This window comes from Myotis myotis, unplaced genomic scaffold, assembly GCF_014108235.1.
Source record: "Myotis myotis isolate mMyoMyo1 unplaced genomic scaffold, mMyoMyo1.p scaffold_m19_p_7, whole genome shotgun sequence".
Lineage (NCBI taxonomy): Eukaryota > Metazoa > Chordata > Mammalia > Chiroptera > Vespertilionidae > Myotis > Myotis myotis.
Window position 1 is genome coordinate 63,838,717 of NW_023416379.1, and position 144,179 is coordinate 63,982,895.

Here is a 144,179-nt window from a genome sequence, read left to right on the forward strand (position 1 = left end):
TCAATAACTCAAATTATAAAAAGTAAGGCTGTTACAAATAACTCCAGGTTACATACCAACAGGCTATTAAGATGGCTTCTTTTTTAAATGGCCCAAAGAAATCATAGCTCCAATTATTTAAAAAATGTCATAGGACAGCCAGAAATGTTTAATGAAATAAATGAATTATATAAAAATAAAGATAATTGATGTTATATTGCCAGACTATTTATAACTATATTTAACATAAACAGAAATTAGGGCTAAACATAACTTTAAAAAAATAACTATACCCAGGTATAAAAGAATGGGAGCAGGGAGAATTATGCTATCTACAATTCTGAAAATTTCCACATGTAGGATATGGTATTGCATATAGAAGTAACAAACTGTTAGGTAATAGATACATATCTGGATTTTATATTAGCACAATACTCCTTGAATTTTACTATAATCAACATACTAAAACGAAGATATTATTGTTATAACATATGGAAAACATAAAGTACAATAGGTAGTAAGATGGTAAAAACAAATATAAAAGCATTGTTCTGTTCTTGAATTGTTTTGCTACTAGTTTTCCCAACATTCAGTCTCTGGAACCATTGTTCACTCCAAACTGGAAGTGAGGAATGCTGGTGTTAATAAGGCTCCCAGTTGATGGAAAAAGAGGGGAGGGGGCGGCTTTAAATTAGTTCCTATCGGTAAATGAAATTGATGGCATCCTCAATGCAATTTAAGTCAGCATAAGCAAACTTACAGGTAAAGTGAGTTTTTACTATTACTCATAGCATGTGAAGAAAACAGTCTATACCATTAATGTTCACTACTACGTATCCTCCTTTCTCCTTATTTCTGTGGCTTTTTAATCACTTTTCATCTAAACCCATGGCCTGTAGCAGGCAAGTCTTCTGAGACATGAAGGAGGAAGTCCTAATTTTTAAATGAGGAAATATGGTCTAAAAAATATTCAAAGCCCGGCCCCATGGCTAAGTTGGTTGGAGCATCATCCCATGCACCAAAAAGTTGCAGGTTATGGAAGGCAATGGATCAATGTTTCTCTCACACATCAATGTCTGTCTGTCTCTCTATCTCCCCGCCCCCCCATTTTCCTCCCCCTCCTTTCTTCCCTCCTTTCCTTTCTCCCTTCCTCTCTAGAATTAATAAAAAATATCCTCGGGTGAGGATAAAATAAAAAAAGATTCAAACTATCTTCCACTGGCCTGTCCATTCTAGGGTTTTCTAATATATTACACTCAAAGTTCAGTATAAATTATTCACCAAAGAATATAAGGTATTGGTGGTCAGCAGGGCAGGGTAGGAGGTACCTTTGTTCCCCCCTACCCCTCATCGCCAGCTTTATTACACCATACAGGAGGCCCACACATGTGATATCCAATTACATAAAACAATGCTTATTCTAGATCAGAGTGTTCAACAATGTGACAGAACTTTTCCCCACTTGGAAACAAACACAGGAAAATTATTTGTTTGATATTTAACTGCTCTGTCTCCATAGACCTCTCCAACTTGGAAGCACTGAATGCTGGTGATTTCTACTTTGGTATCCAACATATCCATAAACAATAATACATGAACATCCACTCGACTACACTTTCTTAAAGTTAACAAAAAATAAAATTGTCTTTAAAATTCATTTTAAAAGATATATTTGCATACTTTATTTTTGACAGCTTTATTTGTAAACAGTTGAAAATATTGTAATGCAGACGCTCTGGAGCCCATGGCAATTATTTTTCCCAGGTCCGCTTGAGAGGTATGCCATGGACGTAAGGAGTAATATTAAAACATTTCTTAGATTTAGTAAAAGTTCTTTCATTTATTTTTTATATAGCTAATATATTTTAATATATTTAGAAGGGGAAATAGGAAAAAAGAAGGAAAGGGAAGACAGAGGGAGGAGAGAAAAGAGAAAGAATAGGAAAGGGATTCTTCTTTAAAGATTTCACCCAGATAAATGAATATTATGACCCAGGTGCTCACAATTCAGGAAACTTTTTAAGCATTCGCAGCAAGTATCAGATGGCCCCAGATGGCCCACAGTGTGGTACTCAGACGCTGGAGCCTAGAAGCACTTCGGCAGGTCCCCGGCAATGCCCTACATACTTCACTTCAGCCATCACGTCATGACTCTGGTCCCTGGCAAACCTCAGCTGCTTTTGCAGACCAGAGAAGTCACTCTGCCATGACTTATTGAAGATTTTGTCATAGCCCTGGCTTATCACCCCCTATTTCTAACAAAACGTGCGCCTCCTGGCCTAGGGCCTTCTAATCTAAATCATGTAAGGCAAGTATTGCAACGCGCTCCAACCCTCCCCCTGAAACAGAGCCAGCGTGTGGGCTGAGGACATGAGAAGAACAGCATACCCAGGACCTTTTCGGGTAGTTTTCTGTAAACACCTCAACCGCTGCCCCCACCAGCGAAGCACAGGAAAACACATTCCCTTTCCCATTCTTCTCTCCAGAAGAAAAATAGAGGAAGAGTAAAGGTATGTGGTATATGATTACATTTGGAGTGGAAAAACCACATTTTGATTTTAAAAAATTCACCGTCGACATTGGAAAAAGGGGGATGTGATATGCAATGGGAAAGGAGGTACAGAGACCATGGCGGTGTGCTGGGCTGGGCTGGGGAGCAGTGTTAAGGCGGATGTGGGAAGGGGACAGAACACGCTCCTCCTTCTGGCTGTTTTCTCCCAGTTCTCAGGGAATTCGTCTTTAACACTAAAAACTAATATGACCGAAGCTACTTTAAAATGGAGTCAGAGCTGTGCGAGCCTGATGCCTCACACCTTCGGGAGGTTAACACAGGGCCAAATAACCTACAGCGGCACTGTGTCTGCAAGGACAGCCAGGAAGCAGCTGTTGTGACTACCACACTGATGGCTACGGGGCTGAAAATGAAACACAGCGCTCAGAATGAAACATCGCTAGGTTAGCTTATCTGCACCAATAGGAGCACCTGCCTTCTAATGATGTCATTGCTTTCCTTCCCTTTCTCATAATTCCCCCTTGTCTTTGTCTCCTAACCCGAACACGATCTGGGCTTCTGCCTGAATCAGTGCTTTCCAAGTAACGATTCCTTTTTATCTCAAATAAATCCTGATGCCTCTAGCCTTGGCCTTTTATTTTTAGGTTATCAATACTAAAGGAAAGACTGCTGTTTAACAAGTCTAAAGAACCTCATTTCCTCTGGAAAATGAAAAGAAGAATGGATCTAAAATAACACATTTATTCTGGAGAAAACAACACCTCCTCCAAAATCCTGAAATATTTTAAAGAGGGGAAAAATAAAGATATACAGCTGCAATAATTCGCCATTTTGTTGCACACGGAAGTCAGGTGAAGAAATCTATGCAGCCATACATACTAGGACCTGTGGTACAGCATCCCCCTCAACCCCACAAAAAGAAGGGAAAAAAATTGTTTTTCAAAATAGTCAGAAGCAACATTGGATTATGAAAATAAGACAATCACGTGTGACTCTGGACATGGGTCCCACCGAGCCCTTAAAAAGTAAGTCACAGCCAACGCTGCAAAGGGGACAGAAGCATGAAACAGAAAACGAAAACAACTGGAGAGTGACGGAGGGCGGCCGGCGCGCCGCTCGCGCTCTCGTGGGGGCAGCTAGAGAGGTCACAGGAGGACAGCTTCACTTTGGAGTTGTAACTTCTCACCGCGCGTCTCCCTGTTCAAAGAGGAGGACATCAGTTTACACGTCTCCCTTGCTTAGAAACGTTTCCTTTGCCAAAGCTTAAAAGCATTTCAATGCACTTTCCTGAGTTTTCCATTCTCCATACAATTTTGTTTTTCTTTACAAGAAACAAGTGAAATGGTCCAGAGGGGCCCACACTGCTAACCAAATCCAAGTGGGGAACAGCGCTTTCGGGCCAGTCTGTGCACCACCCACAGCTGCCGGCATGGACAGAGAAAACGGGCTGCGGCTGCCTGCTTGGGGCAAGCCCAGCCCGGGGCCTCATGGAGCGGGACAGACTTTCAGTGAAGGGTTGTTTCACTGCCTCCAGCGTTTCTTTTAGAGCGATATCGTCTGTGCACTCGAGAAAAAGTTCTGGCCATGAGAACTACTGAAAAGAGATACTTACATTGTATGTTAACTATAATTGAAAAATAAATTATTTTTTTTAAAAAAACAGAAAGAAGGTATTTACAAAGGGCTTTATTTAAAAGTACAAAAATATGAAGAAAATGCACTGCCTTGTTTCAATGCTTTAAAACGGTGATTTTCCAACCGGTGTGTCGCAAGAATTTTTACAACATGCAATACCTCTCGATTGAGTCAGGGGCACTGCCCTCCTCTCCCTTAGATTGCCAAGTAAAAGAAGGACAACAGTCAATACAACCATAGCTGTCCAATGCGAATGAATCAAAATTATACCTATTTTTTTGTCAGGTCAGCAAAAATTATATTTTTGGGGGGGTAGAGCAGAATTTTAGTAATTAGTTTATGTGTGCCATGAGATGAAAAGGATTAAAAATTGCTGCTTTAAAACACTGAGAACATAATCTTCTAAAAAGTACTCAGCTTTGGTAAATTTTATAGGATAAGCTAATATGAAACAAACTATATAAAGCACTTATAACACTCTAATGAACTCATTATAAAACAAATTACTTTAATTTTTACAATTATCAAAAATATTCTATCTTCAGATTTCTTCCTATTTAATTTTTTTTAATGTTATAAATATGTTTTCTACCTTTAGGATTTTCAAAAATGAGATGGTAGGCTTTTAAAACGCTGATCTTTCCCACGTGTTCATTTAAAAATGTGCCTTTCATAAATAAGTTGTTTTCCACACACAAAAGTAAATTTACATTGACTGAACCTCTTTGGTTTCTTAAAGGTTGAAAATGTTCTCCGTAACACCTAAGGAACATCACTTGGGAAATTCTGCAGCGAGGTCAAATAACAAAGTTGGATAACTAGGTACTATCCTCGCGTCTCCACAGCATATCCGGCCCTTCTGACAGAAACACGGTTCAACATCAGTGGTTCCCCAACATGTCCCACAAGGACCTTGTAAATGATCAGTTGTCTTCATTTAAATGAAAAGCTTACCTCCTGCTCCCCTACCTCCTACACTTCCCCTAACAATACCCCCCACCACAAAACCAATCCAGCTGGTGACCACTTTGAATAAATGAATTAGTGAGTGAGTGAATGAATGAAGGGATGGATGGGTGGATGCCTAGCTTAACTCCTACAGTAACAGGAAGTCAGAACTCACTTACTTGGTTCATAGTAATCCACTATGGACACAGAAGCATCTTGTGCATTTGAAACTTTAAAGTTTCTCACAGCAGGGATATCAACACAGAACTGGGTTTCATTGACCTTGAAAAATACAAAAGACTTTTAAGAAAATGGCAGACTATGTGTTCATAAAAAAGTAAAAGATATTTCTTTTTCTTATTTTAGGAGACATACAGAAACTAACATTTAGGGAGCACTTCTACATGCCCGATACTGTGGTAAGCACTTTATATAAATTATCTCATTTAACCATAAACTACCCTTACAGGACAGGTATTGTTCTTACTTCCATTTTACTGAGAGGGAGAGATACTGAGTGGTCAAGCAGCAATCCCAAGGACAAATGCTCTGAGGCCCTGCTGCCTCACCCAGACCCCCTGCCTCAGGTAGTGCACCCACAGCAGTTCCTGCTAATAGCTCTCAGCAGCCCCTTATCTGGAGAAAGGCCCTGAGCTCACAGGAGCCACTTCTCCCAGTGAGTGAGGTAACCCTGGGGTGGACGGGTACACCGGGGAGGCGGGAGCACCCCACAGCCAGTGACTGATAGGAAGTACAAAAGGCCAGCCTCCTGGCTTCTAAGAGGGGCAGCTTATGCCAAGCTGGCAAACAAAACTGGTTAAGGAATCCAAAATTGACAAATGCCTTCAAACATTCCATCATATACCAATTAGCAGTAAATAAAAATTCAAATTAATCTGTCAAAATATAATGGACACTCAAATTAAAATAACTCTATTAACAAGAACATTTCGAGTATAGGACAACCTTCAAAACCAATTATGTTATTAAATAAAAACTCTAAATTTGTTCTTCAAGTTCTAAATCAGGCCTGTGGCTTTCAAGCAGTTATTTAGTATAAGAAAATTCCTGAACAGCAAAAGAATCCTAGAGACCCTGAATTAATTTTAACAGGTTTTTAACCACTGTGACTTTTGAAGTCTTAAAACAATGAGAACATTCAAGAACTAGCTTTTTAAAAGTAGATATATTGCTAAAGCAATATATTTCTGATTCATATTTGGCAAAACTGGAATAAAAAAAAATACATATTCCCCTCATGTAACATGAAATCCTAAAACACTTAGAACTCAATTTCAATTCAACCTATGAATTTCATATAGATGTTAGAAGAAAAGAATAAACTTACAGACCAGCAGTTTTGAGACATAAGTAGAGTCTTGAATTCTTCACTTACATTATTCTCACATATTTTATGCACCTTATTCTTGAACCAACAATTTTCATACAGCAATGGGAAGTATGTATGAAAATTATGTAATAATTACATATAAAGACCAAACTTCTGAAAATATTCTGCTATGATGTAAGCACCTGACATCAATGAAGGAATATTAACCCACTTTGGGATTTATTTAAAGCTTCATAAAAGCATTTTAAAACATGTAAATAAAGCTTCCATCATCAGCATTTAAACGAATATGTTTAGCAATTCCCTGAGGTGAGGGAGGGGTTCTCAAAGTGAGATCTGGACTTGATTTTTAAAATTCTAATGTGGCAGTTTCTATATATTTATTTTACATCTGGCATGAAATAACGATTTGGTTATCAAGACTTTCACCGGGGTCATCATTAATAGCAATGTTCTTTAATAAAACTAATTCTATAATGATGTCTTTTTAATGAGAACAAATATAAGGTTGCTGTGTTAAAGTCACTCAGGGACACAAAATGCTGAAATAACAACTTAAAGAAAACATGTGTAAAGTAAGGGAGACTTTGAACACAAGACATGGAGGCTCTGTCAATGGTCACCATGATGAAACGGGTTTCACTACTTACAGAATCCAAGTATAGGTTGAGTTTCCCCTGATCGCTCTCCACTTTCTTCACTGTCTCGCTCAGAGGAATTGCATCTGACGGCACAGTGAAACCGCTGAGCAGGTTCACCTCCATGAGGGCCATGCCACTTCTTTCTGGGCCCAGAAACCTACATCGAAAGGAAAGGATGGAAGAAAAACCAAAAGCTGCTGGCAAACTATCTTCATAGAAAAGTTAAAACTGCCAAGTGTCATTTCAAATATTACTATATCGTTCCAATAAAAATCACTGCAGAAAACTGTAAAAGAGGTCATCCTTTCCTTCCAGGTGTGAACGCCTCATCACTTCCAACCACAGGAGGAATAATGGTAGAAAATGTGTGCACTTCGCAGACAGTGCGAAACGCCTGCCATGCAACAGGCCTGGGTAGGCTGTGACAGGTACAACCTCGGTGCCCGTTCAGCAGGCAACTCTGTTTTTGAGTGGTGACTCCAAACTGAATTGCATTTTCTCAAAAGCTGACAGCCCGAAAGGTTCCCGCAGGAAGCCAGGACGGACACAGAGTCATCGTTTACCACCACTTTGCAGCAGAGCTAGGCCAAGTCTTTAGCAACCTTGCCTTCATCTGGTTTTACGTCCTTCCCTTTGTTCTCCCGCAGACTTGGAGCACATTTTGTGTTTTCTTTGGCCACCTGGAGACAGGGACCAGCCTCGGAAAGTTTTATCACACCTCCTCGTTCCCTCACACTGCTGTACACAATGTCAGCATCAAAGCACCTGGGCACCAACCACATTTTGTCTCCTTTAAAGTAAATATTTTTCTAAAATGAAGAGCTGGCAAGAGCTGTCTGTTTGGAGCAGAAGGAGCCCAGTGTGGTTACGGGAAGAAGTGTGTCTCCAACATGAAAGGATCATAGCATTGTTAAGTGAATTCCTGGTGTCCTTTCCCGCAGCAAACCCCAGCAGGGCTGGCAGAAAATCTTGCTTTTTAGAACAACGAACCGATGACCGATGGAAAAGCCATACAGTACAACTGCTGACTGCAGTTGGCTCAGCAATCCCAACTGTAAAGTCTCTTGATTCAAGAACTTTCTGTCTGGCCGGTGTGGCTCAGTGGTTGAGCAGTGGCCAATAAATTAGGAGGTTACTGGTTCGATTCTTGGTCAAGGCACATGCCCAGGTCATGGGCTTGATCCCCACTAGGGGGCAGGCAGGAGGCAGCCAGTCGATGATTCTCTCTCATCATTGGTGTTTCTTTCTCTCTCTCTCTCTCTCTCTCTCTCTCTCTCTCTCTCTCTCTCTCTCTCTCTCCCTCTCCCTTCCTCTCTGAAATCCATAAACAATGCTTTTTTAAAAAAGAACTTTCTAAAGGAGCTGCTCTCAAACTTGTGTGTCTTGTGTGTGTGTTAGAATGAGCAGAAAGCTGAGGACCACAACTTCACAGACTCGCTCCACTATACCTTTGAGTGGAGCCTTTTTTCCTTATGATTTAACAAGATCCTCAGATGCACTGGATACAAACCAAATTTACAAACACCTTACACGTACTCCCAGAAGCTATACGTGCCTAATTATCCACGGTGAGACCTTCTAAATTGGAATATTTTCACTATCTAAAAAAAGAAAATGAAACTATTCTCGTCATTGAACTTGCCTGCTCTTATGAAATTTTGAGTTAAAAATATAACATTCACCCTAACTGGTTTGGTTCAGTGAAAAGAGTGTCGGCCTTTGGACCAAAGGGTCTTGGGTTTCATTCCGGTCAAGGACACGTACCTTGGTTGCAGGCTCCTCCCCGACCCATTCCCTGGTCAGGGCTTGTGCAGGAGGCAACCGATCGATACGTTTTCTCTCACATCAATGTTTCTCTCTGTCTTTCCCTCTCTCTTCCACTCTCTCTAAAAATCAATGGAAAAATATCCTCAGGTGAGGATTAACAAATAAAATTTTTTTAAAAAATAACACTGAATACTAAATATGAACCTGGAATAATTGCTTAACATAAAAATGACAAAAAAAAAAACAACCAGTAATAACCAATTTGGATGTATTAAGTGTGATTGGTTATTTTCCAGTTTTCATCAATTAGACCTGAGTTTTAGTAAATTTTTCCATGCAAAGGTTTTATAAGTACGAAGAAAACTTGTAAATAATGTTGGACACATTGAGAAATGCTTAAATATTATTAGCAGTTCACACATGTCTAGTTGAAGTCTAAAGTATAATGCATAACAAATCTCTGTTCAATGTAACTCCTTCTGTATTGATATAGTTAGATATATATAAATAATTAAATCTTCAAATCTTTTCTTTTGTAAAGGGGAATGAGGAGAGTTAAACAGATACCAACCTTGTGCATACATTCAAATTCAAATGATTGATATCATCTTCATTATCTTTTACAGCAACAGCTAAGTCAAAGACTTCTTGACTTTGGATTGATTTTTGGTTTTTGTAAGACTCTGAATCTTTCACATTATAAAAAACATTTAGCTGCAAAAATAACAAATTAGCATTAATAACAAATTAGCAATAAATTGTTAGCAATAAATTACCATCATTATGTTTTCTAAATGTTAGGTAATGATTATCAACTACATTCACAAACTCCAACCTAGAAAAAAATTAGTTTTACTAGCTAACAAAGTATCATTAGTAACGAACATTGTTATGAAAGTTTATAAGTAATGATTTTTAAAACTGAGAAAAGTTTGCTAACATTCCAAAACAAGTGTCATAGATTATCATGAATGATAGTCATGGGTATTGTTTTCTTCCAAAGAATGTAAAACATTCCCTATTGGGAAAAAGTGAAACTACTGCCAACTTTCTTTCTTTATTATTATTTCTTCTTAATCCTCACTTTAGGGTATTTTTCCCCTTGAGTTTCAGAGAGTGAAAAGGGTTGGGGGAGGAGAGAGAGAAACATCTATTGCCAACTTTCTTAAGAGTGTCCACTAATTTCTAAACTCTGCTGCCCAACTGAAGTCATCTTTCACACACTGGAACCTTAGAAACTCTAAGATAAAACAAAGCTAAAACATCTAAGAGTCTTGGTGGGACAGAAACCTATTCAACTGCTCAGGATTCTTTTTTTATCATATATCTTTCAGAGATGATAAAGTAAATAACGGTTTTCAAGTCAACTGGGTCTTTTCCAGCATTTCCATACTCTGTGTCCACCAATAATGTGAAGTCCTGTGTGGACACTGGGGAGTGTGAAAACCAGTGTTTTACTCAAATGAATCCTAAGATCAGAAGCTTGGGAAAATTTTCTAGGCCTGCCTCATGCCACGTTGAACTGGGATCTAAATTTTTTACCTCTTCCACATTTTTTGATCCAAGGTTCATAAGCCTTCCTATTGCTATGTAAGTTGTATATTTTTTCTGCTTTATACTTAAATCACACACACAGAGAACTAAACCTCTAATACCCATTGTGGATTTACATACTATTAAAAATCCTTTCTCTGAGCCTTCATCTTTTAAACCCAAGATTTCCAACTTTTCATTCTGCCACTCCTAGCTCAAATCCTTCATCCCCTTGATCATTCTTGTTTTCTCACCCTGGAAATTCTCCAACTCTTTCTTTAACTACAACTAAAATTATATAGAGTATTTTTGGAGCAGTTGAAGGAATGGTTTCATAAATTTGGAGAGATGATCGCTATTACTTTCATCATCCCTCTTCCAGTGGCATGCAGTTGTCCTTTAAGAACCAATACCATCAGGACACAAACAAGGACTATTAAATTTGTCCTCTGGGACATAAGTAATGTCATCTATAACTAAGTATTAGGGTTTATGTTTGGCCCACAATAAAGTTCAACTGCTCACTCAGAGAACTTCAAAAGATCTTGCAGCTTATTTCCAACAGCTTAGCATTTTATTGCTCAAAAGAAATTAACAATTACTGTAAAACTGAGTTTTCTTTGCCATTCTTTTTCCAGGGCCCTTAGAAAAATATCAACTAGAGGAAATCTCAAAATTTATTCCAGCGTGACCTTCTTTCTGCAATGTTTGTCTCCATCATGCGCAGGGCCTTTTAGTCCCTACCTTTTGTTTTCTGCACGTTGATAAACACATAGGACTGATGAACACTCTGACCAGTAGGTGCCATATTTACCACTCTGCCCTTCAAACCTCAAGTAAAAATCATTTGGCTTAAGGAATTTGTGTACATTTGGTTTATCGAGAATGAGTGCCAACCAATTTGGTGAATAAAGTATACTTACATAATTTTCCAATTGTATCTAAAATATCCTGTGTATTTACTTTCAGATTTACTGTTTGCATTGAAAGATGGTTTAGGGATGAGAATTTTCACCCGGTCTTTGTTAGTAAAGACCAATACAAACTCTTCGCTCTTTTTTCTTTCAATCTTTTTCATTGAATACCATTCCTTTTAACTGTGATCACTTTTCCTTGATTTTTAAAAAACATTCACTTGTTCTGAGTATCAGAAAAATTAATCTGAGAATTATTTGGAAGTTCCCAAATTATACCTAAGCTTCTGCCTTACTTAGCAAGTGTTTCTGCTCTCTTGTCTAGAACAACTGTCCTGGTGTTTTAAAAAAGTCCATTTTCTGTATAATAGCCTTTTTTTTTTTTTTTACTTTCTCAGTAAATCTTTCAGGGTTTGTTTGGTTTGTTTTTTCTAACCAAGCACATAATCATTGTTGGTCCTATCACATATTATATTGGGTTTCTAATGAAATGATTTTTAGTTCCTATGATTTTCATGTATTATTTAGTATAATAATTATTTCATCCTATATTTCATCCTGTATTTTTCATGCTACTTTCATTTTATTCTAATCCCTATTGCATGATAAAAGGTAGATTTCTTTGGATTTTCTTCCTGTACCAGAACATTAAGCATATCATGCTCTAGTACAGGACACATTTCCTATCTTTAGGTCAATTACTTGTAATGCCATGTTGACCTTTATATTGTTTGATGAATATTAAGTTGTAAGTAAAACGCATATTTATTTATCAAGTCATAGCATTAAAATTCAGAGCTCTATTTCCATAAAATAATGTGGGAGCTCCCAACAATTCACAGGAATAGTGTTGGAGGATTTTCGTTCTCACTTCAAGCTGTATATAATAACCAAGAAATATTTATCCAATAGATTATCAATCCATAGAGTTGCTGTCTATTCTCCAGCTAATAACGTCTCTAATAGTGATTTATCTTGCCTAACTCATATAAATAAATCATTAAGGATCTATACATTGTCTAACTTAAAGATTTAGCAGTGCCCCAAACCAAAGAATTGTTATAACAAGTCATATTTAACCAAATATTATTACATACCTGACAAACAGCAAATCCATAACCATCTGCGGAAATATTAACTTCAATTGGCACTGCCACAGCAAGCTGAATAAAGGTGGGGGAAAGTGAATAAGGCGAATTTTCCATATCTAGGTCCTTCCAAGTAGCACAAGAGGTCAGTGTGATTCCTCATTAGGGATACAGTGTGAGCAATCTGTGGAAAGCTCTAAGAACTTTACAGGGCCTCACATATCAAAAGCTCTGGGTCAACCATGACAGAAGTGAAGTTAGAGAAAGTAGCGCCCACTCTTCACACGCCCTCACCTCTGCCCTTTAGAAAAGCACATTAGCGCTAGGGGTAGGCCTGCCCTTCTTTAGGGGCTGATGCATGAAAGACAAGAAACACGCCAGCTCTCTCCATTGACCTCCCTTAGTCAGTGCCTAATCCTTTGGTCATGCTGGGCACCCAGTGACACATCATCATTGCCTATGACTAAGGTTATTCCTTCTTTTCCTTTGCCATAGCCCCTCTTCCTCAGTTTCCAGCCTTGAAATTATTACTTTCATCCATTACGCTCAAGTTCCCACAAGGTTACCCAGGGAGATAAGGTTAGGGTCTAGCATAGGCCTTTATTCCATATCAAAGTAAGAATTCTAATACTGGTTTTATCAATTCTCTAATGAGGACAGGTGGGGCAGCTGAAAAGAACATGGTCTTTGAAAACCATGGGTTCAAGTCGTAGCTCTACTGTTGTTAGTAGCATGATCTTGAGCAAGTTTTTAACCTCGCTCGGCCTCAGTTTTATCATGTGTACAACAGGGATAAAAGTAAGAAAATATCTGCTGGATGGAACTTACTTCTTAGTGCTGGTTTGAGAAATAAGTGCAGTAGCACATGTAAAGAAATTGAGCACGATTCCTGCAAAGAACAGTATCTCAATGGGTGTTCATTCTGGTCCCAATATGTCAGGGCCCATGTTTTCTCCTTTTCAAAATTCCCATCCCCTCCTCCCTTCCCCAGCTCAGCAAATTCAACCAAAGGAGTGTGCTCCTTCCTCCCAGTCGCTACAGGGCTCTGGGAACAAGTCTTTGTTGAAATCAATAGAACAGAGTTAAAACCATTTTCTACCCTACAGAGTCATCCGCACAGAATTTTAAATAGCCACCCCTTGTCCACACCTCTGCCGACTGGAGCATAAAGTAGTTCTGTGCGTCAATCAGAAACGTTACAGGACTTGGTGCCACAGACCCCGTTATGGTCACTTGCATATGTGTCCCTTCTGTGTTCATCAGGACTGCAAATTCAGACAGGGCCTTCAAGGCCACAATGGTGTCCTGTTGAGAAAAGAAAACCATGTGTGTATACAAGTATACATCAAGGTCAAATACAGTAATGTTTAGGAACCCCGCTATACGGTCATCCCCCTTCCCTGAGGGTGGAAGTCTCCTTTATTCATCTTTGAATCTCCTTGAGAGGCTCAGAAAATATCGGCTGGACAGAACTCCCCATCTACAATATCAGTTACCACGGATGGGAAAATGGCTAATACAGATGGGGAACTAATTTATTCCCTATAAATATCAGAGGCGATATTTATATCCATGATGAGAAAAAGTTAAAATGAGTAATTTAAACCTTTGGCTTAAGTTACTTAACTTTTAAACTGCTAAGTAATTTGATGAAGTCATGAAAAAAAAGCAACTACATACTTCCTAAAGCTATGGGTGGATGGGTGGATGGATGGATGGATGGATAATAAATTTAAAACTGTCATGACTGCCCTAGCTGGTTTTGCTCAATGGATAGCGCATCGGCTGCAGACTGAAGGGTCCCAGGTTTGACTCCGGCCAAGGGCACATGCCTGGGTTGCAGGCTCGATCCCCAGTAGGGGGCGTGCAGGAGGCAGCCTATCAATGATTCTCTCATCATTGATGTTTCTATCTCTCTCTCCCTCTCCCTTCCTCTCTAAAATCAATAAAATATATTGAAAAAAATAAATTAAAAAAAACTGTCATGACTCACCTGGGTAGATACAAAACCTCCCAAGCTGTTTCTTTGCCTGCTCAGCCACCTCATAATTGCGATTCCATCAGAAACCCGATTCTGCAGGAAGTGTGAGTGCAGCGCATAGGCTGCGACTTCGATATCCAGGGATCTGGGCTGCCAGGACTCAGAAAGTCCGGACGCTGATGACACCCAGAATAGCATGTCTCCTGCAAGAGAAAAGTAATGCCAGAATGACCAATGACAGAAAACCTACATTTTATACCATTAAATATCCTTACACTGATCCAAGTTCTAGTTGGCTAACATAAAATGATTTCTATTGCTTTATATGTATATATGTATGCCAAATAAAACATGTATATTTAAACACACACATGCATGCACAGATATAAACATGTACTTATACATCACTTTTTAAACTATTGAAATATAAATTTTCATTCTTTCCCTATTGGTTATATGTGAGGATGTTTTCATGAAAATATTTTCCCAAAAGATATCCATATGTTTGGCTCTAGACTCAATAGCTATAAATAAAAGAAAAAAAAACATACTATATTCCAGAAAATAATGTACATAACTTTTCTGAACAGGCCATCACAAAAATATTTTAGAATACATTGGAAAGAACCCTGCTCTGGGAATCAGCCATTAACCAGCTCTAATGTTCTGGGAAACCTCTCCTTCATTATCTGAAAGTTGGTGTTATAAGTTCCAAATCCAAGCCCCCAAGAAAAAAATGAGGGGCCCTGGCCAACTCAACAATCTTCCTAGAGATATTCCTACGAGCCGCTGGAGGAGCATCCTATTTGGTGCCCCCCCCCTCAAATATTACTGTTTAGATGATGATTACACTTGGGTGGAATGTATAATAACTGCCAAGCGGAGGAGAAGATACGTCAAGGACTGCTTCAGCCTCTGTGCAATAATCTTTATCCCCAGCACAACAATAGGTGATAAGGATTCAATCTGTTACAGCCTCAGAAGTCTCAAAATACTTTCTACAGTTATCCCTTCTTGAATTAACAGAGCTTTGAAACAGCTGTTTCAGCCCACTCATCCCCATATCTATCTATCTAACTACACATTCACAAGCACACACACACACACACACACACACACACACACACACACACCCTGAATCCCTGACTGTAGAGGCCATTTGGGAAGTGACAACATCTGTAGGTTTTGCCCTGCTGTAGGCCCTAAATCAGTGGTTCTCAACCTGTGGGTCGCAGCCCCTTTGGGGGTCGAATGACCCTTTCACAGGGGTAGCCTAAGACCATCGGGAAAACACATATATAATTACATATTGGTTTTGTGATTAATCACCATGCTTTAATTATGTTCAATTTGTAACAATGAAAGTACATCCTGCATATCAGATATTTACATTATGACTCATAACAGTAGCAAAATTATAGTTATGAAGTAGCAACGAAAATAATTTTATGGTTGGGGGTCACCACAACATGAGGAACTGTATTAAAGGGTCGTGGCATTAGGAAGGTTGAGAACCACTGCCCTAAATAGTCCCCATTCAAAAATATATATATCCTACCCATAATTCACTAACAGCATTTGTCTGGCATTTGTGTTTCTATTAATTACCTTTGTGGTTCCCATTTTTAAACATGGACCATGCAGCAAGCACTGTGCATTATCTCATTTAATCTTCACAGCAACCCTTAAGTTGGTGTCACTCCAATTTTACAGTTCAGAAAACTGCAGCTCACAAAGGGGATTAGCAGAAATGGTATCAGAAAACTACAAGGGTAACTGACATCTGGTAGAATGTATCCAAAAGAAGAAACTATCTATGCCCTGAAATTCTCTGAAAAACTCTTGGGGGGAGTAGAAGCAACATGGCCATGTCATAATCCTCTGTGCTTCATGCTTCATCCCATTTAGAAGATGTAAATTAATCAACTTCACATCTGGCTTACAAAACTCTCTCACATAATTTATGTATCTCCTAGTGCCCAACAGTCTAACAACCTCCAATAGGACCTGCGTGTTACCCCCTTTTTTTAAATATATTTTTATTGTTGATAGTATTATAGATATCTCCCATCCCACCCCCTCCTGTACTCCCCTCCACCTCCAGGGGTGGGCAAACTTTTTGACTCGAGGGCCACAATGGGTTCTTAAACTGGACCGGAGGGCCGGAACAAAAGCATGGATGGAGTGTTTGTGTGAACTAATACATGTTAACACTGCTGCTGGTGAAGGAGCGGAGGGGAGAGCAAGAGAACCCTCCGCTCTTTCGGCTCCGCGGGCCGGATAGAACAGCCGAACGGGCCGGATCGGCCCGCGGGCCGTAGTTTGCCCACGGCTGAAGCTCCTGCTCACCCCACTCCCAGGGTCTTCACTACCCCACTGCTCGTGTCCATGGGCTACGCATATACCTTCCATTTCTGCTCTCTGAATCAGGATATCCAAAGCTTCCGCGGCTTTCGGGCTCCCCAGGAAGGACAGCGCGTACGTCGTAAGAGCCAGGGTATAATTGTCTGAGATTCCTCTGAGGAACTCAGACTCCAAAAACTTGATAGAGTTTTTCACATCAAGATGAGGCTTGAAAGGAAAAAAATATATATATTTTACCATTCGAAAGAACCCCAAAACTACTTTCAAGCATTTATTCAAAAAATAATTTCAGCGTCCAGGAAGCACCTGACTTTTGACCTAGGCAATGGGAATCAACAATGAGTGTGGACATTCATGGATTTGCCATGTGTTTAAACCATAACACTACTTTTCCCGTTTTTGAAAGTAAATAGGCACCGTGCCTTACAGGAAATAAAAAGTAGAACTTTTTGCCAGGGTTTCTCCCGTTGGATATCATGAATTCAGATTCAAGCATACAATGTAATTAAGGAAAGATACTTCTCATATGTGATCTCAGGTGTTGAAGCTCTGAATTCAGGGGAAAGTTTCTCTCCTGCACACCTAGACCTGGGCTAGGAAAATAGTAGGAGCTTAATCTAGAGAATGGCTGGTTTTGATCATGCGAAATGCAGTCGGCATGAAGCAGTAAAGGCATCAATCACTGAGACAGTTCTGGAGCGAAATTAAGCTCATTAGCATAACTTTCCACGTACACTCATTCTCAACCAGACATCCATGCCCATTTAACACGCTTTTTAGAGTGTGGGTGTGCTTTGTACTAAATGAGCAGACACTGTAATTGCTCCATAATATTTTAGAAATAAAAAAAACCCTTCACAACCTAGATTTAATAAAATGCACTCCCAAATTCTGAAGAATTGTCTGTCCCCTAAGAAATTAACCTTTCCAACAACAAAATAGGAATTGACTTAGCTTACCAACAGCAAGTACAACAACACTTATACTGGAAAGCATTTTTAGAATTCTCCTCGTTACTCTGAGAAAGTGGGTCAATATTTTTATTTTCAGATCTTGGAATGTGGTCACAAATGCAAAGCAAAAGGATGCCCAAATTCATACTTCAAATGTGGTATGAAATACAAAATTCCCTAAGTTTCCAGACACATACTGGACCCATCCAAACCTACCTCTCCTGTGATTCCCCACCCATCATTTATGAAATCAAAGATGAAATACCTGATACTTTCTGTAACTCAGGAGAGAAGTCACAATATAAGCTGTAAGCGTTACTGGACTTTTATTGCCACCTTGAAGCTCACTGTGGATCACTCTTCCTGGTTCCCAAAATTCACCATTGGATTTCTGACGGCCTTTGAGCCATGTATATATTCTGTGTAGCACATTCTGATCAATATCTATGTAATGATCAGCTTCAAGGAAACATCGTAAAACAAAGGCTGACAACCTTGGGGGAAGGGAGTGGAGGGAAGTGACATAAAATACAATGAATAAAGTCCTCCAAATAACGCTGAGCAAGAAAACACCAACAATAGCAACACTTCTTTCCCCATCAGAAGCGTCACCCAAGGGAGACTCCCCGAAGAAGAAACAAAGGGAAGGACACAATAAGGAGGTAACACAAACAACTCCGCGTACCTGGTAGACCTAGTTCCCACTTGAGTGTGGTCAAGAAATTTCAGGTCCACTCACATCATCTCAGGCTTAGAAAGGAATTTAGAAATCATCTAATAAGGACTCATTATTTGATAGATTGAGAATTTGACATTCCAAGAGAGTTAAATAAATTGTCCAAGATTACTCATCTTTGGACTGTTCTGGGTATTTACCAAGGATGAACTTATTACATACTTCTCTCAGCCCTAAAGACATGAATAAAGTATATATAGGTCACAAACTGCCATACTTTTCAGTAGAGAAAATGGATATTTTCTTTCCCATAGGACAGGAGGCAGCAAATTAAAGTCTATGGGCTAAATCTGTTGGGCTAGGTCTGGCCCTTGGGCCAAATACAGCAGTCTGTTTTGGGTGTTGTTGGGTTTTTTTTACCTCTCCCCACTCCATCCTCCACCTAAAAATTTGTTTAAAAGGAAAAAGGGAGGAATGAGAGGAGAGGGAAGAACATGCTGCAGAGACACCATGTGGCCTATATGCCTAACATACTTACTCTCTGAACCTTTACAGAAAAAGCTGGCTGATCCCCGCTACAGAACACTAAGTATTGAGGTGAAAAGAATGTCAAGCAATAAAACACTGAAACCTTTCTATTTTTGGATCTATATCCTGACTCATGCCAAAAGAAAATTTGAACCAGATCTGTTTCATCCTATAAAAGATTTAGTGTGGTAAATATTATTAATATTCAATAATATCCAGTTCCCTTTTACTTTCAGGATACAGAGGAATTCACTTTCTTGCCTCCCTGAAGTGAAACATGACCATGTGACCAGCTTTGATAATGACAAAGTGAAAAGAAATGGTACACCCAGGCTGACGCATCCAATTGCCAGAGCTGCATATTAAAGCCTGAAGCTTCCCGGTGAGGTGAGATGGTGGCAGCTGAAGCATAGACTGCAGTGCCCCCTGCTGGCCCATAATGGAAATGCAGCATGTGAAAGAAAACCTCTGTTGTAAATACTGTAAGCTACTGAGATTTAAGGGGTGGTTACCATAACATGCCCTGCCCAACCTGACTGATACAGTCAGTCTTTTTCTGAGTGAAATACAGAATTGAAGATAGTAAGGAAAAAGCAAGGAGAGAGAGCAATCATCCAAAATCAGCCATGCAGAGATTCCATTCTGGAAGAAACTCCAGATACTCATTACTTAATCCCACACTCATAAAAATAACGTTAAACAAACCACACTGACTGCCTTTACAAAAAATTCATGTTGATCATATAAATTAAAGAAAAAATTATGTCACAATCACCCGGTATTTCTAACTGAATTTTCTTGTCAGCCCTACCATCATCGTGTGGTATTTTTATTTTTTGCTTTTTCCAAAAGAGGACTTATGTCCTATCTTTTCTACACAAAAACACTTGCTTTGTTAGTGTTTTAAAATCACATTTAAAAAGGAGAATCTCTTTTAAAGCCAGGCTATGGGGAAAACAGCCTCAGAGCCTATATATACAACACATCTACCAATTTCATGGCCATCGTGACCTAGTGAGGGCCCATTCCATGACAAGGATTTGCTCTGTTAGCAAGAACACTTACCAAGTGCTCCCAGAAGGGTCATCGTTCCCAAAGGCACTGAAAGAGCCATCTTCCCTTTGATAGAGAAGTTCTCTCTGGTAACCTGAAGACACCAAAATAGATCGTCAATGTAATCAACTTGCAATGACTGGCAGTTTCTAATCATGTTTTCATACCGAGGAAACACGGGTAGAGAATAGGAAAGAAGACGAATTCAAACCAGCAACTAATATAAAATATTTTCCATGGTAAGTCCTGTGGAAAATGTAAAATACCAGCATTTTTTCAGCAGAATGCAAAAAAATAACAACTGTGATATCCCCAAATTAAAGTAAATTCAGAAGAATACTATAACATAGACAATAATTCTAGCCATTCAAAAGCAAGCTAACTGAAGGCAGAGTTTTCTTTAACTCTGCAGTTTCCAGTCCAATGCTTTCAATACTTAGTCACCAAAAATTGCTGGGTAGCTAAGAAAAAAATCTAGAATTTCAAATTACATTTTAAAGCTAAAACAGAAAATAAAAATGCTTTCTAGTTTTAGGCCAGCAACAGAGGGATTTGGAGAAAGGGAGAATTATTAAATAATCAAAGACAATGCCTCTAAAATTTTTTTGCCATGGCCAACTGAGGTAAATCAAAGACCAATTGGTCTGCTCAATTCTAAGTTCTCACTTAAGAAAAAACAACTTGATGGTGGTAATGAAGTCTCACTATAGAAGTAAATTGGGGAGGGGGTTAAGGTTCATGTGTCTGTTTTAATTAAAACAGATGTTTCATATTTGCAAATAAATGGTTGCAAAAAAGAGGCGCATGTTTCATAGCTACCGAGCGAAATCATAGGCCCAAAACTAAAGACCCACCAAACAACCACAACAGACTAACTTGCTAAACATGAAATTAAAATAGCAATAATTTATCATTAAATATCAAGCATGAGCAACAGCCAAAAACATTTCCAACTCCAGGCATTATCAATAATTCTCTAATAACCAAGAATTCTTCCTGGAAATGGCAGGATTCCACCACAGGCAGGGGAGGGCACACACTATGACCTTGCAGCGTCCATGTAGAGCCCAGCAACCATGAACATTTGTAATAAGTTGATCTTAATCCCTAGTGAAGTCCAGTAATAAAAATTTTTACTTTATTAACACCACATTTTAGAAACATCAATAATTATAGTTATTCATATCTGATTAACAAAACATAAGCATTAATATTTTTAAAGTACAGTTAACCTGCTCTTGCCATGTCCCAAATTTTTCTCCATGAGTCTTTCCACAAGAAACCCTAGATCTGAGTAGCTGATTTAAACTACCGTAAGACAAAGCATTCGGAAAACAAGACACTGTCTCATGGTGATCTTTAAGACTTATGGTAAAAGAAATAGAGATACCATGTAAATGATGGCAGAATTTTGCTTGATTTGAAGAAGGGGATATTGGGTTATAATTTATATGTTTAAAACTAAAATATTGTGGCACAGTAATTAAATAGCCAACCTTTATCCAACACTGATTATGTGTCAGGAACTGCTCAAAGCCCTTTCAGGACCCAGCTAATCCTCAGGACAACCCTATGATGTAGATGCCATTAGTATCCCTTTTCAAAGATGATAAAACTGGAACGTGGATACACCATGTGCAAGGTCACACAGCTGGTGGGTATTGAAGATAGGCCTTAGCCAAGATCTCTTTGTGTGCAATTGCTGTTTCCTATTAATTCAGAGACCTCTTTCAATGACTTATGTATGAAAAGTCCTTAGCACAGCACTTTTTCCAGGGCAGGCTCTCAATAAGCAACAGCTATCATTTCAACCGCCCAGTTATTTTTCAAAATTGGTCAATTTGACTACAAAACACTTTATTTTAAATTTTTCATGGCAAACACACTATTAGCAAAGTTAAAAGACAGGTGATGAATTAGAAGAAAATATTTGCAGCCTGTAAGAGAAACAAATGGCTAATATCCCTAATAACAAATTTTATGTATATGTTTATATATAATTACTATATATATATAACACTTTTAAATTTAAAAAGGAAAATTTTTAGATCCCTTATAGGGAAAAAATGAATAAAAGACAAGAACAGACATTTTATTAAAAAAAAACAAAGAAAGATGGACCTTAATATGTGAAAAATATTCATCTTCATAATAAGCAAAATGCAAATTAAAGCTACCCTGAGATACCATTTCTCATCCATCACATTAGCAAAGATTCAAAAGCTTGACCATTCATTCTGTCCGGGAGGCTGTAAGGAGACCAGGGTCCTCATCATTGCTAGAGGGAATTCAAAATGGTACAGCTCCTGTGTAGGAAAACGTCTATACCTTGTAACCCAATAATCCTACTTCTAAGAATCCATCCTAAAGATACACCTCCAACAATATAGACATATTCATACAAAAGTTTATTCGTTGAAGCGTTATTTGTAATTGCAAAAATATTGGAAATGACCTAAATACCCCCAAATTAGACTCTGGTTGAACACAATGTAGTGCATACTCACAATGCAGCTGTGAAAAAAGAACGAGAGCTATTTCTCTGAACTTATGTGTAGTAATTTGCCGGATATATTATGAAGTGAAAAAGGCGAAGTCTAAAATAGCATATATAGCATATAACTTTCTGTGTAAGAAAAAGAGCCAAGAAAACATATGTGCAGATGTTCATTTCTGCAGAGAGAGAGAGAAAGAAACTAGAAACTAATGAAGCAAGTTACCTACAAGGATAGGGAGAAGGGATACAAGAGTTACATATACCTTTGCACATACCTTTTAGAAAAGGTTTGACTTTTGGAAGAATTGTTCTGCATATTCAAAAAATCAAATAAGAATGAAAAAAAGTTAAACTTTTGGGGGGGAAAAAAACACAGCAAAAAACCTCTTCCTTTTTCAGAGCTAGTCAGGGATCACAGAGAAGCAGAATAATGGTCTAATATTCACAAAAGAAATTAGCAAAAGAGTCCAAGACATTCTCCCTCGATTTCCAATTCAAGACTAAATCTACCAGACTGTGAACTCAGACTGGCAGAGGAGAAGGGAGGGGAGGGGAGGAGAGAGAGGAGAGGAGAGGAGAAAGAAGAGGAAAAGAGAAGAGGACAAAGAAAAAGAAAGGTACAGGGCCCTCCATCACTACCGGAGCTGCTCCTGTGAAAGGAAGGACCCACGTGGAGAAGAAGACCATGTGACTCCAAGCCCCAAATCACATCAACAACGGCAGTTCCAAGTCTGAGTTATTGTAAAACCAGTCAGAGAGATGAGCTCATGGAGATGAGATCAGTGCTTATGGAAATTACCCCTCAGGTGGCTGACCTCCAGCAGTCCCCATTAATATCAACAACTAGCACCATTCTTCCACCAGGGGCAGCCAGCCCAGAGGAGGGGGGAGGGGGTGAAGACTGGCGGACAATCTCCTGTTGGGGAGTGCATTTCTGGAGCTGGTTTAGATAAAACAGAAAAGCTAAACCACCAGCCCTGCTCCCAATGGTAAAATAAAGCAGAGAATCAGGACCTAAAGAGAGGAGCTCACATGGCTCTTCTGGTGGGAGTCTCCTGTGATGTGCCCTTCCTCTTCCTAACCCATCTGTGCATCCTTAAAGAGCCCTCGGCTCCTCGTCCTCCAAATCGCCCATCCCAGATGCAGAAATGACATTGTTGGCTCAGCTGTAATGTCTATCAATATGATTCAATGTTTGGTGTAGTCACCTAAGCTGGAGACGTTTCATCATGATAGGTGAGAATGGCAAAAGCATGGTGTTCTCCAGAAGTTTATGAGGAAATAAGAGTACAGCCTTTAAGTTCATAGTTTCATGACTAGTTCTTGAGTTAGAAAGTAATAATACCGTATAACCAGAATTACCAGACACTCTGACAATTAAAATACAGAAGAAGTCCAGAGGTCCACGTGAACTGTTCCTTATTAAGACCAGAAAAGATACATATTGGGCCATGACTTTTCTTTGAAATAGCCACAAATGTAAAATATTTACAATTTTTCATGATAAATATGAAAGCACTGTGCATAGAAACACACAGAAAAGTAACGTTCTAACCATAATTTAATGTGGTTTACCTCAAGTGTCAAAATTGCATACAAAAAATAAAAGGGGTAAAATCAGCTCCCTGTGACTATATCAATCACTTCCTGTGGTTTTAAAAAAAAAAAAAAAAAAAAAAAAAAAAAGCTGGTGAAAATATCCTCTGTACTAAAAGATAAGTAGTCATTATCCACTCCCTTCCTCTCTGCGACATGAAATGGAAGATGAGAACTTCACCAGGTTTTTCAGTAACATCTCCACCATTGCCCCTGGCCATTCTTGTGATGACCAATTGCAGCATCAGACTTCTGAAACCTACTTTTCCCCTGTTTTTATTTCAACAGAGAAAACATAATGTGTTTTCAACTAAGCCCAGTCTGAGTCTCACTTGAAAATCGAGCTTCAGGCACCAGGATTTAAATATTTGAGGAAAACAAGTGTCTTCAATCTCTAATTAACAGATTCGGGTCCTTATCAAAAACAGCTTTCATTTTACGGTTCTATTTTTCTTTTGACAGCAAAAGACACTTCATCCAATGATGCAGCCGTTGTTTTGGATAAAAAACAATGGGTCAGGTTACAGGGCTCTTGGGCCAAGCATGATTTAAGTAAAACAATGCGCTGTTCATAAATGACATTTAAGTAATATAATCATGACTCACGCCAAAGCCACTTTAATTTCGTAAAAAATAAAAACAAGAACGGTATATTTAAAGAACTTTGGCAAATGTGATGGCAAAAGAAAAAACAGAGTCTCTGAAATGAGACGCTGATTTCATAATGAAAATCATTATACCAAGAAGTTTCTGTCCTCCACTTGGAAATGTGATTCAGTTCAGCGTGTGAAATGGTGCATGTAGGGGCGCTCCACTGTACCGACTTCCATCAGCCACTTCACCAGCTCAAAAGGCGAAACACTGAAACCACTGGTCCCGATTCCTAGCTGACGGGAACCTGCCTGCAGTGTTGACACATAACTACTGCATTGTGGGAGAACTTGAGAGATCTTCTAGATCCAGTCTCCACATTAGGATGGTGAACCTAAGGCCCAAAAAAGTCAATATTGATAGTAATGTGTTCATCCATCCTGCATTTAATGAAGTGCCAAGATAGGGCTACAATGGTCCCCACTGCCAGGGAGCTTACCTTCTAGTGCAGGAAACAATTGGATTATAAAAAGAATAAAAATTGCAGGGAGAGGAACTGCGAAAGCATTTCCCCATGTTTGGAGGGTCCACCCATGTCCCTTTCAAACCCTGGTGCTTTCGGACATAAAAAGAATAAAAACTAAAAATAAAAAGGGGGGAATGGGAGATATCTGCAATACTATCAACAATAAAAAATATATTAAAAATAAAAATAAATAAAGCCAGCCGACGTAGCTCAGTGGCTGAGCATTGATGCACGAACCAGGAGGTCACGGTCAGGGCACATGCCCGGGTTGCAGGCTCAATCTCCAGTAGGGGGCAGGCAGGAGGCAGCCGAGCAATGATTCTCATCATTGATGTTTATCTCTCTCTCCCTCTTCCTTCTTCTCTGAAATCAATAAAAATGTATTTAAAATATGTTTTAAAATAAGCAAGATAATTTTAAATAGTGTTATGCAGTGAATAAAATGAAATGGGATAATGTAAGTGAGAATTAATAAATGGTCAGGAAAGGCCACGCGGAGGAAAACACTACATGAGTGAGGCGAAGCAGCCGGCCACAGGAGGATCGGGGGGAAGAGCCTCCCAGAAGGAGAACAAGTTTGAAGGCTCTGAAGCTCCAGGCGGGAGCCAGACGGGGCAGCATCAGACAAGGTGGAAGGTGGAGGCCAGGCCGTTCAATCGGGGCCTTGTAGGATGAGGCCAGGAACCCACTGGAGAATTTTAAGCAAGTCAGTGACATGATTTTAACAATTTCAAAAGGTCCCTTTTATAATATGTGGAGACGGTGAGCACGGAAGCAGAGAATCTATGAGCCCCTGGAGTGGTCCATGGTGGCATATGAATGGGAGAACTAGCCATGGGATGGACAGAGGCGAAGAAGCTCCCATTTGTTTTTAGAGGGAGAATGGACCAGATTTACTTGCGGACTTTAGACCCTAACTCCCTAGCTAGATGCAACTGACTGCTGCTACAATATATCATGTCGTCTTCACGACAGTCTAGTTCCCACATACTTTCCTCTCAGAACCAACAAATTAAATTTTGAATACAAGTCGGAATCTTGTTTTCTCAAGGTTAAATTATGACCATCTCAAATATATTTTACTCGTCTCCTTAAATACAACCATTACTGCAATGTGCATAAGATCTCCTTTGTTTTTAGCCTGGCACACACTATTATACCACGGAAAGCACTTGGAGTTCAAATCCCAGCTCTGCCACTCACTTGCTATAGGACCCTGGGCAAGTTAGCTTTTCTGTGCCTCAGTTTCCTCATCTGTAAAAACAGGAGGATACTACTAATTATGAGCATTAACTGAGATATTAGATGTAAAGTGTTTAGAACACTGCCTGCCACATAGTAAGCACTCAACTAATGGTCGCGGTTGGTATTAGCAAGTGCCAGACACAAAGTATCTGGTGTCTACAAACAGTATGAGCCTCTCAAGGAGTCAGGGTAGAGTCACCACTGGTGTGCCCTTTGTTGAAGGTCAAGCAGGGCCTCCCCAGACAAACATTTCTCTCCTCATCATTTGCTCGACATTTTACTTGCACTGAGAAGGTCCCCACCTGGGACATCACCTGTGTGTATGTCAGACTCTTCACTGAACAGGGAATTCCATGCGCGGAAAGGCCATGACTTCCTCTGTCCCCAGCACTAGAAAGGACTAAATGTTTAATGAATAAGTGAACACTCATTCCTTTATGCAGCTTTAAATTTCATGTCCCTTATTAAAATAAAAACCCCTCCCAAAACCAAACCCTTAACAAACACCTGAGCAGCAATCAGAAAAACAATGAGCTGAAGACTCGCACTCCCAGCACATTTCAGCACCATCTAGTCCAGTGATGGCGAACCTATGACACGCGTGTCAGAGGTGACACGCGAACTCATTTTTTTGGTTGATTTTTCTTTGTTAAATGGCATTTAAATATATAAAATAAATATCAAAAAGATAAGTCTTTGTTTTACTATGGTTGCAAATATCAAAAAATTTCTATATGTGACACGGCACCAGAGTTAAGTTAGAGTTTTTCAAAATGCGGACACGCCGAGCTCAAAAGGTTCGCCATCACTGATCTAGTCCCACGATCACATAGCAAAGACACAATCGGTCTGTTTTGAAAAATGGTCTAGAGTGAACTCTGCCTTAAAAAAATAATAAAAATAAAAGTATGGCCCTAGCTCGTTTGGCTCAGTGGATAGAGCATCAGCCTGCGGACCGAAGGGTCTCAGGTTCAATTCCAGTCAAGGGCACATGCCTGGGTTGCAGGCTTGATCCCTGGTGGGGGACATGCAGGAGGCAGCCAATCAATGATTCTCTCTCATCATTGATGTTTCTATCTCTCTTTCCCTCTCCCTTTCTCTCTGAAATCAATAAAGATATATTTTTAAATAAATAAATAAAATAAAAGTATATTTCGAAAATGCTTACCTTGAAAAGGGACATATGTAATACTTTCAACAATAAAGATTTAAAAATAAAATGAAATGCTTACCTTGTCTCATAAATGAAAGGGCTTTTTCTTTTAAACTCTCCGTCAGTTGTTTCTTTTTAGTCAGGTAATCCAAAACATAAATATTTGGAGCAAAATTTATCATGTTCTGTTCACCACAGCCATAAGGCATCTGAATCAATGAGGCTAAGCCACTGATGGAAGAGCCAAGAATATCTCCTGAAAGCACAAGATGGAAACACATTCAGCAAATACTCCATACCTGCACCTGTTGGCGGCGAACAGACGTCCACATCCAGTGCTCAGAACAGAGTAGAAAATTTACATCAAGTGTTTAGGATGACTGCTCAAATACGTGATAATACAGTGATACTGAACTTGCAGATTACATGACAGATTAGGACACCTTTATCTCAGCTAAAGATATAGGCATACATTAGGCAACAAAATGAGTTTAAAAATAACTGTTGAACAAAAATGTCAAGAATTAACCATAGCCGAAACCGGTTTGGCTCAGTGGATAGAGCGTCGGCCTGCGGACTGAAGGGTCCCGAGTTCGATTCCGGTCAAGGGCATGTGCCTGGATTGCGGGCACATCCCCAGTGGGAGATGTGCAGGAGGCAGCTGATTGATGTTTCTCTCTCATCGATGTTTCTAACTCTCTATCCCTCTCCCTTCCTCTCTGTAAAAAATCAATAATATATATTAAAAAACAAAAAAGAATTAACCATAGCAAACCATCATTCTTCTATAGGAAAGAAATTATTTTTTAAATTAATATTCTTTACATAAATAGAACTTCATTCTGATTTCTTACTAATACACTACAAATACTAGAGAAATAATTTTTTAAAAGATAGAAATTGTAGTATTTTTCAATGTGCTTTATTTGAGTAACAACAAAGTGGAACTAACAAATAGAAGCATTTCCATGACTTTCAGGATCAAAAAGGTTAGAACTACTATTCAAAGATAGTTATAGAAAATTAAACAAAATGTAATTAAAAGACTTCTCTACCCACATTCTAGCACCATGACTCAGGAAAATAAGTAGAAATTCAGAAATACAGAGGTTGAGTTCTAATTCTGCCCCCACTGAGGATGAGCTATATGGAGAAGAATATTCTTCTGTGAAGTTTAGAAACTTATACCATTTCAAGTCCAAATACTTAGTGAAATCCGATCCTTTAAAAAAATGAATCCTAAAAGAGAGGAAGAACTCTTTCATACGAGTAGGCTACAGTCACACTACCATATGATGTCAAACTTCATATGTTAACTCAAATATCTAAATAAAGGTTATATTATTACCACTGCAGGTTCTGTTTCTAATATTCAGAGTGAACATAAACTTAGACTCTCAAAATTCAAAGAGCAAGCTGATATTCAAACATTCTGGGCTACCAAAGTCTTTTTAAAATAAAAACCATATAAAAATAAAACTTGAGCCCTGATCAGTTTTGCTCAGTGGATAGAGCATTGGCCTGCAGACTGGAGGGTCCCAGGTTTGATTCCAGTCAAGGGCATGTACCTTGGTTGCGGGCACATCCCCAGTAGGGGGTGTTCAGGGGTCAGCTGATCGATGTTTCTCTCTCATCGATGTTTCTAACTCTCTATCCCCCTCCCTTCCTCTCTGTAAAAAATCAATAAAATATATTTTAAAAATAAATAAATAAAATAAAACTTGAAAGACCATTCTTTACCTCAAGCTTAAAAAGTAAACTTCAGAGCACTTCAATGACCCTAGATAGATTCATTCCAATGTAAGGGGTGATGATATACATTTAAAATTCAAGGCTCTTGCCCTAGCTGGTTTGGCTCAGTGGATAGAGCATCTGCCTGTGGACAGAAGGGTCCCAAGTTTGATTCTTGGTCAAGGGCACATGCAGGAGGCAGCCAATCAATGATTCTCTGCCATCATTGATGTTTCTCTCTCTCTCTCTCCTTCTCCCTTCCTCTCTGGAATCAATGCAAATATATTTTAAAAATAAAAATAGATAAAATAAATAAAATTCAAAGCTCTTCTCTTTGTGTGCATATGTGGACTGCATCCTCCCAGCATCCCCACACTGCAGGAGATGCCTATGCAGAACTTATTCCCCTAAACAAAGAGTTTATTTAATTCTTTTTAAAGAGTTATATCTGCCCTTGCCAGTTTGGCTCAGTGGATAGAGTGTCAGCCTGGTGACTAAAGGGTCCCAAGTTCAATTCCAGGCAAGGGCATAAGCCTGGGTTGCGGGCTCAATCCCCAGTAGGGGGTATGCAGGAGGCAGCCGATCAATGGTTCTCTCTCATCATTGATATTTCTATCTCTCTCTCCCTCTCTCTTCCTCTCTGAAATCAATAAAAATATTTTTTTAAAAAAGAGTTATATCTAAGGCTCCAAAGAAAGTCCTCTATAAAGGAATTGGTTTCTTGGGGTTATAAAAAAAAAAAGCATTACACCTGCAGATGAGATGTAAAAGAACCTCTGAGAAAGTGCCTAAGGTCCTAACACCTTGAAAACCGAACCATTTTGATGTCATTAATCTAAACGTTTCCTTCAACTTGTTAGAAAGCACAACTATATAAACGAAGTGTTTGTGTGGAAGATCTGCTTAATAGTCAGTACAAAAGTACTTTTCGGGCACCAGCAGGAGATGAGGAGAGGAGGCCTACAGTCAGTGGATAGCTTCTTCCTATAAAGGTGGCTTGTGTCCTGCACAAACAGCTCCCCTAAGCAGTAGCCCTCAAGCTCTGGTGATCAGAATATACCTACCCTAGCCTTAGCCCAAGAGATTCTGACTGAGGAGGCTGGGAGTAGAGCCCAGAGATTTGTGTTTTTACAAAGCGCCATAGAAGATTCTGCTATTTGTCGGGACTGGGAGCCACAGAAGCCAGAAGTTCTGTTCGTAGAAATAGCCTCCCCCTGCAGCCACATTATAATGGGGACTTACTGCTCAAAAGTTATCTGCACATCAGATGTATCAGCATCAGCTGGGAGCTTGTCAGAAATGTGGAATCCCAGGTCCAGCCCAAGCCCACTAAGCCAGAATCTGCCTTTAAGCGAGAACCCCCGGGTGATTCCTATGCACATTGAACACTGAGAAGAACTGGTCTAGCACACATAGCTTGCTAGTCTGCCTTTCTATTGTAATCTTGCTAGCCTTTCTATTTGGTACCAACTGAAAACTTTTTGCAACCTCTTTGCATTCTGACTAAACAAGAAAATGTGGTATATCTACAAAGAGATGAAAACATATATTATCATGTACAAATAAACCAGTGGTGATGATGATACACTCTGTTCTTACCAACCACAGTGATCTGAACTCTTTCACTGCCATTCACTATATTGGGAGGAAAGGAGAAACTCGATACTTTCTGTGTAGTTTTCAGCCTCCTGTTCAAGTCAAACAAGACGGATTGTGAATATAATTTTTCTATTCCTTCTGCCTGTCAAAACAAAAGCAATATAATTAATGTGGTCCCTACTCCTCAGTTTACCAAGAACTGTATGCAAATCATAAGACAAACATTTTCCCTGTTGTGTCTACAGTGTGTGTACCGTTAATGCCTACCATTTCTTGATTCTTGCTTCAAATCTGTTAATAAGTGTTCATTTTCTAGTTTAGGCAAAACATTTCATGGAATGGCAATGGGAATGACAATGCAGAAAATGAAAAGGTGATAAGAAAACCTCTCTGAGGTAGGTTCTATTATTACCCAAGAGAGAAATACCTTATCCAAAGTTATACTTGACAGAGCTGGGATTTGAGCCCAGGGCTGCCTCACCTCAGAGTACAAGTGCTTATCCACTATGCTGAGCTGTGTTTTTGTGCATAATATGTTCTCTAAAAAAAAATCTATAAAATCTCTTCTACTTGTGCTGAGGAATTTCAAAATTCAAAATCTACATGTCCACTTAGCATGATTTAACAGGATCCCATTGTAACACAATTTGTAAATGTAATTGACTGCAAAAGAGACTTGCTTTATAGTCATACTATAAATTTATCTTTTATTTATTTTAATCCTTACCCAAGGAAATGTTTTTCATTGATTGGAGGGAGGGAGGGAGAGAGAGAGAGAAACATCAATGTGAGAGAGAAACATTGATGAGTGAAAGAGAAACATTGATGTGAGGGAGACATATGCTTGGACCAGGAATCAAAACCGAAACCTGGGTATGTGCCCTGACTCAGCAGAGTGGATAAGCACTTGTGCTCTGAGGTGAGGCAGCCCTGGTCTCAAATGCCAGCTCTGTCAAGTGAGACTTTGGATAAGCATTTAATTTCTCTCTTGGGTAATAATAGAACCTGCCTCAGAGAGGTTTTCTTATCACCTTTTCATTTTCTGCTTTGTCATTTCCATTACCATCCCATGAAATGTTTTGCCTAAACCCAAGACCCCTTGGTGAACTGGACAACACTCTAACCAACTGAGCCACACTGGCCAGGGCATTCATACTCTAAATTAAAGAGGATCCCTAGCCAATTTGGCTCAATGGATAGGATGTCGGCATGTGGACTGAAGGATGACAGGTTTGATTCCTTCAAGGGTATATACCTCGGTTGCAGGCTCGATCCCAAGCCCTGGCAGGGACACGTGTGGGAGGCAACCCATCAATGTGTCTCTCTCTCATTGATGTTTCTCTCCCTCTGTATCTCCCCCTCCCCTTCCACTGTCTCTAAAAATCAATGAAAAAATATCCTCTGGTGAAGATTAACAAAAAATAAAATAAAATAATAAATTAAAATAAATTAATATAATATAGTATAATATAATAATATAATATAAATTTAAAGAGGAAACTGGCAAGTACTTCCAAAGTATAATATATTTTTACAAATAGATGGGAAAAAATCATTAGGCATTACCAGAAGGATAGAGGAGGTGAGCTTGCAGGTCTTGCCAACAAATCTAAACAAGAAAAATCATCTCCTGTTTCCTTTTCAACTACATATTTCCATTTCATTTATTTGAAACTCCAACCACTTACCTTCACTAAAATCCTCTGGGTGATAGCATCAGAAGCAGCAGGTGAAATAGCTTTGATTGTGATGTAAATTTCCCCCAGATGTGTTGGTTTGACTGGGAAAATAACAGTCATCCCATCCTCACTAGGGACCAGAATGATCTGCATGTGCCCTGTGTCATTGACTTCATTGGAAGCCATTAGAATTTCAAATTTGTCACTTTCCTCAATGATCACCTTAACCTGGAAGAAAAAAATATTATCAAAGATTTTGTATAATAAATGCTCCTCTGTAAAGTGTTAGCATTATTACTATTTTAAGTCCTATTAATCTGTGAGGCCCAAGACTAGAGAAAGATGAGATAGATTCAGTCAAGAAGAGGATGAAAGGGTACCATGGAAAACTTCATTGCTTTCTTATGCTTTCCCATCTACTTCAATATATGTGTGGAAGGGCGTTCTTCAGAACATGAATATCTCTTGTTATCTGATGCCTCTGAGTGATAAGGAGGTGCCCGGAAAGGTTATTCGTATCATGGTATTGCCACCAGCCTGGTTTAACCATCATTCTGGGACACTGGTCTTACTAGAAAAACCTGAGACCAAAGGATGAAATGTTGTGACATTCATTGAGAGTCTCTGCTAAAATTAGTCCAAGGAAAGTCTGACCCAGACATTAGCTCTGAAGCATATACTGGTGGTCAACTTTGTAACGTACGCCAAAGTTGCAGTCCCACCAAAACGAGCATTTCTCTAGACCTTGCATATTATGACTTGTTTTCCCATTTATTTTCTCAAAATATTTTCTGTAAAGACAGTAATTGTTATTCCCATTTCACAGATGAGACTACAACTAAGTTATTTGCTGGTAAGTGGTAGAGTGGGATGCTGAATCCCAGCCTTGGACTCCAGAGCTTAGGAGTCCATGCTGATTAGATGAAAAACCAAATTTTTATAATAAGAAACAATTTGCCTGGCCAGCATGGCTCAGTGGTTGAGCGTCAACCTAAGAACCAGGAGGTCACAGTTCGCTTCCCGGTCAGGGCACATGCCCAGGTTGTGGGCTCAATCCCCAGTGTGGGGCTTGTATGAGGCAGTCAATCAATGGTTCTCATCATTGATGTTTCTATCTCTCTCTCCCTCTCCTTTCCTCTCTGATATCAATAAAAATATATTTTCAAAATTAATAAAATAAGAAACAATTTACTCTATGGACATAGTGCTTAAAGCGATGACAGCATTTTCATGAAGTACAGCTAATAAGGTTAATTAATATCCCTACTTACTCTGGGTGGGGGGAAACAACCAATCATTTGGTTAACATTCCTATGGACACAACACAAACAGTGAGCCTAATTCTGCCTTCCAGGGAACTGACTCGCTGAGGAGACACAAGGCACATGGCTCAAAACACCAAGCCTTGGAAACAGACGCCCTGTCTAAATGTGAGGACAACACACGGAACAGAATGGTGAGGAAAGGCATCTTAGTTTCAAGCCAGGTCTTGAATGGAATAAATTCTTGCCAACCACACTGGGCAAAGAATGGCAGTAACGAGCGGCAACACATTCTAGATGTGAGTCAGACTAGGAAAAAACTGCAGACGGCAAGAAAGAGGAAGACCTGCCCCAGAAACAATAGGAAAGTTATGTGGCTAAACTGGGGGAAATGTGCTGGAAAGGACAGAGGAGAGAGAGAGTGCTTATACATGTGAATAATATCCCTAGACGTTAATAAGCAGAAGAAATCGCTGCCCAAGGATGTTTATGCTCATTCCTCCAGAATGTATAAAAGGCTTAGATACCCAGAGCCTAAACACTAACCAAACCAGGTCCTGCACGTTTTCTCCATTTCTTCCTGTAGTATAAGTGGTGAACAAAATCTTTATACATTACCTCAGTGTCAACTTTCAAATAATTGAATATGGTTATTTCCAAAGCAAATTCTTCACCTCTGATCACAGAGTTGGGAAGATTCGGAGAAATGAAAAATGGCTGAAAGACTTCTAGCTGGAAAAAACACAATGAATACATATTTTGTTCAAATCAAAATGTTTCATGTTTTATTGAATTAAAAGCAAATCTCACAAAATCTATGAAGCTTAACTTCACATAGAAATGTCCACTTGCCTATCAACATACAGCAAATGGCAACTCATCACAAATGAATATTTATGTTAGTTAACACTAGACTTTATTAAGGGCCACTAGAAACCAGGTACTTTACCCAAATTAATTCATTTAATCATTACAACCTTAAGAGGCAGTGTTATCCTCATATTTCACAGAGATTAAATAGGAAGCTCAGAGACCCTGTAACTAGTATAAGATCACATTGCCAGTAGGTGAAGGAGCCAGAACTGGATCCCAGCATGTGTGACGTCAAAGTCTGCTCCTATGTTATACTGACTCCACCATTCTGCATTAAAAGCCACCAACCAAATCAAAGACTGTTTCAGACTCATGTGCAAAGTCTAAATAATGGTCTGCTTACTACTTTTAGCCTACATATGCAGACACCTGTACTTCCTTGTTGGTGCCTCAACTCCGATACTGTTGGCCAAGTCCTGCAGGAGAAACTGAACCTTCCCCTACCTCTAATGATAAACCTCAATTCCTTGAAGCCAATGGTTCCCACTGGCATCACGAATTCCCTCTGGCGGTTTATTTGGGCATCTGTGGAAGTGTCTTAGGTTGCCACAACATTTGAAGGAACTATTGGCACTTAGCGGGTGAAGGTCTGTAAGACTCAGGAGTCCCAAACAACGAAAAATTGTCCCATATCCCTCATGAGTCTTAAATGTCTTTTCAGGCATCCAGGTAGACAAAGTACCTGCTTATAAGAACCGGAACTTACAACGTAATTCCCACATAATATAATGTAAACCCAAAGCATTTTTCAGCACACACTGAATTTCTCATGAATACAACTATTTTGGAAATCAAAAGAAGACTTTGTTTGTAATGTTACTAAAAGTTGTTCACGGTTTCAGAAATTTATATCACCACAGACAGCTAAAACAATACAAGTATGTCAACTGCATCTCTGTGCATGGTGTAAATATTTAAATATGTTATGATATCTTCAAATGCAGCTATGCCTGCTCATATATATCCTGAAATATGTATTATTTTATTATACATTACCATCCTTTTATTTCTGCTTAATATTTCACTTAGTGTATCATACTGATTTTTAATTGAATATGTAGGTATTGTATATGTTCTATGAATTTCATTTTTTTTGGTAGAGAGACAAAACAAAATATCTGTTACATAAAGGGCTTCAGGTATGACCAAGGATAGTTATTATATTCCTCTTACCAGTGACTGATTTAGGAAGTGACAGGTGATGCAATTAAACCCAGGAGATGTGAAGGAATGTCTGCTTGGGGACATTTTGAGAAGTTCTGTTTGTCCTTGAAAGAGGGACACACAGAAATATTCTCTGTCTTCTGACCTTTGGAAGTGGTTGAATCTGGTAAATAATAAACTTTCTGTCCAAATCTTAATATGGGCCCAGCACATTTAGTAGCTTAATACAACTCACATTCTAAAATATAAAACAGATGAAACACACACACACACACACACACACGAACAAAAAAAAAACACAAAAAAAACACCTAGGAATCTCTAAACCGTGATCAACATCAAAAGCAATCTTTTTTTAATCTATTGAGGAGTTGACACTTTCTTCACTTCATGACATGGTAGCATTTATAAGAAGCACTTTAATATGCTACCTCCGCTGGAGTAGTTGTTAGTCCAAAACCCAACTCCTCAGAGACCACAAAACCAGTAGCTATCCAAGAAGTGATAGAATCAGGTACAGTAACTTCAAATTCTTGGTAAGTCCTGGAACTGAAGTCAAGATAAATATAAAAATTACAAAACCAAGAACTGATACATTTCAAAATAAGTCAACATAACCTAAAACCATTTTTGGAAGAATATTAATTTTCCAAAACATTTACATATCTAAAATTTTTTAAGACTTATACATAAAACAACAAGGAATAGGCCATAATAAGATCATACTGATCCATAGTTAAATAAAAGCTTGCTACAGTGTTTATATCTTAAGGATGAACATTATTTTCATGAATTTTGTATATATAATAAATATATTTTTTCAAATAACTTTAATTTCATCTTTCAATTTGCATAAAAGTTTCTCTCTATATCCCAATCAATGCTACTATTTGCTGGGTATTTTTTAGGTTTGACTTGTGTCTTATTTCAAGTTTCCGTAAATAGGAAACTATAAAATACGTATAGATTTCATGATTTACCTGCTCGGTCATCAGACAGGCAGCACAGGGTTTGTCACCTAAGTGAATTCCTTACACCACCCACACCCCTTTCCCTGTGGCTCAGGGGAATGTATTATGAGGAGCCACAAAGTAGAGGGAGTAACCATGAGTGCTCCCCACCCCAAGGCAACAAATATACTCAGCAATTTTTTTATAATGAACCAAAAGACTTCAAAGAAGTTAAAAAGCACCCTTCATTAGTGATGACTGCCACAATTCACATGTGGCTTTACTAAATACTATATTTAGATGCAGTCAACATCACTTTGAAATAAAAACCTCTTGGTCTATTTAGTTCTTAATCACACTATGTTTGTACTTAAACAACAAAAAGAGGGCAAAACTTCTTTAAAACTAACACTAAACAAAATATATATGGACAAACAACTTTTTTACCCCGTGTTGATGTCTAGCCAAATCCAAGTCTCTGGAAAATGTTTTCTGACATGTGGATTCTCAACTGAAGAAAAGTCATAGGAATCTCCAAAGTTTCCATCATTTTCCTCCATGTACTCCACATCAAGTGATAGACTGTCATCTAAAAATAAACATTGGCAACTATTAGGAAAATTGTCACTCTTCTAGACAATGATTATAAACAATCCACAGAATCACAGCACCTTTCAGCTGAATGGGACTTTAGAGTTTATCTTGTCCAATCCTCTCATTTTGCAGATGAGCAATATGAGAAATTAAGTGACTTACCCAAGACCAAGTGGCCAGTTACATCCAAGACAGAAATAAAAATAAAAAAAACCTTTCCTGCCCCTATGGCCAATACCCCAAAAACTACTTACAGTTCCGTTGCTAAAGATTCAGTTAAATCACATTTTTAAAGCTACCTCCTTTCTTGCTATTCTCCTCTTTTTAGCTCTCTAATGCTGATCACCATTGCCTACACTGGCCATAAGATGCCACTAACTTTATTCTAATTTTAAAAACCATATTGCCATACAGACTCTGGATCACCTATCTCTATTTTTGCAACTCATCTATAAGTCTAAAATTCTTTCAAAATAAAATGTAAAAAAAGTATACTATAATAGGTACCAAGGATACAAAGATGAATGTAATGAGCTCCACTCTATGGAGGAGGTAGACAAATAGAAAACTGTAGCAAACAAGAATAGTTGATTTTACACAGAATCTGGATCATGAAAAAAAGTATGACTATGGGGGAAATTCGATTTTACATTGTTTTGGGCATTCCATTTTCCTTCCGTCTCCAAATAAAGAGTATCCCATGGGGGAAGCGGGAGTAAACTAAGTACAAAGGCATGTCCAGAATATGACAATTAGTACTAGGTAAAAGTGTCATACAATGAGGGGGAAAAAGAATGGCTGGGTCCATATTTTAAAATATCAAATACCCCATGCTAAAGGGTTTGCACATAATCCTTTAAGCCAGTGGTCGGCAAACTGCTACTCACAAGCCACATGCGGCTCTTTGGCCCCTTGAGTGTGGCTCTTCCTAAGCCTTCGGAGTACCCTAATTAAGTTAATAACAATGTACCTACCTATATAGTTTAAGTTTAAAAAATTTGGCTCTCTGCCGAAACCGGTTTGGCTCAGTGGATAGAGCGTCGGCCTGTGGACTGAAAGGTCCCAGGTTCGATTCCGGTCAAGGGCATGTACCTGGGTTGCGGGCATATCCCCAGTGGGAGATGTGCAGGAGGCAGCTGATCGATGTTTCCCTCTCATCGATGTTTCTAACTTTCTATCCCTCTCCCTTCCTCTCTGTAAAATATCAATAAAATATATTTTTAAAAAAAAATTTGGCTCTCAAAAGAAATTTCAATCGTTGTACTGTTGATATTTGGCTCTGTTGACTAATGAGTTTGCAGACCACTGCTTTAAGCAATGATGACCTATTGAAGGTTTTAAATGAATTAGAACCATGCTCGAGCCCATGTTTTATAGGCTAACTCTACCCTCAGTGTAAACCATGGTTTAGAGCTGGGGGAACATGGAGGTGGGCAAACTGTTAGGTAGGAAGCTACAGCCATGGTCAAGGAGGCACTGCTAGGAGCCTGAAACCAAAGAGAGGAGAGGGAGGATAACGTCAATAATTCTGTTTTATCTCTTGCACCGCATGATTGGATGAGCTCTGTGTGTGCCCAAGGCACCCTGCACTTCCCCCATCAGCACACTCTCCTACCTATATGTTGCTTTGCCCCACTAGACCAAGTTGGAAGCTCCATTGCCTTGCACATGTTAAGCATGCAATTAATATCATCACTATCCTTTGAATAATGAATGAACAAACTGGATTTGAGGGATAATATAATAGGTAATTGCAGACTTAGAAGAGTCAAACAAGCATTAAACACTTATATGCTTTTGAATTTAACCTCACAACAAACCCTGTAATACAAGTAATATTATTAGTCCTATACTTCAGGGAGAAAACTGAGGCTTAGAGAACCTAATTGATTTTCTCAGTCATAAGGTCAGAATTCAAAGCCAGAAGTATTTGGTGGGAAATTCCTTTCTTAACCACTATGCTTGTCCACGTCTGATGGGAAGAGAGGGTGAGTTCTGAGGTTTTTATTTGGACATCTGAGTAAATAATGATTTCATTAACAGAGATATGAAATCATATCAATTCAAGGAACCAATCAAAACATATTAAGGAACAGTGAGGTTGTAAGAAGAGACAAATCATAAATTTGGTTTGTGATATATTGGATTTAAGGTATTTGTGGGGCATCAGAGGGGTGCATAAACAGAGGGGTAAGACAAACAGTTGAGTTGTTCCAAAGTTGACTTTAAGGAGGACAATGTCATGGAAGGGTCTGGGGAAGTATTCTACCAAATTGAGTCACCATGTACTGGTAGTCCAGGCCAGCAATGGGAGGAAAACAGAGGCAGAGGAGCCAATAACTCAGAGTAACAAGAAGACCAACTAGGACATTTAATAGATTTTTAGGGGATTGAGGGAATATATAAGGCAGAAGGATAGGCATTTGAAATGTTAGGAGTAGAGCCATGTTCAGGTGATAATATGACCTTGGGTGACTATTATTTCCACAATGGTGATCACAAGACAGGACACATTAGATGGATTGACCACATGGACATTCAAATCTCTCAGGATGACAACAGGAGTAAGACTTTGAATCTTTTGTGAGAGCATCGAGGTAGAAAACGGGAATGGAAAAGTTGTTGACCTGAATTTTGATTAAAGGAGTTATAATTAAAACTTTATGAGCTTCAAATAACAAGGAGCTCTTAAGTGAAGATTGTTGAACAGTGGGTCTTAAAGTAACTAAGAAAAGATAGCTGAAAAAATACCTTGTGTACCTACTGATCCTGATCCCAAGGAGAGAGAGATAAATAACTGCTCATTTGAGAAGGTTTCTCATGATACAATACACTAGTAAGAGTATCAGGTCTCTTTTGTTACTATAAAAAGGTAGCAGAAGGTTCTCAGAAAAAGGTAAAGGATACAGGAAGTATTACTAACAAAGGTGAGTATTACAGTGGGCAACAGGAATTGATAAGATGAACAAAGATGGGTAAAAGCTGAGACTGACAAAGAGTGAATGAAAAAAGATATGATTGCTTGGAAGGCTGTCTAGGATAAATAATTATATGACGGGAGCTAAATGTTCCATATGTCTTTAATGTCATAATGACTCCCAAAATCTTTAAGACTATAAAATTTTCCTTTTAGTTTCAGGAAAGAGGCTCAGGTATGTAGCAAGAATGCCAAAGAGCTTGGTGTGGAGAAACTCAGAACATCTGACAGAAATAGGAATTTAGGGATAGAAACTGTGACAGTTCTGAAGCCTTTCAAGATGATATTAGTATAACTCGAAAGAAAACAGAACAAGTTCTAGAATTATTTATTCTCATTTCCTCAGTCAAAACATTTTATGATTTCTTCCTAAAAGTACACTTATTACTAGCTGAGTGACCAACTGTATGCAGCAGTCTAGGGAACTAGATGTGACCCCACCAGGAAGAACTCAGAATTATGTGATGATGACTGTGTGTGTGTGCACACATGCTTGTGTGTGTGTGTGTGTGCATTTGTGTGTGCACACCAATATACTTTACTAGAGGCCCAATGCACAAAATTCGTGCAAGAGTAGGTCTTCCTTCTCCCAGCTGCCGGCACTGGCTTCCCTCTGGCACCCAGGACTTGGGCTTCCCTCTAGCTGCCGGCAGGCACCAAGGACCCAGGCTTCCCTCACAACCCTGGCTTTATCTGGAAGGATGTCCAGAAGGACGTCCGGTCTAATTAGCATATTATACTTTTATTATTATAGGTGGTGAACATTCTAGGTGGACATCAAAAAGCTAGAGAACAAAATGTTTCAAAAACATATTGCTCTTTTTATCTAATTCCAAAATAACATCACAGTTTGCAATACAAATTGGAAGCATAGGATCTTCCAATATGTCCAAAAATGTCATCACCTGAAAGAATTACAGAGAGCAAATGGAAAGCATTAATTTCAGAGAAGCCCAGTTGAACATTCCATGTCATGCCCAGATGTACTCTTAAATACATTAAACTCCAAACATTTTAGGATAAGAGACCGAAAATAAATATCACAATATCCATGTTCAATATAAATAATGTTAAATAGCTGAGATGAAAGACTTAAATACTTGAAGATCACTTTACCAGGTTTTACTTACAAACACCATCAATGTAATCCTTCACAAGGCTGGCATCCGTCAATACCCAGAGGCCACATTCCTAGAAAGAATAATTAAAATTTTCTCTTAAAAGGTTAATGCTATCTAAATTGTCACAGCACTCTCCCTCATTTTTGCTCCTTTTTTTTATGCAGAATGTTAAAGTCATTTTTTTCACTCTTGCTCATTTTTGAGTGTTTAGATATGTACATGGGAATACATTCTCATTCTCTCTCTCCTCTCTCTCCTTCTCTCTCTCTCATATACAGACAGATACACACACACACACACACACACACACACACACACACGCATAACAAGTCAAGGAAAGTGATACAAAGGAAAAAAGTATTTGTTTAATGACAATTCCTTTAATTTCTCTAATAGTGAATTTTTCCATTTGCTTTTAAAACTGGAAGGATGATTGTCTTTCCACTTCAACTTACACTTATATAACACTCTGCACTTCAGCAATGCATTTAATAAAATATTAACACTTCATCAATTCAAATCATTAATTCTAAAAGTAATTGCAAGAGTAAAAATATTAATCTCTTTTCAAATAAACATACCTGAAAGACTGCAAAAGAATTCACAAACATGCCTAAATAATATCCCATGTTATAAAGTCCCAACTCCTGGACCACCTAAGGAGAAGATAAAATATATGGAATGGATCAATTCATACCAACCTGTTCTGTGCTGGGCAATATTTCTTATATATACTAGTAATTTAGATAAGACACAGCCCACATACTTATCAAATTTGAAAATGACACAAATGGAGAAATAATGAGTATGTAGATGTCTTGCTTATGATTCATTCAGTCAAAATTACATTTCTTATTTAAATTTGTTTTTACTCTGTTTAGCAATCAAGAGTTCCTAAGAATTATGGACTTGAGTTTTGCCCAAGAGGAATTGAAATGTCTACTGGATGACAAGACCAACACATAGAAGTCAGCATTAAAATGACCAATATGTTTGGCAGAGATAAGCAAAATTCAATGGTTAAACTAAGTTCTGCAAAATATCAGTTAAATTTTTTAAAAATAATACAAAGAGAGAATTCACAAATGATGAAATACAAATTATTAATAAGCAGAAAACATAGTCAACTTCATTGATAATCAAATCAATGCAAATTACAACATCTATGAGATAGTTTTTGCAGAGATATTTGCATGTATCACATTTGCAATGTTAATTTTTAAGAGCAGTATTCATTGTTAGCAAGAGTGAGTAAAATTGGCAGTTTCTAAAATAGTTAAACACAGAATTAGACTATGGCCTGGCAATTACACTCCTATGTATATACCCAAAAGAACTGAAAACAGAGATTCAAAGAGATCCTTGTATGCCAATGTTCATTGCAGCATTTAGTTACAATAGCCAAAAGGTGCAAACAACCTAAGCATCCATCAACAGAAGAATACATGAACAAGATGTGTTATATGCATACAACAGAATATTATTCAGCCGACAAAACATAGTTTTGGATACAAGCTACAATATGGAGGAACCTTGAAGACATTATGTTAAGTGAAATAAGGTAGACTGAAAAGGACAAATATTAAATGACTAAGTGGCCCGGTACACGAATTTGTGCACATTGAAAGGAAATTAATTAGAAGAAATATTTTAATATCGCTATTCACCCTTTCTCAATAATAGACATGTCAACCAAATTCACAATTGACAATGACAGATCAAAACACATGCATGCGATTGGAGCCAGCAAGACCTAGCATGTGCAAGTCAACTTAGCAATAGATAGATAGATAGATAGATAGATAGATAGATAGATAGATAGATATAAACTTGCTTAATTAAACTTGATTTCTGATTTAGCTAAACTTTTCCAGCCCAGTGAAGCACCCCAACATCTCTTTCAGGTAATTGCCAGCAACACAGCAGTAAATATCGACATGAAGCAGATTATTATTGTAGATCATGCATGGAGAACAAAGTGTAAAATATTTAACTATAGCAATGTTTGACTATATTCTGCACAGTGAGAAAACCTGAAGTCATTTTCAAGGTCCACTATTCCTTACTTCTTTTCAGTTGGGTCAAGTTTCTAAACTTTCTAAATCTCCATTCTCTGGCTAATGAAAAGAAAATAGGATTCCCCCGAGTCTCCTATCCCTACTCCAGGACTTCTATGAGGATCAAATGAGATGAGGCACAGGAAAATGCTTCACAGACACTTGGTTACAGTGTAAAATGTTTGCACCTGGCTATAAAGCAAGTCTTGTTCCTGGGCTGAAGAAACTCCAAAGATAGCTAGTCACTAGGGAGAGGAAGCCGGGTGTTGTTATGTGACATCATTACCCGGCGCCCACAGACACCGTTTCCAGGCTGGGCTGGGCTGTGGGCCACATTTTGTGCCATGGCAGTGTCAGCTGCGATTTGGTGGGCTGTTGCTCCAGAGTGGTGGTGGGGCCTGTGTCCCATTTGGGGGAAGCTGAATGTTGCTTTGTTGGCGCCAAGTCCACGCTGCCATTTCTCTATAAATGGCGAGCGCCCGTCACTGCAGCTCCTGCATTGAGTATCTGACCCGTAGTGGTCAGTGCACGTCATAGTGACCACTCAATGGGTGGAGGGACACTTAGCATATTGGCCTTTTATATATATAGATGCCACTTATATGAAATAGCTGAAATAGGCAAATTCATAAAGACGGAAGTAATTAGAGGTTTCCAAGGGCTGGAGGAAGGGAGGAATGGGGAATTATTCCTCAGTGATTACAGAGTCTCTGTTTGGAGTGATGAAATGTTTTGGAAAAATACTGGTGGTAGTTGTACAGCATTATGAATGTAAATGAATGAATGAATTGTACTTTTAAAAATTGTACTTATATTATATATATATATATATGTATATATATATATATATTACTACAATAAAAGAGTTAAAATATTATATACCCTTTTAGTAACTATTTTGATACATCTCCCTTGCTTACATTAGCATTAACCAGACAAATTAACACAAAGGCAGGAATAAAAATCATAAAAGATTACAAGTAGAAGTTCAAAAAACCAAACCAAGTTTAAAGTTAAACACCCATAACCAATGTTTCTGCTATGCTAACAACAACCACTATCGCATCCATGGTAAACAAACAGGGTGCTAGACTAGGCACCAAGAAGACAAAAACCAAATGAGAAAACAAAATGTCATATTACCTCAACAAGCTGGCAAATAGAGTTATTAGCCCAATACAGACATTGGAGACAGAGCCAGACATAATGGAGAGAAAAAGGTTTCAGTGCCACAGAACACAAAGGCATGCAAGATCACCTTCTGGTGACACACAGGCGTGAACTGATGCAATTTCCTAGGAAACAGCATCTAACTCATATAGATATCCCTCTTTCCTCACTGACTCAATAAAAAGACATTGCCAAGCTGCAGCAAAGGCTAACGAAGGAAAGGATGGTGTCTGAAAATTATTCCTGAAGGATCTCTTACACTTACTATTCCTCAACAGACTTATCAGAGTAGTTGCCAAATCAACTAGCCATTCAAAGAGTATAACTTCCATAAAAGACATCCAACCTGACAACACAGCACATGAAGCAGAACACTGGAAAAGCCAGCTCAAGATTTAAAATAAACCCAGTAAATAATGAGACAGGGAAAATATTATCAATAAAAAACAAGAACAAAAGATAACCAAAGGAAAATAATAGATATTAAAAATGTAATAGTTGACATAACAAACCCAATGTAAGAGATCAAAGTAGGAGACAGCTGATGAATGATCAGTGAGCTGAAAAGTCAAATGAGGAATTCTCCCAAAGAAATACAGAAAAGACAAAGAGATGAAAAACGTAAAAAGAAAAAGCTAAGAGATGCGAAGGAATAGAAGTGGCAATCTCTAAATAATGAGAGTCCTGGAAAAGAGAAAAATTAAAATGGAGAAGAGGAAATATATGAAGAAATAATTGGTGTCAGTTTCCAGAACTAAAAAATTTAAAAAGCAATCAATAATAACACAGAACTAAAATTATATACAATACCAACATGATCTGGGCAGAAGTGGGGAAGTTAAAATCTAATGAGGAGAGACAAAAAGAATGTACAAGAATATTATGAGAGTGCACTAAAATGATTGTCTTGTTAGATGAAGACACAAATGTTGATAATCTTAAGAAATCAGTAAGGATATTAATATAAGTATAGTTCGTGAGTTAAGGGCATCTATCATAGGAATAAAAATAGAATGTATAACTTGCAAAATCAGCAGAACAAAATTTGATCTATCCCATGAAAAGAAGAAAACAGAAACAAAAAAGAGTAGTATAAATTTTAAAATATAAAATAACAACTATAGTTGCAAATGAGGGGGGAGGGTGGGTGGGAGGAAGGTAATCAACCAAGGACCTTGTATGCATATATGCATGGCCCATGGACACAGACAATAGGGCACTGAGATCCTAAGGTAGGGGAGGAAGGGAGGAGGCAGGCTGGAGGAAAATGGGGGGAGTAGACATATGTAATACTTTCAACAATAAAGAATTATTTTTAAAAATTAAATATACAAATAAAATAAAAAAGCAGAAATTTTCTAATTAGAACAAGAAATACCACAAGAAATGTGTAAGTGGGTTAAATAAGCTTATCCTATATAATAAAAGCCTAATATGCTAAGTGTCCAGTCATCCAGTGACCGGTCAACTGTTCAACCAATCAAAGTGTAATATGCTAATGATATGCTAAGACCACTCAACCGCTCGTTATGACATGCACTGTCCACCAGGGGGTAGACAGTCAACTGGTTGAACAGTTGCTATGATATGCACTGACCACAAGGGGGCAGACGCTCCGACCAGTAGGTTAGCTTACTGCTGGGATCCGGCTGATCAGGACTAAGGGAGATGGGCCAGACATGCTCTGGAGCCCCCTGCGGTCCTTCCCACAATCCCTCCCCAGCTGGCCAACCTTTTGTGTCCCTCTCTAGCCGGCCCCAGTCAGGACTGGGCAAGACGGGGCCAGACACACTCTGGAGCCCTCCTGTAGTCCCTCCCCGGCCCCAGTCATGCACTGGTGGGGTCCCTCAGCCTGGCCTGCGCCCTCTCATAATCCGGGACCCCTCAGGGTATGTCGGAGAGCCAGTTTTGGCCCAATCCCGCAGGCCACCCCGAAGGACCCCACCCATGCACGAATTCGTGCACCAGGCCTCTAGTTAAAAGATATTGACTATCAGATTATATTAAAAAAACAAGTGCAAGTTATAGTTAAGTGCTAGCTGTACAATATACTTAAAACCAAAACTCACAAAAGGTTTAAAATAAAATGATAGGGCCCTAGCTGGTTTGGCTCAGTGAATAGAGCGTCAGCCTGTGGACTGATTCTATTCAAGGGCACATGCCTGGGTTGTGGACTCGATCCCCAATAGGGAGCAAGCAGGAGGCAGCTGATCAATAGTTCTTTCTTATCATTGATGTTTCTATCTCTTTCTCCCTCTCCCTTCCTCTCTGAAATCAATAAAAATACATTTAAAAATTAATTAATTAATTAATTAGTTAAATGATGGGAAAACACACCAGGCAGGTATAAACCTAAAGAAAGCTGAAGTAGCAATTTTAGTTATGGCAATATTTAATGTAAATATAAAAAGAGACAGAGAGACAGTGGTAGAGACAGGAAACACAGAGAGCATGAGCACCAGATAAAAGTGTGTGTGTTTGCGTGTGTGCGCACATGTGCACACATATAGGGATGAAAAAATAAAAATATTTAAGATGTTTATAAAGTTGTAAAATGATAGCTATTACTATATTCAGTTAAATCAATTGCAAGATGCTATATACTTTTTAGAATACTGTGAATTTTAGAAAAGGCAAGAGAAAAATATGACCAATAGGCTATAAATGAGTTGTGTTTGTTTTTTAAAGGATTGAAAAAAATTAGCTGTATAGACCGAAAAAAAGTATAATTTTCCTCAAGAGTATTAATTTTACAATAAGATGACCAAATTAGTATAAGCATATATATCTTTCTTCCTGCCATTGTTAATCACTGTACATAATCAACTAACAGGCATAAGTTATACAATCTAGATTTCAACTGGCACTCGTACACAAGGATAAATCAAGAACTTACAAATAAAACTGAAAGGACTAATAAATAGGGTATTCGTTTGTGTAACACTAGACATTCACATACTTCTTGCTTTGTAAATTTTCTGAAGTTTCACATGATTTCACTCCCTCAATACACTGCAAATTTCTGATTCAATGTGGACTGTAATCGTTTCTAACCATATGTGTAGCCAAATAGAAGGTATTTCAAAACTATCAAAAGCTCTCTGATCCGATGTCACCCAGAATTGGGCAAGTCAATTTCCCAGTACTGCCTCAAGAGTCTTAAATTAAAATATAGTATGAAAATGAGGGAAAACTGCAGGTGGCATTTCTCGTGTAAGACAGCAACGACAATGGACCACATAAGCCTCTTCCCAACATAATGACTGAAATGCAGATCCTAGTTCATTTGGAAGCTTTCCTGGGTATTAACTTCACCTGAAGAGGAACTAATGCAATTTCTTTTAGATATCTGAAGTCCTGAAATAGTTTCTCTTTCACGTGTATTTTTGGAAGGAGACACAGCTAAACTCACATTTTCCATTGTAATATCATTTGAGGCGTTCATCAGGTACACACTTTTGTCAACAGCTACAATCCCCACTAGCGAGTGGGGCTGTGTCACAGCGACCCTCAGAGAGACGTTCTCAGATGGCTCAGCACGAGGTTTACTCCAGAATAGGTTTACCTAAGAAAGGGAGAGAACTGGATTGATTTCACTGGTTAAAGCATTATTTACCAATAACAGAGCAACACTTCAAAATCTAGCAAAAATTCCACGGTTGCCTTGACTCAGAGATCATTCTGAAACCACACATAAGCCTTCTCTAGGAAAAGGAATTTTAAAAAGTAAAAAACTTTACTGCCACAGTGTTTGCAAGTGATGGAACGTCTCACAGTGGCATAAATCTAAATTACCCTTCACTCTCTATCTTTCCTCTTCCCTTTCTCCATCCCTCACAACTGAGCTCCCAGCCAGTGCTGGAGAGAAAGCAGCAGTACTACACATGTAGTAACTAAATATGAAGAGATTTAAGCATAGTTCTAGAAATGAATATAAATTTCTAACCAGTTTGGTTTAATGATACTTTTCCAAAGAAATATTACATTTCTTATACTTCACAAATATAAAGTTTTATTTTAAACATCATTACCTGAAACCTTACCTTATTTTCAAAATCAACCTGAATATGAATTTTTAGAGCATCATTTATAATTTCCCCATCATCTTCAATATAATACACCATGACACAGGCTTTTGGAGCCCAAGAATTTTCTGGTATTAAAGAGAAGGTTGTTGAATTTTGCTTGCCCACAGCCATCAACTGTCCCCTGGATATTACCTGAAAAACATAGTAGTTGAGTTTCATTTTATGTTAAAGCTAGTGAGAATTTCAACCACAGCTACATTTATCATGATTTTAACTATACACACAAATTTTTTTACTTAAACCAACTTCAAAGTCGATTTGAATGCCAGAAAGCCACCCTGACCAACACAGAGAGTACATGTAGGTTGGGAAATAGGAAAGGATAAGACAAAGCAACACTGACTGAGGCAACAGTAGTAGTTTCACTAAGACTCTATCTTTTGCATTATTTACAATAGCCAAGATCTGGAAGCAACCCACATGCTCACTGATAAACAATGGATAAAGAGGATGTAGTGGATATATACAATGGATATTAGCCAAAAAATAATGAAATCTTGCCATCTACAACAACATGGATGGTCTTAGAGGACATTATGCCAAGTGAAATAAGTCAGACAGAGAAAGAACAACACCACATGATTTCATATATATGTGGAATCTAAAGAGCAAAACAAATAAACAAAACAAAAAGAAACAAACTCATCGATACAGAGAACAAACTGATGATTGCCAGATAGAAGGAGGATGGGGGATGGGCAAAAAGATGAAGGGGTTAAGAGGTACAAACTGCCAGGTATAAAAATAGTCATGGGGCTATAAAGTGCAGCATAGAAAATATAGTCAATAATATTGTAATAACTATGTATGGTGTCAGATGGGTGCTAGCCTTATCAGGGTGATCACTTCATAAGGCATATAGATGTCTCGTCACTCTTTGTACACTTGAAACTAATATAATAGTATATGCCAACTATAATTTAAAATAAATAAATAATTTTTAAGAAATTTTTTAAAAGTCTATTTTTGAATGGAAGGAATACAGAGCATCTTTGGAAGACCTGGATTAGCAAAACTACAAGGCTAAGGGTAACAATTTTACTTTCTTTTTTGTTTTTCTTATATTTTATAATTTTCTGCAGTGAAGATATGGGGAATATCTAATATAAATTTAAATTTTAAAAGTTAAATTTTAAATGTAACGCAACATTTCATTACCTGTCTTAAATTGGAAATGCAAATATAGGCAAGAAAAGAAGACAGGCTATATTGTGATTACAGTATAAAAAAGACAGGCTAAAAAGTGTGAGGCTGAATTTTAAAAATAAGTAAGTTTAGCCTGGCCATTGTGGATCAGTGGTTGAGCATCAACCTATGAACTAGAAGGTCACGGTTTGATTCCCAGTCAGAGCACATGACTGAGTTGTGGGCTCAATCCCCAGTTTGGGGTGTACAGGAGGCAGCTGATCAATGATTTTCTCTCATCGTTGATGTTTCTATTTCTCCCCCTCTTCCTTCCTCTATGAAATTATTAAAAATATTTTTTAACTAGTATGTTTAGTCTAGACATAAGGTAGACACCATTTAAGATAATTCCATAATAGATCATAAATTTAGATTCTATAACAGATTACCATGTAGTTGAACTCCTTAAATTGCTTGTTGCCTCTAACCACCAACTCAAACGGTGATCCCACCTAGAAAAAACATCTTCATTAATATGTACATATTAATGGCATAAGAGTATAATTATATTACAATTATCAAGTGATTGTAAGCATTACCTTTATATTTTCATCTCTTGTTTTTAGCTGGATGTATGTTTTACTAGGAGACTTAAATACACCATAAGCTGCCATGCTATTCACACTATTAAGAAAAAAGGCCTATAACAAAAGAAAAGGGAGCTATAAAATTTTATTTTTTAGCAGCACCTTGAGAAAAGATTTACCCTGATGCACAATTACTGAAAAGCAAATACACTTTTACATTTTTTTCATGTAGGAAAAATACATTCCCCAGACACTAGATCTTTATCATTTCATAGCTTATACTATAAACAAAGTGATAGCTGTAAAACACAGAAGAGTGTCTTCATCTTCGTGATCTAAGAGGAATAAAAGCATAGTCCTAACTTATTTCAGAAACAAAGGTATATTATGGGGAAACATTGTGAGAAGGGAAAATGATACGAAAAAGGATTCCTTTCCTTTTCTCCACAACACAGAGCTCATTTACAAGCAAGAAATCATATTTGGCTCCTGCCAAAACACAATTTCAAGTGATTGAGAATCAACCTAGACTTGGAGTTTGGGGAGCTTCTCCACCATATTTTCAGTTTGCTATATTTTTCCATGCTTTTCAAAATGAATGAATGAGGAAGCATTCAGTATAACCTTGAGAGACTGTCATTAAATTAGTTTTAACACTTTCCCCCATTTTTAGAAATAGAAACATGTCCACTTCCTGTGCACTTTGACCTCCAGCAGATTGAATGCCTTACCACAAGGTTACAATTTTAATGATGCTACTGCAGTACCATAATGATGGAAAACAGATGGTACCTTTAATTGTAGCTGAGTGGAATTGTCCAGGATTGGGAATCCAATCTTTAAGATTCCATTCTGGGGGACAGAATAGTTTAGGACCTGGAAAGCTTCTATTTCCTGATTTCTATTATTCCATCCTCTCCCGTACTCTGTAGAGTTTCTCTGTATCACCATTATTGTTATATTATTCATTCTTTCTTCAAGAGTCAGTTGCTTGCCATCAGAACGTGCTACCTTCACCTAATAATCAAAACACAACATTTTAAAAACAGGTTACAAGAGAAGCCAAGGAGCCTGGCTGGCATGGCTCAGTGGTTGAGCATCGACCCATGAACCAGGAGGAAATGGTTCGATTCCTGGTCAGGGCACATGCCCGGGTTGCTGGCTCAATCCCCGGAGGGGGGGTGGGGGGGCGGTGTGTGCAGGAGTCAGCTGGTCAATGATTCTTTCTCATCACTGATGTTTCTATCTCTCTCTCCCTCTCTCTTCCTCTCTGAAATCAATAAAAATGTATTGAAAAAAGAGAAAGAGAAGTCAAGGATTTAAGTTCAGTTGAACCCAGTTTCCATCAATAAAACCAAACTATCAAAATTATTAGTGGCACCCTAACTTCCTGAAGATTCCACTGATGACTCCCTTCTTGATATTATAGCTTCTCTTGCCTTCAGTGGCTCCCCAACAACCTCCTTCACTTCACACCCCTCTTCCTCCATCCTCTCAGTGCCCTTCTTGGTTCCTTTTCCCTCTCCCTAAATGTGGAGATTTGTCAAAACCAAATTATCAATGATCTGTTCTTCTGTCTTCCTACTGCCATCCACACCTCACTCTGGAGCTCATGCTCAACACCTCTAATACCCTGCAGGATATTTCTACTTGTATAACCTTGTCATCTCAAATTCAACACATTTAAAACTGAGTAACCATCTCACCAGTCCTCTTTTTACTAACACCGCAATTCTGCCAGGCTTGTCTCTGAATTTTCCCTCCCTTTCCCCACCTCCCAAATCTAATGTACACCAAGTCTCATACTGTACTTCTCTCTTTCATCCTCTCCACTCCCACATCCACCACCACGAGGCTGCCAGCCTCCTGCACAGGCCCTTGATCAGTCCCCCTGGAACACTGCTTCCTCCATACCCCTCCACGTTCACAGGCTCCTAGGCTCTTCACTGCCTGGAGCATAAAGTTCAAACACGTATGTGAGCCATTTAGGATTCTCTACAACTCCTCAAGATCTGCCTCCTGTTTTCTTCTTGACGATTCCCAGACACAAGTTCTCTGCTGCAATTGCACTGGTCAAGTTGCGTCTCCGCTCATCTTGCCCGCCATCTCCCAACCCCACACCCAAACATTTAAAATCCTTGTTTGATCTTCTAACAAATAGCTTAAAGTTTCCCCTTCCACAGAGCATCCCTTTAATGACCCTCCTCCCTATCCCAAAGCCAATTCTTCCTCCCTCAGCTCTCATATACACATATATTTCAGAGAGGAAGGGAGAGGGAGAGAGAGAGAGAAACATCAATAATGAGAGATAACCATTAAACGGCTGCCTCCTGCATGCCCCCCACTGGGGATTGAGCCTGAAACCCGGGCATGTGCCCTGACCAGGAATCAAACCCTGGATCCTTCAGTCCACAGGCTGGTGCTCTATCCACTGAGCCAAATCAGCTAGGGCTCTCATTGTTTCACTCAACTCATTTGGAAGTTACTATATTTTTTGGTTTTTGGTGTTTGGTTTTACTTACTTACCTTTTCAAACTGTCAATTATAAGGTCACTGAAATCAGAAACTATCTAAAATTTCTCTTGAGTCATTCAACAAGAAGGGACGCCTCCTTTCTTTAAAGGAAGGATCAACAAACTGCAACAGGTTGGGAGGCCAAGTCCAGTCTCTGTAAATAAAGTTTTACTGGAACAGAGCCACCCACGCTGGTTACAAAGTGGCTGTGGCTGCTTTTATGCTACCACGGCAGAGTCAAGTAGCTCTGACAGAGATCATACGGCCCACAATGCTGAAAATATCTGCTATTATCTAGCCCTTTGCAGAAAAAGGTTGTTGACACCTATTTTAAATCCCTGTAGAAATGTATTCATGACACTTAGCCTGCCCTGAATTCTAGTTGTGTGTGTGTGTATTTTCTTATCACCATCACAAAAACTGTGAATCTACGGCAGGGGCTGCATCTTTCTCATCTCTCCAGTCCAATAGATCACCATGCCTTACACAGTGTCAACATTCACTCAATTAACAAGTGATAGTTCAACATTCTCTTAAAAAAGGAAAAAAATTAGATTTGTTGATCATTTTTTAATGCTACCTCTTTGCTAGAACTAAAATTAGTCACTATAAAAATCTAATTAAAATTGAATAATTTTGATCAGCATCTAATTCCTTCAAAGACTTTATAAAGACTTCATTGTAACAACCCAAATCTAACTTAAATAGGTTATTAAATAAATTTCGAAAAATACCTTTGCTGGAAACTACCTTTTTAGAAAAATTAGACAAAAGTCATTTGGAAACAATTCTATATACCCCATAAATCTAAATAGGAAAAGTAATCTGTCCACTTTTAGCTTAAATTTTTAGAAAAGCACTGAAAAAAAATATTATTTTGGACTTTGTTTCATTTAATTGAACTTAATGCTTTTAGGTCACTGATAAATATCCCAACTTACAGTGACTGTGAAGTTGAGCGATGGCTTCAAGACAGTAGCGTAATCAAAGAAATCAATGGCGTACTCATGCTGCTTGAAAAATACATTGGAGCTTGCATTTCTTGAGATACCTGTTTTGGAAATGACATCATTTAGAAAGCCAAAGTTATAGTTCACCAACAGCTTCTAGCCACCAAACGTCTCCATCTGAGCTAATTCCCCAAGGGGTTAAGATATCAGGGCACAGAAACCTCATGCCCACATCGGCTTCTGTGGCTATTCTGTCCTCCGTGGGTCCCTTCTAAGCACCATGACTGCCACCCCAACAGATTAAGGCCACTGACAGAAGAGTCTTTTGCTCTTTGGGGGATTGGTGAAAGCTGTTGAAATAGCAACAGAAAGATCCACATAATTAACCTTTATTTTATTATTAAGAGAAAACTGTCTGGGAGCACGTGTGATTTCAGAAGATGTTAAGTGATTTAAAAAAAATAAAACAAAGATGGTCAGTCAGCTAAAAAGGTATGCCTTTCCACGTGGTTCTCATGCTGAAAATAAAGAACAGAAATGGAAAAAATTACGACTATCTATCACATGTGGTTGAATTACAGACTTTTATAGGAAATAAATTTCCCCTTCGTGATGAAAACATTCTGCACACTGGACTAATGAACAGTTGTGACAATTTCAGCATTTAACAGCATCTTTAGAAAGGCAGTGATGTTCCCAAACAAATATGCCAGTTATAATAAGAAAGATGACAGAGCAACCCTGGCCAGCATAGCTCTCTCACATCGATCATTCTCTCTCTCTCTCCTCTCTCCCCCTCCCCCTTCCTTTCCTAAAATCAATGGAAGAAATATCCTCCAGTGAGGATTAACAAAACAAAACAAAGAAAAAAATTAAGAAAGATGACAGAGCAGCACCACACATATAACTGTACCTTCATTTCAAAGTCTACAAACCTGTAAGTGATTCTGTCACCGTGGCTAAAATTTCTACCGGCCCAGGGGATGATGGAGACATGTGTTCAGAAAGCTGATCTGAAAAATTCATTAACTTTTTCATCTCTTCATCATTAAAAGAGAAGTTTGCAGATCCATTTATCTGTTTTGTTAAAAAAAAATCAGTTTTATTCTTCACTTTAGCAATCCAAATTTTAGAACTAAAACTCAAACTAAGTCACATTAAACAATGTGATGGCTCTGGTTTGACTCTAATCACTATAAAAGGGTAAATTCTCACTTGTCCAATGTCAGAAAGCTCTTTTTTTCTTACACTTGGTTATTTTGTTAATTCAGTACAAATCTTATTTCTAGAAAAAGAATGCTCATAGTTATCCCCATTACTAGTTGTAAGACATCTGTAAAAGTTACCTTAAATTTTTTTGTAATATTTTTCTTAATGCCCCAAAAAGATAAAGGTGAAAATGTAAGTGTTACATCTCCTTTCACAGGCTTCCCATAGGTATACCTGAAAAATAATAAGTGGGTGGGGTGTTTTTTTTACATTTTCAATTTGATATTATCAAACTAACACAATTAAAAATATTACTTTCAATAGCATATACTGGCAACCCAACTTAAAAGGATTATATTAAAATATACTTTTACTACAAATTTTCAAAACTAAGCATAGCTAAGTGTCCTTAATAAATAGTTATCCTTGAAATTAAGTCTCCAAAATAGGAAGACTTTCAACTACACAACCTCAAAGCAGTTCCTAGAACACACTTTACCCAGACTCTAATCATTTCGGAGACCCCAGAGACAACAATAAGTGGAAGTGACAGTTTTCTGCTCAAAGATTTTTAAAAGATTATGAAAACCTTATCTTCCAGAAATCTGGCCTGACTGGCCCATTAACCAAATGCATGCCTAGGAGAATTCACAGTGTTTGAACATTTTAACATGTTTGTTGAAACTGCAATCACCATGGTTCATTGCTGCATGTTTCAATATTAATCAGGAGGACTTATTAGACCAAACATGCTAGGGCACCAAATGGGCTCGTGGCTCTCAAAGATTTTTTTTTTTCAGGAAATTTTAAAATAAGAGTACATGGGGTTTTTTTAATGCATAGTACCAAAATTAACTTCTTGAATTAAATCTCATCTCTGCTGCTTACGTTCTATGTATTAATTTTACCCCCTCTCATGATGAGAAAGTCTCTTCATGTGAAGGAAAGGCAATCTTTAGTAAATCATTTTCTTGCCAGAAAGCCTTTTTTAAATGTGTTTCCTGGGTTCCATCATGTCTATGTGAAATGTGAGCCAAACTTGGATGTCGATTTTCCTCTGCACTATAGAAATCAAACTGCGGCTCCTGCTTCCTGAATCCATTAGTTGAACACAGAAACTGTCTGAATCAACTCAACTCAAAAGTCAATGGTAAAATGTAGTAAATTCAAAATTAAGAATAAAATAAATCAGTCTTCAAATGATAACAGTGAAGTTAGTGGAAACCTGGGTTAGCAATTTCAGTATCAAATTCATTTATTCGAAAGAGAGTTCTCAAAACCCAACCTTGCTATATCTTATTAAAGTTTAAATAAATGCATATCTATAATATCATAATATTGTATCTTAAAAGAATGATATCACGTGAGTAGTACAGGGAACTTTAAACGCCAGGCATAATTTAAAGTATTCTCAGACACAAATATTTTTTAATTTTGATTTAAATGTGAAGCAGATTTAGCTTCCCAAGCCCCAAACTGATTATAATAACTATAAAACAAGGATACTGACAGTTATTGTCCTAAATAGAAGCTGGAAGCATTTGGGATACACTAATTTTTCAGAAAGTAGTAGTTTGACAACATTTTAAAAAGCAAATCAAAGATATTCTCTTTATAATTCTCCAGAACTGTGGTTAGTGGGAAAGAGTCTATTATTTATTTTAATAAAGTGGGAATAGTGAACAGATGTTCAAGTTATAGATTTTAAAACTAAAAAGAGATTGTTAACCTTCTTCTTTGGGTAATGTGCAATGCTTTGCACATTAACTATGCCTAAATGAGACAGATGGTTACTAGCAAAAAAGCAACCTAAACCCGGCTGGTATGGCTGAGTGGATTGAGTGCTTTCCCATGGACCAAGAGATTCTGGGTTTGATTAATGGTCAGGGCACATGCCCGGTTTGGGGGCTCAATTACCCAGTAGGGGGCATGCAGGAGGCAGCTGGTCAATGTGTCTCTCTCATCAATGTTTCTATCTCTCTCCATCTCCCTTCCTCTCTATCTAAAAATCAATAAAAACATTTTTTAAAAGGTAACCTAAATTGTTTATCATTTACTCATAGAGATGACTATAATAGCTATTATGAAACATTTTAAAATCATCTCTCTAACTTAATAACAACCATCCAAGTGGTAAGACAACAGAACTCATCTTTCACCAAAATACACCCAAAGAACAACTGGATTTCAAATCCCACTCTTTACCCTCTAATTCTGTGACAAGACCAAACCCATCGCCCATACAACTCAATTTGGTTCATTCCAAATAGCAGGCTTTTGATTGGGTATGAAGCTCTTTGCTGTGCTTCATAGAGCTTGGAACTGAAACCTTATGGACCATATTGTTTATCCACTTGTTCTTTCAATAGTACTTATTAGATACCTACAACATGACTAGCACTGTACTAGGCACAAAGATGCAGTGATAAGCAAGAAATAGACCCACCTTCAAAACGGTGGACTAGCAAATAGCAGCACTATGTGACTAGAGCTATGAGAGGTATAAAGACAGATGGTTAGGGGAAGTAGCCAAGCCTTGCAACAGCCTATTGTAAAGGCTTATTGGTCAGAAAAAGCATTTTGCATTCTTGAAAGCACAAGTAACATTTGGAAATAGAGTTTGGGAGGTTAGAGAAGGGTTTGAGTGAGATATTTCAAAGGACATAAAACTTGAAAAGAGCCCAGCTGGCATAGCTCAGAGGTTGAGTGTCAACCTATGAACCAGGAGGTCATGGTTCGATTCCCGGGCAGGGCACATGCCCGGGTTGCCATCTCGATCCCTGGTGGTGGGCATGCAGGAGGCAGCCAATCGACGATTCTCTCTCATCATTGATGTTTCTCTCTCTCTCTCTTCCTCTCTCTTCCTCTCTGAAATCAATAAAAATATATTTTTACAAAAATTAAAAAAGAACTTTGTAAGATATCCTAAAAATGTTGAACTTCATCCTCAAGGCAATGGTCTGAAAATTTTCATGCAAAAGAGTCAAAATTTATTTGTCTTTAGCCTAAAATAAAGAGAGAAGAAGAAGAGGGAGAGGAGGAGGAGTAAAGGGGGGAAGGGATGGGAGACGAGGATGGGGAGTGGGAAAAGGCGAACAGCAGCAAGAACTCTGGATGATTCAGCATAGAGAAAAGACTGAAGGATAAAACTGAAGTCAGAAAAACCTTTTCAGAAACTACAACAGTGACTAAGGAGAGAAAGGTGATGTTGGCCTGAATCAAAACAGTGGCAATGGAGATGGATTTGAAAGAAATTATGGAGTTAAAACAAATAGCATTGGATATTGATTAGATGTGGAGATTGAAGGAGTGGGAAGAGTGCAATTGACTTGGGCAGCTAAACAGATAGTGGTGCAGTCCACCAAGATAGGACACAGAAAAGAATCAGATTTAGGGGAAGATGACTAGTAAAAGAATCTGTGGGATACCCAGCGAGAGAAAACATGAGGATCTGTATCTCAATACAGAAATATGGACTAGAGATATAGATTCGGGTGTCACAACTTACAAACAGTAGCAGAAGCCCTGGCCATGGAGAAGATAATTCAGATGTGTAAAGAAAGAAGACAGCCCAAGATAGAACTCTGAGAAATAAGAATTTTTCAAAGATAGGCAGAAGGGAGTCGCCTTCAAAGAGCCTCAAAGGAGTAGCCAAGAAGAAAGAAGGCGGTGGGGCGGGGGACGAAAAGAAATAGAGAGGACAACAATGTCAGATCTACAAAGCGGGGAAAGGTAAAAGGAGTTTCAGTGGCATGACTCAGGGTGAAAGGCAGATTGTAGGGGGCTGAAGAATGACTGGAATGTAAAGAAGTGACAAATGCAACTCTAAGGAGGCTGGGAAGATAGGGCGGTATTGGGAAGGAGACAGGAGATTCAAGGGAAGGTTTGTTTCTTTTAATGATAAATATGTTTAAACACATAGTGAAGAGGCCACTAAAGAACAAAATAGAAGAAATCAAGGCACAGGTAAAAGAAGAAGTGAGATTGGGAGCCTCTGATAGGAGGCAGCATCCAAGGCCTAAGTGGAGGGACACAGAAGAACCTCCTCTGAAGGGAGAACAGATGTGGCTTTCATTATGACAGACATAAGATCATCATCTTCATCATCATTTCAATCTTTTCTGGGACACAGGATTTATAGAATAGATCTATGCCAACTTTTTAAAAACTATATTCTATTGATTTTTTACAGAGAGGAAGGGAGAGGGAGAGAGAGTTAGAAACATCGATGAGAAAGAAACATCGATCAGCTGCCTCCTGCACACCCCCTACTGGGGATGTGCCTGTAATCAAGGTACATGCCCTTGACTGGAATCGAACCTGGGACCCTTTAATCCACAGGCCGACGCTCTATCCACTGAGCCAAACCAGTTAGGGCTATGCCAATTTTTTAAAATATATTTTTATTGATTTCAGATAGGAAATGAGAGGGAGAGAGAGCGATAGAAATATCAATGATGAGAGAGAATCATTGATTGACTGCCTCCTGCACGCCTCTCACTGGGTATCGAGCCCCAAACCCAGGCATGTGCCCTGACTGGGAATCGAACTGTGACCTCCTGGTTCGTAGGTTGATGTTCAACCACTGAGCCACGCTGGTGGGCTGTCTATGCCAATTTTAATAGACTTAAAGAAGACACTGCTGGTCAGAAGGTTTCATTAGCCTGTTGCAAAGTTGTTAATTATATCCTCAGTCTGAATGAAAGCAGACCCTCCTGAAACTGCATTGGTAAGCTTGAAACTCATGATAGCTGGAACAGAGGAAAAGTTTATTCCTATGGGAAAAGGGGCCTAGGCCTTTGGATGATGACACAGAAGATCGCACTGCCCTGGGACAGAACTACCTTCCTTTGCCATAACCACAGACATCATCCCTAGGCAACTGAAGCTTGAAGAAAGGAGTCCTTTGGATTATTATCAGAACTAGCCAGATCTGAGAACTTCCAATGGCAAAAAGAGGCTCACTATCTACAACAGACAAAGCACACATACTGAAAAGGTCTTGATGTGTGAACGTCACTAGTTTAGAGTGCCCAGTCACACAATCAAAATTTAATCTACGTGTTGAGTTGAAGGTATTTTATAGTTGTGTTTAAATTCCATAATCAGCTGGCTTTAAGGAGATTATCCTAGATCATCTGGGTGCACCTGACTCAATCAGTTGAAAGGCCTTAAAAGCAGACCTTGGACTTCCCTAAAAAGGAAGAAATTCTGCATGTGGACAACTTCAGCCTATGCCAGAGAGTTCCAGCCTACCCCTCCTAACGGCTTCCTCTACAGATTTTGAATGTGCCTAGCCAGCCCCCACATTTGCATATGCTAATTCCTTGCAACAAATCTTACTATGTATCCCCTACTCATTCTACTTCTATGATAGAACCTTGACTGCTACACACACTAAGGAAAATGATGAAAATACAGTGTGGTGAACACTAAAGAAATGCCAGAGAGCCGACACAATTATCATGTCACTCTCAGCCATTCCTATTTCAAAGAGGCTCAACAAATGAGAATCAGGATGAAGCTACAAGGTTTGTTACTGGGCTAGGAGGAGGAGGGTGTGGCTTCAGGAGATATATACCCCCTAAAATTGTATATAAAATTTTCTGAAGTTACCAGAGTTTAAGAGCCACTGTTTTAACTAATTGTATTAAATCCCTGGCAAAACACTGAAAAACAAAAGCAAAGATTATATCCACCCTCAACTTAACCTATGCAAACACTGATGGGCTGTGTGAATTTGCACTTACTAAGTTTTATAAGCATTAGTCAAAGAACTCAAAATAAAACCCAGACAGAGGCTTAACCTTCAGCCAAGATCAAGGGCAAGATAAAAATTATGTACAATGCAGGCATTAATATGTTTTCTAAACCATAAATCCATCCACAATACTCAAGTTCACTTTGGAAGCTACTTCTTAGTTGAACATGGCAGAAAACCAACTTGGTGTATAAATCGGAGACATGTTTTTGCCATTGGGTTGCATGGGCTTCAGGTGATTTGGGCCGGATAGAATCTAAAGCAGGAGTCCTCAGAAAGTTTTGCTCTGTGGACTGCTTCTGCCAGGAGACTCACAGCCCATCACTTGCCACTGACACAAACCCTCACCAAGAGAGGAACATGGCGCTGAGACAGCAGTGAGATGAGGTCCAGTTTTTATCAGCTACTACAAATAAGTTCTGAAACTAAATAAATTTCAGGAAAAAAAGCTCAGATATTGATGCATCAAAAATAAAAGCTACAAGAGATCAGTCCTAGAATTACTTGAGGGCAAACCCAGGTTGTACTTTTGAGAACCACTAATTTAAGCCTATTCTGTTTGTTTGTTTTTTATGTTAAGTCTAGATATGTCAGGTTCCTTTTTTTTCTTTTTTTGTTAAATGTATTGGGGTGACATTGGTTAATAAAATTATACAGGTTTCAAGTATACAATCTATAATACATCATCTGTATACTGCATTCTGTGGCCACCATCCAAAGTCAAATCTTTGTTGATCACCACTCAACTTCCTCTACCCTTCGCTACATCCCTTTTCCTTTGGTAACCACCATACTATTGTCTGCATCTTCAGTTTGAGAAATGCTAGTCTGGAACTCTGAGGATGCTTTTTGTCTCAGCAAAGCCAGATGCTTTGCTGTTCAATCTAATAGATACAAATCACGGGAGTCACTATACATCTGTGGGTTGGAAGTCTCTGTGTACCTATGCTGAAATGATGAGTGTGAATTATTTACTCATATGCTAATTGCAATCAGACAACCAAATCCCTCCCCTAAGAGTCAATCTCCATCATTAACAGAGTAAAAAATTATGATTTAAGAAGAGGTAAATCACCTCCATTCATGCCTTAAGAATGAGGAATAACAGTACTTTTTTAAAAAAACAAATCTGGCATAATCTATAATGTAAATCCCTTGATTAGTCTTGGAAAGACACTAGTGTGTGGAAAATATTTCAGGACCAACTTGGAAGCAGAGAGATGTGTACAAAGATCTGTGCAGACGTGTTCCATGTTTAATTGTTTATTGTAGATATTTGTTTCCTGCCCATTGAGGTATCTTAATAAGCAGAACATTGTACTACTATTCTGTGGTATATGATGAGTTCTCTGTCATAAAGTTTTATAACAGTTTGTAGTCATGAAAAAGGATACTCACTTTGCTGTGACAATACCATTTAAACTCTTAGACTTCAAAAAATGATATAATGGTGTCTGCAGAGCAACTTCGAACTTCGGTAATACTGGGGGGAAAAAGAGTAAATATGTTAAAGAATCTATTTTACTATCATTTACAGCTTGACAAAAATCACAAACAGAATTGCTCTAAAGGAGTTTATAATTGGTGCTATTTGAAATTAGATTCATTATGATCCAAATGAATACACATTAAGGCTTAGATGAAAAGCACTTTACCCAAAGTCAGAAATCCAATGAAGCTAGTGACTAGACAGTGATAGTGGAGGCCAGTGGGAACTTCTGTTGGTAGAACCTACATTGTATCCACAACACTAAATGGAAATGCATCTGAGTGCTGTAAAGCAGCTGTCACCCACTACTGTGGCCTTACTATTTGATAAAATACTTCCATATTGTTTGGTAAACAGCTGCTTCTAGAGCAGCCCCTTCCCTCAGACCCTTTCACCAATTTGGCTACTAAAAGCACATCCTAGGGCCCCAAGTCTCTCCTTCTGGATGATGCCACATTTGCAGTCATATGCCGGGAGCCGGTCCATCCTTGCTGTTTCAAGGGACCTGGCATATATGGCATACTGTTCTTAATATGTTTGCTTACCTTCTTGGCACTATGTGTTTTAACCAAGGTCACCTCTCTGAGAAAGGTTGTTTCCCCAGGTAGGGATTTTCCCCTGAAGTTAGGGAGGGAATAAAACCCCTTAACTAAGTGCCAGGCGGGTAATTAATCACTTTAACTACGAACAATCATGCTTAAGCTACATAATCTTTACTCCCTGGAATGGAGATAAGAAACGCCCTAACCTTTGGAATAGAGATTGATAGGATTGGAATCAACTGGTATAAATACAGATGTAACAAGACAACAGGACACAGAACCTAGACACAGAACCTAGAGACAGAAGAACTTCGCTGGAGAGAACGTGGCAAAAGATTCTGGACAGAAACTAGAGACAGAACCTAGAGACAGAATCTAGCGAGAGAACATGGCAAAAGATCCTGGACAGAAACTGGCCTCAGAACTTAGAGACAGAACCAAGAGACAGAACCTAGCGAGAGAAAGGCAAAAGATCCTGGACTGAACCTGACTACAGAAATTGGCAAGAGAACCTGACTAGAACCTGGTGACTGAACCTGGCTGGAGAACCTGGACAGAACCTGGCTGGAGAACCTAGCAAGAGAACATGGACGCAGAACCTGGCTGGAGATCCTAACCAGAACTTCGCTGGAGATCCTGACCAGAACTTGGCTAGAGATCCTGGCTAGGCTGCTGATCAACTGAACGCTGTCTCCATGTCATTCCTTCTTCAACGTCTCCATCCACACCTTTGGGGACCCCTGGACCTGCTGGGGTCCAACCCCAGCAGTCATAGACTCCTTGTCCTTTGAGGCAAAGGCAAATCTAGTGACAGTCTAATGTAACCAAAGACAAAGTTGTGTAGTAGAATTTCTAGTTAATAGGTAAGATATGGCTACAAAATATTTTTTTTCTTGTCATAGGTACTGGTAGGTAATTCCAAAATTAGAAACCTCTACTTTAGTCAGCTTTATATAATTAAGATATTTTATCAATATTAATACTATCCTTTATAATAAAAGAGAAACAAGCAAATTAACCGTCCCTCTGCTATGCTCAAGCCACGCCCACCAGCCAATCAGGAGTGAGTAAGCAAATTAACCCAACTAAGATGGGGGTGGCCACCGAGTTGGAGTGAGCAGAAGGCTTGGGTTGCCCCCGGCAATGGAGGAAGCCCAGCTTCCCGCCTGCCCTGGCCAGCCCTCAGCTCTGCTCATGGCTGCAAAGTTTCAATTATAGAAGATAAATAAATCCCAGAAAAACAAAAAAGAAAGAAAGAAAGGAGAGGCTGAGAGCTTGGGTTGCCGGGGGGCGTGGCCAGTCTGCAAACAGCCATCAGCCCCTCACCCAAGCTGGCCAGGCACCCCAGTGGGGACCCCCTCCCTGAAGGGGGCTTGGCCAGCCTGCAAACAGCCATCAGCCTCTCACCCAGGCTAGCCAGGCATCCCAGTGGGGACCCCCACCCTGAAGGTGGTGTGACCAGCCTGAAAACAGCCCTCAGCCCCTCACCCAGGCTCGCCACACCCCCATGAGGTGAGGGTCCCACTGGGGGGCTTGACCAGCCTGCAAACAGCCATCAGCTCCTCATCCAAGCTGGCCAGGCACCCCAGTGGGGACCCCCACCCTGAAGGGGGTGTGGCCAGCCTGAAAACAGCCCTCAGCCCCTCATCCAGGCTGGTCAGGCACCACAGTGGGACCCCCACCCTGATCCAGGACACCCTTCAGGGCAAACCACCTGACCCCCACCAGTGCACCAGGCCTCTATCCTATACAATAAAAGGGTAATATGCAAATTGGCCCTAACAGCAGAACGACTGGGAATGTCTGGTCACTAGACACACACTGACCACCAGGGGGCAGATGCTCAGTGCAGGAGCTGCCCCCTGGTGGTCAGTGTGCTCCCACAGGGGGAGCTCTGTTCAGCCACAAACCAGGCTGATGGCTGCCAGAACAACGGTGGTGGCGGGACATTCCAGTGGGGATGTCCCGCTGGCAAGTGGACATCCCCTGAGGGCTCTCGGGCTGCCAGAGGGATGTCTGACTGCCAGCTTAGGCTTGATTCCCTGGGGAGCAGGCCTAAGCCAGCAGGTGGACATCCCCCAAGGGGTCCCAGACTGTGAGAGGGCACAGGCCTGGCTGAAGGACCCTCCCCCCGAGTGCACAAATTTTTGTGCACTGGGCCTCTAGTCTGATATAAAGAACTCCCCAGAATATACAATTTTTGTTTTCTTTCAGTCTACAGAAATTTTTTTTTCTAACTTCACTGGCCAAAGAAGTAGATCAATCTCATAAAAAGGCAACTCCCCATTCAATTAACACAAGAGTAGTAGCAAGAAGGCCAACGGCTCAACAACATAGGGCAGATCTCCAGCTCCAAACCAGGCTAAAGGCCCTTGGTGTGCCAAGACACTCCTGGACTCGAGACCCATCTAGGATTGGAGAGTCAACAAAGCCATAGGGGTCAACTGTGACCTTCCTCCAAGGCTCTCCACCAACACAGAAGTTAGGGGACACTGAGAGGTAGAGTTTCCTTAGAACAAGGAAATTCAAATGTCCCCTCCTCAAATATCATCGGTTGACAATTAATTCCCCACCTCCACTAGACCCCATTCAGCAACATACCACAACCCAGCACCACCTCTATATGAAGTGAAAATAGCCTATAAAAACCCTGGACACCCAGACTTATTCTTGATCAAGGCTGTCAAAAAGAAATAAAATGTGAGCCATACAGTGTAATTGTACATTTCTAGTAGCCACATTTAAAAAGAAAAAAAAACAGTGAAATTAATTTTTGCAATGTTTTATTGAACCCCACATATCCAAAATATAATCAGTATAAAAATGTATTATTAATGAATTATTTTTCTTTTTTCTTTGTGTACTGTCTTCAAAATCTTGCTTTACACACTTAGAGAACATCTCCATTTGTACTGGCCACATTTCAAGTGTTCAACAGCCACACATGGTGAGTGACCCCAAACTGGACAACAGAATTCCAGGTCAGGGGTCAGTAAATAATGACCAGCAGGAACTAAGAGTGTTTTTTGCACTTTTAATTGTTTGAGAAAAATCAAAAGAAGAATATTTCATGATGTAAAAATTATTAAAATTCATATTTCCATGTCCACAAACAAAATATTATTGGATCATAGTCATATCGCCTTACATAGTTTTTGTGGCTGCTTCGTGGCAAAGTTGAGTCAGTGGTTAGACAGAGACCCATAGAGCCTAAAATATTACTGTCTGGCCCTTTGTAAAAAATATTTGCTGTTCCCAGCTCTATTGATCATGAGACTTAGATGTGGTATAAGCTACATGGAGGCTGAGCCACAAAAGTATAAGCAAACTATCTCCAGAATTTCTAAAGCTGAATGAAACACAATCTCAAAAAAGTGACACAAATCATATAAAAAAGCTTGTGTATAACCTCAAAATAGCTATTAAAATTAAAACTAATACTAGATCCTATGCTTTCACTCTCATCTCTCCTTTCTCTTCCTCCACCAACAAAATGCTTGGCTCACACTTTTTTCATCTATGTGTGTCTAAGTGCAATATTCACAAAATTTTAAATATGTATATTATGATCAAGACAGAGTAGAAAAACAATAATTGAGCACAAGAAATAGATTAGCATAATGGAACTATAGGTGATCTTTTTCCTCCTTTATTTTTTATAATGACCTTTTATAACTTGCACTTTTACAAAGGAAAAAATTATTAGATCTATAAGAACCATCAGGATTTTACCTACACTGGGATTTTTACTTTAAATTACACATCTTTTGGAAATTTCTCTTATCTCTGTGGAAAGTAATAAATGTGTTTTCCTTCTAAATAAATTGAAAAACCCTTACCATATTCTGCAACCTCGAATAATTGATAATATGTCTGGTCCTATTGGGAGAAAGAAAAAAAAAGAAAATATATGAGTTCTTATTTGATTGTTTTGCTTGCTTACTTACCTCACAAAAAGATTTTGGGAGAATTTAATGCACTTATAATGATTTAATAAAGAAAACAGTTTATTTTCATTTGCAGAAGTTTATTTTTAATCATCTACACATGAAGTCTGTGGGATTTTATGAGTTTTTCTTGCCAATTCACTAACATAAAAAATTGACCTGACTCTAAGTATAATTTAAACAAACTGCTTCATCTGACTGCTCTCATTTGTGAAATGAGGCAAGGACAATATGCCAAATTAACAGGAAAGGACTTCAAATTGGTTTTAGAGATCATTATTTAAAAAAATGGAGAAAATTAAATTACACATAATTCAAATACTTATAAATAATCAAGAATACAAAATCATTGTGGACCAACATCCTCTACCTTTCCAATTACTGGAATTATTTTCTAGTGTATCCCTTAAATCAATACATTCTACCTGATTTTAATAGATATTGTTAATTATTTCCTTTTCCACAAAAGAAAAAAATGTGGCCTATCTTTTTCCTAACTCTTCATATTTCTATCTGTCCATTCTAAATCATAGGTAACACATTAAATAGAACTACTTCAAAATAGTTAAGTAATTCCATTAATAATATCGGTATTCTACTTCTGATTCCCTAAGTTATCAAATAAAATACAGAGATGCAGCTATAAAAAAAAAGTAGCCTTTTAAAACATCATCCTTGGTTAATCTAAAGCAACTGTACACGTTTCTTTTTAATCCTAAAAGAAGGATATAGTTAATTTCAAAGTATGAAACAAATGTAACTACTTATACACTAACAAAATAGTTGTCTATAAACATTCAGTATATAAACATTTTCAAGACTTCTTCCTTGTTTCCTTAATGGTTCTCTCTTTCTGATCCTGAAATGCTGGCCCTTCCCATCCTAAGCTCAATTTCTTCCCACTCTCCAGATGCTTAATGAGCTCATCAACTCTTACGGTTTTAACTGCCATCTCTATATGACCCCTACATAGTTATGTCTAGCCCAAACCTCAACCCAGAGATTCTCACTCAACTCCACCTTCTAGACATCCCCACCTGAATGGCCTACAGAACGTTCTGGACTTCTTTATCTGGATTTAGCCTCCACCGGGCACCCGTCCTTGATTGCCTCTCCCCATGTTGTTAGGTGGACCTTCTCTCCCATAATCTCATTTTACTTAACACAATATATTATCTTTATCTGCTTTGTGTCCATCTCCTGTAATAGAATACGAAGCCATTAAAGGCACAGCACCTAATTCAGCATGCCTTCAATGTCTTTTGGTTTGAATGCATGTGTAAATGAATGAACAAATTGGTTCCTATCCCCACGCTGGTTCTTACAGTGTTCATCAGATTAGTTAGTATACAGTATCCCCTGCAAGAAATTAAAATAACCTTATCACAAGCAGAATCAGACTTCCCTGAAGAGGCATGGCCATCTGTCAAATGACCCATAGAATAACCTCAACTCCCTGCCCTGCATTTGGAAGGAATAAGGATGCCAAGGAGGGAAAGAAGCCAGCCATCGTGGAAAACTGAAGAAAAGGCAGAAGGAACGTGCTTCTTTTCAATGTCATTTTTAATTGTTCCAATAAATCAAAAAATCATTTTGTAACTGGGTGCTGACAGTGTGCTTTGTCCCAGGCAAGGTTTTCCCAGGTTGTTTATAAGTGGTGAAATGCAATTCAAAAAAATAAATTATTTGGCTGTTCAAGGGGCTTGAGAGGCAGAACTGGATTTTGTCATTTTCAACATATTGTCTATTAGGCAACCAGGCCATACCAATTTTCACGAGTTTAGTTACTTTTATAAAATATTTTTACAAAACATATAATCAAGAATGGTGGAAAGTTACTAAAAGATTTAAATTAATAATAATTCAGAGAATGAGTAGCAATTTGTGCCACTTATAACCACAAAAACCCTGATACTGAGAAGTTTCATTAGTCCAGAACAGGGATTTGCAAACTTTTTCTATAAAGGACCAGACGGTAAATATTTTAGGCTTTGCAAGTGAAGGGGTTCAGAACAGCCCTCCCCAAGGTGTGCCACTTTAGCATGAGAATTATTTTGAGCTAAAGGCAATTGAGACCCCACAGGCTCATGAGAAACTTTTACCTCTCCCTTAAAGAATTTAAATTTGGGGCCATAATAAGAGTTATTACCAGAAATAACTTTCTATGACCGATCCATAGGGCAGGGCAAACTTCTAGTTACTGAACATTGGCTCTTCTTAGCAGCCAGCAAATGACCTTCCTCCCCTCCATAGCCCCAAAGTACTTTACCTCAGCTCAGAGGTCACAGGCACCTCATTTTAACTTTCTGTCTCTGGACCTCTCATGTGTGTGGGGTTCCCATAGGTACATATGTAATTCAATGTTATTATTTTTTCTTGTTAATCTGCCTCATGTCAACTTGATTATTAGACCAACTGGAAGAACTTAGAAGTGTAGAAGGAAGTTCTTCCTCCCCACATAAGCCATATGGTTGCTGTTTCAGCTACTGTTCTTTGCTATTGGAGTGCAAAAGCAGCCAGAGACAATGGGTACACAAATGAGACTGTCCGTATTCCAATAAAAGTTTATTTACAAAAACAGGTACTAGGCTGAATTTGGCCTATAGGCCAGGGTCAGCAAACCCTGACCTAAAAAGTAAAATTTAGTCCAGACAGCATGGTTCAGTGGTTGAGCATCGACCTATGAACCAAGAGGGCACATGCCTAGGTTGCAGGCTCAATCCCTGGTGGGGGAGAGGGGGGAAGGGTGTCGCAGGAGGCAGTCGATCAATGATTCTCTCTCATTATTGATGTTTCCATCTCTCCCTCTCCCTTCCCCTCTGACATCAATAAAAATATATATATTTTTTAGAAAAGTAACATTTATTTCCAAATTGTTCTATGTCAATTCTAACGGAACTAAATTAAATTTGACTAACCGTGACTAAAAACATGCCGCAAAACCAACCCGAGGCCTTTAGAAGGAAGTGTGAGTTTCACTTACTGAACAATTTTCCTTCAGTTTTAAAGAAACAATCTGCTTCAAAATGAGTTTTATGTTTACTCTAGCTCATCAAATCCAGCTTGTGCTCATTCACTCTGCCAACAGCTGGAGAGAGAGGCTGACCTGAAGGCATAAATACTTGGGCAGCATGTCTTTTAAGCAAACACCTTTCCAGGAGAGAGAATATGTAACTCATCAATGTCTTCTGAGTTCTTTCCCCAATATGGTCACTGTTCCATGGGGAAAGCGCTCCCTTAGAAAACCAGCTCTTGGAACAGACTGAAGGTTGCCAGATGGGAGGGGGTTTGGGGGGCAGGGTGAAAGGTGAAGGGACTGAAAAGTACAGATTGGTAGTTACAAAAAAGTCATGGGGTGTAAAGGACAGCATGGGGAATACAGTCAATAATATTATAATACCTATGCAGCATGCCAGGTGGGTACTAGAATTAACGGGGGGGGGGGGGGAGGTCACTTTGTCAATTATATAAATGTCTACGACTATGCTGCAAACCTGAAACGAATATAAAATAATACTGATTGTCAACTATAATTAAAAAATAAAATTCTAAAAAAGCATTAAAAATAAATAATATATTAAAATCTTCAACAATAAGAGGAAAAAAAGAAAACCTGCTCTTCGGCACATGTATCCACTTTCCATGCGTAGTAGATGTAAGCCTATTTCAGTTAGATTTTCTAAACAACTTCTAAAGCAGGAATGGAAAAGAAGAACCAGGAGGTGCTCTCAGTAATCTCTGAAATTTCTTTGTCTCTTTATCCCTAAGTCAGTAGTGGATTGTGAGAGTGTATGTGTGGAAACCAACCAGATGAAGGGGGAAAGAGAGAAGACACACTGTTTTTACCATCCTCCCAAGAAATATGCTCTGACTAGAGTACAAATTGGAGACGTGAATTCCATCTAATCCAGTTACAGAATTTCCCTTCTCTAACCATGAAGCCATCCAACTTGAGAGGGTTTCTATTTTTAACAAACTTAAAGAGATATGGCACACTTCGTGACCATTAAAATCGATGTTTTTTTTAAATGCGGGGAAGCTTCTTTCAACTCTTGCTTCTGGAGTTAAAAAAAAAAAAAAAAAATGCCAGAAATAGAACTGAGGTGCAGGATGGATGATTTCTGTTTACATATGTAGAATCATTTCAATTTCCCAAAGTCTGCTTTAGCAGTAATCTCCACTGTCTAGATTTATTTTTATTTAAAGATGAATAAAGGGACTGAATTTTTTACATCCACACATAACAGAATGTTAAAATAGAAGTATTTCAGACTCAGTGTTGGCTTTGTCCCCCAAGACAACAGATGGCAAGGATATCTACATTCCAAAGTGAGGTAAGACTAGCATGCAGGACTTGTGAAGGAGGCTGTCAAACACTAGTTTTGCAACTCTCAGCCAAAAGCACCAAGATTAGAATAAATTAGAAAGGAATTTTAGGAGAAAGCTTTTGATGGGGTAGGAGTCACACACACCCCACCCCCAGGGATTAGGTGGACATTGGTCTTTCGCCTTCAATCATAGGCCAGCCCAGAGAGCTGGATGCATGTCCCTTGACCATCCTCAAGTTGTCAGTGGGCAGGCATTGACATGCCTGAACAACCTCAAGAGCAAATCCTGCTACTGACCAGCTGCAGGGGCAGCTGCGCTACGGGAGCGCTGAGTGGGGTGGTCTGCGCGTGCTGACTTTCAAAGAGCAAAGAAAGTATGAGCATTTCTCCCCAACTAGACAGGCAAAAAAAAAGAGAGAGCCAGCAGGGGCTGCCTTCTCTCATGATCAAAACCAGTCTCTCTCAGGGTAAGGCAACCTCAGGAGACGGAAGCTGGAGGTGAAGTGTAGATGCCCAGAAGCTGAAGATGGAGCTATGAGCTGCCAGTTGGAGGTGACAAATTCAAAAACATCAAAGGCACTTTGGGTGAGAGACCTCCCAGCAATGGAGTGGTGCTCCAAAGAACCAACAATAGAGTTCTAAGGAAAGGTGTTAGTTTTAAATGTCTGCAGGCCTTGCGAGGCAGTATCATCTTGAACTATATCAATTTGCCATTTCTGTAGGACAAATATTGGCAAATTCATATGACTCATTCTTATAGACCAAGTAAGAATTTTTACCCCTCAAAAAATTGGGTGGTGTCTTCCCTCCACCCAATTCAATCCTGGGCGGGTCGCAACTTAGCCCAGGGAGTCGGGAACAAGCAGCCAGACCAGTGAAGACCCAATCTGAGAGAAGGAGGCACTCAATTTGATTGACTGGACATATTAAGTACTGAATGTAGACTGGTTTGTGTGGGCATGTAATAAAAAATGGCAGGGTCATTTATTCCCAAAGAAGAACCAGAGAAAAATGGTAGGATTTGCCCTACATTTCATTCAAGGATTAGGGTAGAATTGCTCCCAAATAACAGGACTAAACGAGCAAAGAATCATGTGGTATTTTATTGTACCTGTTGAGTAATACACATTCCACCTCACAGTCACACAGAAATAATGAAGTACGCCAAACTGGGTAGCCATTCATGTTAGGGCTAGAGATACAGAGTCACCTTTAAGTTTCTCTTAACACCTTTGTTAAAAGAAAAACTGAAGCATATTAAAAAATTTCACAAGTTTACTTAAGCAAAAATCCGTTGGCATCAGGCAGTGCCAAACTAGAAGAGGTTAGGTGCACTAACCCAGCAAACTCAGAGAGACTTTTATAGAGAAAATACGGAAGCAAAGTAAGGAAATTATTGATTGGCTATCCCTTACAGCCTCGGTAGCTTTTGTAATTGGTTGTCTTTTGCATTTGGATATCATTAGCTTGGGGCATTTGTTTGCTTACGGCAGCCACCACAGCATTAGTGCCACCTCAGTCCAATGGCCTCCGTGTGTAAGTCATTTACCACCTTTTACTCCTCCTCCTGCCTCTCCAATCACAATCCAATCAGTCACTAAACCTAATAACTCTTCCTTTAAAGTGGCGTGTCTCTTGAATTCGTCCATTCCTCTCTGGTTTCTGCTGCTCCCCTACAGCCGTCCCCGATACCCTCAGACTGCACTATTCTAACCCAACGTAAAAGGTAGGCATGCCTTTGTTAAACAAGGGTACTCATCTCCTGGTTGCCTCCCTGGCTTCAGTTCCTCTTCCTCTAATCACCCCACATGCTACAATCTTCCTAAATTCCTACTTTAACCAGGTCATACCATTGCCTAAAACTTCCTACAAAAATCAATAAGACAACAAATATTGGTGGCTTCTTTTGTTTGGGTGTTTATCATAAGTCTGTCATTTTTCTTTTTGGATAATGTTTGGGTGATTTTACACTGAGCATGTCTTATTTTTATAATCAGAGGAAAACAATAAAATAAAAGTGTAAATTTTATATCTTTTATAATTCAAGAAGTTCATTCATGCACATTTTTGTTTTCTTTGCCCTCTAATATGAAATTTATAACACTGAAACTCAAAGCACAGTAAAAGTTTTGGAGTCCCCTACTGCCTATAAAATGAAATCTAAAACTTTAGCCTGATATCCAATACCCTACAGAGCTTGACTCAGAAACTCTTCTTTCTCGTGGACTCCTCCTCTCTACAAGGCCTCCACCCAGGCGAGTGCCTGCTCCCAAGGCCACGGCTCTGTCGCTAAGCTCTGTCATTTCACCTCCTCCCACCCCCCACCCCCCCCACTCCCCACGGTCCCCATTCAAGTGCTACAGTGTCTTCTACCTCCATTTAGTCAAAGCATGGCATTTTAAAGGTATGAAGAGGCTGACAAGTTCTCTAATCCAAGCCCTTTATTTAACAGCTGGGGAAATTGAGATCCAGGGCTGAAATGATTTGTCCATAGTCCCTCAGCTAAAGCACAGACACTGGGTCTTGTAACTCCCAATCTAATGCTCTTTGCATTTATTACACGAAGCCTTCCCTAACTGTGAGCTTGTTAAAAGTAGGATCTGTGTCTTATTATCTTCAGATGTTTGCTGACTGGTGTTTCTTTCCACTTGACATACAATAGTTCCCATTTTTAGCTTTATTCAGATTCCTACTAATATTTTCATGCTTAACCCTAATACTTACAGAATAGTCATCATATAATACCCCATTTTATTTTTACCATAATATTAGCAAACAATTTTAAAATTAACAAGAAATCACAATGAAAATATCATCTAGTAAAAGTGTCAGTAGATGTGTACTGACCAACTTGGAGAAAGGGTAGATGTGCAAAATGACTGAAAATGTTTGTTGATATTTACATTGTCCTTTCCTTTCCTCTTTAGAATCTAAACATCTGTCACTTTAACTGCAGCTGGAATATAATTCTCTAGAAATCTCAACCCACAGTGAACATCAGGATCAACTGTGGTAGGTGCAATAAGTGGAGATGCCCAGTTCCCACCACAGAGCTACTGAATCAGAATTAACAGGGATAAAACCCAAATATAACAAATGCATTCATGCATCCATCCCTTCAACAGGGAATTATTGCATCTACATGCCAGGCATTGTACTAGGTGATGGGGATACACTTTCCTGTCATGGAGCTTTTGGTCTAGTGGAAAGGAAGATATCTGTCAAATAGCCACACACATAAATATGTAAATAGAAATAAAATAATAATGAAATGAATTAATGTGAATTAAACTCATGGGGAATTATGAAACTGAAGATGAGGCTGGAAAGGTAGACTCAGATGAGGCAGGGCCTGGTGTGGGCCCTAGTAAAACATCTGGATCTTTTCCTGAGGGCAATGGAAAGCCTGTGGAGAGTTTTTGGGTTTTGTTTTTATTTTGTTTCTTTATTGACTTTTAGAGAAAGAGGAAGGAGAGGGAGAGAGAAAGAGAAACACTGATGTGAGAGCAAAACATCGATTGGCTGCCTCCTGCCTGCCCCCTACTGAGGATCAAGCCTGCAACCTGGGTATGTGCCTTGACTGGGAATCAAACCAGCAACCTTTTGGTGCACAGAATGATGCCCAACCAACTGAATCACAATGGCCAGGGCGGGCTTTTGGAGAGTTTTAAGCTGAGGAATACTGTGATCCAATGTTAATGTTTAAATTATTTTTGCTGCTGTGTAGAGAAATTGCAAAGGGAAAGAGTAACTTAAGGAAGATCCATTAAGAGATATTGCAAATATCTCGGGAAACTATGATGGTGGCTTAGACAAAAAAGTTAGAGTTGGCAAATTTCATGGTATGTGTATCTTGCCACCATTTTTTTTAAAAAAGGAAAATAATTACACTGATCGATAAGTGCTGCAGAAGAGGTGTGTACTACGACCCACGGAAGAACAGAGAACGAAGTACTGACCTCTGCCAGCGGACACTCTGAGAAATAAAATTCCACAACCGATTCCTCCCTCCTTCCTCACTGCACATGGAAGGAAGAACCTGAGGTATTTCCCAAGAAAAGCAGTCTTTTAGGCGGAGGCTAACAAAAGTTCTGGAAGCCACATCCACATTCCGGAGAGGATGCCACTGTTCTCTGACCTGTCACAATCTGCTCCGTGCTTTCTGTTAGGCTGTCATCGCGAGCCAGGAGGGCTGACCAGATGCTACGTGTCGAGTGCTCCAAGGACAAGCACTGTCCAAACAAAGATGTGCTCTTCTGCAAAGGACAACTGGCTCCAGACAAGCCTGACAGCAGAAGCAGCCTGACCCGGGCCGCGGCCAGGCCGCAAGGCCGGAACGATAAGGAGCACTCTGAAAGGCCAAAAAAAGTCTTGACGGCTGCCACCCCAGCACAGCCTTTCCACAACTAACTCAAGTGGACATGACTGCCACACACAAAGGAACCACCCAAATGAGACCGCTTCTGAATTACATCATAATGTGACACCCACCGTGTGTAATTCGGGCTCCCAAAGGGGGCTCTCAAGCCTAGGAGCTATGGAGTTTTCTACCTTCTATTTCTTGTCCCCCATCCCCAGCACTGGCTCCAGGGTGAGATGAGGACTGAGACACTACAGTCCGTTACAGCTCGATGAGACCACAAGATTATCTTTAGAGTTCAGTGGTTCCCAAGCTGGCTATGTATCTGACTCACCAGAGAAGCTGTTATAAAAATTCAGATTATCCCCCAAGAACTGATTAAGTCTAGAGTGTCAGGGGGCTTCATGGAGCTACTCACCTGGAGAGGTAAAGTAGCTTAGAGTTTCACCTTAAGAGTAGCTAGGGAGTCCAATGAATAAATCAGGACCTGCCCCCAGTTCTGTACCTTTTCCACTACCCAGCACTGCCTCTCAGCGGAATAGAGGGAAATTAAGATGCCTGGCTGTGGGCACATATTCAGTAATCATCAAAATGGGTCCAGAAAACAAACAGAGGGCTGGTGTGGCCAGATCCCTCCCTGCTGCCAACAACATTAGCCTGTCTTTTAAAGAACCTCTAAAATTGCCTTCTAATAATCTGGAATACACTTTTTAAAATCAGAGATGCAAGAACATTTGCAACTAAATCTGGTACATACCTATAAGGGAATACTATTCAGTCTTTTTTTTTTTTTTTAAATATATTTTATTGATTTTTTACAGAGAGGAAGGGAGAGAGATAGAGAGTTAGAAACATCGATGAGAGAGAAACATCGACCAGCCACCTCCTGCACACCCCCCACTGGGATATGCCCGCAACCAAGGCACACGCCCCCGACCGGAATCGAACCTGGGACCCCCCAGTCCGCAAGCCGACGCTCTATCCACTGAGCCAAACCGGTTTCGGCTACTATTCAGTCTTAAAAAGGAAGGAAATTCTGACATACGCTACAATATGAATGAACCTTGATGATATTATGCAAAGTGAAATGAGTCAGTCACAAAAAGGCAAATACTGTTTGATTCCACTATATTAGGTACTTAGACTAGTCAAAATCATAGCGACAGAAAGTCGAATGATAGTTGCCAGAGGCTGGGGGCAGGAGAAATGGGCAGTTATCATTTAATGGGTACAGAGTTTCAGTTTTGCAAGACAAAAGAGTTCTGGAGATGGTTGGTGGTGATTGTTGCACAAGAATGCGAATGTATTTAATATCACTGAACTGTACGCTTAAAAATAGTTAAGAGAATAAAGCCTATGTGTATTTTACCATAATTTTAAAATTTGGGGGGACAAACATTTGCAACTATTTGGAAGAACCAAGGATACCAGTCAAGAAATAGATATCCCCCCCAAAAAAAAAAGATAGATTGATGTGTCTATCTCTCCCTCTTCCTTCCTCTCTCCGAAATCAATTTTTAAAAATGTTGTAAAGAAAGAGCTGGGAGAGGTAGAAGAAGAACAAGTACAATCCCCAAAGCAGTGAAGAACTATTCACATTCAATGCAGATATGCAAATTAAGTATATGCATAAGTAGCACCCCAAAAAAGTCAGTGTTCTCATCAAATTTTACTAATTTTAAGAGGGCTTAAAAATAATATCAAGAGTTGCTCTGCAATTTAATTAAACTAGCATCTTAAAAAAATACATGTCTATGAAGACATAGTATATAAAGAACTTACTATGCTCTACCATCAGAGACTACATAATAAAGGAAATTTAAAAAAAAAAAAAGAATTAAAGCCTGAAAATTTTACTAGCTTAAATAATTATTCATCATTACAAATCCTAACGGTGAAAAGGAATACTTGAAGGTCAAAGGCAATTTAAGTAATCTAGAGAGGTTATCAGTAAATGAAATGACTCATTCACCCTTACTGTGTAAATGTTACATTGTAGAAATGCCAACCTAAGAATGCCACTGTGATTATCTACATAATCACTACAAATCAAAGCTCTGACAAGTCTTGCATTTTTTAATAAATTGTCCTTCAGTAGTAATAGTAGGATCATTCCATATTTTGTCCAGAAACAAAATGTGATTTCAAAACATTCACCTGAAAGTAAGTATTTTCCCCTCCCTGAGATTAATACTAAGAATTGTCACTGTCTTAGGAAAACAAAAAGAGAGAGGCTATAATGTCGTACTGCTTAAATAATAAAAATAGTTCCACCATTATTAATGGCTAAAAGAAAAGAAGTTCAATAATAAGCAATATACAGTGCTTTAATGCTGTGCAGAAACCAAGAGAAGATAAAAACCAGAGACAAAGGCTAAGTTGGGTTTTGCTTCGCATAACATTTCTTTGATTATACTGACCCCTGGTGGCTCTTGAAGACTTTTTTTTTCTTTTTAATAAAGGGCTTATTTTTTCTTAGTTGTATGCACTAATATTAAACCTGGCAGAGAGATCCTTTCACAATGTATACAAATCACATATTACATGTTAAATATCCTACAGTCTTATTTTTCAGTTATACCTCAAAATTTGGAGGGGATGGGGGGATATTATATCACCAATAATGAGTACTTGATCTACATGCTGTCTTCAAAAGAATAAGGATGATTATAGAATGTGGAAAAGAGAAAATTATATTTAGTTCAAGACATATGACTATTCTAAAGCTTTTGTATATTCATTTAATAAATACTGACTTCTATGTTCAAAGCACTAGGTCCCAGGGGTACAGGGATAAACAAGCCCCCAAAGACTATAATCTGTAATGTACCATCTATTCAAAGTGACCTGAATGAACCAAGACAAGCACAAAGTGCTATGGAAATGTCTAGAGAGGTTCATTCATTTACGATGACTGGAGGGCAAAATCAAGCTGCGTGAAAAACAGTGTTCCAGGGGACAGCACAGAAAGGCTCTGAGATAAGACAGACTGGTAAGTCGAAGAAACTTAAGGGATATGTGTCTAACGCATGGAGTTCAAGGATAAAGGTAGCACTTAACTGAAGAGGAAGCCTAAAGAGGTGAGCAAAGGCCAAATTTTGCAAATGTTTTTAATTGTTTTAGTACCTAAATTTTCTTTTTTTTCCCCCGCCTACCTAAGCCATATGATAGGTCAAGTCCACAAACCAGAATCCTATAAATCTTCCCACCTGTAATCTCATATCTTCTAGAAGTCTTTCTCCACTATTTTATCCTCTCCTCTCCTCTGGTACTTATTCTGTTCACCATTCACTGAACAAATTAATCTCTCAGAGGCCACCACTTACCTGAGACTTCCCGGCCTGGTCATTGCGCTGGGTGCTTTCCTAATGGGCCAATGATGGTCACCTGACCCAGGGAAGCCCATCTACCCATGAAGATGCTTGCTTGTAAGGCTTTAAGGACCGTGGTTATTTAGCTGAGCCAATGTGACCGTGAAAGATTTGGACCAGAGGACACCTTAAGGGTTGTCAGAAGTGTTTGAAGAAAATGGAGCAGACCATAAGAGACAGAGGGAATCCTGGTCCCCAAAACACTGGTGCTCATCCTTACAATAAATCCTCTTTATCCCAAGGTGGTCTCAATGAGACCCCATCCTTGGAGGCACAGGATGGACCTCGCTAACTCAGCACCTTAGCGTTCTACTGCCTTCTGTTTCTCTGTCACTACGGTGTCATATAACTTTCATCATATTATTCTTCTCACCATGGGAATGGTCTTTGAAAACAGAGATCACATGTTTAGCTCCCTTGTATTTATCACAGCACTATAAGCCCTCAACACATATTGGATGGATGGATGGATGGATGGATGGGTGGGTGGATGGGTGGATGATGGATGAACAAACAAAAACGAATTCCAAAAGACTTTATAGTGAAATCAAAAAGTGGGAACTGAGAATAAAACCTAACTCCTTAAACTCACAATATGCTTCCTAATCCTCGAACCCCATCATTCTCCATACACTCAAACCTCTCCCAAATCCCAGACACATGAGGCTCTCTGCCTCTACACAAATCCTCTCTCCTAAGTCTCACAAATGTCTGCTCTTTCCTCCTTCTCTACAAGTTCAGTTGTCTACTCCCCCAGGGTCCATCACCCCTGCTCCAGGTGTCCATAACTCCTTGTACATGCCTCTACACATTGTCATTTCCCATCTGTCTCCCTTTCCTGGTACAACCTCCCCACAAGCCCAGCGTGCTCTTCATCTTTATGCAGATGCTCAAAAAACAGGTGCTAACTAAGGTGACAAGTTCTGTTTTTAGGATGTGGTTCCAGAAAATGTTAACCAAAAGAAAAAACTGTTTACTTTTTTATGTATTAAGTACTTGGTACTTTTATCTTACCTCAGGTCTAATGCTAATGAATGCTTATTCCTTCTAATACAGTGGTTCTCAATGGAGGAGGGGAGGGCATTCTCCCCCAGGACACATTTGGTGGAGTCTGGAGACATTTTTGACTGTCACAACTTGGAGAGAGGGGAGCCCACCACTGGCATCTAGTGGTTAGAGGCCAGAGATACTGTTAAATGTCCTCCAATGCACAGGACAGCGCCCACAACAAAGAATTTTTATCCCAAATGTCAATAGTGAGAAGCCCTGTTCCAACAGAAGGTCTTATTCACAAATTTATTTAATAAATTCCAAAGGGAAAAAAATGAGGAAACATTCAATGGATCTTCAAACATCACTCGGTGATGCACAGGAGAACACCTGAATCACAGATGGTATTCTAATGCCCCTGCCTGGTTAGATCCCAGAGCTACAGGAGTTAGCAGCAAATAAAGGAAGCAGGTGGGAGAGTTGGGGGGAAAGAAGGACCAGGGAACAGAATATTGATGTGGCTGTTTAAAGTCATTGTGTTTTATGGAAGCATGGAACAGAGTGCAGAATCTCAGAGGGAAGGCGGGGGAGGGTAGGTGGGTGGGAAATAATCAACCAAAGGCCTTGTATGCATATATGCATAATCCATGGACACAGAGGCTAGGGTGGAAAAGGTCTGGGGCAGGGGGTAGGGGGGGGCGGGTTGGAGGTGGTCAATGAGGGGGAAAGGGGCCATATGTAATACTTTCAACAAAAAAGATTTAAAATAATAATAAAGCCCAGCCTGGTGTAGCTCAGCAGTTGAGCGTCGACCCAGTAACCAAGAGGTCGCCGGTTCAATTCCTGGTCAGGGCACATGCCCAGGTTGCGGGCTCGATCCCCAGTGGGAGCATTCAGGAGGCAGCCAATCAATGATTCTCTCTCATCATTGATGTTTCTATCTCTCTTTCCCTCTCCCTTCCTGACATCAATAAAAATATATTTTTTTAAAAAAAGAAAAAAATAAATAGCTATATTTTTTTAAAAAATTAAGTAAAATAAAATTAAAAATAAATAATAAAGTCACTGTGTTTTAAAACAAAAATAAAACTAGGAGTCATCATTCTGAGACATAAAATTTGCTAAATAATACCTATGTACTCATTACTTAGGTTTAAAATACTCGATTTATGCAATAAATAATTTTATTTATAAATAAACATCATTTAATCAGTTTTATACTAAAAGGTGAAATGTTTTAACCTTGAAACATTATAGAAAAAGACAGCAATGATTAAAACTCATACATTATAATTAAGTTAACCCATTTAAAAACATAGTAAATTAAAAACAAACCACTTAAATTGTCTGGATGTTCAGATTAATGTTTTTCTGTTCATTGAGTAAATGACTTTGGATATATTGCCCCACCTGACCTATTTAAATCAGTTTAATGCGCCCCCTAAAAATACATTTATACTCACATTCACTTGAACTTGAATGGACCATTCACCAAGTATTGGATGGGAAGATAATTGAAAAGTTTTGGAAACGACTCCAAAGTCACTTTTTTCTGACAACCACTGTTGGATCAAATTTGACTTGGGGTCCTACAATGAAAACCATACATGTTAACTATATAAAAGCTGCCTGTGTACATACATACATTATCTACTTATGAACAATCGCATCAGCATTGATGTATTGTTTCTTCCAAAATATGGCACAGATATCATTTTTGAAAAAGATGTCAGCTCTATGCCACTAAATAAGACAAATCAAAGTTTCTTCTTTGCTTATATTCTCCTGAGAATATCTTGATTCTTCTCATCCTTTTAATTCCAGGCATCATGTGTCTTCTACATGAAACACTACAACATGTATATCAGCAAACCTGTGTTGTTGTTGTTGTTATTGTTGTTGTTTAAAAAGATTCCACTGTACAGATAACAGGCTCCATGTACTAAACGCCCACTATGTGTCAGACACTCTGCCTGATCATTACCATTCATACACCATTCGATCACTAAAATTCTCCTTCGGGGTAGAATTATCTAAAAATATAATTGAGAAAACTGATACCTAGAGATGTTAGGTAAGTACTCAACTATAAGCAATTAGCATGGTCCAATATTATAGCGCTATTACATGGTGGAATTCATGATTCAAGCCCATTGTCTTTTAATTCAATAATAGAGTAACCAAGGGGTTGTATGAAAAACACTTGCTTTATTCCTATACGCTCCCAGACAACAATCCCCTCTCACACCATTCATCTAGCCAAACCAGCAATCATCCCTGATTCCTCTGACATTCCCAGCCCTGTCATCTCTGTCTCTTTACTGTCTCCCTAACTTGTCTGCTTTTTATCCCCCATACAGCTACCAGGTCCTTGTTTTCTACCTATTGCAAATAATCTCTCTCTTCCATTACATCTTCCCCACTACTAACTGTGTTATCCCAAAACACAAATCTGAGACTGAGGCTAAGTGGCAGAAATAGTCGGCACAATTCCTGGCATATAATCAGCAGTGAATAAACAGTGGCTATGATCATTCTCTTAGACCACTAGGTAACTATAGCTTTTGTTTACCTACAGAATGAGTTCTATGCTGCTTTGCAGAGTATACGAGGCTTAGTAAACTGACCCCCTTTCCATTTCGAGACTCATCTTCCTCCAAGCCTACAGATTTGTTTGCATTTTACCCCAAACGCTCATGCATCTCGGTCTCTACAATTGCTGCATGGGATGCCCTCCCTTCCTTGTCCAACAAGTGAAATAAGCTCACGTCTTGCCTCCAACAGGCAGAGAGGACCACCTCCTGGAAGGCCCCTAGGAAACCTGGAGTTTATCTCTCTTGAATACATATTACTCTTTAAAGTATTCAATGGTCATCTGGAGGGGTGGGGGGGTTGGTGTTTTGTTTGTTCCGGACTAGACCGTGAAGTCCTGAGCAGGGATCAAACATTTTCCCTTATTCTTATTCCCTTTGATTTGAGGCACTGGGTCAGTCGAGATATTAGAAGCCAGAAATCTCTCTCCCCGAGTGAGGGAGAAGGTGAAAGTCAGGAGCAAGCACAATGCTGAGGACTGAGGAGCCAGAAACTAATTGTTAAAACCAAAGACCAAAAGCCCGTCGAGAATAAGCAGGTCACCGTCCTTGGCCAACTCGCGGGGCAGGCATTGTGACCAGCAGCTGGCTCTCCTCTGCCTGCCCCAGCACGATGCATGGGAGGACCACGGAGTTAAAGGCTCAACAACAAAGGAAGAAACACAAATAGCTAATAAATATGTGCTGTCTAATAACTCTAAAAAATGCAACTGAAAACAATGCGATACCATTTTTCTTCTGTCAGACTGACAAAGATAAACAAGCAATAGCGATAACTCCCAGTGCTCTTGAAAGCATAGGGAAAGGAGTGTTCGTTCTCTGCTGATGTGTCACTTTGGTGAGGCTGCACATTTCTCCCAGGTGGTGTCATGGCCCTACGAACCAAGGAAGTCCCAACTGAAGTCTTTGATGACTTTGCACATGGAGGATCTGGAAGGTTGGGAGTGAATGAGATAATCCCTCTGGTTTCTCAAGCCTGTGTTGGACCTACCCCTGTTCACCAACAGGAAGACATAGAGAATGCAGAAACACCAGTAGTCTTTGCACAGCACATCGGGATTTCAACAGGCCATGCATGGTGGCATCACAGCAGAACCCACCATTTGCAAGGGGTCACTTCCTGCTGGGACCCACACAGCCAGTGCCCCATGTCACAGCTAGAACAGCTGCATGAGGAGAAGCTGGAAACGCCGCCCCTCATGCCCTTTAAGTAATGTCTGGATGGCTCTGGCTCTCCGTCAGCTGCACCCACAGCACAGTGCCAGCTGCCTGTGCCAGGCTATCTTGAGCAGTGCACTCCCTGGCTGAATTATGTATCTGCAGGGAGTATTTCTGCCACTCCCTGAAGTCCTGGAATATGCACACACTGACTGTCCAGCATGTGGAATTAGAGAAGTCAAATCACTGAAACAAGGTGCCCTCACCTGGCCAGGAATGAGGTTCTGGTTTAACCACTGCTGCTCCAGGCCAGAATGTCACGGCACAGTGAGGATGTGTCCCCATGCCAACACCTCTTCCCACATAAGGTCATTCACCTGTGCCAGGAGGAACAACTTCTTCAAGAACGGAGGTCAAGGTAGAAGCCAGCTGTGCCAGCTTCCACCACAGTGTCCAAGGCACTTACTGCAATAGTATTAGGCCAGATTGGCTGGAAGAGGCCAAAATTAGGGCAGAATTGGACATGCTTTTCCCGCTGCTGAAAGGCCTCTAAAACCCCTTTCCTTCCTGAAAAGATCTGTTACTGGATCAGAAAAAAATGAGTAAGACCCAGTGATTTAAAAAAAAACAACACTGACTATTCTGTGACATGCAATATAGCTACATCCTATGGTCAGTCATTCTTGGCTGAGCAAGATGGGCCACAAAAAGTCAGCCGGGAGAGAGAACCAAGATGGTGGTGTAAGCAAATGCCTGTACTCGCTGCCTCCCACAACCACATCAAAATTACAACTAAAATACAGAACAACCATCATCCAGAACCACTGGAAGGCTGGCTGAGTAGAAGTCCTACAACTAGAGAAGTGAAGAAGAAAGCACGCTGAGACTGGTAGGAGGTGCAGAATGGGCTGGTCCGGCACCCAGGTGTGGCGCTTTTTTAATCAGGAGGGAGATCGCCAGGTGTGCCAGGAGGAGCAAGGGGTCTCAGCCCCACACCAGATGCCCAGCCCAGGATCCCAGAGCTGAGAAAAAGAAGTCACTACAGGCAGTAAGAGCTACGGGCTGTAAAAACCAGTGCAGATTGGGGCTGAGTGACACACAGGCTGCTGGAGACCCAGCTGCTCCTCTTAAAAGGCCAGCACCACAAACTGAAGTTACAAGCTTCAGCTTCCTCTGAGTTCCAGTGTCGGTCAAGGCTCTGGGGGGACCCAGACACATATGAGGAGAAACCGGACTGTCTGGCATCGGGGCAGGAACTCAGGGGTGGCTTTCTTCCAGACAGAGGTGCTCGCAGAAGTCATGTTCCCACGCTGGGACCACCCTACTGCAGGGCTGACTGGCAGTCATTTCTGTTTGCCCTGGTGATTCCCTGAGACCCCACCCCACCCAATTTACAACCCCAACCAAGCTGTGGGCAATGGCTTTTGCATATGAATGGCCTGTCCTTTCTCAGGCTAAAAATCTGTCAAACAAGCTGCAGCTGGGTCAAGGAGCCCCAAAACTATCAATAAAAGGCCCAAGAGCCGGCACCAGCACCAGCACCAGCCCGCCTTGCTTCACAGCTGGGTCTTGTCTGGCCACTTTCAAACCAAATACAAAGAGGAGGAATCTGCAGATCTCTCTGTAGCTCCTGTTGGGTGGCCCCAGGCAGTGGCTGACTTTGCACCTCCCTGGAGACCCAAGAGCCAGTGTACCCAGTGGTCAATGTGAGACCATACCAGATTACAATTCTACACATCCATAAGCAACACACTCAAGGGGCAGACTCAGTGAGCACCAAAGCCCCACTGAAGCAAGACCTGCTCCATAAGGGTGTCTCCTGCACAGCAGCTCTCCCACTGTAGTCGCAGCTGGTCCCCTCAGCCAATTGGCCTTGAGGTCAATTCCTCCCAGTAACACCAATAACAATCAAGGCTCAACTACAACAAGACTGTGCACACAGCCCACAAAGGGATGCACCAAGAGTGTCCACCTCAGGTAATTAGGGAGACTGAGCCACTGGGCCCTATAGGACAGCTAGCACACAAAGCCACTCTATCAACACAGGGAAGCAGCCAAAATGCGGAGACAAAGAAACATGTCACAAATGAAAGAAATGGAGGAAAGCAAACTACTGGATATAGAGTTCAAAACCATGGTTATAAAGTTACTCAAGAATCTTCTCAAAACCTCCAAGAAATTTAGTGAGACCCTCAAGGATTTGAAAAAAGAACAATTAGAAATTAAGCATACACTGACTGAAATAAAGAATAATATACAGAGATCCAACAGCAGACTAGAGGATCCCAAGAATCAAGTCAAAGATTTGAAATACAAAGAAGAAAAAAACACCCAACCAGAAGAGCAAAAAGAAAAAAGAATCCAAAAATATGAAAATAGTGCAAGGATCCTCTGGGACAACTTCAAGCATACCAACATCCAAATTCTGGGGGTGCCAGAAGAAGAGAGAAAGCAAGATATTAAAAACCTATTTGAAGAAATAATGACAGAAAACTTGCCCTACCCGATGAGAGAAATAGACTTAAAAGTCCAGGAAGCATAGAGAACCCCAAACAAGAGGAACCAAAAGAGGACCACACCAAGACACATCATAATTAAAATGCCAAGAGCAAAAGGCAAAGAGAGAATCTTAGAAGCAGCAAGAAAAAAGCAGTTAGTTACCTGCAAGGGAGTGCCCATACGACTGTCAGCTGATTTCTCAACAGAAACTATGCAGGCAGAAGGGAGTGGCAAGAAACATTCAAAGCGATCAATAGCAAGAACCTACAACCAAGATTACTCAGCAAAGCTATCATTTAGAATGGAAGGTCAGATAAACAGCTTCACAGACAAGAAAAAGCTTAAAAAGTTCATCACCACCAAACCAGTATTATATGAAATGCTGAAGGGTATTCTTTAGGAAGAGGAAGAAGAAAAAGTAAAGGTAAAAAAATATATATGAACAACAAAATGTCAACAAGTACATATCTATCAGCAATTGAATCTAAAAATCAAGTGAATAAAAAATCTGATTAACAGAATATACTGGTGAATAGAATAGAATCAGGGGCATGAAAATGGAACAGACTGGAAGGGGAGATGGGAGCTGTGAGAAGAGATTAGACGAAGATCTTATATGCATATATGCATTACCTATGGACACAGACAATAGAGTGGTGACACCCTGGGACGGGATGGGAATCTGGTGAAGGGAAGCTGTGGGGGGAAAAAAGAGGGAACTCTGTAATAATCTCAACAATAATGATTAATTTAAAAAAAAAAAAAAAAGTCAGCCGGTAGCCATCAGATACACTTCTCTATTTAGCCTGCGGGTGGTGCTGTGTAAGGGGAATACAACTGTCCAAGTCAGGGGCTCTTGTTAAATTAAGTCCCACTTTTTTCTGGGAAATTTTTCCAAGAAACCAGCTCAACTATTCCTCACTGAACGATGTAGAAAGCATCACTGTCTATTGAAGCCCAGCCCAAATGACTGTTTTCAGATGGAGGAATACAGGGTGTGGGCATTCGCATCAATGCTATGACCTGGCCTCTGCCAGTTACAAGGAAGGAGGCAGTAGACTTGAGCTCCTGTCTCAGCCTCACTGCCTGGATGCAGAGAGCAGAGTATAGCCACCTCCCCTTCACTGTTCCCAAATACTTTGCGTTCAAGGTGGAATTTTAGTCTAAACTCCACTCCCCTGGGACCAAGAGAGCCACACATGAGCCAAGCCAGTAGGATCCCTTAGGACCAGAGGCAGCAAGAGGAAGGTCTCTCTAACTGCTTCTGGAAAAGCTGAATGTGGCAGGTGACGTTCAAAATTAGAGATAAGAGCAGAAAGAATCTGCAAATCAAAGGTTTCAAAGGCAGGTGCTAGAGCAAAATAGAGAGGCAAAATTATAAAAATGCACCAAGCAGCTGTCCAGAATGAGCAGGGTTAGCTCTGGTTAATGGCTCAAAGGTTAATGGCACTTTATTCAATGCTGACTTTAAGGTAGAAGGAGGCAAATTGGGTGTAAGCAGCCAAAGACGAGCAGGCATTTACTTCTACTCATAGTTTCTGGCATAGAGTAAGTTCTCAGTATATGTGGATAAATAAAGGATGGTATGAATGGAATCCATAAAGCCCTGCTCAGAGAGTCACGTGAATTTAGAAATGCTATTCACTATGACAACCTACTTTATAGACACTCAAATACACAGCAGGGGCAGAAATACACAGAGCCGCCAGCTCTGAAGTAATCCTAGTTTAACCCAGTAAGTATGCATTGAGCACCATGCCAACCAACATGGTATTTACTACAAACACACCGTGGCTCCAAGTCTTATGTACACGTCTGTTTGTTTGATTTTTGTTTGTTCAATTAATAACAAATAAACTAAAAATAGGAAGACACTGAACTAAAAGCCTGACTTTACCTCCCGTTCTGTTATTCATCAGAACATTAAGAGTAACCAATGTCCTGGACTGAACAGATTCCTGGGACCAGGGACTTTGAGTTTCAAAATCAAGAGAATCCCAAACAAACTGGGACTGGAAGTTGGTTGCCTTATTTCCATGTTACGATTTAAAGTCTAGCATTCTCCTCGGCTTAAATGTAGAAACCACATCCAGCTGGGTCTCAACTGTCTTCAACTTGGTTCTCACAGGAAAACACTCAGTCTGCTAACCACACTGCCTCCAGATGATCGGAGTGTTCGAGCAGCAAGGCCCAGTGACTCCCTGCCAAAGGAGGCTCCCACAATAATAACAGCTGACGTTTAGTGAGCATGTACTATGTGCCAGGCACAGTTCTAAAGGCTTTACTTGAATTATCTCACAAAAAGCTTCTGAGATATTACTATACATTTTACAGATAAGGAAACTGAGGGTCAGAGAGCTTAATTAATTTCCTCAAGATCCCACAACCAGAGCTATTCTTAGAGCGGATCCTTTTCAGATTTACGGCATATCACATTATGCCTCTCCTCAGAATTCTCCAGTGAATTCTCATTTCACCCAGAATAAAATGCAAAGTGCATATAAATGGACAAGACCCTGTAAGACCCCTCCTCCAACAAGACCCTGTAAGACCCCTCCTCCAACCCACTTACCTGTGTCTCCTAAAATGGGTTCCCTCATTCCCTGGGCTCCAGCACACTGTCAGCATGTGGTTCCCCCAAAGCTCCTAACAAGCTCCCACCTCAGGGCCTATGCATGTGCTGTTCCCTATGTTTGCATGAGCTCATTCTTTTATTTCCTTTAGGCCTCTGCTCAAATAGTATTTCCCTTACAACCCAATAATAGCAATCTCTCTCTTTCCCTCTTGCTCTCTCTCTCTCTCTCTCTCTCTCTCTCTCTCTCTCACACACACACACACACACACACACACACACACACACAAATATATACATATCTACCTATCTATATGTGTATGTGTGTATGTGTTTTTCTATTGTCTGTCTTCCCACTGAAATATAAGCTCAATGTGAACAGGAACCTAATCTGTTATGTTCACTGCCCTATCCCAGCACCTGGGACAGAAATTCAATAAATGGTTAACAAATGAATAAATTCATGAAGAAGCCAGGACTGGAACCCCAGCTCCTCTCCTAGAGAGAGTATCCCATGTTGGGGGGGAAGCTTGTCCATGGGGAATTCTAAGATAACGTGTACGAAACTTACAAGAGAGCTTCAGTAAGACGGCTCGAACTCCTCCCTTCATTTCTGTCTGGCACTTACCTTAATTAGAATGTTTACAGGGGCTTTGGAAGGTTTAAAATCTGCGTGGAGTGTAACAACACGAAACTTCACTTCTTGCTTTGGCTTGTACAGGATTTTGTCTGTTTGAGTGAAGACTGTCATTCTCTTGGCGTCAAATGATAATCGTGTGCTATTAGAGAATAAAAGCTCATCCTTTGCACGTCCAGTTACACGGAGCTCATAAATCCCATATGCACTGTGCATAGGTAACTAGGGGAAAAAGAGATCAGACATATCAAGGTCTCATTATTTTACATCAAAAATGTTTTTAATTATAAGTAGAATAAAAAACGCAAATACATAGTATTATCGAAAGTAATTGCAAGGTTTACCAGGAAAAGTAATTGCAACGTTGAAACATTTCCTCCTAAGCACCTAAGTTAAACAATTTGCTTTCCTTTTTTTAACATCCTGTACTTTGCTCTCCAATTAAATCACAGGGTTCCTGGAATGTGAGATACATCCCACAGCTCACTCTCAGCTGCAAGTCACCTTGTCATTTCCTATTCCAAGTGCAAATTTTCCCTCACTGACAGAAAATCTAATATCCTTCAGCATTCCTTCCCATGCCATCCCCCACCTGAAGGCACATTTGCGTAAGATTCAGGCTTTGCTATCCTCTCTCAAGCTCCGTGCTACACATTCTCTTCCTACACCTTGTGCAGTATGTGTCATAGTCCTTTTACTATTTCTAGTAACAGAAACCTCACCTTCCAGCATGAACAGACCAGAACAGTTTGCGCATGCTGTGTCATCTAACCTCACAACAGCCCTTCGGGTGGGTGCTCTCACTAATACCATTTTCCACACAAGGAAACTGAGGCCTGGAGGAGTGGAGGAAGTCGTTCCAGGTCAGTAGCTGAGATTCCAACCCAAGAGGAGCTATGCTGCTCTCAAGAGCCTTTCATGTAGTGGTTTGAAAATATGTCCAAAGCCGTGACCGGTTTGGCTCAGTGGATAGAGTGTCGGCCTGCAGACTGAAGAGTCCCAGGTTCGATTCCGGTCAAGGGCATGTACCTGGGTTGTGGGCACGTCCCCAGTGGGGAGTGTGCAGGAGGCAGCTGATCGATGTTTCTCTCTCATCGATGTTTCTAACTCTATCTCTCTCCCTTCCTCTCTGTAAAAAATCAATAAAATATATTTTAAAAAATAAAATATGTCCAAAAATTCTCTGATCTCCCCCCTCCCTTGGAAAGATAGAGCCTAGTTCCCCAGATTTAGTGGCTTGCCTCTCAAGAACAAGAATGAGTCTGCATCAAGAAAATGGTGGTTTTTGCCTGGTTCTCTCTTTGATGCCTCGCTCTGGCAGGAGGCAGACACCAGATGCTGAGGACACTCAACACGCCCACATGCAATGGAACTGAGGCCTCCCCCCAACACCCACCCCCAACCTGCCAGCTGTGCAGAAGAGCCAGCCCTAGTGAAGCCATCAGATGACAGTAGCTCTGGGTGACATATTGACTGCATCTTCGTGAGAGCCCAAATCAGGACTGCCCTACTATGTGGTTCCCAGATTCCTAACCCACAGAAACTGTGAGAAGTAGTAAGAGTGTATTGTTGTATTACGCCAAAGTTTTGGGATAATAGATTACACAACACAGATAATTAGTACACCTGATTAAAAAACCTGAAGTTCTAAAACTACATTCTGACTCCTTTTTGCAAATCAGTTTTACCCACAGAAAGCTCAGAGGAATTTTCCAGTAACAGCAGCCACCAGAAATCTAGGAATATGGGTAAGAATATGAAGGAAATGTATCAAACCACCAATAAAATGGTCAGCAGGAAATATTTAAGGAGAAAATACTTGGAAATGAATTTTAAAAATAAGATAAATAAATGGATGGAGAGATAGGTAGATGGAGAAATATGTGATGAAGCAAATGTGATAAAATGTGAATGGCAGATTCTAACTGGTGGGTATGTGAAATTCTTTCAAGTTTTTTTGTACATTTAAATATTTCATAATAAAATATTAGGAAAAAGAATCAGTAATATCACCTTCAAATGACTTCTAGTGTTGATTTTTCTGCTTTTCTTTAATAAATAAGTATTTATTGAGCACCTTCTAGCTCCAGGATGTTCTAAGTGCTCAGGATACATCATGATGAACCAAAGATGTGTGCCCTGTGGGGCTGAGAGTCTAGCCTGAAACCTGCATTCTTATATTCTGTTTTCTCAAGTGACATTGCAGTCCTCAGATTCTTTTAAACAGATTCCTTAATACTATACTCAGGAAAATGCACATGCCAGGAACCATTATATCATATGCTTATATATGGAAAAGATTTAGAAGTATTAAAAATTAGATACTTGATGAGATTTCTCTTTATAATTTGGACTAGTTTGATCATTTTTAGTGGCACAGAGGCTCCAGAACAGAAAGTACATTAAAGACTTCTATCAAATTAATGATGCAGAGGCCTGAAGCTAAAAAGGCCTATTAGCCACAGGAGGTCAAAGAATTAGAGAATTAGAATAAACACGAATGGGTCCAAAACCATTTACTCTGTTCCCTCGTCCACCCTCCTTCAGGGAGCTGACGCGGCCTCAGGAGGGGATGGTACTGACTGTCTTTCTGCTCCTTCCAGTTGCCCTAATTTTCTTTCTCAACTCTCCCCTGTTAGAAACCCCGCTGCCCCATATGTAACATTTAGGTTGTATGGGATCCTCCAAGCCAAGGCGCCGATCCCAGCGCTGGAAAGTCAGAGAAGACAACACGCACTTGGGGCATCAGTAGGCCTTCCTAGGTGTCTCTGTGGACCTGAGCATCGTCACACAGCTCGGGGTGGCCCGTGGGCTCCGGATGGCACAACAGGTCCTGAATGTAGGCACAGAACTTGGCCCTTCACTGTTAACAGTAGAGGGACATACTGAGAAGGAGACTGAAGAAGATATGCTGGGTTCCAAATACTTTTTATGAAAGTTTCTCTCTGCACCAGATCTGGAACGGGTGTAATCTGCTTCCCACTGTGGAGAGAACCCCAGAGGTAATACAGGCTCCTGAATCTCTGCTGATCAAATGCCTTCTGCCTTCTTAGGGCCACACCTACTAAAAAGGGTTCCCAGAATTGGTAATAAAGAGGGTCTTTCACAGGAGGTTCCTCCATATCTCTTACACAAAAGCCAATTATTTACCCACAGAGATTCTGAACTCCTTCGTGTTGAGTTGAGGGCACAGGGCTGGAGAGAGATGCAGTTCCCACAACTGGGCACTGTCTGGCTTCAGGACAAGAGCCTGGAGTACACAGTATCGAGGGGCTTTGATCAACCAAATAGCAATCGGCATCTGAGCTGGGCATGGTTGATTCTCAGTTATGCGAGGTCTGTTTTGTGTATATGCAAATATACCCTCTAAGTAAAAGATAGCTCTCTGCCCAGGGTACAAAAGGAAGGCACACTCAAAAAGGTCTTTGATGGACAATAAATGGATTTCTTATTCTAATCTGGGCTGTCTAAAGCCATCTCACCTTCTCTGAAAGATCAATTGTCTATGGAAATGAGACATGATAGTGTTTCTCCTACTTTCATTCATTAGTAATAGCAGTTACTAAGAGCAATGGAAATTTCAAATAATTTTCCAGATACAGTGAGAAAATTTTTTAAAGATGATAGTCTCTATCAAAAATATATTAGTAATTTTACCTAACATAAACTTTAAAAACATTTCTAATTTTAAAAATCACTCCCTCATGTGATTTAACTTTACTTTAATAACAAAGAGAATAAGATAATAAAGAAATTTTTTCTACCATATTTTGTACAAAAAATAATCTTTGTATTAAACATTAACTTTTTATTTACTCCTTATTAAAGGCTAACTGGAGTGTATTAAAAAGTAAAAACAATAAGTAACCAGATGTTAAAAACACATTTGTTTTAATGCATCCAAATATGAATAGGAATATATGAATATTTTACAGCAAAAAATTCATGAAGGCCTTAATTTAAAATAATATATTTACAAACATCAGAATGCAAGTACACTTTGAAAGTTGGGTCTATTTTATGCCCTAACCAGTTTGGCTCAGTGGGTAGAGCGTCGGCCTGCAGACTGAAAGGTCCCAGGTTCGATTCCAGCCAAGGGCATGTACTTAGGTTGCGGGCACATCCCCAGTAGGAGGTGTGCAAGAGGCAGCTGATCAATGTTTCTCTCCCATCGATGTTTCTAACTCTCTATCCCTCTCCCTTCCTCTCTGTAAAAAATCAATAAAATATATTTTAAAAAAGAAAGAAAGTTGGGTCTATTTTAATTGAAAACTCATAAAAATGCAGAACCTTCTATTTTTGCCTAATTATCAAATTTTCCCAGACATTTTATGACTAAGTCTTTAAAATTGGTTTACTAAAAAGGGATAAATCCTAAATATAATTTCTAGTAAAGCTTTCAATAAATATTGCTATAGCTGCATACAATAGAAATAGCATTATATTAAAGACACATATAGGATGTCAGGCTTAGTATTTCATATAGTTAAGACTTAAAAGAATAATAGTAGCCAAATTCCAGCTAATGAGAGCTCGGATGAGTGCAATTTATACTAGCATTATTGGAACAAGTCAAAGTGCCCTTATCCTGTCTAAATGCCTTCTCTTCTCAGCCTTTCTGCACTTCCGGTCAATGCAACTGCAGACTTCTTTGAGGAAACCAGAAAGTTATTGTGCTTTAAGTTGTGATTCCTGAACTTAAATCCCACTCCTTTCTGCTATAGGACAATTCTATTACACAAAATTTATTTCAGTCTTCTCACTGGAATGCTCTTTCAACAGTGTGACATACACAGGCTCTGGTGGCCAGCATCTAATGTTTTAGGTTTCATTAACACAATCTAATGTTTTATTGTCACCAAGACTTTTGCCTGCTATATCCTCCCTCTCCCCTCCACTTTATTTAATAATAGAAAATAAGTATATTTCTTCATAAGGAAAATACAAGCATAAATAGCTAAGAAACATTATAGGTATGGAATATAAGTAACTTTTGTAAGACTGTTGGGGAGCACTAAAACCTCAAGGAGCCCTCCAAAATGAATGTGGTTTCTGAATGTGCTTGACAAGTAACCTTCAGGAGGTAATGGGGGAACCCAGCTCATCAAGTAATGCTGAGCCTACATAAGTATGTAATGTGTCAGGGTCAAAGTCATTAGTCATCTATTCTCAGAAAAGTATACCAAAGCGTACCTCCTATTGGATGCTGTGCTTTACTGCACATTAGTGTGAAGCTCCAAGACAAAACACAGTAATAATGATGATAATCTCTATCAAAACTCTGGGAAGTAGGATTCGTTCACAAACAACATTTATTAATCAGATTCTATGACTCTCTCAACAAAATAACAACCCCTTTGCACTTCTGTATCAAAGGTTACAGCCCTGTGACATCTGATTTCATCTCCAGGGTACCGGCACCATTATGAAATAAAGACAGTGTCTTATCCCCTTTTCCAGGGCCAGGTCTAGGGTGAGGTGAGTGAGGTACTTGGCTCAGGTATAAAATTTAAGGGGGTACCAAAAAAGTCAATAGTAAAGATAAATAACATGATTGTAAATAGTTTAACATATCCAAAATAATACAAATAATTCAGTTATGAACAAAAATAAAATTTTAAACTAAGACAGGATCAGTATCACTGATGTTTCCTTTTGCCTCAAACTCCAATAGGTTCAGCATGGCTCTGCCCTGTTCCAGGATGAGGAGACTAAGGGATGGAGCATTAATTACATATTCGAGACTGTAGGGCTCATTAAGGCAGAGTAGGACCAAACCAGCCCAGGTTCCTGTGCTATTAGTCTGGGCCAATTTCCTTCAGTGAAGTTCTCTATTTTACAAGAAGAAAATCTCTGCTACAAGTTTGAAAGGCCTAATAATTAATCTCCCTGAAGGAATATTATTCTTAAATAGTCTGATAGTCTGAAGGTGCAACTGAACTCAAGCCAAGTTCACAAGGAATTTAACTGGATACAAAAACCAACAAAATATTAATGTATTTAGTTCACTGATGAAATGCACATTTCTGAAACAAAAAATGTTAATGGATACTTACTGCTGGAAGAGTAAGTCTCTTGAAAGAGCCTAAAAGGGAAATGGGGGGGGGAAAAAGAGTCATAATTTGAATCTGATGATATAACACAGAACTCGCAAGACTCCCCTAAAATTCTTGATGTGGAAGGAATCATAAACTTATTTGGTCAAAACAACACAATGTTGTTAATGCCCAGAACACCTGAGAGATTATTACTTATCTTTGTGCCAAAGAATTAAGGAAAACTGGGCCAGACTTAAAAGGCTATTATTACTGGGTGAACCTCCCAAAAAAGTTAGTAAGTTTTACTTCCCTTTTCCATTATCATTTCTGTTGGCATGGTTGCTGCTGCTCCTGGTGCTGTTTTAATATACACATTTGAGCAACACTTCAGAGAATCTACAGAAGGAATCTGAGGTTTAGTTCTTATGTTCTCATCCCCTCGTGATAAAGCAAGAAAAGGAAGGCATTAGTCATGTCAGTGGTGAGCTGGGACTCATAACTGGCTCATTAGTATTAGAGTAACGCAGACTTTTTTCATGTAAAGTTTCTAAACATAGGACTGCTAATTCAACTCATGTCTTTTTTTTTTCTTTTTCGTCAGATCCATTTATTTCAAGGGAAAAAGTATTTCGTGTTAAAAATAAAAAATTACTTATCCAAAGTTCCCATTTAAGTGGCATGAATTTAGAGATGGTGACAGACCCTCAGTCCCTTCATTCACTTAAGAAATATTTATTAAGGGAACCACAACAAACAAGACAAACACAGTCCCTCTCCTCCTGAAGGCCATATGTGCCTAGCTAGCCCATGGGAACAGACAGGCAGGCAGGCAGCCCATACGGAACAAGGGTTAAGCAAGTGGCCTCTAGAATCTATCCTGAACCAGTCACATACTACCCGCGTCCCTGACCAAGTTATCTGAGTCTCCAGGGTCAGTTTTTTCATTTATAAAATGAGGATGCTAACAATCATACCAACCTCATAACATGGTTTTAAGCAATAAGTATGTCCATGTCTGTGAAGTATATAGAACAACACCTGGCACATAGGTAACACTTGATAAATATAAGCCATTATAGTGCAAGGAAGCTGGAAGAGTTACCCACTGGGAATGTCTGCGTGACTCTGTAACAGTGGTCTTCAAATTTCTGTGATGGAGCATTCAATCAATAAACTATTTAGGCCCAGCTGGTGTGGTGCAGCAATTGAGCATCAACCCAGGAACTAAGAGGTCACTGGCTCAATTCCCAGTCAGGGCATGTGCCCAGGTTGCAGGATCAATCCCCAGTAGGGGACATGCAAGAGGCAGCCGATCAATGATGTACCTCTCATTGATGTTCCTATCTCTCTATTCCTCTCCCTTCCTCTCTCTAAAAACCAATAAAAACATATTTAATAATAATAATAATAAAATAAGCTATTTAGTACACACTACCAATGTCAACTTAGATTTATAAAGTTTATACATGCCTTTCTCAAACAAAATATTAAATATTAGAAAACCTTAATTTCTTAGTTTTGCTCAGTAAAATTATAGCAATAAAAGCACATGTTCTACACCCTTATAAATGGGCTTACGCACTCCCTGATGTGTGCACACCCACGCTGAAAACCACTGCCTCATTGAAAATCAAATATGTTTTCAGGAGCAGATAAGCAATTCAGCAAAATCACTTATCCTACCTAGCACAGATCAGTTTATCCAATAACTGCCACCCTAGGAAGCAAAGAGCAGGAGTCTTAAGTAACAGGACATTGGACTAAAAATGTTTTGAAAAGGTGAAGAAGGGGAAGCAATTAAACAAGGGCTGCAATAGAGGTAGGGCAGGGAGCACATCAGAGGATCAAGGGAAAGTGCCTAGAGAAACTGATGCCACAGTCTTGGGTTGTAGGATAAGGAGAAATTAGCCAGGTGAGGAAGGAGACAAAGTGTTTCCAGGCAGAGTAGCAGGAAATGCAGGAGTAGAACATGAGCCTAGCAAAGCAAAGATCTGGGTGAGACAGGCAGGGAGAGGGTCCTACGGGTGAGGAACGGATCATGAGAGGCCTTTTAGACATGGTGAACCCTCTCCAGGACTGTCCCAGGTTACACTGTTATCCTAGCACCTGGGGTTAGCATTTCTGCTGGACCTTTTTTTGTTTAGCCAAATATTGACATGAGATGGCTTTAATTTGCACAAGATTTAACTTTGAAATGTAATCATGCTTTGGAAATATTTCAACTTAAGGGAAGAAACTTCTACTCATTAGTTCTTATTTGTAATGAAATAGACACCTTTTTTTTTGAAATGACATAGTCTATACTAAACTGAAGCTCAGAAATAGACCACCTTAAATATAGTCAGTTGATCTTTGACAAGCAGCAAAGGTAATACAATGGAGTAAAGAGAGTCTCTTCGACAAATGATACTGAAACAACTGGACATCCACATGCAACAAAAATGAATCTAGACACAGCCCTTACCACCTTTACAAAATTTAACTCAAAATGGATCATAGACTTAAAGGTAAAATGCAATACTATAAAATTCCTAGCGGATAACATAAGGAAAAGACCTAGGTGGCCTTGGGTATGATGATGCCTTTTTAGATACAACAGGAAAGACCTGATGTATGAAATAATTGATAAGCTAGACTTCATTCCAATTAAAAACTTCTCTACAAAAAACAGTGTCAAGAGAATAAAAAGAAAAGCCTGACTGGGAAAAAATATTTGCAAAAGACACATTTGATAAAGGATTGCTAGCCAAAATATACAAAGCGCTCTCAAAACTCAAGAAATTAAAAAAATATATTGATTAAAAAAATGGATCAGCCCAGCTGGTGTGGCTCAGTGGTTGAGCATCAACCCATGAAGCTAGAAGGGACCCATTCAGTTCCCGGTCAGGGCACATGCCGGGTTGCTGGCTGGATCCCCAGTAGGGGACATGCAGGAGGCAGAGATCCATGTTTCTCTCTCATGGATGTTTCTATCTCTCTATCCTGCTTCCTTCCTCTAAGATCAATAAAGACATACTAAAAATATAAAACTAGACTTAAAAAAGAATAGGTCAAAGACCTGAACAGACACTTCACTACAGAAAATAAACAGATGGCAAATAAGCATAAGATGCTCCACATCACAAGGAAATGCAAGTTAAAACAAGACACCACTATATACCTATTAAAAGAGACAAAGTCCAAAATACAACACCAAATGCTGACCAGGACGTGGAGCAATAGGAACTCTCATTCATTGTTGGTGGGAATGCAAAATGGTACAGCCACTTTGGAAGACAGTTTGGTAGTTTCTTACAAAATAAAATTTACTCATACCATATATTCCAGCAATCATGTTCCTTGGTAATTCACTCAAAGGAGTTGAAAATGTATGTGCACACAAAAACCTGCATACAGGTGTTTATAGAAGCTTTATTGATAATTGCCAAAACATTTTTTAATTGATTTCAGAGAAGAAGGGAAACAGAGAAATCGAGAGAAACATCAATGTGAGAGATCGGTTGCCTCCCACACACACCCCGACTGGGGATTGAATCCACAACCCAGGCATGTGCCCTGATGATGCTCCAACCAACCCAGCCATACCAACCGGGGCAATAATTGCCAAAACTTAGAAGCAACCAAGTTGTCCTCAGTAGGTGATTAGATAAATAAACTATGGTACAGCCAGACAACGGCTTATTATGCAACATTAAAAAGAAAAGAGCTATTAAGCCATTACAAGAAAAGAAGGAAACTTAAATGCGTATTACTAAGTGAAAGAAGCCAATCTGAAAAGGCTGCATACTATATAATTTCAACCCTATAAAGTTGTGGAAAAGGCAAAGCTATAAAGACAATAAAAAGATCAGTGGTGGCCAGGGGGGAGGCAGGGAGAGATGAACAGGCAGAGCACAGAGTACTTTTAGGGCAGTGAAAATACTTTGTATGACATTATAATGATGGGTACATTATTATGCATTTGTCCAAACCCATAGGATGTATAAATCAAGAGTGAAACCTAAGGTAAACTATGGATTTGGGGTGATTATGATGGTATGATGAGTCAATATAGGTTCATTTTTGGTTTTAAAAACATGTACCATTATGGTGAGTGATGTTGATACTGGTGGAAGCTATACATGTGTAGGGGCAAGAGTAATACGGAAAATCTGCAAAAAATACATAAAATCATGAATATATGACTATATCTATATAATGATATATAATGGTAAGACAATTTGAGCATTCAAATAAATAATGGATTATAACCTACTGAAAAAAACAAGAGTCTATGAGTTTGTGCTGCTATATAATTAAGTAAAAGACTAAATGAGGGAGAAGAAAAAGTTCTTCTTTACCATAGAATTCCAACTAATAAATGTAGAAGGAATCATGGAATTAGAAAATGTCACAACTATCATGGTAAGAAACAGGTCAGCCAATAATCACCAGTCTTGTGTGTACAACGCTGAGTGAGTGAGACGCATGAGAATTAATAAACCATTGTTGTTTTAAGCCACTAAGTTTTGGAGTTGGTTCATTCACAGTGATAACTAACTGGGACACTTTTGACATTGAAAAAGGTTAACTAGCAAACCTCTGAAGCTGCACACAGTCCAATACAGTAGCTTCTAGCCACAAGTGGCTATTAAGCAACTGAAATACGCTTCATGTGTAAAATACAACCCATATTTCTAAGACTTAAAACAAAAAAAAGAATGTAAACTATCTCAGTAATTTTTATAGTGACAGCATGTTGAACTGATAATATTTATGCATTATTGGGTTAAATAAAATATATCATCAAAATTAATTTCATCTGTTTCTTTTTACTTTTTTAATGTGGTTACTAGAAAATGTTATATTACAAACTTTAGACAATAAAGTAAATAAATAAAAGAAAATGTTACATTACATAGGTGGTACCATTATACTCCTATTGAACAGTGCTGGTCTAGAGGATGGAAGAATGAAAATTTTGCTCAGAAGCAATAAAACCACCAACAGCTCTGACTGTGTGTAATATTTTTGATTTTGTGAATACAATAACAATATAGATACTGTTTAGAGTGCTCTACAGCTATTACATACACTAACTGGTTTAATCCTCACCATGATCCTATTAAGCATTATTATCCTTATTTTACAAATGAGAACCCTGAGTCACACAAACACTAAGTGACTTGGCCGGGGTCACACAGAAAAAGCAAGGGAGCCAAGATTCTAACCCGGCAGCCTGGCTCTTGGGCCCTATCTCGAAACCACTACTCTCCTCTCAGTATGAAAACAGCAGTTGTACTTTTGTAGTTTTATTCTCTTATCTTTGACTATTGTAAAAGTTCCACAGCCTGGAGAGCCTGCTGGTGTATGTTGATGTCACCCCACTTTCTGTCACAGAGGTTCAAAATCTCAGTCATCTCGGATTCCTTTCTCCCCCCAACTTTATGTCTGTTGTCCCCAGAACCTAAGGTTTCTTCTTCCATAATGTTTCTCCCAAACCTTATAGTTATATTAAGCACTGCAGCAGTGAAACTAATTTTAAAATAACTCATGCTATACCACAATTTCTGAAAAGGATATATGAAAACGAGAAAATTTCCCAACTCTTATATCAGTTCTTCACATTACACAGTTACGATACATTTGAAGTTAATTTCAAGATCTGAAAAATCCCTCTTCAAAGCAAAGTAAAACAATAACCACATCTAAGGCTGGGTTCCAACTCTGAGATGATGACTAAAGTGCAAGAGGTTTTGTAGGGAGTGTCTTAGGATGGGCACCTGGAGAACGGAAGAGACGGGAAGGGAATGAGACAGGACTAGGGAGAGGAAGGGGAGAGAGCTGCAGGCTCAAGAGACGTCCACTAGGGGCGCTGAGAAGCAGCCATAGCCCTTGAGAGTTGTTCTGAGTTGGCTGGACCCCCACCCAAGAAGGGGTTGACCTCCTCCCAGGGAGGGGTGCCCCTCTGGCAAGGGGGCCTTGTTTAGCTGATGTAATCCCCAAAGGGCGCTGGCCCTGAGAGCCTGTGGCAACACTCCCAGAGCTTGAGGCAATGAGTCCTTATCCCTGAAGGGCTGTATCTGGGTGGTACAGCAAGGCATCCACCACAAAGTCCCAGACTGGAATAAACCAAAAAAATTAAACTGCAGCCCTAAACGGTTTGGCTCAGTGGATAGAGCATTGGCCTGCAGACTCAAGGGTCCTGGGTTCGATTCCGGTCAAGGGCATGTACCTTGGTTGCGGGCACATCCCCAGTGGGGAGTGTGCAGGAGGCAGCTGATTGATGTTTCTCTCTCATCGATGTTTCTAACTCTCCCTTCCTCTCTGTAAAAAATCAGTAAAATATATTTTTTTTAAAAAAATTAAACTGCAGTGAGCTGAGCGCCCCAGCAAACCTGCACCCTTGATTATTGAGAGTTACTTATTTTTCATTACTTTAGGACATATCATCAGGGTTGACTATTTTGTCAGCCTAGTGACCAGAGGAAACAATATGCTTCCTTTCTTTCAAGGCCTAACACACCGCCTACCTCCCACCACTGGCAAATTTACAAAGACTAAGTAGGAGGCAAGGAGGGGAGGGGTGGGACGTGCAAGGGGAGGGGAAGGGAGGAATAATTTCTGTTTATCTAAGTGACACCTGGCAAGGCGAAAGTAAAAAATAGCTATGGGTCTACAAACTAAATAAATAGTAGTTTGATTAATTGGACGGCAAGCATTTTAGCAATCAAAATCAGCTCCCTAGATTTGAAGTGCAGGAGACACCATTTCATAGAACTTTTCTTTTTAATGCAGCTCTTAATAGAGTCAAACCTTTGGTGGGTTTCATCATTAGCAAGAAATTGGAACTACATGCCTGGGTCCCCCTGCTCTGACACGTGGCCATGTCCATTCACAGACCCAGGAAAGACAGAGGCAGAAACAGAAGCTGCCCCCAAAAGCTAGAGCGTAGAGGCAGAGATGCCCACCCACCCCGGACTCTTGCTGGCTTCAGTGACTCAAGGATGAGGAGAGAGATCCCATTGAAGGCCCACGCACTGCTCTTACGTGTCCTTATTAAAAGGTCAACTGGGAGTACTTGACATTTTTTTCGACTTGTTGTCTTCCCTCTAAATTTACAAACGCAGCTTGGAATCGCCTAGGCAATTATTAAGTCTTATTTGAAAGTCCTAACATCCTAGCAATAACGTACACCACCAAAACATAAACGTGGGGGTGGTGTAGTGGGCGTGTAGACGAGGGATAGTCATCTCTTTCTCTGCTGTTGCTAGGTTGAGGATGAAATACACAGTATTTACAAGTTGTTGTGAAGTTTCCTCTCTCTTTTGGCAAGGATCCACTCAGACACGGGAAATCGTCACAACCTCACTAAACCGTGCACCGAGAAAATCACCAAGAAAAGATGCCCTCTGCCACATGAAGTCCTTCTTACCCTTACTGTGAAAAACTCGGGTCATTTTTGTGTAGAACCAGAAAAAGTCCATCTAAACCTTCAGAAGCTTCCTCCTTCCCAGTGTCACCGAGCCACTCAAAAGAAACCTTGTCTTAAGGCTTCACGCTTGGCACAGCCTGAGAGCTGGCCTTTTGACTTACAAATAGAGTCAAAGCTATTTTTAAATTGTATAATAAGCATACACAAAAACTAACCTTTCCTTAACTTTTTAAACACACTCTATAACACCATATGCCGCCTCTTCTGACATCTGTGCTCACAAAATAGCTCTGTAGAGAAGCGCTGGAAGGAAAGAGTAGTGTGTAATTGGAAATCCACTAGGTCCAGAAATATCTTCTATGAAAAAAAAAAGATTTTCTACTATACGCCTGACTCAGTATTTACTGTTTAATTCTTTTTGGCAGCTCTCTGCTATTCAGTAATGTACCATATAGTAATAAACTTGGGTATATTACTTTTAAGCTAAAAATTTTGACCACTTTTACCAAGTTATTAAATATTCTCTCATTATTCAACAATTTCTTTGATAGTAATGGACAAAGTGAAAAATGGAGTTTTCCACCAAAATCCGTGGAGGATAAAACCTTAAAATATAATGTTTCTGCTTCACAATTTAATGTCACTTTATAACTCATCAGTGAATACAAGCTATACAGAAAACACAAGTATTTCAAGCAAAACGAACCAAAAATATCTCCTTTGTTCCCTTACATACTCTAATTTATTTCTATCCTGCCTCCCTTGTTTACAAATACCTCAATAAATATGAGTTTCATAAATAACCTTTTGTCCCATTTAGACTGCTGAGTGTAAATTAGGTCAAACAAAAACCCACTAAAAGTAAAATAAATAAAAGGATACAGTATAAACTAGATGTTAGGTCCAGTACAAATGAAAAACCAAGAGTCGAACAAGGCTGTGGGCTGCTAAATGCATAGGGTATTTATTACGACAGGGGCAGCAATCTATGGCCCCTGGGCCAAATCTGGCCATGACTGTTGTTTGTATATTTCATGAACTGCTGATGATCTTGCATTTTTAAATAGCTGGAAAAAAATGAAAAGAACAATATTTTGTGACACATGGAAGTTATATGAACTCTGAATTCAAGTTCCATACGTAAAGTTCCGATGGTCCACAGCACACTCATTTGCTGTGTGCTCTCCATGGCTGCCTTCACCACCAAGGGGAAGCTGACTAGCTGCCACAAAGACCATAAGGCCACCAAAACCTGGAGCGTTTACCCTCTGGCCCTTTACACCCTTATAGGAGGGTTCTCTTTTGAGGGAGACTTCCTCCTTCCTCAGGGAACATAGAATAAGGTTGAAGGCCCACTCAAGTCAGAGTCAAACAGCCATCAAGAGAGGCCTGACCCATACTCCAGGCTTGAGAGAGACGTCAGTGCTAATATCTAATACAGTGGGGCCTTGACTTACGAGTTTAATTCGTTCTGTGACGGAGCTCGTAACTCAAATTACTCGTATGTCAAATCAATTTTCACCATTACAATGAATTGAATGCCGGGCTGATGTTGTGGCGTTCACTGTGACGTTCGCTGTGCCAACTAGCGGTGGGGTATCTGAAGCTGGCTCGTAACCTGAATTTTAGCTCGCAACTCAAAGCAAAAAATCGGCCGAGAGACGGCTCGTATCTCGAAAAAGTCATTAGTCGGGACACTCGTAAGTCAAGGCCCCAATGTACTGGGAAACGTCAGATACAACACAGCTACACTCTCAGTTGCTTCAATGTGCCAGGCACTATGATAACATTGTAAGGCGGTACATTAAAAAAGAAAAGAGAAATGGGTGAAGTTATTTTTAATAACACATTTTATTTAACCCAATATATCTCAAATCTAACCACTGAACATGTAATCAATATAAAAATTATTGAGTTTCGGTGAATTTTTGGTACTAAGTATTCAAAATCCAGTCTGTAGTTCACACACACAGCCCATCTCAATTTGTACGAGCCACATTTTCAGTGCTCAAAACCACATGTGGCTAGTGGTTGCTGTATTGGACAGTGCAGTTTTTTGTTGTTGTTTTCTAAAGATTTTTTATTGATTTTTAGAGAGAGGAAGGGAGAGGGAGAGATAAACATCAATATGATATCATTCAGCTGCCTCCTGCACACCCCCTACCAGGGATGGAGCCCATAACCTGGGCATGTGCCCTGACCGAAAATCGAACCAGCAACCCTTCGGTGCACAGGGATGAAGCCCAACCAACTGAACCACACTGGTCATGGCGGGGCACTTTAAAGTCTCTCTTAAGTCTCACAACAATGCTCTGAGGTAGGTACCATTGTTATTGTTATTATAGAAATAAATAAACTGAGACTAAATGAGATGAAATGACTTGCCCCAAGGCCTCATAGATAGTAGCAGGTAGTGCTAAGGGTTCAATTCCAATGTGCCTCCAGGGCCCCCATTTTAATCCACTGTGTCCCCCAAACTGTACACGACAGACCCAGCTAATTCTTCTAAAATATTAGTCCAAACAAAATCTCATAATCTCCCCGTCCCTCCCCTGTAGCTTAGTGCAATCTGGTGTTAGTATTTGGATGCATCACTCTTCCATCCTTTCTCTCTTATCTATGTTGTTATTACTTCTATCCCCTATGTAACCCTGTAGGCAATCATTTCTCCTCAACCCAATAGGCTCACTTGCAGGCTTCATACCACAGTCCCCATTCTCATGTCCATGGAAGACAGAGCTAATCTGTCTATTCCCAGACTTGATCTTGAAACTGTCATCAGCACAGCACTCCAAGCAACCTCTACCATCAACTCAAGTTGCCACATGAAATGAAACCTATCTTTCTTCCCTAAGAGGAGCATAAGGACAAGAACTTCATGTGATCATCAAACATTCATGCCACCCAGTATTGTGCCATATACAATTTGCGCCTAAGAAATGTTGAGAATTCTCTTCACCATAGCTAAGATCTGGAAACAGCCTAAGTGCCCATCAGTAGATGAATGGATTAGAAAACTGTGGTACATCTACACGATGGAATACTATGCTGCTGTAAAAAGGAAGGAACTCTTACCATTTGCAACGGCATGGATGGAACTGGAGAGCATTATGCTAAGTGAAATAAGCCAGTCAATGAAGGAAAAATACCACATGATCTCACTCATTCATGGATAATAGAGACCATTATAAACTTTTGAACAATAATAGATACAGAGGCAGAGCTGCCTCAAACAGATTGTCAAACTGCAGCGGGAAGGCCAGGGAGGATTGGGGGGCAGGAGGGAGGGGAGTAAGAGATCAACCAAAGGACTTGTATGCATGCATATAAGCATAACCAATGGACATAAGACACTGGGGGATAGGGGAGGCTAGGGGACTGTCAAGGGCAGGGGGGGGGGGGGGGCAAAAAGGACACATATGTAATACCCTTTGTAATACTTTAAGCAATAATAAAAAAAAAAAGAAATGTTGAGAATTCTCAAAATAGTAAATGCCCTGTCTAACTAACTATATTCTTGAGGAGATTTAACACATATTTCAGTGGAATTTAATTTCTAATACTAAATCAAATCTGCCAGTTACATTTTCATAAATGTAAATTCTTTTTTTTTTAATATATCTTATTGATTTTTTACAGAAAGGAAGGGAGAGGGAAAGGGAGTTAGAAACATCGATGAGAGAGAAACATCGACCAGCTGCCTCCTGCACACTCCCCACTGGGGATGTGCCCACAACCAAGGTACATGCCCTTGACCGGAATCGAACCTGGGGCCCTTGAGTCCGCAGACCGACGCTCTATCCACTGAGCCAAACCAGTTAGGGCATAAATGTAAATTCTTAGCACTGCCCTACCAAAAGGAAGTTACCGGGTGCTCAAAAAAACAAAAAACAAAACAAAAAAAAACCCACAATCCTCCTCCTCGTTTATTTCCAAGCTCTTTACCAGTCTGGTTTTCAGATTTTAATTCTTTGAGAACTAAAGACCCATAGACCTTTCCACTACCTCCCTCCACCAAATCTTTGGTCAATTCCATCCCCACCCTTGCAAGAAAAGAAAGTCAAATCATGGAATTTTCCTAAGGGAAGTAAAGAATAGACGACACAGAGCAAGACCAGGACCCAGTATAATTATTTCCTTCTCAAGTTTTGTCACTGCACCTTTGGTGTGATGGTCATCTTAGCCCAGACCAAGATGATGATGAGTTACAAATCCACTTCCTATTCACACTGACAACAATGGAAGTATTAAATACCTCCCCACCCCAATCCCCAAGCTTCAAGTGAGGCAAATACTGAGAGGAAGCATAATTTGTCACCCAAAATATGCCTTTTGGTATACTGATTATTTAAGCTGGTTATTTTTAAGAAACAAAAGACTCAAATAGAAACTTCAACCTTCCCCCTAACTGCCTAAAAGAATTTAGACAGAGGAGCTGCTCCATGAAGGGAACTTCCGTCACAGGTAACTGACGATACTTTATTATGAACTTGGTGTGACAGACAGGGAGGTAGCTGCAAGGCCCATTTGATCCCATTGTTAAAGATGGCTCAGCAAACATTTATTTACCAATCATTTTCTATCTCTATGTCAATGGCCCCTTTGCCCTATGAAGTCCCCCCACACTTCTCCTTAGCTCAAGATGGTATATAAGACTTAACTGCCTGATCTGTCTGCAGGTCTCATATTCTTATGGGACCCTCATATGTACATATGTAATAAATTTCGTATTTTCTCCTGTTAATGTCTCATGCCAATTTGATTACTAGTCCAGCCAGAAGAATTTAGAAAGGTAGGAAGGAAAATTATTTTTCCTCCCCACCACTGCCACTATAAACAGCCCCTTACTCTTCCCTCTTCTGTGCTCCTTCCCCCACACCAATGCAAGTATCAGCCTTTGCATTCCCATATCCCACAGTCCAGCAGGGAGCCAGGTTAGGGCACCACCAGGAAATATCTCCAATCTGTGCTTCTCTCTCCAATGGGACACTACATTTAATGTTTATTCCTGCTTCCAATAAAGAGATGGCCAATCTGTACAATGTAGAGGCAGATAGATTAACTATGGCAAAGTTTTCCTAAAACCATATTTCAACTTGATTCTTCATCTCAAGTTCATACCTCAAAATATTTCTTCCCTTTCTCACTCTCTTCTATTTCTTTCTTGATCAAAGAAAAAGTACATTTTAAGGATAATCTACTCACCTGAGTTCCTGATCTTGATCTCACTATCTCTTACACATAAATTATCTACCCCTCACTTTTGCATCAACAAGTTTACCTCTCTACTATGCCTTTTTTAAAAAATATATTTTATTGATTTTTTACAAAGAGGAAGGGAGAGCAATAGAGAGTTAGAAACATCGATGAGCGAGAAACATCGACCAGCCGCCGCCTCCTGCACACCCCCCACCGGGGATGTGCCCGCAACCAAGGTACATGCCCTTGACCAGAATCGAACCTGAGACCCTTCAGTCTGCAGGCTGACGCTCTATCCACTGTGCCAAACCGGTTAGGGCTCTACTATGCCTTTTAACAGACCTTTCTCCTTTCAATTGTCAAACTTCTGTAAAGAGTGATTTATACTTTCTGATTATATTTTCTCACCACCCATTTATTAGTTAAAACTCAGCTTTTCCTCCCAACACTTGACTTAAAACCAATGCCCTTTTCTTTGTCTTCCTCTTCTCTGGCCTCCTGGGACACTTGGCACAATTAAAACCTTTGTAACTCTTTCTCCCCTTGGTTTTTGAGACATCTTACCATCTTCAATCTATCCCTGCCGGAAGCCGGTCCATCCTTGCTGCTTGACACAGTCGCTGCAGGATAGAAACATCTGCACAGCAGATGTTTCAAGGGACCTGGCGTATATAGCATACTGTTCTTAATATGTTTGCTCCCCTTAGCGCTGTGTGTTTTAACCAAGGTCACCTCTCCGAGAAAGGTTGTTTCCCCAGGTAGGGATTTTTCCCTGAAGTTAGGGAGGGGATGAAACTCCTTAACTAAGTGCCAGGCGGGTAGTTAATCACTTTAACTACAAACAATCATGCTTAAGCTACATAATCTTTACTCCCTGGAATGGAGATAAGAAACGCCCTAACCTTTGTAATAGAAATTGACAGGATTAAAATCAACTGGTATAAATACGGATGTAACAAGACAGTAAACAGCAGAACCTCTCTGGAGATCCAGACCAGAACTTGGCTGGAGATCCTGGCTAGGCTGCTGATCAACTGAACACTGTCTCCGTGTCCTTCCTTCTTCGCTGACTCCGTCTACGCCTTTGGGAACCCCTGGACCTGCTGGGGTTGGACCCCGGCATATCCCTGTCCCTGGCTGCTCACTGTCTAACCATTTCATTGAGTTGCTTTCCTCTTCCCAAGCTTCTGTCATCAGTCTTGTTCTTTCCATAAGTACTGTCTCTCTTGTGCCTCTCATGCATTCCCACCAAGACTTCTAATATTGTCTGCTTCTATGAAACAATGCCTTAAACTCTCTCCCTAGCTACAATTTCAAAACTATCTGTTGGACGCTGCCTCCTGGATGTCTCCCCAAACTTATATCTAAAGCAGAATGTAAGTAACATCTTTTCAGAAAACACACACACAAATCTCTATCTCCTTCTCACAACTCCACTCCCAGCCATCGGCTCTTTCCTCTGGAACACCCTTCCCTTCTCTAGTCTGGGAAATTACTGTTCCCACTAAATGCCAAAGGTGTCAGCAGAGATGGAACATTTATGAACGGGCATTTGTACAGCTCTAATGTAAAAAGTAAAACAGTACCATGCACAGGGTACACGTAAGCAGCACTATTTACAAACCACACTGAATTTTTTATACAAACAAAAAATAAAAACTCTCCAGCCTTCTGCATTTTAAATATTATATGTTAACCTTCTAAAACCTCTGAACTTCCTCAGATGCCTTCCTTCCTTTTATTCCCCACCCCTCATTCATTCATGTTTCACATACAGCACGTAATAAATACTAAATTAATGGGGAGAAATGTCCTTGGGGAAACAAGTAGTTTCAGCATTGCAAAGTGCTCTTAACAACATAAAGCAATGATTTTCAACCAGTGTGCCACAAGAATTTATAAAACATATAAACCTGACTATTTAGTCAGAGGCACTGACCTCTTTTCCCTTAGGCTGTCAAATAAAAAAAAATGACAACAGCCAACACAATAGCCGTCCAATATGAATGAATCAAAGTTATACTTTTTTTGTCAGAGCGGCAAAAAATATATTTGTGTGTGGGCTGCAGAATCTTGGTAATTAGTTTATGTGTGTCATGAGATTTTTAAAAAATGGGAAATCACTGACATAAAGAATCAAACAGTAACTCAGCCCAAATTCGTAGGATCTAATTTCTATTTCCACCAAAACCCTCAGTGAGTCACTGGTACAGTGACTCATTCCGTGTTAGAAGAGGAGCTGCAAATGTTTAACTTGGAGTTTGAAGAATCAGTATGTTCACTTTCAACTTCACCCAATCACTGATTCATAATCAAACCCACGTTTCTTTACTGCTTAAAATTAACACCAATGTTTAGGTTCGGGGGCTGCTTGAAAGGCAAATTGGGAAATCTGGGAGGGGCCTGCTCTCAGCTGCCTTGAATCATCATCCACTTGCAAAGGCATGCCTCACTCTCAGGCTTTCCCGTCAAGAACAGATACACAATGTTTATTGCCTTGGAGGACGTTAACCAGCTTTGTGTCAAACTAGCAATCTTATTTCTAATATTCCTTTTCGTGTTTCAAGTTGCCTACAAATAGTTCCTCCAAGTGTCCTTTTTTTCTTTCTTACTTTTTTTTTTCTTTTTATCTCCCTTGATTTTACAATCTTCTCCCTACACTCTCAGGTTTCAGTCACGGTAGGATTCAGATTCTGCCTACGTTTGCTTGACTTAGACTTTTACTTCACTTATTCAGTTTTCCTTTGCAATGAAATTCCATCTTACACACACATTCATGCAAGCTCCGGGCTATATTTCAAGGCGTGGAAAAAAACAAACTTGTCTTCCTTTCAAAGTTTCTTTTTGAAACAATTTTATGTTCTACTTCATTAATTAATGAGTTGAATAAATTTTGCACATGTTTAAAAAAAAGAACAATTCTTTAGATACTAATGGACAACTGTTCTCATTTTAAGGTTTCTAAGAATCACTTGTGGTGAGTGCGTAAAATAACGTTTAGATGCCTAGACCTTACCCATGCCTTGAAGGGGTGGCCACAAATCTATATTTTTAATAAGTACTTCTCGAACTTTGAGAAACACAGCCACAGAATTTAATGTTAGAAAGGTTCCCACCCCTGATACAGAGCCATTAGTCCATAAAGAGCAACTCCCCCTTGAACTGAAATAAGAAACTTGCACAAAAATGCAGGTAAGCATTTTAAAACTCCTTAGTTAGCCTTATTTCCTTACATATTAAAAAAAAAAAAAATCAACGTTTGCAAATATATCCTCAGTCTTACACACAGTCCTCCAGATGTTAGGAAAGTTTCCTAGAGTATAATGGAAATAGCATTGGGCTGCCAATTTGGGGACCTGCAATCAGCTTCCACCCATGAGCGATTTCACCTTGGGCAAGTCACCCGACAGACACCACACCTCAGCCTCCTCAGCCATAAATTAGGTGATTGGATTGCCTTATCTCTGAGGTCCCATCCAACTTGAAAATTTAACAGGAGAGCTAGCACTGTGTCTTGCGATTCTTTGGATTCAAATTATATTTCATTAGATCTAGGACTAAACTCCTACCAGCAAAATGAAAATGATTTCAGAGGAAGATGACTGATACAACACTGCATTGATATCGCAAAGTAAAGCAAATAAAAACATGAAACAGCCCTGACTGGTTTGGCTCAGTGGATGGAGCGTCGGCCTGCGGACTGGAAGGTCCCAGGTTCGATTCCAGTTAAGGGCATGTACCTTGGTTGCGGGCACATCCCCAGTGGGGGGTGTGCAGGAGGCAGCTGGTCGATGTTTCTCTCTCATCGATATTTCTAACTCTCTATCCCTCTCCCTTCCTCTCTGTAAAAAATCAATAAAATATATTATAAAAAAAAAAGCATGAAACAAATTTCATGCTTTTCCAGGCAGTAGAAAAAACTTCTGAAAAATTCAGAACCAACAGAACCAACTTTAATTCAGGCTTTATCATTTACTATATTAAGTGAGGAAAATTAATTGCTCTCTCTTAGCCTCAGTGTAGTGACTTTTTCATAGGGTTATTGAAATGAAATATTGTGCAGAAAGTCCCTGGCACAATGGGGAACTCAAAAATTAACACATTAAATCCCTTCCCATTCTCTCCTAGTGATGTGCCTTTTCTAGAGTTCCCAGTTCAAGATCGTCGCAGTAGGCGATTAATAATTGTCTCGGACATAATTGTTGCAATTCTCTTCTAATAACAACAGCTACCATTTTTCTTAAATAATTCCTATGTGTTAAGTGCTTTAAAGATGTTAGCTCACTTAATCCTCACACTAACTTTAATTGTAAAAGACTGGAACTACCATTCTTCAGATGATAAAACTGAAGCCTGTTGAGATCATGACTGCCCAATGCCACACAACCACTAACGAAGGGGCATTCATGTCACCTGGCTTCAGAGCCCAAGCACATCAGGCAGCCCTACCTATTTATACATATCACACACAATAGCAAAGACATGTGAATGAAGAGCCCACACTCTTTTAACAATCATTCTCACGTAACTACAAGTTTAGACTGAGTTCTCCTAGCAAAGCTGCCTGTGAAAACCTGTCCTGGGAGATCTGCCCACACACTATACTCATTAATCTACTCTCATAAAAGCCATGGGGCTGATATTGATCTATGAGTTATGAAATGTATGATCAGGAGCTTTGTTTCCACCAGAAAGCCATCCAAACTGAATTCGATGAATTTTTTTTAAGTTTTCAGTTAATATCTCAATTTAAGAACTATTGATTTCCTGCCTTTACTGAATCAAGATGGAAAATAACATACCCCATAGTCAATGTGGAAAAGATAGAAACAATAAAGGACAAAGAAGAATTTTTAATTCTTAAAAAATAGAAGGTAAACACTCCATTAACTCTCCAAGGTTTTAGGGCAAAAAGAAAAAGCAAGTTATTAAAGGATACGGACACACTCAGAGAATACACCTCAATACATCAATGAGAAGATGGAAGAAGTCTTGGCACCACAAATAAATGGTGCCTCCAGACCAGAAGGCACTCAACAGGAGATGTCCTATTCTTTTATACAATGGAAGAGTAAATCATGAGCCTAGTTCTATTCATTACAGAGATGATAATGATGAGATTGATAATGAAGGTGAGATGAGGTTGGTGGTGGTGATAATGACAAGTACACCTGAATGTCTGAATATCACCACTAAAGAGGCATTAATACATCTTTAGAAAAACACTTTTTCCAACAGGTTTGGTTGCTCAAAAAAAACACCCATAATTGATCCCCAATAAATGTAGACTGCATTAAAAATGAATCAATGAACTGTAAGTAATCAACGCTGCTAGCCCCAAGGATAAAAATGCAAGCAAAATTTTCCCCATGTCTGTCAAAAAAATAAGTGAACTCTTCCTTGAGGACAAGCCATGCTTTTTTGCCCTTATTCTACAATAGGAATCCTTCAGCTATTACTTTTTCTGACACAAATTAAGCAATAAATGCATTCAGGTTATGGTGAAACACTGCCCTGCTCCAGGAATTTTAAGACTAGGACCTCTAGAAGCAGCCACTCAGAAACAGTTCCCACCCTTACCCAGCTCTGCTAGAAGATGAATCTTTATTAAAACCAACCTTTTCTTGGAAGGCCTAAGAAAGTGATGAAATAATCAGACCTAAAATGTATTTATTTGTGTTTATGTAGTTAAGAATAAAAATGAATCCTAGGAAGATCCAGACCCCATTAGTTAAGAAGTCCTCTTTTATCTACGTGTAGTTACAACTGGAGAAGTCAGATAAAGCAAAGGATGTGAATACAAGAAGGGAGAAATGTCTTGATCCTTAACTCCTCACATTCCAGGAAGCATCTGTTCTGAGAACAATGACTCGAAGCCTCTGATAATAGAATAACATTCTCCTGTCAAAGAGGGACCACACTCCCAGCGATGGTGTTTTCAATGAAATTGTGTATTAACAGAGTCAAAAACAGCCCCTGAAAGAGCAAATTTTCTCTTTTTCAAAAACTCATCTGCAACTAGGATAGCGTTTTCCCACGCAGTCTTGAGCACTTTAGCCTTCCCAGAGGCGTGTGACAGACTCTCCTCCCAAAAGAAAAATCTAAGAATAAAGTTAAAAACTAAGCCACAATAACATGCACCCCCAGCGAGGAGACTGATCATAGAAATTGCAGAAAAGACAATGAAGGGGAAATTCCAGAATAAAAGTATGCAAGAATCCAAGCAAAGCCCAAGTATTTGTCAAAATCATCCAAATTTACAATACAGAAAAACTGTCACACATGTAGAGCCAAAATAATAATTGTTAATAAATAATAATAAATGTGGAATTACCTTAAATATTGTCTACTGTGACTTAGTATTTCAATATTTTCTTTAGCCATTATTATAAAACAAGGATTCATTCATTTTTAGAAATAATGATTCAATAATGAAAATAGAGGTCTGCCTCCATGTAAAAAAGAAATGATGCTTCCTGCATCTTTTTCAGTATTATTACTTATAATATTAACAGCTGGTGTTTACTGAGTGCCTAACAGGTGCTAGATACTGATTTTAACTTGATACATGCCCTGAGAATTAAATTTCATTATCCCCATGTTACAGACAAGGAAATTAAAGCTCAGAACAGTTAAGTAACCTGCCCAAGATCACACAGCTAGTGCTAAGGCTCAAACTCGGAACTTAAGCTCTAATCAACATTTCCAGGGAAACAAGACTTCCCTTTTTCCTGATATTCTCCTATGAAAGACAAAGTGGCCTAGTCCCTGCACACATTACCTCTTCCTGACCCCCATCCCAAACATATACACCTAGTCAATCAACTTTCATTGGAGAAAGAACCACAAATATAGGTCAACTTTGATTTTATCTCATTTCCTAATGCTGTTAATTCCTCTATGCTGGTAGAGGATAAATATTTATACAATGAATTATGGTAGAATCCCATCCATCCTTCATTATGTGCCCTACATAATTTTTTTAAATATAACTCTTAACATTTATAGGCATTTGTGCCTCAATTTCTGGCCACTGACTAAATCTAAACATGCTTCTGGTTAACAGTGTTTATATTTGGGTGGTAGGATTATGGGTGATTTTGGTTTATTTCCTTTATTTCCAGTGTTTATCAGGTTGTAAGTACTGACCATATATTACTCTTTCAATTAGAAAAATATACAATAAATGTTATTTTGATGAAAAAAATATTTAAGTATTTACTCCCTAAAAAAAATTATTTTTCCCTTACTAATGAAAAAGAAGACATTCATTGACCCAATTTAATCCTGGGCCAGGTAAGAACATAAACTTGAAACAAGAGATGTAGGTTCTTTTATAAATGGCTCCCACTTTTACATTATCTTTTTTGTTACTTTAAAAAGTAAGAAATATTTTATAAAACTGGATTTTAGCTCTTGTGTTGCTCTTCTTTTCCTTCCCAGAGGCCTATTTAGTAAAGTACTCTACACACACTAAATATGGGTTAGTGTCAGACTGTTAACTATATCCATTTCTTCTTCAGGGCACACATTTGCCTACATTCCCCAATCTCCTTTGTAAATGTGGCCATTGAAAGAGGAGCAGAAGTTATATGAGCCAATTCTAGATCTAGCCCATAAAAACCTCCCCACATGGGAAATCCATGCTCTTCCCCTGCAGACTTGGAAGCTACTTGTTAATGGTGATGGAGCCACAAGATGGAAGGAATCTGGGCCTCTGAATCGCCACTTGGAAGAACACCCAAAAACACCATTTTGGAATTTATGAAGTAACAATTAAAAATATATTACGTGAGCCATTCCAAATTTGAGGTTTCACAGGGCTTTATTAACATATTCCAATTACCACAGAAGAAGGGTAAAACTCGATGCTTTTTCTCTTACCTTTTTCAAAGACTCCTTGTGCTCCCACAATAAAGGCGGTGCGGTTTCCTGTCAACTTGACCACCTCTGCCTTCACAGTGACCGGTGAGGGGCTGTGCTCCAGGAGATGCACCCCAATAGTAACATTTCCTCCAGGCCTGACGGTTCCTGGAGCTGTCACCAGAAACTTGGGTCTAAAGAATTCCCAACAAGGAAAAATACAAAGTTTTTTATCCTCCCCTCACCATTCTTTTGTGATACTCAAATTTTATAGAGTATAGACAGTGAGACAGACCCCCTATATTGTGCCAAATGCAATTGTTCCAATTAATACTGCCCTGCTGCTCCATTTAGCAGCTGCACTGAAATGCCATTGAAACAATAATTCCCAAAAATTAATTTTAATGCAGTAATTCATATACCACTAGAGTAGAACCTGTGTTACTACTTCCAAACTACAAACAGCACAGGATGAGCCTCCATGTAGATGGCTTACACTGGGGGCGTGCAGAAGTTATTGGCAATATGCAAGCCTCTAAACTTCTATTTTACAGATGACCTCATCCCAGTGTGACTTTTTTTTTTCTTGGCTTAAACACACACACACACACACACACACACACACACACACACGCAAGTACATACACACAGATTTTGCCTGTTTCTTATTCTAACCTTTACGTTTGGGCATTTGCCCAAGAAAAGATCATCTAATCAATACTACTGATTGAAATATACCATCAGACATTCAACTATCAGTGGTAAAATTTCCAGGTGTAGCAAAGCATAAAGAGCACTTTCTCTGCCTAAGCTAGGGGTTAGGGCTCAACAACAAAAACCTTGAGGAGTGGGGCACTTTCCAGGATTTGGGTGCCTCCGTAGTTACCTTTCTACAGCGTCTGCACCTGAACCACACATCAGCCACCCAAGACACACTTTGCCCATGCCAGAGGTTGAGAAAAACTAGCACCATCTGTCTCTGAGAGAAGAAGGCAGGCACATTATTTGGGAGCAAACAGCTGAGAAAATGCAGAGGCAACGTGGACTAAAAAGGACTCTCTTTAGAAAGTAGTTATGGCCAGGGAAACGCTTCAACAACTTCAAGGGTGAAGAAAATAACTATCTCATGGAAAACCAAGCTGAAGGGACACATGGTAAAACCACCAGGCCGGTGCCTGGCTGAGGGCTGCTGCCGCGGGGCACTTCCCACCCGCTGCTGCACAACTGCTGCTTCTCCCGCAGCCCGGGCCCAGGACAGCGCTGCCCGCCCCGCGCCCCCAGCGCCCCAAGCGCCCGCGCTCCTACCCGGGGGCTGCGGCCAGCGCGGCGGTGCACACGGTCCACACGCAGACGAGGTGGGCGGCGGTCAGGAGCTGTGGGCCCCGCATCTCCGCAGCGAATGCCTGGACAGCCCTGGGCTCCTGGGGAAATTCGCGGGCACTGCGGGGTGTGGCTTCCACCTCCTCCCTGATGTTTGCCCCCCTGCCTCGAGTTGAACAGTCTGAAATGGGCGCGCCTAAAAGCGGAGTGAGAGATCTAAATTGAGACCGGACTTGGTGGCTCCACCCCTCCCACCCGCACCACAATGGCGCTTCTCGCCGCTCTGGCAAACACCGCAAATCCAGGAGGGTCAGAAAGCGGACTCTAAATGAGGTCAGCCCAACCTGGGCCCAGCATCCCTGCTCCCCACGGAGCGCGCCGGGCGCCCACTCCCCCAGCCCTCCGGGTTCCCCTGGCAGTTTACACTAGCGCTCTAACAACGCTGCCAGGGGTAAGTAAACAGGCCCATCCTTGTGAGAAGAAATTCATAGCAGCTATGTGAAATGGAAAAAAATTAATCATTGTCCTCAGACTATGAGTCAGAATTTTAGAGAAATGACAAACACACAAAACAGGGGTGTATTTACTGGGTAGTTGTTTCATGTATATGAATGTGCACCAGAGAACTTTATTACCTTAAAACAAAAATCGAGGTATATATATATATATATGCCTCACCAGGAAAATGTGGTTTCTCAGCTTATAAAAGAAGAATCCTGGCACATGCAAGAATTAGGTGTTGCTACTTGGAACTCTGAGAAACAACTGGGGAGATGCTTTATACTTTGGGCTGTGTCTAAACACACTTGCCAGAGCAAGTATTCATTAGAACTATAAAGCTTGCAGCAATTTGTATCTAACTAGGACTGGGATAGCTCTCCTGTGCAAAAGAAGGCTAATGGCCCCCGTGCCCAAGGTTACTGATCTCCAGTTCCTCGCTGTCCTGGCTTGTCAGCAGCTCCTTCCCCAGCAATTTGGCACTGCCACCATCTTCAGATGACTCAGGATTCACCATGACTACACCATAAAGGCAAGGAACTGCCAGAAACTGTTCAAAAACAGGCACATTCGGTCCCAGACAACTTAAAGTTTCTAATTCATGGAGAAAAGTTCTAGATAGTGACTTTTTAATATGGGGCAAAATGCAAAAGGAAAAGAGGCAGCAAACGGATGTCTCATGACAAAACTATGTGCTAAAAGGGGGAAAGTAGCACCTAGACACACTGTGGTTTTTGAAATCCAGGAACTTACTTTCCTCCCTTTCCTGTTCCACCCATTTTCACCCTGCTGAACAACTTTTGGAGGTCCCTCATGTCCGTATGTCTCCTACAGGCAGCCTATCTTTAGTGGCCGACTTCCTGTGCAGGCAGGGCTTGGGTATGGGGAAAAGTATATAAGTGGATCCTTGGGTACAGCTCCTGTTTCTCAAACAGCTGTTACCGCTAGTCTGGTCTCCTTATCTCTGTTGTTCAGAAAGAAGGACCAGGGACAAGTGTGAACCAAGTATCAAAGTCTAAATCAGTGCTTCTCAAACTCTACTGTGTATGCAAATCACATTAAAATGCAGCCAGATGCAGCAGGTCTGAGATGGGGATGGAGATTCTGCTTTACTTCACCTTTCAGTGAGCCACAGAGTGCCTACAGGTAGAGGTAATTTGGGGACACTTAGATGAGAAAAGGAAGCTGGAGAAAATTCTTTTCAAGCTTCATTTTATAAGATGGATCAATAAATTCAGGTTTATTCTAGAGTTAGGCAAATGTAAGAGGGACTCCAAAAACTTCATTGATACTGTTGCATTCCAAGAAGACTTCTGGAAAGGCTTAGAACCACCTAGTTGTTTTGTAAAATTAAATCCATACAGATTATAAATTGATGCAACACACTTATTGAAAAGCTTAACCATGCAGAAATTTGGCCATGTGGATTTTCACAGAGATGAAGCTATTACATGCTTTGCACAGAATAGCTACTTATTAAAAATTAGTTAAAAGAATTAATGATCTTGCCCTAGCTGGTTTTGCTCAGTGGATAGAGGATTGGCCTGCGGATAAGAAAATAGCTAAAGGAGTTCATCACAAGCAATCAGCATTACAAAAAAATGTAAGAGGGACTTGAGAAGGAGAAGGAAAAGAAGAGGAAGAAGATGAAGAAACCAAAATATTAATACTAAAATGGCAATAACTACATACCTATCAATAACTACTTTAAATGTAAATTGATTAAATTCTCCAATTAAAACACATAAGATGGCTGAATGGATAAGAAAATAAGACCCAGACAGAAGTTCTCCCACTGCAGACACAGCTAATTCTCACAGCCAGTTGGCCTGGAGGTCAATTCCTCCCAGTGATACCTACAACAATCAAGGCTTACCTACAACAAGACTGTGCACAAAACCCACAAAGGGGTGCACCAAGAGTGTCCACCTCCGGTAATTGGGGAGGCTGAGCCACTGGGCCCTATAGGACACCTAGCACACAAAGCCACTCTATCAACACAGGAAAGCATAAAAAATGCGGAGACAAAGAAACAGGTTGCAAATGACAGAAATGGAGGAACGCAAACTACTGGATATAGAGTTTAAAACCACTTATAAGGTTTTTCAAGAATTTTCTAGAAACCGCTGATAAATTTAGTGAGACCCTCAAGAAATCTAGTGAGACCATCGAGGTTATGAAAAAGGACCAACTAGAAATTAAGCATACACTGACTGAAATAAAGAATATTATACAGACTCCCAACAGCAGACTAGAGGATCGCAAGAATCAAGTCAAAGATTTGAAATACAAAGAAGCAAAAAACACCCAACCGGAAAAGCAAAATGAAAAAAGAATCCAAAAATATGAAGATAGTGTAAGGAGCCTCTGGGACAACTTCAAGCATACCAACATCCGAATTATAGGGGTGCCAGAAGAAGAGAGAGAGCAAGATATTGAAAACCTATTTGAAGAAATAATGACAGAAAACTTCCCCTAAGTTGAAAGAATGAGACTTACAAGTCCAGGAAGTGCAGAGAACCCCAAACAAAAGGAATCCAAAGAGGACCACACCAAGACACATCATAATTAAAATGCCAAGAGCAAAAGACAAAGAGAGAATCTTAAAAGCAGCAAGAGAAAAACAGTCAGTTACCTACAAGGGAGTACCCATATGACTGTCAGCTGATTTCTCAACAGAAACTATGCAGGCCAGAAGGGAGTGGCAAGAAATATTCAAAGTGATGAATACCAAGAACCTACAACCAAGATTACTTTATCCAGCAAAGCTATCATTCAGAACGGAAGGTCAGATAAAGAGCTTCACAGATAAGGAAAAGCTACAGGAATTCACCACCAAACCAGGATTATATGAAATGCTGAAAGGTATCTTTAAGAAGAGGAAGAAGAAGAAAAAGGTAAAGATACAAATTATGAACAACAAATATACATCTATCAACAAGTAAATCTAAAAATCAAGTGAATAAATAATCTGATGAACAGAATAAACTGGTGAATATAATAGAATCAGGGGCATAGAAAGGGAGTGGACTGACTATTCTGGGGGGGGGAAAGGGGTGTGGGGGTGCGGGAAGAGACTGGACACCTATGGATGAGGACAATTGCGGGGGGTGGGGGATTAGAGCAGAGGGTGGGGTGGGAACCGGGTGGAGGGGAGCTATGGGAGGGAAAAAGAAAAGAAAATAAGACCCATAATATGGTGCCTAGAAGAGAGCCACCTCAGATCAAAAGGCATACATAGACTGAAAGTAAAGGGATGGAAAAAGATATTTTGTGCAAATGGAAATGGGAAAAAATGCTGAGGTAGCGATACATCAGACAAAATAGACTTTAAAACAAAGGCTATACAATAAGAGACAAAGAAGGGCCCACTTTGGGGTATTTATCTGAAGAAACCCAAAACACTAATTCAAAAGACATATGCATCCATATGTTCATTGCAGCATTATTAATAATAATAAAAGCATAATATGCTAATTGGACTGGACAGCCGAACAAGCTTCCGGACGACCTTCCAGAAGAAGCTTGGGCTGCAAGGGCTGAGGCAAGCTGCTGTGGCTGCAAGGGCCGAGCCCCTTACACGAATTTTATGCATTGGGCCTCTAGTCTATACATATAAAACCCTCATATGCAAATAGACCAAATGGTGGAATAACCAAATAAACAGTTGTTGATGTGTGCTGACCACCAGGGGATGCGCACAGAACATGGTGGGCGTCAGCAGCAGGTGGCAGAATGCAGAATGTGGCGGGCATCGGCTGCAGCAGGATGGTGGAGCAGGTGAGCGGGGGTGCCAGACCAAGGCAGGGTTCCAGTTGCTGTCATCGGCGTGAGCCTCTGGTGGTTACTGAAAATTTTTTGCTCCCGTGCACAGCAGTCCCCCTGGGCACTTGCACCTGCTACTGGCGCCTGCCCCAGTCGCTCAGTGCTGTCAGCAGGTGCGAGCGGCAGCTGCTGGCCCCAATTGCCCCTCAGGGCTTCTCCACCTCCCCCTGTTACCAAGGGGCGACCCAGGGCCAGCAGCCACCTCTCATACCTGCTGACAGTGCTGGCCCCAATCACTCTGTGCCATCAGCGGGTGTGAGCGGGGCCAGCACCATCAGTGCATGGGAGCGGCAGCGGCGGGAGCAGGGCTGCTGGCCCCCTCCCAGGAGCCACGGTGGGAGGGCCTGGGCAGGGGCATCGAGAATGGGCCGAGACCCACCTCTGTGCCCACTGCAGCCTGGTGGCCCACAGTTCCTTTCTTTCTTTCTTTTTTTAAAATATATTTTATTGATTTTTTTACAGAGAGGAAGGGAGAGGGATAGAGAATTAGAAACATCGATGAGAGAGAAACATCGGTCAGCTGTCTGCTGCACACTCTCTACTGGGGATGTGGCCACAACCAAGATACATGCCCTTGACCGGAATCGAACCTGGGACCCTTCAGTCCACAGGCCGACACTCTATCTGAGCCAAGCCGGTTAGGGCCCACAGTTCCTTTCAAGGTGCACAAATTCGTGCACTAGGCCCCTAGTTTATAATGAAGATATGGAAGCAACCTAAGTGTCCATCAATAGACAAGTGGATAAAGGCAAATGGTACAGCCCTGGCTTGTTTGGCAAAGTGGATAGGGCATTGGCCTATGGACTAAAGGGTCCCAGGTTCAATTCCAGTTAAGAGCACATGCTTGGGTTGCAGGCTCTATCTCCAGTGGGAGGCCTGCAGGAAGCAGCCAGTCAATGATTCTTTCTCATCATTGATGTTTCTATCTCTCTCTCTCCCTTCCTCTCTGAAATCAATAAAGATTTTTTTTTAAAAAAAGATGTGGTACATATATACAATGGAACATTCCTCGGCCATAAAAAAGAGTGTAATCTTGCTATTTGCAACAACATGGACAGACCTAAAGATACTACGTTAAGTGAAATAACTCATACAGAGGAAGACAAATGCCATATGATTTCACTTATATGTGGAGTCTAAGAAACAGAATAAATGAACAAGCAAAACAGAAACAAACTAATAAGTAACAGAGAACAACTGATGGTTGCCAGATGGGAGGAGAGTTGAGAAGATGGGTGAAAAGGGGGAAGGGATTAAAAAGTACAAATGTGTAACTACAGAGTAGTTACAAGGATGTAAAGTACAGTATAGGGAATATTATAATATTGTAATAACTATGTATGGTGTCAGATGGGTACTACTTATAGGGGTGATCACTTTGTAAGTTATATGAATATCTAATCACTATGTTGTACACCCAAAACTAATATAATAAAGTATGTCAACTGTAATTGAAAAATAGAAAATTATTTTAAAAAGTAAAAGATTTTTTAAGGGATTAAAAATTAATTAAGAAAAGCTGAAAATAGTGTGAGAGTAACAATAAAAGATTGGGTTAAATAATTATGTAATATTATAAAGTAATTTAAAAGTATGTTCTTGAATTGGAGACTTTCATTATTTAGAAATAAATATTTATGATAAACTGATGGGAAAGTCTGTTTTATAAAACAGAATTTATATATAATTCCATTTTTATAAAACTAAACTATGTTTATGTGTACATACATATTGTTTACATATGCATTGAAGAATAGTCACCAAGACAGTAAAAGTACATAACCCTTGGAAAAAACCAAGATGGCGGCATAGATTAACGCCGGAGATCGCTGCCTCAAACAACCACTTCAGAGATATAACTAAAGGACAGAACGGACATCACCCAGAACCACGGGAAGGCTGGCTGAGTGGAAATTCTACAACTAGGAGGAAAGAGAATATCATACCCAGACTCAGAGGAGGCGCAGTGCTGAAGTGAAATACTCAGGTGCGGAGTGTGCGCGCGGAGCGGGCTGGCGGCGGAGGGCGCGGTTGTTGTTTTCAACCGGGAGGGAGTTTCAGACTCTGAGCTCCAGATCCGGGCGAGTCTCTGGGGACTGAGACTCAAACGGGAGAAACGGGACTGTCTGGCTTCGGTCGGAACTCGAAGGCAGCTTTCTCTCCGAGGTTTGCAGCCATTGCTGGGGCTCTGAGAGGCAGAGCCCCTGGGGAAGGAACTGAGAGTCGCCATAACTGCTTGTTCCGCCCGCCCTGTAGATCCCCGGGGACCCGCCCCGCCCAAGCCCTGCACAGAACCATTTTCCGGATAGCCTCAGGCAAATGCTAGATTAGCACCGCCCTAGAGATCCAGCACAGAAGCCCTCCCACTACAGACACAGCAGACTCTCATAGCCAGTTAGCCTGGAGGTCAAATCACCCCCGTATTGCCGACATCAATCAAGGCTTAAAGGCAACAAGACTGCGCACAAAGACCACTAGGGGGTGCACCAAGAAAGCATAAAAAATGCGGAGACAAAGAAACAGGACAAAACTGTCAATGGAGGATATTGAGTTCAGAACCACACTTTTAAGGTCTCTTAAGAACTGTCTAGAAGCTGCCGATAAACTTAGTAAGGCCCTCGAAAAGACTGGTGAGACCGCCGATAAATGTAGTGAGATCCTCAAGAAATCTAATGAGACCCTCGATGTTGTGATAAAGAACCAACTAGAAATTAAGCATACACTGACTGAAATAAAGAATATTATACAGACACCCAACAGCAGACCAGAGGAGCGCAAGAATCAAGTCAAAGATTCGAAATGCGAAGAAGCAAAAAACACCCAACCAGAAAAGCAAAATGAAAAAAGAATCCGAAAATATGAAGATAGTGTAAGGAGCCTCTGGGACAGCTTCAAGCGCACCAACATCAGAATTATAGGGGTGCCAGAGGATGAGAGAGAGCAAGATATTGAAAACCTATTTAAAGAAATAATGACAGAAAACTTCCCCCACCTGGTGAAAGAAATAGACCTACAGGTCCAGGAAGCGCAGAGAACCCCAAACAAAAGGAATCCAAAGAGGACCACACCAAGACACATCATAATTAAAATGCCAAGAGCAAAAGACAAAGAGAGAATCTTAAAAGCAGCAAGAGAAAGAAACCCAGTTACCTACAAGGGAATACCCATACGACTGTCAGCTGATTTCTCAACAGAAACTTTGCAGGCCAGAAGGGAATGGCAAGAAATATTCAAAGTGATGAATACCAAGAACCTACAACCAAGATTACTTTATCCAGCAAAGCTATCATTCAGAACGGAAGGTCAGATAAAGAGCTTCACAGATAAGGAAAAGCTAAAGGAGTTCATCACCACCAAACCAGTATTATATGAAATGCTGAAAGGTATCCTTTAAGAAGAGGAAGAAGAAAAAAAAAGGTAAAGATACAAATTATGAACAACAAATATGCATCTATCAACAAGTGAATCTAAGAATCAAGTGAATAAATAATCTGGTGATCATAATAGAATCAGGGACATAGAAAGGGAATGGACTGACTATTCTTGGGGGGGAAAGGGGTGTGGGAGATGCGGGAAGAGACTGGACAAAAATCGTGCACCTATGGAAGAGGACAGTGGGTGGGGAGTGAGGGCGGAGGGTGGGGCGGGAGCTGGGAGGAGGGGAGTTATGGGGGGGAAAAAAAGAGGAACAAATGTAATAATCTGAACAATAAAGATTTAATTAAAAAAAAAAAAGTAAAACAAAAAAAAAAAAAAAAAGAATAGTCACCAAAATGTCATCAGTATCCTGGTGATTATCTATATCAGCCAATTTTCTGTATATATATTATTTTGTCTTTAAGAAGGAAACAGCAAAAATGGTATTGTCTTGGTAAGTAGTCTTTAAGGGAGCATCTTGTAATAAAATTCATGAATTCTGATACCAAAAAACATATGTATCTGCCTCCCATCAACACCTTTGGCTTAAGAACCCCACTCTGCTCCCATGTCCCTTCTGACCTGTCTTTAGAGTGTGGTTGGGTGGGAAAAGCAGAACAACTGTGAGACCTATGCCGTTATGGGAGCTGTGGAGCAGCCATTGCCCCTGAATCTAGTGTTGAGCCTAAAGTCACCCTAAGTCAGCCAGGGGGAAAAGCTGAATGTGAAGGAGAGCAAGAAAACATGAGGGAGAATTGGAACCCATGTCTCTACCTCCAGCTTTGATGTCACAGTAACCTGCAGAAGAAACTACTATCTTTCACCCAGTGCTGGGCCCAAAATTCAGAAAGCTCAAGGAGGAGATCCTCTGAGAACTAGAAGAGCTACAGGCCCCATTGCCACCCCACATCCACCAAGTCAACTAGCAGATCAATAGCAATATGGGCAAAAGGCCAATCTGCCTCACATATTGCACCGACCTTCAGAGAGTAAAAAATATAGCTCTGCTATACTGCTCGCTTGCAAATTCACATAAATATCTATTGGTGCAGACAACACCAATTCAGAACCACATAGAGAGAGAAATTCTGACAAATTGAGCTCCATCTTAGATAAGTCAGCATAGTACAAAGCTACCAAAGTCTATGCCTCATCAACTTGGCATCTCTATATACCCCTTTAAGCCATACTTAACTTCAAAAAAAGACAATGGAAAAATAATGCTTTTACTTAACATGATGCAATCATCCCTCATACAACCAAAAACAACCTAACCCTCTCTCCAAGAGGATACAAATTCCCTTTAAATATCTTTGGATGTTGTTCGTGTCTCTTCTAGCTCTTCTAGCTGAATTTTCCTTTCATATCCTGTAACTTCAGTACTAAAGTATAAGATTAACTACTATTAACTCATGTTAGAGGGTAGAGGAATAAGTGGGAGAAGGGAAAACATTGGTTAATATATAAACAAATATACCAAAACAAGAAGGAAATACAAATAACTATTACAGTTCTTATTTCTGCTACTGGTGGCATGGTAGTAGATGGTATTTATAATGACCTTCTCCCTCTACCTATTCTGTGCTCTCAGTAAGCAACTAAGCCCGTCTTCACACAGTGGGGTGATCCAAATCTTTATTCCTGAAGGGTCTGAGCCATTAGCAGTCCTCCTGGTATTATTTTCTATTTATTTGAATCACAGGACCTGGGAAGAGTAAGAGGTGTCCCAGTATATCTTCTGCATTCCAGAAATACTCCTTACTTCCTCTGTATAGTGGCAACTCCTTGACAATCAGGATCATTCATTCATCCAGACAACAGCGTAACCCCTTCTTTGGCTGTTGATTCACTGGCATGCACAGAGCCCAAGTAGCCAAGTAGCAACTTCAACTGCCAGTTTAACTGAACCGTCTCCAGTGGAAGAGTTCCTCTCTTGAGAGCTGAAACCTCTACACCAGTGGAGCCCGATGTTGCAGGAAAGGGAAGCAAAATTTTTAGTGGGTCGCTGCGGGAAACAGAGGAACCACTCTTACTTCTACTGCCTTATTCTCAGACCAGTGCAGCTGGCTTTGGGAGAAACACTGAGAGAAACATCTGTTACTGATTTAGAACATATACCACATTTTAATTTTTAATTAAATTCAGATTTTGTAACATTTCAGAAATATTATGTATGAAATTAATGTCTACTCACATTCATCTCTATTATAGAACTATTTAGATAAAATCCTGCACAAAACACCAGAATATTTCCTGAGAATCTTTTTTACCTTACCCAGAGGCAGAGGAGGAAATCCCTGTCCACTGAAAGATAAGGAATGATGTTGAAATTAACAAGGAGTAGTAATAATGAGGCTTGCTCTTAACTTTCTTTATAAGAGTGCGGATTTAAAATTGGAATTCTCTGTCCAACCAAACTATCAAGTTAGTGAATATAGAATAAAAACACTTTCAGAAATGGAATGGCTCAAAAAGTTTGCCTTCCACAATCTCTTTATAGGAAGTGATTTTAGAAGGACATAGTTAGTAAACCAATGAAATAAGCTAAGAAAAAAGGAAGATATAAGATTCAGGGAAATGAAAAGAGAAGTTCTAACAGTAAGAAGAATTCAAGGAATATGCCTCAAGGGGTAAAAAGAATCATAATAGAATAAATGTGATCTAGAACAGGGAGAAAAAAATGAGAATATAATCATGTAAAATAGTGCAATGAAAGGGAAGGAAATTTAGAACCTGGGGGGAGGGGGAGGTATAACCATAATTCATTAGTTGGCTCTGCAGTGAACAACAATTATATAATTGTATTGATGTTAGCATGGTTTGTCAGTTTATAACTTATAGAATCAATCTCATTAAAGGAAAGAATTAAGCTCCATCCTGACTTTCCAACATGAATTGTATCACTGGTAACCAAATAGTGGATATGGGGAAATTTCCCTTTATAGAAGTTTTCCAGCTAGTAAATGTAAAATCAATGTTAGAACTAGAATAGCACCATCTCCCAACCCTTAATGAATTAATAGATCTAGACCAGTATGGTCCAATAGAACTTTCTGTGCCGATGGAAATGTTCTATATCTGCTCTAACACAGGGGCCATGAGCGACATGAAGTTATTGAGGTTTTGACATGTGACTAGTGCAACTGAGCAACTGAATTTTTAATTTTATTTAATTTGAAAAGACCACTTAAGTGGTGCTTTGTTCTATCAGGAGACTTACAGTATCTGGACGTCTCTTTTTGTGATACTAGCAGTCATTATAATCATTGTTTTATTTAATTTATCTAGCAACATGTGACTCTTAGTTACCATATTGAGTCACATGGATCTAAACAATGAACATAAATGACTGCTTCTATCACAGGAGGAGACATCCAGATACTATAAGTCTCCTGATAGAAGAACACAGCACCACCTAAGTGGTCTTGTCAAAAAATTAAACCTGAATCTGATCAAGTCTCTAGATTTAACTACTAATTTGCAAAGAAATATAGTGGAACATATTAAATACCATGCAGAGATATTACCAAAATCGAGACTGTAGGATACTTTCTTAAGCAATACAATTTCTTCAACAAATTAATTGCAAGGAAAAGTAAAGAAAATTGAAAGAAACTATAGATATAAAGATATGTAAATGACAACAAATAATAACAATGTGTAAATATTACTTGGCTGCAGATTCAAACAGAAAACTTAAAAAGAATTATTACATTCTGAAATAGTTGAAATTGTGACTACTGACTGGATATTTGATATAAAGAATTTTTTTAATCGTTTAGGTTAAAGGGTCTTTATCCTTTAGTAATACATACTGAAATATTCGTGGGTGAAATGTTACGATGTCTGAGATTTGCTTCAAAAATAATACAGGGCCCTGATCCATGTGGCTCAATTGGTTGAGCTTCGTTCCATGCACCAAGAGATCGCAGATTTAATTCCCAGTCAGGGCACATGCCCAGGTTTCAGGCTTGATCCCCATTAGGGGGCGTGCAAGAGGCAGCAGATCATTGTTTCTCTCTCACATTGATGTTTCTCTCTCTTTTCCTCTCCCTCTAAAAATCAATAAAAATATATTTTTTAATAATACAGGAACTGGCTTTGGCCGGGTAACTCAGTTGGTTAGAGCATTAACCCAATACACATGGGTCTCTGGTTCAATCCCCGGTCAAGACATACATACAGGACTCAGTCAATGAATGCCATAATTAAGTGGAACAACAAATTGATGTTTCTCTCTCTCCCTCCCTTCCTCTTTCTAAAATCAATCAATAAAAAAAAATTAAGATTCTTATTTAAACTATAATAATAATACAGGAACCAATTTAGACCTATTAGAATGGCTATTAAAAAAAAATACAAAAGAAGTGTTGGAGAGGATGTGGGAAAAATGAAACTCGTGCATTGCTGATAGGAATGTTAAATAGTGCAGCCACTATGGAAAATAGTATGGCAGTTCCTCAAAAAATTAAACATAGAACTACCATATGATCCAGCAATTCCACTTCTGGATATATACCCAAAAGAATTAAAAGCAGAGACTCAAACAGATATTTATACACTTATGTTCATAAAAACATTATTCGCAATCCAAAAGGTGAAAGTGACCTAAGTGTCCTTTGACAAATGAATAGATAAACAAAGTGTGGTATATACATACAATGGGATATTAATTGGCCTTTAAAAGGAAAGAAATTTTGATACATGCTGCAACATGTTTGAACCTTGAAAACATTATGCTAAGTAATATAAGCAAGTCACAAAAGGACAAATATTGTCTGATTCCATTTATATGAGGTGCCTAGAGTAGTCAAACTCATAGGGGTAGAAAATACATTTTACTAGTGATTCCCAGGGGTTGGGGAGAAGCTTGAATAGAGTTATTGTTTAATGGGTAGGGAATTTCGGTTTGGGAAGATTAAAAAGTTCTTGAGATGGATGATGATGATGATTATACAAGAATGAGAATATGTTTAATTCCACAGAATTGTACACTTAAAAATGGTTAAAATAGCCCTAGCTGGTTTGGCTCAGTGGATAGAGCATCAGCCTGCGGACGGAAGGGTCTTGGGTTCGACCCCAGTCAAAGGCATGTACCTCGGTGCAGGTTTGCCCGGTCAGGGCCAGAGATCAATGTGTCTTTCTCACATTGATGTTTCTCTCTCTGTCTCTCCCCATCCCTTCCACTCTCACTAAAAACAATGGAAAAAATATCCTTGGATGAGGATTAACAAAACATTTAAGAAATGGTTAAAATAGTAAATTTTATGTTATGTATCTTTTACTATTAAAATGATAATAATAATAATAATAATACAGGAGGAGACAAGCAGGTGGGGCAGAGATGGAACAATATAGCCATGAGTTGATGATTGTTGAAGCTGAGTGATGGGGGTTATATGTAAATTTATTGTACTTTTCTCTCTACTTCTGTATATATTTGAAATGCTCCATAATAAAAATATTTTTGTACCAAAACAAGATTTAATAAAGATACAAGCAAATTCTGTTCAAAAGAAAAAAAAAAACTAAAACAGAAAAATGACTAATAATACTCACCATAAAAATGTTATCACAGAGATGAAAATTAATTGACCAAAAATTTTGTCCCAAATCACCACAGCCTAAGTAAGATATCTAGTTGAAATCTCAATGAAGAGATGGAGAGCTAATGGAAAAAATAAATCTTGAGCCAGAAATGCCAAAGAAGAAAAATCTCAGTTTAAAAGGAAAAAGACAATTGAAGGTTAAGGGAACTGTTGGTCTTTCTTTTGGTTTTCTACTAAGTCTTGTAGAATTAGTTGAGTTTTTAAACTATGTTTATATGGAATTTTTTAAACACTAAATTTAAATTTTAAATGTGTGCTTTTTAAAGGAGGCTGAGCCAAGACTGTGTCAAGATTTCAAAACCTGGCCAATTTTATGTAGACACCGAAAGTTAATTGTCACATTGACCTAATACTTTTGCTTTGCTCTGTTGCCCACATTTTAACCTCTTGGGTTCTCTTCGCTTTACACTTTCAGTGTTCACACCGTGGTTTGGGGTCACCTGTGGAGCCACCTACTTGCCTTAGAAATGCACGCTGTAGGTTAGCTATCAAAAAGCTATCTACTGCCTTCTGCTGCTGTATATTCCTTTGTCAGAGAGGCTGGAAAGCTAAAATATACCTTTTCAGGCTCAATCCATTGAGCCATGGCAATGTGACATAATTCTGCACAATGAGACTGCAGGAAAAGCATTCTCACGTGAAAAGGCAACACCTCAAGAGAGAGGGTTCTTGCCTCTTTCCACTTCCATTCTGCCCAACACAGGCATCAGACCTTGCAACTCAGAGGACGAAAGCCACTGGAAGAGGCAGAATAGAAAGAAAGGTTGAGAGCACCCGGGTCCCTGAGTGCACACGTAAGCAGCTGGAGCAGCCCTGGAATGCTCCGGGTGCCGCCCTTCCCCACTGATCCACCTCCTTGAGTCAGTGCCATACTCTCAGGTCCTCCTAACCTGGGACTCTCCCCTGGGGGAAGCCTAGCAAGTCACTACTCCTCAGAGCTGTCCTCTGCCACTTCCCTCTCACAGGCATCCTTGAAAGCTGATCTTTCAAGGATGTCTGCCCCCACAAAAATACAACACACCCTTGAGGTCAGTGATTTCCACCAAGGTTAAGTCTTCTGGGCATAGGAAGCAATTTTCACACCATTCTTCAATATTTTTTCTTTTGAGTACAGCATACTCTTCCACTGTCATATTTTAGCCACAAGTACTATCCAGTCAAGCTTCAGGGGCTGTTATAAGAGTATATTTACCTCCAGGTAGTAAAATATGTTTGCTTGTTGAACTTCCATCAAGTTACAGATTTTTGCAAATAGAAATTGTATAAGGGAAAAGGAATAAAAACAATCTATAATAATAAGAGCATAATATGCTAATTAGACCTGATGTCCTTCTGGATGTCATTCCTTCCAGACAAAGCCGCAGCAGGCAGGGGCCATGGCAGAGGCAGCAGAGGCCCCCAGCTGTGGCAGGCAGAGGCCGGGGCCAAAGCCCTTGCACGAATTTTCATGTATCGGGCCTCTAGTATACACATAATTAAATAAGTCTGTATATATTGTTTTTATATATTATCTATATTTATAAAAGCTTAATATGCAAAGTGTCCCCTCGGGAGTTCAACTGACTGGGAGTTCGATCGCTCGCTATGATGTGCACTGACCACCAGGGGGCGGCACTGAATGAAGGCCCCAGCTGGCAACCCTACCCGTTCACAAATTTTGTGCACTGGGCCTCTAGTATCTGTATAATATGTTTAGAATATAAGTCAAATAATCAATGTATAAAAATAAAAAGGACTTGAAACAGAAACAAAATAGAAATGAATCATGAACACACCCAAATCCCTGGGTTTGTGGTCCCCAGTTTTACTCTCTTTGGTCACCTCCCTCCAGACCTTAGACTTAATTCTGATATCTTTTCCAACCTGGTTTCATGTACTTTTCCATGCAGTCCCACCTCAGTACTCACCCTGAGCCTGTGTTCATTCATTCACATTTAGCTCATTTTGGCTTCTGCTCTCCTCCCAGGGTGAGCTCATCCCAGCCACACAGTTGCTTTTCTCAGCTCCTTGCATTCACAGGCACCAAATACACAATTTGGCTTCCAGAGGGCCTGTCACCCCACCACCAAACTAGTCTTCTGTGTGGTTCCTCAATGAGAGAGATGATATTTTTTCATTTTAGATACATTAAGAAATCAGATATCAATGAGGACTTCATTTCAGATGCATCTTTTAATTACTGAAATAATTTATTGCTGCATACTGCCCTTTTCTCTTTTTTAAAAAATATATTTTTATTGGTTTTAGAGAGGAAGGGAGAGGGATAGAGAGCTAGAAACATCAATGATGAGAGAGAATCGTTGATCTGCTGCCTCCTGCATGCCCCCTAGAGATCGAGCCCACAATCCAGGCATGTGCCCTTGGTCGGAATCAAACCCAGGACCCTTCAGTCCGCAGGCCGACACTCTATCCACTGAGCCAAAACCGGCTAGCACTCCTTTTCCTTTTTACCCTCCCCCCACCCCCGTTTTATCTTTTAAAATTACCTAGGTATGACCTATGACTTAAGGGCCATCAGAATTGTATCTGATGACCATCTTTATCAAGAATTCCTAGCATAGGGAGCAGGAGTGGGCAGGGAGAGGAAAGGAGACATATATAATACTTTCAACAATAAAGAATTTAAATTTTTTAAAAATCCAAAAAAATAATTCCTGGCACAAACAATAGGGTGATGAAGGCCTGGGGTGGTGGGTGGAGTGGGAGAGCTAGAAAGGATCAATAAGGGGGAAAAGGGGACATATGTAATACTTTCAACAATAAAGATTTTTTTTTTTAAGTTAAAAACAGCCTGCCACCTAGTGGTCACAGCAATTGATGCAATATGTTACTTGGAGTCTCCATTCTCCACAGGATCCATACACCATCATGTGCCACTTAAGAAACGTTCTGAGAAATGCCTGGTAAGGGGATTTCAGCCTTGTGTGAACATCATAGAGTGTACTTACACAAACCTAGATGTATCATGGTAGGCAGTTAGACAGACAAGGACGATGGGCCAGGTACCGAAGGTCACCAGAGTAGGATCTCATTCCCAGGGTGACCTTTCCTCCTGTAGCAAGTTGCTGGTCATGGGGTTCAGACCCCCTGACTTTTCACCCGTAGAGATAAAATCTAGGCCTCAGTTGTATTTTAGCTCCAGGCCAGAAAAGCAGCAAAACCAGACAAGTAAAACCATGACTGACCTTAAGACCAGCTGCATTGAACAATGATGCCCTGCTCTGGCACCGACCAATCAATCAGTGGAGACCCTAAAAGGACAAACCTAGAAAACTGATGGATATTCTACTGAAATCTTCAGCTGGAACCTCCCCTAAAATCTCCACCCTAAAGGCCCTAGGACAGAGGACTCAGCGTGCTCTCCCTCCTGGGAGCATGCCCATGCCTGTCCTTTCCCCCTATTAGACTGACTAAACTCCAAAACACTCCAAATGCTGGTGAGCTCCCAGGTATTTACCCAAATGAGTTGAAAACTTATGTCCACACAAAGACCTGTGAACAAATGTTCCTAACAACTTTATTCATAATTGCCAAAATTTGGAAGCAAGCAAGATGTCCTTCAGTAGGTAAATGTATAAATAAATTGTGGTACACCCATGCACTGTAATAATATTCAACCATAAAAAGAAATGAGTTATCAAGCCACAAAAGACATAGAGAAAATTTAAATGCTCTTTTTAAAAAAATATATGTTTTGTTGATTTTAAGAAGAGATAAAGGAGGAGAAAGAGAGAGAAACATCAATCAGTTGCCTCCAGGGAATCAAACCCTGGTATGTGCCCTGCCTGGGAATTGAACTGGCAACCTTTCGAAACAGGAATTTTAGGGATAAAATTTGACAGGTTTAGGAAATTTTACAAATTAAGAGGACAATGGAAGAAGCACAGGACTGAAGAGCAGCAAAAGGTACATTTCCATAGAATAGGGAAGCTGAAAGGCTGCAACATGTGCATTTCCATAGAATAAGGAAGCTGAAAAGCTGCAATGGGTGCATTTCCACAGAATAAAGGAGCTGGGAACAGCAAAAGGTCTATATTTACAAAATAAAGAGAAGGAGCCCTTCATCCAGAAGGAGAAAAAGAAAGCCCAAAGGGAATAGGAAAACAATAAGGAAAGGGGGTGGCGGGGAGAGAACCTCACATGTCCCAAGTGAAGTTCAACCTTTGAGCCCAGGAGTTACTATAGTAACCAGTCCAAGGTAATAGTGACCAATAAGAGGGGATATCAAGGCACCAAGAACTGCTGCCTTTATAAGCCATAGGGAACAGGGACTCAGTGGGACCCTTTCCCCCTCCCCACGTGGGAGTCTGTACTTGTTCTTCAATAAATCTCCATCTTTGCTATAGGACTCTCTGTCTGTGGATTCATTCTTCAACTCCAGCGGACAAAGAATCTGGGTTCCAGTCCAAAAATTCTGTTTCAAATTGGTGTGTTGGCCGGGAATTTCTCCCTAAGTCAGTCAACCCTCTCCACATCAAACGGTGAGTAGCCACGGAGTCTGTCCCTCTGTCCCTTTTCTGTCTCTTGTATGATTTTGGAGGCTGACGGCTGTCCGCCAATCACTTAAACTTGGCTGCCATCTAAAAAGCGGGTTCCTCCTCCTCCTCCTCCTCCTCCTCCTCCTCCTCCTCCTCCTCCTCCTCCTCCTCCTCCTCCTCCTCCTCCTCCTCCTCCTCCTCCTCCTCCTCTCCCTCCTCCTCCTCCTCCTCCTCCTCCTCCTCCTCCTCCTCCTTCTCCTCCTCCTCCTCCTCCTCCTCCTCCTCCTTTCTAGATGTATTCTCCAGGGCCAAAACCAAAGCGGGCATGGATCAGTCAAGTAAAGGTCACTATGGCAACTGCGGCTGCAAAAAAAAAGTCTCCCATGTAAGGATAAACTGGTGCCAGGTCGGGAGCATTAGGCTTCCGCCAGTCGCAAGTCAAAGCCCAGCCATCGACTAAATGAGTGCTTGGGTCCCTGCCCAGCTCCGAAGATCAAAGAGGCAATTCCTCCCCCTGGTTGGAGAATCTCAAATGTCCTTAGGTGAGTACAGGACCTTGCAGGGGTGTCTGGGTTGTTGAACCCTAAAAGCCATGCAGGGGCCTCACAGAAACAACACATGTAATTAAATTCTGACCTGTCCAGGGGATGCAAATAAGGTTGGTCACCCAGCATTCTGGGTCCTCGTGGTTGTCCTAAACAGCCTAGATAGAAATTGAGACACAGTTCCAAGAAAACAGCATGTTGCTGATCCACTCCGTACGCCCACTCCCCTAGCCCAGATCCCAAGCAGGTTTTAATTGGAGAATCATCTGCCTTTTTCTTCTGCTCTCTATCTCAGTCAGGTCAAATAGTATCCAGCCACGACCGTTGCCTCCACAGTCCAGGTCCCACTAAGCTTAACTCCTCAGTCTCCACTTGTGCGGGCCTTTATAGTAAGGCTCCTAAGGAAAAACTTCTAGGCAAGAGTTAAGAAAGGGAGGGCCAGCTAACTGTTTTCCATTCCTGGCATATGAGCATGGCCCCTAGATCTTCCCATCAGGCATCACAGCCCTTAGCCGCTTCTGCCACCACTCCTGTAGAGGTTTTAGCCTTTCAGAGAATTCAGCATGACAGCCAGACACAGCTGTTAAGCTAGCCCATTAATTACTAGGTAACTCGCCTCTCGTCTTTATTGTGATTCTGTAATATGGTCGCACACTCTCAGGAGTGTTCTTAAAAGCCTCATTTTCACCATGTTTTTATTTCCCAGTCCGTCATTTGAAATTTGGATAGATGAGACATTGCTCACAATTTAGGGATACTTCCGGGACTTCTGTAACCGAGGGAAAGGCTAGTTCAAGGGGAGGCGCCCCACCCAATTTTGGGTCACCTCTTGGCCTGAGTCCCATCTCTTCGCGGGTGCTATAGAATAGGCCCCAGACGGCTTTTCTTTAGAAAATGGTGAAAATGAAGCAAGGGGAATAGACCCGAGGCAAGCCACATGGCCAAAATAGTCCTTTGGAAGAATGCTGCGGTTCTGAGAAGGGTCAGTCCCCCAAACCTGGGACGAGAGACATTGCTTTTTTAATGGAGTGCTTTCTGGAGTGTCTGGATTGTGCGCACTTGTAAATATAGTGTATAAGAGTGTTTCTACTGATGTTTCCTGTTGATATCTGAATCAATTGTTTAAAGATAGGGAACGTCCCACTTTGCTGGGGCCCAGCTGCTTGTGGACAGGCGGAACATGTGGCAGAGTTTGAATCTTGAGAGTCGTTTTGTCTGCAATGTACCTTGGTTACTGATTCTTTGCTAGCTTAGTTTGTTCTTCGCTGTTTTTATGAACATAGAAAGCCTTCTGCCTCTGCTCTGTGTAGGCTTTGTGCCACTCAGAACCAAAGGTTATTTTACTGTGCTGGATTAAAATTTTAAGATTCTAAGACTAATTAGAAAGTGTAAAATTTGTGAAGGTTACATATATGTTAACCCCGGGAAGTTTAAACAAAGACCACTAGCTAAAGTTGTAGCCTGCCTGTGGTTGACAAACCATTGTCATCCCCGCCTGGGGCGAAGTGGGAGGGGGAAGGGGGAAAAAAAAAAAGAAAGAAAGAAAGAGCAGTTTTACTCAGACAAGTGGCTTTTGGTTCCAAAAGCGGCAGAATAAGAGGTGGCACTGGCCAAACCTGTGCTGGTGCTTAGAAAAGAAGCAGGGTGGGGGAAATTTACAAAGCCCTGTCCAGCATTGCATCCATTAAACATCCGGTAGGCAGCTTAGGTATTAATAGGTACGGGGGACCAGGTGGTCCTCGCCTGCCTCTGATATCACAAACCAGCGCAGGCTGGCCGAAGTGGAACTGAGGCTGGCTAAGGGGCAGCCGCTTCTGTGCCCTTGGGGGCACGGCAGCAAGGGAATGGGCAGACGGTAGGCTTGTCCACCCTGCATTTTCTCTGTGACATTCAAAGTATATCGTATCTGTGATGTTACTAAGATATAAAAATGTAATGGCCAAATTGAAAATAATTCTGTGGTCAAGACCAAATCTTTAATATTAAGAGTGGTTTAAGTTTTAATAATCTTTAAATTAGGTATATTTGACAGCTTTTCTGAATATAATATTTCAAGAATTTAACTGAGAGACAGCTTTGTGACACCCTGAGGGCCCTGAGGTGACATAAAGATTTATTCTCTCTTCCTAAAAAGAAATATTTTGAACTAAATTAGACCAATGCAATATACTTGAGATTGCATGAGGAAACTCTGCCAAACAAAAATTAATAGCAATGTTCTATTTGAAATACATATACTTTGAATGTTATAGAAATTTCAATCTGCTTCAGGAAAAATAAAAAATAACAACTTACACAGATTCAAAGCCAAATTCAAACAGGAAACTTTCAGTCAGGGAAAAAGGGCAAGCATGATCATTCTCTGTCTGCCAGTGACATTCTGGGGGGGTTATGTTTCTTTTATTAGGATTTATAAATGGTTTTCAATGCTTTAATGCACTGTCTGCAATAAGCCATGTGCCACATGTTATATATACAAATTGTTGTACTAGAAGGTTATTGTCTCAGAATATTATAAAGCAAAGGTTTTATCAATTGCATTTTAAATAAATCTATAACCATGCCACTATTAAATTTTTTCATTGGACAGCCATTGCCTTACTTTGGTGCATTTAAGTCTTTAAAAAAAAAACCCAAGGAAAGGACTCTGACTTACTCTAAATTGCTTCTAAGCAGGTCATATGTTTGAACTAAAAGGTGTTTCTAAAACTTCAGGAAAGTATTAATTAGAAATAATAACTAAAAAATATATATAGAAGGTGGCACCCCTTTCCTAGCATACCTGAATAAAATAAGCTTTAAAAAGAAAGTTTAAAAATCTCTTCCACCAATATTCACCATTAATAAAAACTAAAAAGGTATGTCTTTTAGTTTCCTGTAAAGTCAACTAGCATATCCCTCTCTCAGTGGGGAAGCAACCAAGTTGGTTGCCCAGTCTAAAAGAAAGTGACATTTTTAAGGTTTGAAAATAAACAGCAGGAAATTAAGGGTCACTAAAAACTAAAAGTTAAGCCAGTGAGCGGGGAGTTTAAAATATAAAATCAGTCAGAGAATGAATCCTTTAATGACAAGGGCATATGAAGGTGGGGATCAGAGCTGTTTATACTTTTCCTTGAATCCCTGAATATTGGCCAAACCAGGGTTCAGGGTACTGTGTAAACTCTCTTAAGTCCTCATCCTAGAGTAGACCCCTCGGAAATTCAGTTCAGCCGGCACGCCAACCCATCCAGTTCAGTGGGTACTTTAAACATTACAGCCACTCAGGACCTTTTAAATCACAGACGAGGGACCTGAGAGCAAGACACGGGGTATGCACGCTTCCCCCACGAGATAGGGAGGCAAGTGGATGGCCTCTGCGTGAACTTGGGTCATCACTGAGGTGGTCAGTGCGGCTAGTCCACCCGGCAACCTTGTTTGCGGCTGTATGTGGGCAAAGAACCCCTCACTCCTAGTTTGAGCGTGGGGACTCCCTTTAGCCTTGTCCAGGTGGGGGACGCCTCACTGGCAAGGACATCTTTGTAAGCACAATGGATACAGGAAACATCCTTGTGTACTTCTTTTTCTTCTTTCTTTCAGATGGAAAGCATGTTCTCTACACTACAAAAAGACAGTCCATTAGGATGTATCCTCAAGAATTGGGATAAGTTTGACCCACAAATCTTGAAAAGAAAGCGCCTGATTTTTTTTCTGCACTCAGGTTTGGCCTCAATACCAGCTAGCAAATGGGGAGAGTTGGCCCGCAGGGAAGCCTCAGGTATAACACCATCCTACAATTAGATCTTTTTTGTAGGAAAAATAGGAAATGGTCAGAAGTCCCATATGTCCAAACTTTCTTTACCCTAAGTGACAGGCCAGATTTATATAAAAAATGTGAAGTAAATCCCTCACTCCTGGCAATAACAACCCAGAGTCCACTGAGGGAGAAGGGGGAGGCCACGCCCCCGCCCAGGGCTGAGCTAACCTTAGCTTGCCCCAAGACAGATGAAGGATCTGGCCATACTTTAGCCCAGATCCCCTTCTCATCCGAGGATATGAGACAAATGAAAAGTGATTTAGGAAAGTTCTCAGAAGACCCTGACAAATATATTGAGGTCTTCCAAAACCTCATTCAAGTATTTGATCTCTCATATAGAGACATCATGCTCATATTAAACCTGACCCTCTTAGCCACTGAAAAGCAAAATATACTAGAAAAAGAAAGAGAATCTGGGAATGACCATTTTCTTACTTATGCTGGGGGAGTAGAGGACTCTGAGGAAAGAAACAGGGATTTCTTAACAGGACAAGAGGCAGTTCTCCTCATGGACCCTCAATGGAATCCTGAAACTGAGAGGTGGGAAATGAAGCACTGCCAGTTTTGTATTATAGAAGGCCTCAGACATAGCAAAACAAACTTGTCAACTACTCTCAATTAACTACCATTAATCAAGGGGCTGACGAAAACCCCTCGGCTTTTCTAGAAAGGAGGCGTTGGCTAAGTATACTAACATTACCCCAGATCCAGAATTTGGACAACTAATTTTAAAAAACAAATTTATCACTCAGGCTGTCCCAGACATCGGGAGAAAATTGCAGAAATTGGCTATTAGTCCCAAGAATACTTTAGAGAATCTCCTGAAGATTGCCACCTCTGTGTTCTATAATAGAGAACAGGAGGAGGAAAAGAGGAGAAATAAGAGAGACCAGACTAAGGCTACAGAAATAGAGAAGATCATAGTAGCCATGCTTTGGGAAAGCAGAAACCCCCAGTCAGAGCCTGGAGGCAAACGGTCAGTCCCAGTCACCTGCTACAACTGCAGACAGGGTGGACTTATGCACCGGAATTGCCCCAAGAAGCATATTAGACCCCTAAAGCCCTGTCCTGTCTGCCAAAGAAACCACTGGAAGTCGGACTGCCCCTGGAGACTGAGGTCCCTTGGGGTGGGGCTGGCGACCAGTTGGCCCAATAGGACTAACGGGGCCTGGGGTCTCCCAACCTGGCTCCTCAGAGGACTGCCATCTCCACCCAGGAGCCCCGGGTAAGCCTGACAGTGGAGGGCAAGGATATTAATTCCCTCCCCAATGCTGAAGCCACCTTCTCTGTACTCCTCCCAAACCTTGGTAAATCATCCTCAGAGGCTGTAGCCATTACAGGCAGGTCTGGGAAGCATATAAGGAAATATTTTTCTCAGCCTTTAGGGCGTAGCTGGAGTAAGTCCTTCCTTGCCCATGCCTTCCTGCAAAAAGCCTCATATTCTCATCAGAAACAATGTCCTCTCAACCCTGAGGCTCTAGAAGGATTCAATACTCTAATAAGTCATCTGTTTTAGAAGCCCAAGGTTTACTGAAACCTTTTCATAGTCCTTACAATATCCCCATCTGAGGGATACAAGCACCTAAAGGGGGAGGGCTATCCTATATAATAAAAGGATAATATGCAAATTGACCCTAACAGCAGAATGACCAGGAATGACTGGTCTCTATGACACTCACTGACCACCAGGGGTCAGACGCTCAACACAGGAGCTGCTTCTTGGTGGTCAGTGTGCTTCCACGTGGGGAGCACTGCTCAACCAGAAGCTGGCTCATGGCTGGCCAGCACAGCAGCGGTGGCAGGAGCCTCTCCCAGAAACACCACAAGATACTCCTACTTATAGCCCCTCTCTGTTTGAGCGGGCCTAAGCTGTTAGTTGGATATCGCCCAAGGGCTCCTGGGCTGCCAGAGAGGTGTCTGACTGCCAGCTTAGACCCGGTCCCCCGGGGAGCAGGCCTAAGCCTGCAGGTGGACATCCCCCAAGGGGTCCCAGACTATGAAGTGGGCACAGACCAGGCTGAAGGCCCTTCCCTCCTGCCGTGCATGAATTTTCATGCACTGGGCCTCTATTTCTTATAACTAGTAAATAAGACAGTGATTCCTATCCAGCCAATTGTCCCTAACCCGTATGCTTTACTTGCCCAGACTCCAGAGGACACCAAGTAGTTTACAATACTAGACCTCAAGGATACCTTCTTCTGTATACCCCTACATCCTAACTCACAGTCCCTGTTTGTCTTTAAAAGATCCAGTAATTAAAGCAGTCAGCTAATATGGTCAGTACTGCCCCAGGATTTTGGGGAATAGCCCTCATCTATTTAGGCAGGCCTTTAAACAGTCTCAAATGCCCTTTTACAGGCACTGGCTTTAAGTCTCCCAACAGGTCGGCAGCATCAACTCCTGGATACATCTGTCTCCAGTAAAGCTTTGGACACCAGCCCAGGAGGAGGATGAAGCTGCATTACCCTCAACTGAGTCACCAAATTCCTATTCGTGTGAACCTCTAGAGCAGGGGTCCTCAAACTTTTTAAACAGGGGGCCAATTCACTGTCCCTCAGACCGCTGGAGGGCCGGACTATAGTTTAAAAAAAAAACTATGAACAAATTCCTATGCACACTGCACATATCTTATTTTGAAGTAAAAAAACAAAATGGGAACAAATACAATATTTGTATGTGCATGTGGCCCGTGGGCCATAGTTTGAGGACCCCTGCTCTAGAGGACCTGAAACTTCTCTTTCAAAGGTATCCTAAAGAGTTAACAAGTACCAAATAAGTAACAGTATACTTATCTGGTATTTCCAGATAAACAATGTTTTCATTTTTTTAATAATTCTTATTCTGTCTTTTTATAAGTGTCATCTAAACCCTAGGCTGGTACCTGGAGGAGACCTTCTCTGTCCTTACTGAGACCCAGAAACACCACAAGATACTCCTTCTTATAGCCCCTCTCTGTAACCCTGGAACAGTAAATTTCTCAAGCCATACTGGCTCCCCGAATCCCTAACTATTAAGTATGTTATAAGCAGCCCAATTCAGGGTCAAATAATCTCAAGTAGATATGTATCTCCCACATCTCTTTCAGAGTAAAATGTGCTAAACCTTAGTCTATAGAACAACATATGCTACCACTACCACCAACCAGAACCACTTCTCAAGCCTCTATAGATTTTCACTCACAGAAAAGCCTTTGATTGAGCAGGGCAAAGTCTGTGCCATGAATAACACTTCTTGCTGCAAGCAGCTTAGCTAAAAGGAAGGCGTCATAGCCTCTTGCCCCAGAAGTCTGGGCACCAATTAAAGATATGCCGTCCCTATTAGCTAACTCCCTTCCTCAGACCTTGGTTTATACTGTTTTATTATTACTCATCTTTAATCATTGCTTGTTATGTTTCATATCCTCCCATTTAGAAGCCCTAAAGCTACAAATGGTCCTCCACATGAAACCGCAGACGAAGGCCACTGCATCCATCATCCATGGACCCTTAGTTAGCCCACTTCTGATGGGACCCTGACTGCCGCGCCCCCCAAACTACGACCCCTTTGCCAGCAGGAAGCAGCCAGACAGATTGGTGTCCATTGTCCCCAATAACAGTTGGGGTTTTCTAATCGGAGGGGGGACTGAAACAGGAATTTTAGGGGTAAAATAGGACAGGTTTAGGAAATTTTATAAATTAAGAGGACCATGGAAGAAGCACAGGGCTGAAGAGCAGCAGAAGGGACATTTCCATAGAATAGGGGAGATGAAAAGCTCCAACAGGTGCATTTCCACAGAATAAGGGAGCTGGGAACAGCAAAAGGTCTATATTTACAAAATAAGGAGAAGGGACCCTTTATCCAGAAGAAGAAAACTCAAAAGGAATAGGAAAACAATAAGGAAGTGGGGGGGGGGGGACCTCACATGTTCTATGTGAGGTTCAGCCTTTGAGCCCAGGAGTTACTATAGTAATCAGTCCAAGGGAATAGTGACCAATCAGAGGGGATATCAAGGCAACAGGCTTTGCAGCGTTTATAAGCCATAGGGAAAAGGAACTCAGTGGGACCCTTTCCCCCTACCCATGTGGGAGTCCATTCTGTGGGACTCCCTCTCCCCATGTGGGAGTCTGTACTTGTTCTTCAGTAAATCTCCGCCTTTGCTATACTACCCTCTGTCCTTGGATTCATTCTTCAACTCCCATGTGTGGGAAGAGCTCAGGAGATTTATCTCAGTGCAGTGGCGGATGCAATGGCGTGAGCGCACTACGCCTATACAAGCTTCCTCGGCATACCGGGAAGTGGCAGCGCCCGCCTGCGTAAGCCCCCTAGAGCCCCTACATAGTAGCCTAACTTTCCTACCATTGGTTGCCCTAAGGATGTTGTAAACTTCTGATTGGTCTGAAATGTTATATATGTCCCTGCACTTAAACAATAAAGTTCAGATCTGCGTCTTGAACCTGATCTCCGGAGTCGGGCATGCTTCGTTAGGACTCCGTCGGCCTCACCCCCGCGGGACCCCCTGCCTCACCCATGGACAAATAATCTGGGTTCCAGTCCAAAAATTCCGTTTCACTTTCAGTGTATGAGAGGATGCTCAACCAACTGAACCACGCCAGCCAAGATTTAAATGCTTATTCTTAAGTGAAAGGAGCCATCGTGAAAAGCTACATACTATATCATTCCAAATACATGGCAAAGGCAAAACTAGAAAGACAGTAAAAAGATCATCGGTTGCCAGGGTGGGAGGACTAGATAGGTGCATAGGAAATTTTTACAGC

The 144,179-nt window shown here is 40.1% G+C and overlaps 1 protein-coding gene and 1 non-coding gene across 2 annotated transcripts; one reads left to right on the top strand and one right to left on the bottom strand.

Annotated features, from left to right (window-relative positions):
• Nucleotides 1–3,212: 3,212 nt before the first annotated feature.
• CD109 (CD109 molecule) lies at nucleotides 3,213–117,704 on the bottom strand. The gene is made up of 33 exons (XM_036316684.1): nucleotides 117,246–117,704; nucleotides 115,962–116,134; nucleotides 95,483–95,511; nucleotides 89,418–89,648; nucleotides 81,433–81,558; nucleotides 66,813–66,852; nucleotides 62,341–62,425; nucleotides 55,319–55,415; nucleotides 54,908–55,049; nucleotides 53,964–54,073; nucleotides 51,301–51,525; nucleotides 50,521–50,622; nucleotides 50,371–50,433; nucleotides 48,752–48,928; nucleotides 48,121–48,273; nucleotides 42,063–42,137; nucleotides 41,491–41,551; nucleotides 37,237–37,378; nucleotides 36,271–36,388; nucleotides 34,421–34,534; nucleotides 32,550–32,768; nucleotides 30,862–31,003; nucleotides 27,611–27,787; nucleotides 19,936–20,017; nucleotides 17,932–18,160; nucleotides 16,755–16,920; nucleotides 14,362–14,552; nucleotides 13,518–13,673; nucleotides 12,378–12,443; nucleotides 9,405–9,547; nucleotides 7,076–7,223; nucleotides 5,254–5,356; nucleotides 3,213–3,688 (listed from the first exon to the last, which is right to left on the bottom strand). Exons 1-33 carry the CDS (start codon nucleotides 117,326–117,328, stop codon nucleotides 3,522–3,524), a joined length of 4,335 nt encoding a protein of 1,444 aa, XP_036172577.1. The 5' UTR covers nucleotides 117,329–117,704; the 3' UTR covers nucleotides 3,213–3,521.
• Nucleotides 25,106–25,232, top strand: LOC118660859. Its single transcript, XR_004969054.1, has one exon. It is a non-coding gene; the product is annotated as a small nucleolar RNA SNORA71 (small nucleolar RNA).
• Nucleotides 117,705–144,179: the final 26,475 nt, after the last annotated feature.

Bases quoted from the DNA above. Each gene is read 5' to 3' on its own strand.
- CD109 (XM_036316684.1), bottom strand. From the start codon at position 117,328: ATGCGGGGCCCACAGCTCCTGACCGCCGCCCACCTCGTCTGCGTGTGG. The intron at 62,426-66,812 runs GTAAGGGTTTTT...TTTTCCCCCCAG, and splicing joins ATTCGAGGTTGCAGAATATG to TATTACCGAAGTTCGAAGTT. The intron at 41,552-42,062 runs GTATGTTTATTT...TATTCTTTCTAG, and splicing joins ATTCTTTTGCAGTCTTTCAG to GAATGTGGCCTCTGGGTATT.